Here is a 144179-nt window from a genome sequence, read left to right as displayed (position 1 = left end):
GAATTTGATTATTAGTTCTACAAGTATTGTGTGTGTGTGTGTGTGTGTGTATGTGTATGTGTGTGTATGAGGTTTTTAAGTTTTTCTAAATATAGGATCATGTCATGGGCAGAGATAATTTTATTTCTTCATTTCCAATTTAGATTCCTTTTTTTCCTAGGACTTCCAGAACTATGTTGAATAGAAGTTGGAAGAGTGGGTATCCTTGTCTTGTTTCTGATGTTTCAGGTTTTCACCATTCAGTCCAATGTTAGCTGTGAACTCAATTTTTCTTGAGACAAAGCTCATATTCTGTAGTTTGGCATGTGCTTCATTTATTCATTCATTCAATATACACATATTGAATGGCTACAACGTGCCAGATACCATTAAGACCTGGTGAACATGTTGGTAGAACCTTTAAGGTAATAGAAATACTTTTCAAAAAATAATTTGAATCATATTCTTAAATAAATTGAATTGGAATGCATCATTAGGTAGTAAGTTACCTTTTTGGTTTGATCATGAAACTATATACTTTTAGGGAAATTTTAAAGTTTCATATTTAATTACGTAGGTTGTATTTCTATGTTTCCATATAGTCTCTCACATTTTTTCATATATTTAGAGATTTTGTTTTATTTTTAGAGACTCAGCATTTTGCACTGAGTCATGATGTTTCTTCTAAAGGATTGATGACTACTATATGCAGAGCAAGTATGTATAATAACAAAAACTGCTAATTTTAGGAATACCCTTATGTGGCTGTGAAATCATCAGGACTGTGAAAAACATCAGGGGTATTATGACCATCTATACAAAACTTCACAATGTTTGCAAATCGTTTCTGGAAATATGTATCATAGTGCTCTTATTAGAAAAATACTACTTTATGGAACGATGGCATAATGTAAAAAGTGAGAATTCTGATCCAAAATACTTTCTCCTACTATTTTCCAACTTTCCTACTCAGAAAATAAAATTAAAACAACATGAGTTTAAATTTCCTACATTTTTTGACAGACCAATTTCTCTACAAAGTCAGTGATTTTTTAAAAATATGTAATAAGATAATTTCTTCCCACTAAATGTCTTTCCTTCTTCAAATTTACCAATAAACACTTCCTAAAGTAGGTACCATCAAACCTTGATGTGTTTCTCATAATAAGCCAATGTGTTTGGCAAATTCTTCCTAGTTAGTCTATTAGTATATTAGATTCTCTGAGAAGGGTTTCAGCCAAGAAACTTATCTTATTTTGCTCAAACTTAATGGATCACTGAACTTGTTTTTAGAACAACTTTTCCCCAAATCATGTATTCACACAGTGTATTATTTTTATAATACCACAATCAATATGGTGTTTATGTATCTGTTCATTTTTCATATTTTTTATGTAAAGTATAATGCTGGAATATAAACAGTTCTGATTTGCTGAGTAAACATCATGTGCCAGGGACTCTGCCAAGTACTTTTAAAATATAATATCAATAAATGCTCATATGCATTTTATATCCTAAATATTCTTAAGATTCCATTCTAAAGCTGTCGGAACTGTACTCAGAAAATTATGTTAGTTGACTAAAGTTGTACAACCCATAGATGTACACTCAAACAAAGGCAGTCTGACTCTAGAAAAGTAAAATTAAGAGGATGTTGAAAACCAGAAGATTTTGGTTTATGACTAAAAAATATATAATATTTTAAGATTTTCAAAAAGCCTAAAAGCCTTTCTTCAATATTGAAGTAGTTTCTCTTTCTGAACAAAAGCTTCCCAATGACAATTATCAAATTCATTTTTTGAATATAAAAGCGTATTCTAGAATAAGCCAAAAATTGGAAGCTTTTCATAGAAAGGAGAAAAAAAAAAGTTTGAGACAAAATCAAACCTGCAATGAGAAAGGTGACTGACACATAATCAGCCCCGGGAAGCAAAAGGCAAAGTTTAAGATGAAGGGGCAGGTATAATCATCTGTATATAGAACATAAGGAAACGGCGAAAAACTAGGAAGAATCTTTATTAAAAAAATGAGTTATGTTCCTATATACCAGCAATGAACAAGTGAAATTTAAAATTAAGACCGCAATACAATTTACACTAGTACCCCCCAAATGAAATACTTAGGTATAAATCTAACAAAATATGTGCAAGTTCTATGTGAGGAAAACTATAGAAGTCTGATGAATGAAATCAAAGAACTAAATAAATGGAGAGCTATTTCATGTTCATGGGTAGAAATACTCAATATTGTCAAGATGTCAGTTTTTCCTAACTTGATCTACAGATTAGTGCAATCCTAGTCAAAACCCCAGCAAGTTATTTTGTGAATACAAACAGATTCTAAAGTTTATATGGACAGGCGAAGGGTCCAGAATAGCCAAGTCAATACTGAAGAAGAACGAAGTTGGAAGACTAAAACTACCTGACTTTAAGACTTACTATAAACCTACAGTAATCATGACCGTGTGGTATTGGTGAAAGAACAAATAGAGCAATGGAATGGAATAGAGAGGCCAGAAATAGACCCACATAAACACAGTCCACTGATCTTTGACAAAGGAGTAAAGGCAATACAGGAGCAAAGATAGTCTTCATCTAATGGTGCTGGAACAACTAGACATCCACATGCAATAAAATCTAGACACAAACTTTACACCCTTTACGAAAATTAACTCAAAATGGATAAAAGACCTAAATATAAAATGCAAAATGATCAAACTCCTAGAAGATAACAAGAGTAAGCCTAGACGCCCTTGGATATGGCAAGGACTTTTTAGGTACGACACCAAAGGCACAATGCTTGGAAGAAATTATTGGTAAGCTGGACTTTATTAAAATTAAAAGAAATTCTCTTTCTGTGAAAGACAATGTTAAAAGTATCGGAACATGAGCCACAGACTGGGAGAAAAATATTTGCAAGAAACACATCTGGTAAAAAACTGTGATCCAAAATACACAAAGAACTTTTAAAAATAAGACCAATATCCTGACAAAAGACCAAAGATCTTAACAGACACCTCACTGAATAAGATATGCAGATGGTAAATAAGCATATGAAAAGGTGTTTCACATCATAGGTCATCAGAGAAATGAAAATGAAAGCAACAGTGAGATACCACTACACACTTATTAGAATGGCCAGAATCTGGAACACTGACAACGCCAAATGTTAGCATGGAAGGAAGCAATAGGAACTCTCATTCATTGCTGGTGGGAATATAAAATTGTACAAATAGTGTGGAAGAAGTTTGGTGGTTTCTTACAAAACTCAACATAGTTTTGCCATAAAATCCAGCAGTTGTACGCCTTGATATTTACTCAAAGGAGTTGAAAAATTTTCCCACACAAAAACCTACCTATATACAATGTTTATAGCAACTTCAGTCCTAGTTGTCAAACCTTGGGAGCAATCAAGGTGTCTTTCAGTAGGTGAATGAATAAATAAACCATGGTACATCCAAACAATGGAATATTATTCACTAAAAATAAATGAGCTGTCAAGCCCATGGAAAGATATGGAAGAGCCTTAAATGTTTATTACTAAGTGAAAGAAGCCAACCTCAAAAGGTTAAATACTGTATGATTCCAACTTCATGACATTCTGGAAAAGGCAAGACTGTAAAAAGATTCATGGTTGCCAGGGGTTGAGAGTAGGAGAGTGATGAATAGGTAAAGCACAAAGGATTTTTAGGGCACTGAAAATTCTATACGATACCATAATGGTGGATACATGTCACTATATTCGTCCACACTCATAAAATGTACAACACCAAGAGTGAATCATCATGTAAACTATGGATGTTGCGTGTTTAGGTTATGCCTACATATGCTCATCAATTGTAGCAAATGTACCACTCTTGTGGGGATATTAATAATGAGCGAGGCTGTATGTATGAGAGAGCAGAGGGTATATGGAAAATCTCTGTCCCTTCCCTTCAATTTTGCTGTGAATCTAAAACTACTCTAAAAAAGTCTTATTTATATATGTGTGTGTGTGTGTGTATTTTTTAAATGGATGATATAAAACTTACTATAATACTTACAGAAAATGATAAATAAGATTCAAATATAGTGTTTCCTAAAAAGACCAAAAGCAAGAGGTCTCAATGGAAAAATTGACTATCAACAGCAACACTGCCCCCTTGTACAACTCCTGGGGACATTACTCCACCTGGAACTGTCTAATGTGGTGGTTTTAACCACATTCTTTTAGTACCTGGAAAAATATGTTGCGGTTATAGGTTTTTACTACAAGAATATAATTAAATAATTCTAAGGGAAAATAAATTGCTACTTATACCTAAGGTAACAAGAGAGAACATACAATGTCTAGAAAAGAAAGCTGGGCTTGCTGTCTGGCAAAAAGACAAACTGGTTTGGAAATCTCAAAAAAGAACATCATAAAAATTACAGGTAGTAAAATATTGAAGAAAGATCCCAATGTGATTGTGGAGTTTAAATAGATCATAATAATAATAGGAAAGATGAATGTGGATAGGAGCATTGTTATATGCAGTTAAGATGGATTGTTCAATAAATATTTGTTAAAAGCCTGAATGAAATCCAGTGTGAGATGATATAAGTGGAATATGGTTTGTTCGAATACGGAGGATGAATGAAGAATATTAGCTAATTTTGCCTGTGCTCCCATATAGAAAATTAATGATATTTCGAACATAAAATGCATGAAGGCTTAAGAGAAATAATGGGCCACAAAAGTTCTAGATCTGGGATTTGAAGTGCCAATTGTTGAATAAAATGATTAAGTAGAAAAATTATTCTTTATTCTAGGAAGTTAGATTATATGATGATGTACTTATGACCTGCAGCAGAAAATCAAAGCAAATCAATATGAAATATTCTATCTTATGTGACTTCCCAATTTGGCCTATGATCCTTTAATTTTTTCGTGTACATTAAGTATTTATATGAAGGCTCAGGTTTAATAAAGTTTGAACTGGCTGGACCATAAAGTTTTGCCAAGTTCCTCTGACTTACCATTTTTAAAGAATCTTTCTATGTGGGAATAAATATTTCTAACTTATTCAGGACACTCTTTTTCTGTGTTGGGCAGGAAACAAGGATTGTAGCAGTGAGGCTATGTATATATTACAACAAAATGTCATCAGAAGTTGGTAAGAATGGATACAGGTGACATAGCTTCCTGAGTTCCCCTCTACCAGTCCTTCTAACGACTGAGCCACCCAGGCGCCCCTCTACCAGTCCTTCTAACGACTGAGCCACCCAGGCGCCCCTCTACCAGTCCTTCTAACGACTGAGCCACCCAGGCGCCCCCCTACCAGTCCTTTTAGATTTGGTACTGTGTGTTTTCCACCGTATTAGACTTACTTGAAATCACACCTGTTCCCTCAACTTGCTCAGAAGGCTTCAAAGAAAGTAATCATTCTTTCTTTAGCTCTATATATCCCAAGCCTATAAAATGGCATTGAAAAAGTATTTGAGTTAAACTGATTTAACTGGACGATTCTGAGGGAGTTTGGAGTGCACATGTTCTGGGTAGAGGCTTTTCTCAGAAGATGACAAGAGTTAAGCCAGATCAGGCAATGAGATGGAAGATTCTGTCCTACTCTCTTAGAAATAGTGTCACCCAGAGAGAGTCTTGTGTTATTTGGGGCAAGAAATTGCTCTGCTGGAGTTGTTGTCCATCTGAGAACTTTTCTTCTTAAAGCCCTAGGCTTATTCTATAAGCTCAAATCTTTCTCCTAAGTACTTTAGTTTTATGAAAGTGGCTTTCCACCTTTTATCCTTGCAAAAATCTGTAAGCAGCTAGGGAGTTTTTACCCCAAATGAGATTTTCATCACTGTTGTGAAAGGGAAGACCACATCTTCTGCAGTGCTGAATTTTTTTTTTTTTTTTTTTAATCAGGGCAGTGCAACTTTAAGGTCACGAGAGTCCAGAGGGGTCTTCAGGAAACTGATTTTCTGGAGAGAGAGATGAGTTTAACCCCAGTCTAGGACTTGCTAACAAAATGCATCCTTTTCTATTTCCGTAATGTTTATTGGCCTGTGGAAAGCTGCATGTACTTTGTTTTAATCATGCACTGCTGTTTACCACAATTGCATTAAACTCCACTTCCTGTATTTCTATTCCAAGTCACATTTTCCCTTAAATGCCTGTATCAAAAAACACATTTTAAAGTATTGAAGTGGGTGATTAAAGAATAAATGTTACAAATGAGTTAAAATAGATGTACAATGATTTTATTTGCTTCTTTGGAGGATAAATATTGCTACTTACTCATACAAACAGTTCTTGAACACCTAACATTTACACAGTGCAATGAAATTTCTCTTTAAAAGTTTTTACTGAGGTGTGCCTGGGTGGCTCAGTCATTAAGCATCTGCCTTTGGCTCAGGTCATGATCCCAGTGTTCTGGGATCGAGCCCCATGATGGGCTCCCTGCTCCGCGGGAAGCCTGCTTCTCCCTCTCCCATTCCCCCTGCTTGTGTTCCCTCTCTCACTGTGTCTCTCTCTGTCAAATAAATAAATAAAATAAATAAATTTAAAAAAAAATAAAAGTTTTAATGAGACACAAATAAACTACCTTGAATTGCTCAGAAATGGTTTTTTTTATTGCTGTTACCAAATCTTAATATTCTAAGCATATTTTATAAAAATAGATATAAACTTATTTATAAACATGCTGTCTTTTGATAAAGTCTTCATGTATAGGTTAAAAAAAATCTCAGATTTTCATAAGATTTACAAGTTTGTTTTAACAGATTGTCCATACTACTATCCTACTCTCAACTGAAGCCACACCTGGGACAGTCTACTCATTCCACTTCACTGCGTACTCTTTTCAACTCTAATGTACAAGCATGATTTATACAAGATCTTTGCTCTCTGCAGATTTCTTACAAACCACCACATTTTAATAGGGACTAAGCATAGCTACAGAATCACATATATGCCAAAATGGTGTATATTGTTTTGAGTTTGTATTTTTTGTATTTTGTATTTTTTATTTAAAAATTTTTTTTAAAGATTTTATTTATTTATTTGACAGAAAGAGACACAGTGAGAGAGGGAACACAAGCAGGGGGAGAGGGAGAGGGACAAGCAGGCTCCCCGCGGAGCAGGGAGCCTGATGTGGGGCTCCATCTCAAGACCTTGGGATCATGACCCTCTGAGCCAAAGGCAGATGCTTAACGACTGAGCCACCCAGGTGCCCCATATATTTTTTATTTTTTTAGACTCCACATATAAGTGATATACCGTGTTTCGTCTTCCTCTGTTGCACTTATTTCACTTAGCATAATGCCTTTGAGGTCCATCCCACATTGTCACAAATGGCAAGATTTTGTTCTCTTAATGGTTGAATAATATTCCATTGTATTGTACCACATCTTCTTTATTCATCCATCAATGAAAAACTAAGTTGTTTCCTTATTTTGGCTATTCTAAATAATGGTGCAATAAATATAGGGGTGCATACATGTTTTCAGGTTAGTGTTTTCATTTTCTTCAGATAAATACCCGGAAGTGAAATTGCTGGATCATATGGTAGTTCTGTTTTGAATTTTTTCACAGTGGCCACACCAATTTACATTCTCACCAACAGTGCACAAGTCTCTTTTTTCTACATCCTTGTCAACCCTTGTTATTTCTAGTCTTTTTGATAATAGCTATTCTAACAGGTGCTTATAATCAAATATAAATTACATATTTGATTATAATTTCTTGTCAAAATGGCAAGGGAAGATACCAATATTGGATCAACTAACAAAACACATGTATGTTCTTTATAATGTAAATTTGGGTAGATGAGAATTTCCTGTATTTTACAAGATGCATTCCATTACAAAGGCAATGATTGCCTGCTCATTGCATATATTTCATGAATTTTTTTTTAAACAAATTTTTTTCCCTAAACATTTCTGTTCTTTACAATGAAAAGAACTCTGGCTTGGTCCTGAAATCTACTAATCTTTAATAAATCATTTAGTTTCTTTGTAATTCATTTTTTATTTCTATACATCACAGATTTGGGTGAAATAGATTCCAAATAACAGCTCAAATTCTTCTATCATTATGAGGTTATTACATATGGGATGTTACCTTACACAGAATGGAGAGAATTTCCATTAAAAGTCTCAGCCTGCAACGGTTGACTCATTGTCACCGGGTAACCCAGGAGAAAACAGGCTGTGCATCTGAATTTGTCACTGAAGGAGACGAGGCTGTGGTGTTCATCCATCAGCTCTGCTCCATGTTGGTTGAGGATTTCTCTGGGTGGGTGGAAGCTAACTATCCCTGCAATTCTCTGTAGCACATGTACATGGGCTAAATGGTCTTCTAACCATTTGGAAAAAGTCTTGAGTCAGGAAAGCAGGGAGACCTGGTAGTGCATCCTTGAGGAAGCTGAAGAGATGTGATGAGGACATAAAAGATTAGATGGAGGGCTGAAGAGATGTGATGAGGACATAAAAATGCCTTTTACATTGCCTGATTAACCAGTCAATCCCCGAGAGTTAGTATGTGGGCCACCTGCATGCCTTTATGCTGACAAGAGAAAGAATTGCTGTAATCTAGATGGCCCAAGTAGCTAGAAAATTTTAAAATTTATTACTTCAGTTCAAATCCATATGACTTCTCACAGAAATTAACTTTATCTGTAAACTCCTTTATAGAGGAGTAGTCAGAGTTCTCACTCTTCATCCCACTCCTGCCATTAGCCTAACTGAATTGAATATCATGAAGAATGCAGTTATCAGCATCATAAATTCACTGTTCTTTGATGACTTCAAATCCATTGATCATCTCCTCCATTCCACTTCAGCAAACCTCTCATGGACACACCAATATTTTATAATCAATTGAAACTTCACCGCTATAAACTTTAATACATGACTCTTTCCCCATACTTCCTCATTTATAGCTCACTTCCCAGTACCCCTAATCATTTAACTCCCTTAGAAATAGTTTTGCGGCTTCTCCAGCTTCTCCCAAATTCTCCCAACCCTTCCTAATACTTAGTTTCCTCTCAGTAGAATCTGTACCAGTGATAGGACATATAAATGAGCATATTTAATTCTCTAACTCTAGGATGATTCATTCATTGTTTATTCATCTATTCAACATTCCAAGTCACAGTGCTAGGTCCTGGGGATATGAAGATAAATGAGAAATTATCCCTCAAGCTGCTCATAGTCTAGGAGAAATAGAGGAAAGCAGGCTTCATGAACAAATAGTCAAAAACAGTGTGGTAAGAGAAATGTAGAGACATGAACAGTATGAATTGGAGCACCATGGGGCACTTAGCCCAGTGAGATCAAGGAAGAATTCCTAGAAGTGGTGCTCAGTGACCTGGGTTATAAATAGTAGATCAGAATTATCCAGCTGAGGAAAAGGGTGAGGATATTCTGGTTGAAGGACAGAGTGTTAATCAAAACAAAGGTAATATCACAGTATGCTGAGTGCAGAGAGTTATAAGCAGGTCAGTATTTCTGGTACATCAAGAGTTGAGAAGAGACTAGTAAGAAATAAGGAAATCATGACCTTGTGGAGTATTTGTCCTGTTACAGGACTAGGGTTTCAGCTTTTAGGTGATTTTCTTCTAATGATTTCACTAAACTTTTCTTTAAAAAGGCTTCGCAGGTTTTGAATTGCCATGTCCATTAGAGATTTTTTACTTAAAAATGTATCATTACCACTCCCTCTTTCTTAAATTTTTTTTCCTCTATTAGCTTTTTGGTCATAAAACCATAGCAGAGGGGTTAAGGTGAGGTAAACAGTCTGAGAAAATGGACCAAATGACTCTACTCGAACCTCACACATGGAGGGATTTGGTAGAGGAAATTGCCTAATCAAGGTGGACAAGATCAGAGCTCTGAGAGCTCCCCTGAGAGGGAGAAGTGAGTTCATGAGGGAAATGGTAATTTGTCAGCATTTGCTTAGAAGTTCCTTTGACGCAGATGTTTGATTCAGAAAACTAGCAGTAATCTTAGACTCTACACTCTGCCTCCCTTACCTCTAGGTATCACTTACCAAAACCCACCTTGTATTCTTCACCATTCCTACTCCAATGACCTCATTGGATATCACAGAGCCTTTGGAACAAAGAAAGCTTCTTGCACAGTTATCATTTGAAAAAATAAAGGGATACCTTAATGAACTTCATAGAATTTTGGAATAACTGCCTTCAGGGTAATATGGACAGACTTGTATGAGATATAAACTTGGTCTCAAACTTGACTTTGATATAGAGGCCATCATATATAGTGATTATAGACACCTTTTTCCCTTTATTAAAAATAAAATTGTTGATAATAAAAAATTCATTAAGTATTAAACTCCACATTACCCAATTAACAATCCAAACCCCTGTGCTCCTTTAAGAACAATGTATAGCTGTTTTTTTTTTTGTTTTTTTTTTTTTTTGTTATGTTTCATCAGTAACTTTCACAGTTCATTTTAATGGTTGGCATTTAAACAAGGGTGAAGTAGAAAATTGTAAATAATATATGATGCAGATTTATAGCATGGTGCAAACAATGTGCAACAGTTAGAGGGATAGTTAATCAGGTTACTATAGCTTGAGAACAGTTGTATTGGTTAGTTTAATTATTTATGTGAGCACAGCATAGGAAATGGTATTTAATTAATTCACATTTCTATTTCCCTGTATTTCAAAATGCCCTACACAAATGAAGTTCAGTGACCTGCATTTCCTTAGGAAATCTTAGTTCATGTAGATGTTCTCTAGTAAGATTACATTTTCCATTATGGAAACTTACGTATTTTAAAGGTCACCTTTACTTAAAGCATGAGCTGAAAAGGAAGCATAAAATCGACAAAGGGAAAGTGTTATAAATGTAGAAAAATATTAACATAAGGATAAGAAAGTAATAGTAATTTTAAAAGACATACACAAGTGGAAGAAATCCATTGTGGTTAGAAAGCAATCTTGCTCACTACCACACTGACATAAATTTAAAATATTTAAAAATGATTGTACAAGTTGCTGACAAGCATTTTGGACCTAAACAACAAAAAAATGTGTCAAAGAACTTTAAATTGCATTCTAAGTAACAAGAAAATGGATTTAGATCTTTTGTGCTTTTGCAGCATCAGCTGTGGCTAATAATTTCAATATAAAATGAAGCTTCTTCATAGTATAGAGAAGTAAATACTTCCAAAATACAAATATACAGTTATGTTGTTGTATTTATGGTTGACAGATCACCAGTCTTATAAACTTCATAAAATCAAAAACATTCTCAGCATGTCGTTTTCTATTGGCACCACTGTTTGTGATCAACCAAATGATGTGAGCTAGCTTTACCAGAGGCTAGAAGTCTGTACGAAAATCAATTAGGAAGCTAGGTAATAAAAAACAATAGGAAATGTCAACACTCAAAGGTTTTTAGGGTTGTGTTTAGACGGCTTCATATGTTCACTCATAAAGAGGAACAACTTTGTTGCAATTCCTTATTATATGCTATACCCTTTGGCATTTTATTAGGGAAATCTAATTTAATACTCCTAGCAACTTTATGGAGTAGGTACTATTATTATTTCTATTTCATAGATAAGAGAAATGAAGTTGAGTTTGAACTCAGGTCAGCCTGATCACAAAGCTATGCTTTTAACTATAACACCACACTGATCTATGGCCCCGTATCAGCTATCAAGTCTGACAAATATATTACGTCTATAACACTACAAGCTTAGCTTTTATTTAAATAAGTAAACAAAACTTATAGTTGTTAGGCATTCCTTACATTAATCTGATACCTAAGCCATGAAACTTTTGAAACTCAGTATCCTTAGTGAGCTCATAAACACGAGTGATATATTAAATGGGATGTTGGAGTTTACATGTGTCATTTTCTGCCAACCTAAGGGAGGTACTGTCATTATCCTGGTTTTGCAGATAATTAAAATACAACAGAGAGAGGTCAAATGATTTACTTGGGGTCACAGAGCAACAAAATTTGGGGGCCAGCATTCATAAGCACTTTGTTATCACGGTGTCTATCCTATACCACAGTTTTCTAGGATTTGGAAAGTTTAATCATGAAGCAAACTGTATATGACACTAACCACCAATATTTTGACAATAATGTTAATTTTCATATAGGTATAATTTTTCTAGTTGCCGGAGAACTTTTAATACTCTCCCTAGATGGGACACATACACATATCACACTGCTGGTTGCCCATGATTTCTACATAGCTACCTATTTCTTTCTATTGAGGTTTTTACAGCCTTTGGGGCTCAATAAAAACTTGTCTCATAGACTCCTTGGCCCAAATTTAATTTCTCTGGATTTGCCCAAGACACGATTGTAGCTCCTCCTCCTATGTATATGATAGTATGTACATACTCATTAAAAACATGTCCCTTTGTGGGGGCCTGGGTGGCTCAGTTGTTTAAGTGTCTGACTTTTGATCTTGACTTAGGTCTTGATCCCACGGTTGTGGGTTCAACCCCATGTGTGGCTCCATGCTGGGTGTGGAGCCTACTTAAAAAAAAAATGTCCCTTTGAAAATTTGGGATAATGTGGGGATTATTTTGTGATTTAAGAGTTACCCAGCCTAATGAACATAATGATTTTATTGTTTAAGGGACAAAATGAGTTAGTAAGCTGTTAAAATACACCAGTTAGCTTTTCTGTAGTCCATGCTATCTCAAAATAACTTTTTTTTTGAATGAATAGAATTGGTTTTCATTTTAGTTCATAAACTCTAGCCCTTGAAAACCAAATCTGGTGGTATACTATAAATGTATCTTTTCTCTCTTTGTGAATTCCTAAAGGTGATTTTTTTCCCTCTCCTAACAATTTCCTCTCTTAACTTGACTCTTTTAATGAAAAACATCAGATAGTCACATGACACATCTGGCAAGAGTTTTATTTTATCATCAATTGTCCAGGCCTTAATGAAGGTGATTTTTATCTTTTCCCCCAATTCTTTTGGTTTTCCTTTACTTTAATCTTGATTTTTTTTCATGTTTCCTGATTTTTGTCTTATCAACTATGTCATGGATAATGTGATTAATTAAGAAACAGGAAAAGTGAAAGATAGGATGGTATATATTATTTTTTTATGTTTTGTAGTTATAACCAGTGGTCTCCAAGCCATATAATCCTAGGATACTTAACATCAGTGATAAAAATATGATACTCTGATTTTCAATTAAAATTTTCCTAGAGCATTCTGGAAAATCTATAAGGTATTATATGTGGTTTGTGATGTAATTCTTTTTACAGTTTTATTGGTAGTGACATAGAGCACTGTGTAAGTTTAAGGTGTACAGCATAATGACTTGATGTACATATATTGTGAAATGATTACAGTAAGTTTAGTTAACATCAGTCTTCTCATATAGATAAAAAATATTTTTTTCTTATGATGAGAACACCTAGGATTTGCTCTCTTATCAATATTTACATATATATATATATATACACATAATATACATAAATATATATATACATATATATATTATAGCAATGTTAACTGCAGTCATCACATTGTACATTATATCCCTGGTACTTATTTATCTTGTAAATGGAAATTTGTACCTTTGAACACCTTCTTCCATTTCTTCCTCTCCCAACCTTCCACCTCTGGTAACTGTAAATCTGATCTCATTTTCTATGATATTTTTTAAGTTTCCACATATGTGTGAGATTATACAGTATTTGTCTTCTCTGTCTGATTTATTTCACTTAGCATAACGTTCTCCAAGTCCTTCTATGTTGTTTCAAGTGACAGGACTTTTGCATTTTTTATGGCTGAATAATGTTCCATGGGTTGGGTGGGCTGAAGGCTGTTTTTGGTAATTGTGGGATTATGAATTCGTTTCCTTGCTCAGGCAAAGCATGAGAACCAGCTTCCAAGGCCAGCAAGAATTTTGTTTATGGTCTTGACTCAAGCCAACCCACAAATCTATTTTCCTAGCTAAAGAGGGCCACTGGCCTTGCTTTGCAAACAATCAGCTCTAACTGCTATACTTTCTGCTCAAAAGTGTTGGGATACACAGCAACCAGGCATTCTGACTAGCTTTTTTGGTGAGACCAGGAGTTATACTCACCAGTGAGCCAGTTTATGACTCAGCTTTCCTGTCTGAGTGGGGGCAGGCCAGTTTGTAGAACCAGTAAAGCTCTTTGTTTGAGGACCTAAATCAGGCAAACTTATCCCTACCGAGCTCACTGGTCGGACTGTACCCCTGTCTTGGTTCTGCTGATAAGCAAAAGTGCTGGGTGGGACTGCTCCATGGGTGCTGCTGGTAGGAACTCAGTCTGCCAGGATCTGAGTGCTGGTCATTTTGAGCCCCTACCCACCTTCTCCATCTCATTCAGATTCCTAGTGGTTGAGCCCTACAGATTCCCCTGCAATCCCTGTGAGGTCAAACTAGAGTGGAGGCTCCTAAGAGGCAACCCACAATGCTGGGGTAGATGGACATCCACTTTGGGCTCTTTTCCCACTGGAGGAACCAAGCCTATGAATACCTCTTGGTATGGTGCTGTGCTGGCCTGGGGGCAGGGCAACATAGTGAATATGTAGTTGCTCCACTTTTGTAGTGTTTTCTGTCTTGGTCTCTGTGGTGCAGTGGGGTACTTCATCATCTCTTTCATGTTCTAGGATTCTTTCACTGTTGTCTTGTCCATGAATTGTTGTTAGTTCTCTTTGTGAGAGGGAGTAAAGTCAGGAATGACCTCTGTTGCAATCTTGATGATGTCATTCTCCTCTCGTGATGTAATTCTAATGAGTATCTCTTTAAAGTTTTGATTTCCCATTGGGGTTTAAGAAGCATACCCAAATGGAATTGTGTTGAATTATGTTTACCAAGCCTAAAGATCAAGAGAAACAGCTTTTATTAGCACATATTCCCTTTCCCTTTGTATCTTTGGAAAATCTGAATGCTTAAGTTTTTTTAAAAATTTGCATGTTATCATTAATATCAGTCCATACCAATATCCAGTACCAATATCATTGCATCTGATCCTCATCCAATGATTTTCTCATCCTGCATTCCATTTTGTAATTAAATGTTTAGTCATGATTTTCAATACTGAGATTTTACTATTTGATATATAATTGTATAATTTTTGAGTTTTTCTTATTTATTGATGTTCCTAAGATATATACTTTATTCTAAGATGTCATTTGCATCCAGTTACAACCAAAGGCTTTTCCAAGGGTGGATGTTTTTTGTCATGAGATTGTAAAAGTCCACAAAAAAATGAGACTACCAACTAAGACTATATAACGGACCAACATTTCTGCACTGGAGGTAACTTTTGCACTTTCCTGCTTATTTTTCCTGCCTCTAATAATACACTACTTATAAAATATGGATTGTTGTAGAGATTGGAAAGAGGAAGTTGAATGTTGAAAGCATAGGGCAAATGGAAAAATATATCACCCACATAAAATGTTATCAAAGTTAACCCTTTTGCACTGAATTTAAGACATTTTATTGTCTGTTCCTCTGATATGGGTCAGTAAATTTTCCTCATGAACTGAGAGCCGTAGCAGTCTGTGTATTCTCCTCCATGAGCTCAGGATTCTAGGGAGTTTAGGTCTCCAAAGTAAATGAGGTAATAAAAGTAAGTGGGTTGAGGGGAAATAATCCTGGTAATGGCAACATTTTTTCCCCTTCCGTACAGCTCTTTAGTGATGTCTTCTCCCCCATCAGTGTGTGCACGCATGCACGCACACACACACATACACACACACACACACCTTCTGATATCATACTCTCTGAAAATGCTACTGGTGCTCCTGAAAACCAGTACCTCTTCTAGTGGAATTTGAGGGTGCCGCTATTCTGTTACAATTGCCAGAAGCAGTGACAATGAAGCAAATGTCTGTCTATGTCAGAAGTTTGCCGAGGCATCCTGTTAAAACTCTTAGGTTTACACCAGAATGTTGACTTATGCCATTACTGAAATCATGAAAAACACCCTGATTTTTTTTTTTTTTTTTTAGATGACGAAATTGAAGCTTGGAAAATTTAAATAGTTCGCTACTGATTACATGTTTATTAGTGTCAAAAGCAGGTCTTTGTGGTTCTACTTTGGAATAAATCTGGTCTCCCAAATGCCATATATTTAGTCCATAACCTTCTATATTTTTAAGAATCATCTCTATTTTATTTTATTTTTTTTTATTTTTTTATTTTTTTAAAGATTTTATTTTTTTATTCATGAGAGAGAGAGAGAGAGGCAGAGGGAGAAGCAGGCTCCCAAGGAGCAGGGAGCCCGATGCGGGACTCGATCCCAGGACCCTGAGATCATGACCTGAGCCGAAGGCAGACGTTTAACCATCTGAGCCACCCAGGCGCCCTCTATTTTATTTTTGCCTCAGTTTCCTAATCTTCCTCTCCCTTACACACCTTGACTGTAATCAAGTTACAGACAGAACTAGATCAATAGCTCCTAGAAACTATAACCTCCACCTACCCATGTTAACAAGTTCTTTTCCTCTCATCCACAGCTGCAGGCAGCGATGAATGTGTAGTTCAATTGACTGTTTTTATATCCTGGGCTTAAATTCATAATGGGACTGTCACTCAGTAAGACAGTGTTTGGTGGTTACATTCTAACTGAAAAATTTCTTTCCTGACTGCTTGCCAGTATGTCCCCAAAGATAAAGTTTTAAACTCCTGAATGCTTGGTATATGCCTTTAATTGCATACATTAGCAATCTAACTGATAGATTTCCACAGTTATATTTTCCCCAGAAAAAAATAGCATTTCCTAGTATCATTTACAATCATAGGAATAAATGAAATTGAACTGAAGGGATACTAACCTATCCTCCCAGTTTCTCAAGTGTAATGGGAAAGAGAGACAACAGTCTCCAAAGATACACAAAAGAATTACATCTGGTTTGCTTTGCCCACTGGTACATTGCACATTTTATATTTCAATTAAAATTTTTAATTAAGAAATTTCAACTCTTGTAAGCATACTTCACAACTAACATATTCCTATGACCTCTAAATAAAGTAAGTCTTTAGTAGGAAGTAAATGAACTTGAATATTAACAAGATTCTAATCAAAATATATGGAAATATATTTAAATTAAAATTATGTTGACATTATGTTAATGTAAAACGGTAACTCTCATCTAGTTTGAGGCTGTTTTAATCAGTATATTAAAATGTATTTTAACATTTCACTACTCTAAATCCATGTAAATATGAGAAATTCTGAACTTTAATTTGATACTCTTTTAAATAATTTTAATACATAAAAATTTAAAAATAACTTGTCATCTTTTTTGTCAATTGTAGTACCTGGAGCAAGGATTCACCTGATGTAATATATGTTTTAATGTTACATATGAATGCATTTTTATAAATTTCATCTATAATGCATCATCCTGACCTGTCTCTGACAAGGATATATCCTATCTTTCCAGTGGGCTGAACTTTCTACCTGGTAACTTTATTTCTTCCATCCGTCCATCCCTTCCTTCCGTCCTTCCTTCCTTCCTTCCTTCCTTCATCAATCATTAATAGCCATCATTTAAAGAATTAACAGTCTGGTTTGGGAAGTGAACAGTTGGACAAATAAAATGCTGCAAGTTCTGAAGAACTTGCCCATCCCATGTCTTCCTCCTGTGAACTGAACACCACTTGCATGAGTGATGGGCGTGGCCCCTGAAACCAAGTTTTATTAGATGAACTACCGATTACTATACAATCCTGAGGACAAGTGTTTCCCGATGTTCCAAAAGACATCCTTAAATATTTTATTTGCACTACATAAATAGAATCTTGATTTTATCTTCAGGTTATAAAATAATAACACAAAATAGTGGTAGTTTTTATTGCAAAAATAAAAAATGAAATTATATCATAATATTAACATATTCATCAGCTGTGTGAAGTTTACTGATATTCTATTTCAGAAACAAAATTTGCTCTTTGAATCATTATTTAAAACAACATGTTTCTCCCCCAACCCTTTGACTTGGCTCTTGTTTCTCAGTTTAACTCAAAATATTAGCGAATCCCAGTTTTCTGACATGGAGATTTCTTTTTTAATAGAGACTGTATTCTCTGCCTTTCTTTCTAAAACACTGTTAAAAATACCATAAGAAAATATAACCCCAGATTGCTGCAGTATTTACTGACAACGCATGCTATTAGAATTCAGATAGGAGTGAGTTTAGGTTTCAGGTTTCAGATACAGCGTTTAACTACTAGTGAATTCAGATTCCTCACCAGTAGAAATGATACACTTACCTTATTACTTTGCTGTGAGTAACAAACCAGGTTACATGTATAAGTGTACCTTCCCAGTGCCCAAACTATGTTAGAATCTCAATAAATGAAAATATCTTGTCTTCTTCCACTTCTGAGTTTACTTCTAATCTGTAAGTTCCTGGCACATTATTGAATGAATTATTCTCTGTGTCCTCTTAGATACATTAGTTGACCTTTTTCCTCGGCTTTCTTACCTACTAAGTAAGAAATTGAATCAGATAATATTCTAAATAACCTTCTATCTCAAAAACGCGTTTTCAAACAGGGATAAAAAGAAGATTCACATTAGAGAAAAAATGTAACAAATATCCTAGAATAAGAAAGTTCTGGATTTGAATGTAAAATCTATCACTAACTGTGAAGCTTTGGGTAAGTGGTTAATTTCAGTAAGCATCAGGTCTTCTTCATGAAATAGGGGTAAGTAATGTTTATCTTATAAGTTTCACTTGAATATTAAATGGTATAATGTCAGGAATCAAGGGCTTTTCAATTAATAATAATTATTATAATATTATGCTAATACTATAATCATTATCATTAACCATTACCATCTCATTATTATTGTTATTTCAGTATCTCAATTTTAGAACAGAAGCTTGAAAAATAATTAAGTTTATTATAAGTTTAGTAAAATGATTGTCTAAACAATATGTGTATTCAAATTCTTAGGGACTGTGAGCCATTGAGGAAACACATGTTCCCTCATATTTAATTCAGGGCAATATTTATCTAAAAACATTCTTAACATTTTTATGTTTTCAAAAAGAAGTTATTGAAAAATCTAAAATTTTCCAAACACTGGGGCAATAGCAGTAGGGAAACAAGCAAACAAACAACTGCTCACATAGAGCTTATAGTCTAGCATTAGGATTGGGTGATATAATCGGTATCAGTTAGCTTTTTGCCAGGTAACAAACCACTCCACAATTAGTGTTTTAAGACAATAAGCAATTATTATTTCTCATCAGTTCTGTGGGTCAGCTAGGAGATTCTTCTGGTCTGTACCGGCTCAGCTTGTGGTGGGTGATCTAAGATGAACTCACATGTCTGGAATTTGGATGGAGATACATGGGCAATGGGGATGACTTGACCAAGGGTCTCTTTTTATATAACACTTGCCTTAAGCTCCTACACATATACTAGTGGGTGCAGGGTTCCCATAAGCAGCAAGATAGAGTGAGTCCCATGTGTAAGAAAACTGTTAAGTCTCTGCTTAGATCATGTTTGCAGTTGTCTTACTGGCTAAAGCAAAGAACCTGGCAAACCCCGAGCCACTGTGGGGGTAGAGTACTCAATCTACTACATAATCTGTTGACATGAGATTCAAAACTGGGGATCTTAGAACAAGGAAAATGGGCTAAAAGAGACAACAGGAGCACAGGGTACACCTAATAGCCCAATGGTCTGAGGTTGAATGAGAGAAAATCGGTTACCTCCTAAGGGATCTTAGCAATACAGAATCATCAGGGAAAAGTCAGGTTTTAGTTGGAGAAAGAAGGGAAGGAAAAATTTCTAAACTGGTGAACAAGAAAAAGTTGAGGAAAGATGGCGGAGGAGTAGGAGACCTGGATTTCGTCTCCTCTCAGGAATTCAGCTGGATGGGGATCAAACCAATCTGAACACCTACAAACTCAACAGGAGATCGAAGAAAAGAATAGCAACAACTCTCTGAACAGAAAAGTGACCACTTTCTGGAAGGTAGGACGTGCGGAGAAGTGAATCCGAGGCGTTATTCGGGAGGATAGACGGCGGGGAGGGGCCTCCGTCGGCCACTTCTGGCAAGTGATAGAGCCGCGGAGCACAAAATCGGAACTTTTAGAAGTCTGCTCCGCTGAGGGACGTCACTCTGGTGGCGAAGTGGGGGGTGGAGCCCTCGTGGGACAGTGTGGTCTCAGGACCCTCGGGGTCACAGAAAGACCAGGGGTGCCTGAGTGCGGCAGAGCTCCCAGGGATCGGAGCAGGGAAGCCGGCTGCAGAGATGGAGCCCAGGCGCGGGCTCTCAGCTCGGGGTTGCCATAAACCGTGATCCACGGCACAGTCGGGCCACTGCTCCTCCAGCAGGGACCCAACAAGCGGCAGATCCGGGGAGACTCACCTTCTTCCCTGGGGAGGAGAGGTGCGGGAGCGCACCGCGGGGATCTGCTAGGTTTGGAGACTCCACCTGGGGTCGGGTGCCAGACAGAAAGGCGCGGTCACAGGCCGGGTGAGCGCGGAGTGTGGCCGGAGACCGGGGAGACGGGAGTGACTGACTGCTTTTCTCTGGGGGCTCGCTGAGGAGCGGGACCCCGAGTTCTCGGCTCCTCCGGGGCGGAGACTGGGAGGCCGCCATTTTCACTCTCCGCCTCCAAAGCTGTACGGAAAGCTTGCAGGGAACAAAAGCTCCGGAGAGCAAACCCGAGCAGATTACTTAGCCCGGACCGGCAAGGGCGGGGCAATTTTGCCTCCGGCAAAGACATTTGGGAACCACAGCAACAGGCCCCTCCCCCAGAAGATCAGCGAGAACAGCCCCCCAAGACCAAGTTTACCGATCAATGAGAACGGCAGAACTCCAGCGCTAGGGGAATACTGCACATAGAATTCATGGCTTTTTTACCATGATTCTTTAGTCTTTCAAAGTTAATTATTTTTTTTAACTGTCTTTTTTTCTTTTTTCTTTTTTTCTTTTTTTTTGAATTTTTCTTTTTCCCTTTTTCAACCAACATCTTATCAATCCCTTTTTTAAAAAAAAAATTTTTATTTTTCATTTTTAAAGTCATATTCTATCCCTTCATAGTAGTTACCCGTATTTTTGGCATATATCTATAAGTTGTTTTCTCTTTAAAATCTTGAGATAGTTTCTTCTAACAGATCAAAATATATTCTAAATCTCTAGTGTATGGTTTTTTTCTACTCCCCTGCCTGATCACATTCTCTCCCTTTTTTCTTTCTTTTTTTTTTTTAATGCTCTTCTTTCTTTTTTCAAACAACTTATCAAATCCTTTTTTAAAATTTTTTATAATTTCCATCTTTACAGTCGTATTCCATCCCTTCATCATATCAACCCTTATTTTTGTACATATATAAGTTTTTCTTTCTTTAAAATTTTGGGAGGGACTTTCTTTTAACAGACCAAAATACACCCAAAATCTAGTGTGTGGCACTGATCTATAAACCAGCCTGATCATATTTGATCACATTCTGTTTTTGTTTTATTTTGTTTTGTTCTGCTTTTGTTTGTTTTTATCTTTATCTTTTTCTTTTTTCTTTTTTTCTTTCTTTTTCTTTTTTCTCTCTTTCCCTTTCTTTTCCCACTGCTTCAGGTCTTTTCTGATTTGTTTAGAGTATATTTTCTGGGGACATTGTTACCCTGCTAGCATTTTGTTCTCTCATTAATCTATTCTCCTCTGCACAAAATGACAAGACGGAAAAAATCACCTCAACAAAAAGAACAAGAGGTAGTACCGACTGCCAGGGACCTACTCAATACGGACATTAGTACGATGTCAGATCTAGAGTTCAGAATCATCACTTTAAAGATACTAGCTGGGCTTGAAAAAAGCATGGAAGTTATTAGAGAAACCCTTTCTGGAGAAGTAAAAGAACTAAAATCGAACCAAGTAGAAATCAAAAAGGCTATTAATGAGGTGCAATCAAATATGGGGGCGCTAACTGCTAGGATAAATGAGGCAGAAGAAAGAATCAGTGAGATAGAAGACCAAATGATGGAAAATAAAGAAGCTGAGAAAAAGAGAGATAAACAACTACTGGATCACGAGGGCAGAATTCGAGAGATAAACGATACCATAAGACGAAACAACATTAGAATAATTGGGATCCCAGAAGAAGAAGAAAGAGAGAGAGGGGCAGAAGGTATAATGGAGCAAATTATAGCAGAGAACTTCCCTAATTTGGGGAAGGAAACAGGCATCAAAATCCAGGAAGCACAGAGAACCCCTCTCAAAATCAATAAAAATAGGTCAACACCCTGACATCTCATAGTAAAACTTACGAGTCTCAGAGACAAAGAGAAAATCCTGAAAGCAGCTCGGGAGAAGAGATATGTAACCTACAATGGTAGAAACATTAGATTGGCAACAGACTTATCCACAGAGACCTGGCAGGCCAGAAAGGACTGGCAGGACATATTCAGAGCACTAAATGAGAAAAATATGCAGCCAAGAATACTATATCCAGCTAGGCTGTCACTGAAAATTGAAGGAGAGATAAAAAGCTTCCAGGACAAACAAAAACTAAAGGAATTTGCAAACACGAAACCAGCCCTACAAGAAATATTGAAAGGGGTCCTCTAAGCAAAGAGAGAGCCTAAAAGTAACATAGACCAGAAAGGAACACAGACAATATACAGTAACAGTCACTTTACAGGCAATACAATGGCACTAAATTCCTATCTTTCAATAGTTACCCTGAATGTAAATGGGCTAAATGCCCCAATCAAAAGACACAGGCTATCAGATTGGATTAAAAAACAAGACCCATCGATATGCTGTCTGCAAGAGACTCATTTTAGACCCAAAGACACCCCCAGATTGAAAGTGAGGGGGTGGAAAACCATTTACCATGCTAATGGACACCAAAAGAAAGCTGGGGTGGCAATCCTTATATCAGACAAATTAGATTTTAAACCAAAGACTGTAATAAGAGATGAGGAAGGACACTATATCCTACTTAAAGGGTCTATCCAACAAGAAGATCTAACAATTGTAAATATCTATGCCCCTAACATGGGAGCAGCCAATTATATAAGGCAATTAATAACAAAAGCAAAGAAACACATCGACAACAATACAATAATAGTGGGGGACTTTAACACCCCCCTCACTGAAATGGACAGATCGTCTAAGCAAAAGATCAACAAGGAAATAAAGACTTTAAATGACACACTGGACCAAATGGACTTCACAGACATATTCAGAACATTCCATCCCAAAGCAACGGAATACACATTCTTCTCTAGTGCCCATGGAACATTCTCCAGAATAGATCACATCCTAGGTCATAAATCAGATCTCAACCGGTACCAGAAGATTGGGATCATCCCCTGCATATTTTCAGACCACAATGCTTTGAAACTAGAACTCAATCACAAGAGGAAAGTCGGAAAGAACTCAAATACATGGAGGCTAAAGAGTATCCTACTGAAGAATGAATGGGTCAACCAGAAAATTAAAGAAGAACTAAAAAAATTCATGGAAACCAATGAAAATGAAAACACAACTATTCAAAATCTTTGGGATACAGCAAAGGCAGTCCTAAGAGGAAAGTATATAGCAATACAAGCCTTTCTCAAGAAACAAGAAAGGTCTCAAGTACACAACCTAACCCTACACCTAAAGGAGCTGGAGAAAGAACAGCAAATAAAGCCTAAACCCAGCAGGAGAAGAGAAATAATAAAGATCAGAGCAGAAATCAATGAAATAGAAACCAAAAGAACAGTAGAACAGATCAACGAAACTAGGAGCTGGTTCTTTGAAAGAATTAACAAGATTGATAAGCCCCGGGCCAGACTTATCAAAAAGAAAAGAGAAATGACCCAAATCAACAAAATCATGAATGAAAGAGGAGAAATCACAACCAACACCAAAGAAATACAAACAATTATAAGAACATATTATGAGCAACTCTATGCCAGCAAATTAGATAACCTGGAAGTAATGGATGCATTCCTAGAGATGTATCAACTACCAAAACTGAACCAGGAAGAAATAGAAAACCTGAACAGACCTATAACCACTAAGGAAATAGAAGCAGTCATCAAAAATCTCCCAAAACACAAAAGCCCAGGGCCAGATGGCTTCCCAGGGGAATTCTACCAAACATTTCAAGAAGAATTAATACCTATCCTTCTGAAACTGTTCCAAAAAAGAGAAATGGAAGGAAAACTTCCAAACTCATTTTATGAGGCCAGCATTACCTTGATCCCAAAACCAGACAAAGACCCCATCAAAAAGGAGAATTACAGACCAATATCCCTGATGAACATGGATGCAAAAATTCTCACCAAAATACTAGCCAATAGGATCCAACAGTACATTAAAAGGATTATTCACCACGACCAAGTGGGATTTATCCCTGGGCTGCAAGGTTGGTTCAACATCCGCAAATCAATCAACGTGATACAATACATTAACAAAAGAAAGAACAAGAATCATATGATCCTCTCAATAGATGCAGAAAAAGCATTTGACAAAGTACAGCATCCTTTCTTGATCAAAACTCTTCAGAGTATAGGGATAGAGGGTACATACCTCAATATCATAAAAGCCATCTATGAAAAACCTACAGCGAATATCATTCTCAATGGGGAAAAACTGAGAGCTTTCCCCCTAAGGTCAGGAACGCGGCAGGGATGTCCACTATCACCACTGCTATTCAACATAGTATTGGAAGTCCTAGCCACAGCAATCAGACAACAAAAAGAAATCAAAGGCATCCAAATTGGCAAAGAAGAAGTCAAACTCTCACTCTTTGCAGATGATATGATACTTTATGTGGAAAATCCCAAAGACTCCACCCCAAAACTGCTAGAACTCATACAGGAATTCAGTCAAGTGGCAGGATATAAAATCAATGCACAGAAGTCAGTGGCATTCCTATACACCAACAACAAGTCAGAAGAAAGAGAAATTAAGGAGTCGATCCCATTTACAATTGCACCCAAAACCATAAGATACCTAGGAATAAATCTAACCAAAGAGGCAAAGGATCTGTACTCAGAAAACTATAAAATACTCATGAAAGAAATTGAGGAAGACACAAAGAAATGGAAAAACATTCCATGCTCATGGATTGGAAGAACAAATATTGTGAAGATGTCAATGCTACCTAGAGCAATCTACACATTCAATGCAATCCACATCAAAATACCATCCACTTTCTTCAAAGAAATGGAACAAATAATCCTAAAATTTGTATGGAACCAGAAAAGACCCCGCATAGCCAGAGGAATGTTGAAAAAGAAAAGCAAAGCTGGCGGCATCACAATTCCAGACTTCCAGCTCTACTACAAAGCTGTCATCATCAAGACAGTATGGTACTGGCACAAAAACAGACACATAGATCAATGGAACAGAATAGAGAGCCCAGAAATGGACCCTCAACTCTATGGTCAACTAATCTTTGACAAAGCAGGAAAGAATGTCCAATGGAAAAAAGACAGTCTCTTCAACAAATGGTGTTGGGAAAATTGGACAGCCACATGCAGAAGAATGAAACTGGACCATTTCCTTACACCACACACAAAAATAGACTCCAAATGGTTGAAAGACCTCAATGTGAGACAGGAGTCCATCAAAATCCTAAAGGAGAACACAGGCAGCAACCTCTTCGACCTCAGCCGCAGCAACTTCTTCCTAGAAACATCGCCAAAGGCAAGGTAAGCAAGGGTAAAAATGAACTATTGGGACTTCATCAAGATAAAAAGCTTTTGCAAAGCAAAGGAAACAGTCAACAAAACCAAAAGACAACTGACAGAATGGGAGAAGATATTTGCAAATGACATATCAGATAAAGGGCTAGTATCCAAAATCTATAAAGAACTCATCAAACTCAACACCAAAAGAACAAAGAATCCAATCAAGAAACGGGCAGAAGACATGAACAGACATTTTTCCAAAGAAGACATCCAAACGGCCAACAGACACATGAAAAAGTGTTCAATATCGCTCGGCATCAGGGAAAGCCAAATCAAAACCTCAATGAGATACCACCTCACACCAGTCAGAATGGCTAAAATTAACAAGTCAGGAAATGACAGATGTTGGCGGGGATGCGGAGAAAGGGGAACCCTCCTACACTGTTGGTGGGAATGCAAGCTGGTGCAGCCACTCTGGAAAACAGTATGGAGGTTCCTCAAAAAGTTGAAAATAGAGCTACCCTACGATCCAGCAATTGCACTCCTGGGTATTTACCCCAAAGATACAAAAGTAGGGACCCGAAAGGGTACGTGCACCCCGATGTTTATAGCAGCAATGTCCACAATAGCCAAACTGTGGAAAGAGCCAAGATGTCCATCAACAGATGAATGGATAAAGAAGATGTGGTATATATACACAATGGAATATTATGCAGCCATCAAAAGGAATGAGATCTTGCCATTTGCAACGACGTGGATGGAACTGGAGGGTATTATGCTGAGCGAAATAAGTCAAACAGAGAAAGACATGTATCATATGACCTCACTGATATGAGGAATTCTTAATCTCAGGAAACAAACTGAGGGTTGCTGGAGTGGGGGTGGGGTGGGAGGGATGGGGTGACTGGGTGATGGACACTGGGGAGGGTATGTGTTCTGGTAAGCGCTGTGAATTGTGCAAGACTGTTGAATCTCAGATCTGTACCTCTGAAACAAATAATGCAATATATGTTAAGAAAGAAAAAAAGAAAAAGAATGTAGCAGGAGGGGAAGAATGAAGGGGGGGAAATCGGAGGGGGAGAAGAACCATGAGAGACGATGGACTCTGAAAAACAAACTGAGGGTTCTAGAGGGGAGTGGGGTGGGAGGATGGGTTAGCCTGGTGATGGGTATTGAGGAGGGCATGTTCTGCATGGAGCACTGGGTGTTATGCACAAACAATGAATCATGGAACACTATATCTAAAACTAATGATGTAATGTATGGGGATTAACATAACAATAAAAAAATTAAAAAAAAAAAGAAAAAGTTGAGGAAATAGGGTATTTTGTTAGGGAGTGGCAATGATTTCCTGAGGGGTTTGGGAGCTGAGAATGAGATCAAATTAAGAGATTAAAAGCCAAGTGATAAGGAGTAACGTGAGAGTTTGGAGTTTATGCTGGAGATCAGTATAAGAGGAATAAATGTGTATAATAAAAGTTTTTCACTTAGAGTAACCTTGCTGAGGAGATATTAAAATGGGTATTATGTTTGCCATAACTGGTTCTACCGGGTAAAATTATTAAAGGACCAGACAAATAGTCATTTCAAGTTTGCCAGACTCTTAGTGGACCTAACTGAAGACATTTCATGACCAATAACAAATGTTGAAACTATGGTGTGTCGCCCTTGAACATTCTTTTCCATCCAGAGTGCTACTTTTTACTCCTTCATAAGCATAGCCACCATAGACTTCCCCACCATTCTAGAACTTAAAAGTATACATTTCACCCCCTCAGTGAACTATTGAGTGTATTTCTTTTCCTGGCATGTGTTCACTTGGCTGATAAGTAAATAAAAACTGCTTTGTCTTTTTATTTTTTTGAGAGTCTTGTTTATTTTTTGTTAAGAGCCTTATAAGATGGTCACAGAACAAGTTGTGGTGATGACTTGGTGAGTGTTCCAGTGGGGGTGGGGAGGGCATCTTTTTCAGAGCATGCAGGTTTCCACTGAGGATGGGCGAAGCTCAGAAGGGAAAGTTGAGAGCACTCGGACCTCTAGGCTTCATGTCTAACATCCAGAGCACAAAGAAAACTTTTTTATAGAGGATATCTTTTAAAGTGCTCACTTGGGCAGCACATATGCTAAAATTGGAACGATACAGAGAAGTTTAGCATGGCCCCTGCGCAAGGATGACACACACATTTGTGAAGATATCTTTTATGAAATATATGCTTCTTAGGATCAACAAAATAATCTGTACAGTGAGATATTTTATGTATATAGGCAAAGTAAAAATCCCCCTAATTTATTTATCTCTACATTTAGACATATTTCTAAACATTATTTTATCTTCATAGTCAAATATAGATTAATCATCTATGAATATATCTAAAAATGAATTTATTTACATGCATGAACTACTAGTTATTGTTCTATATACATAGATGATTTTCAATTTAACAGTTCTACATTATTTTTAAGTAATTCTCTAGAATGCCCCTGATTTTAGCAGACTAAAATTTTGAGAATAAGTTCATGTCTACCTATCCATAAACTTCATGATTTTAAAAGTCTTTATCTTACTGCTCAGCCTTTATCTTTCCAGTTAGAGGAATCCTCATTTATAATCTGTCATTATCCAGAAGGTTCCCCATACCCTTGATCAACAGTAGAAAGGTTAAGCTTCACTTTCTAAATCAGGACCTGAAGGAACTTGATAAGAGACAGCTAGAGTCAGGGATCATTAATCACTATAATGCTAGAAAAATTGAGAAAAATATCGAGAAATATAACATTGTAATTTGGGAACTTTCTTTTCTTCCTTTTTTTTTCTTCTTTCAAAATTTGAACAACATATGTTAAGAGAATTAAGTTTAAAAATTAAGTTACTAAATAAGGCTTATGATAAAAATTTGTATTTGAAATGATATAGTCTTTCAAAATAGCACAGATTTTGTATAATGTTTTATTAGTAAACTTGAGGTTAAATTATTTCTCTTCAGGTGTAATAGACTCACAAAGACTTGAGAAACTGGAACTTTTTTATATTCCTCCTTGTCTCTCCATATCCCTTTATATCACTCCCTATCTCCATCCCCCAGCTGCCAAAAAGCCAACTATTAGGCTATATCTAAATCTATATAATATTTTTCATACCTGTGTAGGATTTGAGGGAAAAACTTTTATAAATTCACTTTCATAATACTTTGCTTGAAGTAAATGATGGGTTATAATGTGCTCTGCAACCAGACTGGCATGAGATTGTGGTTGGGGAAAGAGAGGAAAGGAAGGGGTATGTGTGTATGTGCGTGTATGTGTATATGTTTACGTTAGAGAAAGAGCAAGAGTGAGAGCAAAAGATATTAAAGATTTTTGAAGGATATAGCACCTCTGTTGGATATATAATGCTGGAGAATTTAGATAATTGGGAGATGGTGCATGGGAGATTTCTGATGCTATGGGTGTGGATGAACTCATTCAAGGAAAGTGTATAGAATGAGAATTGGAAAAATCCAGGAACAATTTTTGTTCACAAATATCAAAACAAGAAGCTCTAAGTAGTAAGAGCTTGATCTGGACCTATACCAGAAAACTGCTCTCTGGTCACTAAGATATATGAATTTAAAAACAAAGATTTTGTTTAGGCTTCAATGGTAGTTATAAAAAGCATTGGGAGAAGCAAATGTTAAACTAATTATTGAAGATTCCCTACATGCTTTGAAGCATTTGAATCATATCCTATTGTTTTAAAATTAACACAAAACCTAAAATGGACAATTGGAATACAAGCAAATACTATGAGGCATATTTCAGATCCTTTCCATAAGTAAGTTGAAGATGATGATCCTCTTTGATTGTTTATCAGTTACCAAAATGTCTCTTTAATACAATTTTGTATACTTATAGGCAAATGCACAAATGGCTATCAACAGGTATTTGATTTATATATTTAATATAGATTTCATTGATATATAGTTGACACAGTATTACATTAGTTTCAGGTATACAACATAGTGATTTGACAAGTTTATACATCATGCTATGCTCACCACAAGGGTAGCTACCATCAGTCACTTTGTAATGCTATTCTAACACTATTGGCTGTATTCCCTAAATTGTATGTTTTATTCCCCTAATTTATTCATTCCATAATTGGAAGCCTGTGTCTCCCACTCCCCTTTGCCTATCTTGCCCACGCCCCACTCACCACCCCTTTGGCAGTCGTCAGTTCTCTGTATTGATGAGTCTGTTTCTGCTTTTTTGTTTGCTTATTCATTTGTTTTTTTCAGATTCCACATATAAGTGAAATCATATAATATTTGTCTTTCTCAGTTTGACTTATTTCACTTAGCAGAATACCCTTTAGGTCCAACCATTTGTTGCACATGGCAAGATCTCAGAGTTTTTTTTTGTTTTTTTTTTTTATGGCTGAGCAATATTCCATTATATATATATACACACAACACATCTTTATCCATTCATCTATGGATGGACACTTAGGTGGTTTCTTGGCTATTGCAAATAATGCTGCAATAAGCATAGAGGTGCATCTATCTTTTTTGAATTAGTGTTTTTATATTCTTTGGATAAATAGTAGTGGAATTACTGGATCATACGGTAATTCTATTTTTAATTTTTTTTGAGGAGTCTCCATACTGTTTTCCACAGAGGCTGCACCAGTTTGCATTCCCACCAACAGTGCACGAGGGTTCCCTTTTCCCTACATCCTTGCTAACACCTGTTACTTCTTGTCTTTTTGATACTAGCCATTCTGACAAGTATGAGGTAATATCTCATTATGGTTTTGATTTGCATTTTCCTGATGATTAATGATATTGAGCATCTTTTCACATCACTGTTGACCATCTATATGTCTTTGGGAAAATGTCTATTCTGGTCTTCTGCCCATTTATAAAATTGGATTTTTTTTTTTGGTGTTGAGTTGTATAAGTTATTTATATATTGTGGATATTAACCCCTTATTAGATATATCATTTGCAAATATCTTTCTGCATTCACTAGGTTGCTTTTTTGTTTTGTTGATGGTTTTGTGAGAAAGCTTTTTATTTTGATGTAGTCCCAATAGTTTAATTTTGCCTTTGTTTCTCTTGCCTGAGGAGGTATATCTAGAAAAATGTTTCTATGGCTAGTATCAAAGGAATTAATGACTATATTTCCTTCTAGAATTTTTATGGTTTCAGGTCTCATATTTAGGTCTTTAATCCATTTTGAGTTTATTTTTGTGTGTGGTGCAAGAAAGTGGTCCAGTTTTATTGTTTTGCATGAAGCTGTCTGGTTTTTCCAGTACCATTTGAAGAGACTGTCTTTTCCCCATTGCATATTCTTGCTTCCTTTGTCACAGATTAATTGATCATATAAGCATGGGTTTACATTTATATCTGGTCTTTCTATTCTGTTCCATTGATCTTTGTGTCTATTTTTGTGCCAGGGCCATACTGTTTTAATTACTACAGCGTTGTAGTATAACTTGAAATCAGGAATTGTGAAACCAGTTTTGTTTTTCGTCTTCAAAATTGCTTTAGCTATATGGATTCTTTTGTGGTTTCATACAAATTTTAGGATTATTTATTCTAGTTCTGTGAAAAATGCTGTTGGTATTTTGAAGGGATTACATTAAATCTGTAGATTGCTTTGGGTAGTATGGACATTTTACCAATATTTGTTCTCCCAAACCATGAGCATGAATATCTTTTTATTTGTCTGTGTCATCTTCAGTTTCTTTCATAAGTGCTTTATAGTTTTCAGAATACAGGTCTTTCACCTCCTTATTAAGTTCAACTCTGGGTATTTTACTATTTTTGGTGCGATTACAAATGGGATTGCTTTCTTAATTTCTCTGTTGCTTCTTTATTAGTGCATAGAAATGCAATGAATTTCTGTACATTGATTTTGTATCTTGCAAACTTACTGAATTCATTTATAAGTTTTAGTAGTTTTTTGGTGGTCTTTAAGGTTTTCTGTGTATAGTATTATGTCATCTCCAAATAGTCAAAGTTTTACTTCTTTCTTACTAATTTGGATGTCTTTTATTTCTCTTTGTTGTGTGATTGCTGTGGCTAGTACTTACAGTAATAGGTTGAATAAAAGTGGTGGGAGTGGACATCCTTGTATTGTTCTTGACCTTAGGAAGAAAGCTCTCAATTTTTACTTTTGAATATAATGTTAGCTGTGTGTTTTGCATAAATGATCTTTATTATATTGAGGTATGTTCTCTCTAAACCTACTTTGTTGCAGGGTTTTATCATGATATTGGACTTTTTATCATGATATTGGACTTTGTCAATTGCATTTTCTGATCTATTGAAATGATTATATATTTTTATCCCTTCTCTTATTGGTCGGTCACACTGATTTGTGAATATTGAACCACTCTTGCATCCTGGTAATTAATTCCACCTGATTGTGGTGAATTTGTTTTTTTAATGTATTGTTGCATTTGGTTTGCTAATATTTTGTTGAGGATTTTTGCATCTGTATTCATCAGAGATACTGACCTGTAGTTCTCTCTCTCTTTTTTTTTTTTATAGTGATTTTATCAGTTTTTGGTATCAGGGTAGTATGTTCCTTGTAAAATGAATTTGGAAATTTTCCTTCTTCTATTTTATGGAATAGTTTGACAACAAGTATTAACTCTTCTTTAAATGCTTGGTAGAATTCCCCTGTAAAGCTATCTGATCCTGGACTTCTGTGTGTTGTGACTTCTTTTTAAATTACTGATTCACTTTTATTGCTGGTAATCAGTCTGTTCAAATTTAACGCTTTTTCATGATTCAGTTTTCAGAGGTTATGTATTTCTAGGAATTTATCAATTTCTTCTAGTTTGTCCAATTTGTTGGCATATAATTTTTCATAATATTCTTTTGTAATCTTTTATATTTCTGTGGTGTCATTTGTTATTTCTTTTCTTTCATTTCTGACTTTGAGTCATCTCTCTTCTTTTTTGATGAGTCTGGCTAAAGGTTTATCAATTTTGTTGATCTTTTCAAAGAATCAGCTCCAGGTTTCATTGATCTATTGAGGGGTTTGTGTGTGTGCTTGTATGTGTGTGTGTGTGTGTGTGTGTGCGCGTGCGCATGTTGCTGTTTTATGTTTTGCGTTTGTTTTTGGTTTTTAGTTTTTATTTCACTTATTTCTGCTCTAATCTTTATTATTTCTTTCCTTCTAGTGATTTTGGGTTTTGTTTGTTCTTTTTTAGCTCTTTTAGGTGTAAGTTCAGGTGGTTTGAGATTTTTCTTGCTTCATGAGGTAGGCCTGTATTGCTATAAACTTCCCTCTTAGAACCACTTTTGCTGCTTTTTCTCTCTCTCCTTTTCTTTTTCTTTTTCCTTTTCTTTTCTTTTACTGGGTTTTGATTTGTGATTTTCATTCAGTTTGTACATAACATCTTCTGTATATAGCAGTTTATATTAAGTTGATGTTTGCTTAAGTTTGAACCCTTCTTTACTCCTCTCCCCTCAACCACCTTTTAGGTATAGTATATGGTGTCATAATTTACATCTTTAATTTTGTGAGTCCCTTCACTGATTTTTACAGATATGTATTTTTAATGTTTTTGTGCTTCCTACTTTCATTACTCTTGCTTATGAGTCCACTCAGAGTCCCCTTTAACATTTCTTGTATGGCTGGTTTAGTGGTCATGAATTCTTTTAAATTTTTTTTGTCTGGGAAACTCTTTATCTCTCCTTCTATTCTGAATGATAACCTTGTTGGATAGAGTATTCTTGGCTGCAGCTTTTTTCTCTTCAGCACTTTGAATACATAATGCCACTTTCTTTTCTGGCTGCCAAAGTTTCTGCTTAAAAAATCAGCTGATAGCCTTATGGAGTTTCCCTTGTATGTAACTGCTTTCTTTTCTCTTGCTGCTTTTAAAATTCTCTCTTTATCACTACTTTTTGTCATCTTAATTACTATGTGTCTTGGTGTGGACTTCCTTGGGTTGAAATTGTTTGAGGATCTCTGTGCCACCTGGATCTAGATTTTTGTTTTCTTACCCAGTTTAGGGAAGTTTTCAGCTATTATTTCTTCAAATAAATTTCCTGCCCCTTTTTCTTTCTCTTTTCCTTCTGGGATCTCTATGATGCTAATGTTATTATGTTTGATGGTGTCACTGAGTTCTCTAGTTGTATTCTCATTTTGCGTAATTTTTTTTCTCCCACTTGATCAGATTGATGACTTATGATGATTCATTACTCTGTCCTCCAGGTTGCTGATTTGTTCTTCAGCTTAGTCTACTATTTATTCCATCTGGTATGTTTTTACTTTCACTTATTGTGTTCTTCATCTCTGATTGGTTCTTTTTAATCTCATTGTTATGGGTGTCACTGATGTCCTCCATTCTTTTCTCAAATCCAGTGGGTATCTTAATCATTACTTTGAATTTTCTATCAAGCATATTACTTATCTTCATTTTGCCTAGGTCTCTTGCTGTGATTTTGTCCTATTCTTTCATGTGGCACATATTCCTTGGTCTCCTCATTTTGTCTAACTCTCTGTATCTGTTTCTCTGTGTTAGGAAAGACAACTATGTCTCCTGCACTTGAAAATAATGGCCTTATGAAGAAGAGGTCCTGCAGTTCCCTGCCATGTAGTTTCCCTTCTTCACTAGGACCTAGTGCTTCAGGGAAATCTCTGTGTCATGTGTGTGCCCTGCTGTTGTGGCTGAGCCAGTTTCTCCTTCAGTTCAGTCATCTGCAATGCCTTTCTTTTCCTGTTGTGGGCAGTGTTTGGTTCCTCTGGTGTTATTGGACCAGTCTGAGGCCACCTCAGGCTAGAGTTGAGTCAGACCAGGTGTTTGCCAGAGATGCTGCAGCAGCAAACTGCCAGGCATTTTCCCTGTGGTGTCCCTGGTGAAACTTTCATTGGTGGGCAGGGCCTGTAGTCCGACTGCTTGTGTTCCTCCAGCCCTCTGCTGGGGCCATTGTCAGACTGGTACGTGTGATTATCTTTGCCTCTCTCTGGGGCAGTGGTCACTTTGGGGTGGTGCTGGCCTCTGTAGGCGCTGCTTGCACACTCCAAGCTTGCAGCACTGCCCTGGATGGGCTCTGGTCAAGAGAGTATTGGAGAGGGTGGATCTATTGAAGCACAGTGTGGGAGGCTGGGCAGCAGCGTTACCAAGCTTTCCATGCCTGGTCCTGTGCAGGAGGGGCCCTGTAGCACTAGGACTGAGGTGTGCTGTCTGGAGGGGTGGATCCCTAGAAGTACATTGCAGGGGGAGGTGGGGCACAGTGGTGGTGCTAGTAAGCTTTGTGTGGTCTGGTCGTCTGTGGGAGTAGCCCTGCAGCACCTGGACCGAAGTGAGCTGTCCAGAGGGGTGGATTGGCAGAAGCACAGTGCAGGGAGGTTGTGTAGTGTGCTAGCAAGTTAGGTAGGTACCTTTGAAACTAATGCTTCAGTGCTGTATCTCTGCTGGCTGTTTGTTGTGCTGTCTCTTTAAGTCAGGGACTCAGTTTCCTCTCACCCTCCCAACACTCCCAGAGCTGAGCCTGCTAATTTTTTCAAAATTCCATGTTTTAAGTCCTGCTGGCTGTAAGAACTCCTGAAATTCAGCCCCTCTTTTTGTAAAAAGCCAAATGTTATGGGGAACTGTCTTCCCCATGTGACCTCCCTGGTGTGGGTGTGTGTTTCTCCCCCCTTGCCCTGCCAGTGATGTCATTCCTTCCTGTGCACAGTTCCACAATTCTGTTTAGTTCCTGACCCTGTTTCTACCCTTTCTACACTCTTCCATGTGGCCTCTTCTCTACATTTAGTTGTGGAGTTTATTCTGCCAGTTTTTGGGTAATTTTCTTGGTTATTTACACTGATGGAGGGGTTACCTAGTTGTATCCATAGGAGAAGGTGAGCCTAGGGTGCTACTATGCCATCTTCCCTGGATGTCCCCAGTCATATGATTTTTACTCTTTGTTTTGTTGATATGGTACATCATGTCAATTGATTTGCAAATATTGATACATCCTTGCATCCCTGGAATAAATCCTACTTGATCTTGTTAAATGATTCTTTTAAAATATTGTTAAATGTGGTTTGCTAATATTTCGTTGAGGATTTTTGCATCCATGTATATGAAGAATATTGGTCTGTAGTTTTCTCTTTTTGTAGTGCCTTTGTCTGGTTTTGATTTCAGGATAATGTTGGTATAAGGATGTATATTAAATATGTTAGTGTGCATACCTGTGGGGGAGTAGCCTGGGGGTGAGGTTCAGGGAAGAAAGACAAGAAATACTGTGAAAAAATAAGACAAAACAAGAGAGGCATCTTTAATGTGTCTATAATATGTGATATACTGCAAATAAAGGGATATGATGAACTCAGCATGCTCTTTAAGATCAACCAAGTGATTAATTTTAAAAAGTATTTTTCTTAATAGCTGACTAAATGTTAATAGATTATGAAAAAGTAAATCACAAAATTTATTTTTAAAAGTGTATCATAGTTTCTAAGGGATTTAATTAAAAGGTATAATATTATATTTTCTAATGTAATCATTTGGACATGCTTTGTTTTGAATGTGTGACTGATCTTTCTCAAGATACAAAATTTATGCAGAAAAAAGTTTTAATGTTTTAAATCATAGTCCATGTAAAGGAATGATTATTCAGTATTAGCTAATGTAATTCCCAACAAAGAATGAATAAAAAATAACTGACCCTTAGAAACATATTAAAATTTGAGTTAGAACTAAATGAACAATATAAATAAAAATGTAGTAATACTCCAATCCAAAGGAAAACTTTAACACCTGTGTAATTTCTATTGGACCTATCAGAGTTTATGATCTCTCTCTCTCTCTCTCTTTTTCTTTTTTTATAAAGCAATGAAATTCATACACATTCACTTAGGGCTACAATCAATATTTATTGTTAATGCTCCTATTTTGTTTCTAAAACTTCCAAGTATTCACCATAATGAGATTTTAAGTAACCGCCTAAGGCAATACAGATTTTGTCATAAATAAGAAATTAGCTACGGCAAAAAGAGCAGCATATTAACATGCGTTGGGCAACTGTTCCAGTTTTTCTTAGCCTGAACAGTGTTAGTCTCTGCCATTATCATGAATTTTGCAGGCAACTTGTGAAGTTTTGCTGTGGTTGTGTTTTCTCTCTCTGGTAAATGAGTCTTTGTATTTTAAAGTAGTTATTTTTACTTTTTTTCCTTTCAAGTAGTTATTTTTACCTTTTCTCCCCTCCATCCTAACGGAGCCTCTGGAATAGAATACACTACTAAAGTGCTAAATAACTATTTTCCAGTATAAGTACCAGTTTTTGCTAAGCACAATTTCACAATTTTTGCAAAGCAAAAGTTCAAGATAGTAAAGATAAACCTGTAATCTTATTGGCTTGTTCCTTATTTCATTTTTCTTCTTCACTCAAGTAAAGTATAAATTGAAAGATATAAGAGGGTAATTTATTGATATAGCCTCTAAATCCATAGTTTTTCATCTCATTGAACTCCCATTTCCTAGTTTTTCCTATTTTCTGCTAATAGAAATATCCTCTCAAGATTTCTCATGACTCTGCCATATTTTAAATTTTCAAACTTTATTATTGTTCAAGGCACACAGTCCTCTTCTGGTTCTCAAGGCCTTATGTAATTGAATTCCTATTGCAGTGACAGAATGTTAAATGGAATTTTCTCTGTGGTTTCAGAGATACTATAGTGACCCCAAAAGCCAAGGAGGAGTGTAAATGCATATCAGCTAAGCAGGACAGGTAAACAAATTGCACTGAGTTTTGCAGTCCTCTCGCAGTCCATGCCAAAGCTATATGAAGGGAGGCTGGTTCTGATGGAAACAACCAAGCTCAATACTAGGTGCATTTCCTCTCTCCTCCCTCTGAGTGCTCCTTCTACCCTAAGCTATCTGAGACTTGCTTAAGAGAACACAAATGAAGAGCTGAATATGTGTCCACTGGATTTGAAGAGTAGGGATACCAGGAAAGTACCCCAAACACCTAAAGACCAGCCACTGGTCGGAGTGAGGAGGCACTGGTGTGTAAGATTTACTTCCACCTATTGGTGGCAGAGTGTGTTTCTCATGTTCCAGAGTTGGACCCCCAGGAAGAAACCTGGATTTAGATGATGTTGAAAGAAAATCACCGGGCCCAATGGAGAGAGCCTTTGTGGAGAAGATCCCACTGAAATCCAGGGGTGAAGAGGGTGCTTGTGTGTTAACACAAAATAAGAACCTAAGAGGTAAAGTCAGCATTTGGGCACATGTTATAGTGTGAGAGTACTTAAGCCAGGTACCAATCTAGTATGATCTTTTCTACTTTTTCCTTTTTCCTTGGCTCTAGCCTTGCAGTAACTAGAGACAGTAGAGTTAATGCAGGGGGATCAAAGACAAAGGGGAAAGGAACGAAACCAAACACACTTAGATTCCCCAACTGTAGATGCCCAAACTAAATTAGATGGAAACTGATGTAAAGGAGGCAGGCTTTTGTTCACAATGTGAAGTTGAACATTTGATATCAGACATGATTAGATTTTTCTGTAACCTGTAAATATTTCTGTGTTAGGCCAGAGATTGATTGGAACAGCTATGGAGACTGTTTGCCATCTCCTCAAGTGTGAAGGAGGAACCAGGTGACCTAAAGTTCTGTAAACCCATGTCCCCTCCTGTACCTGCCCCGTATGAGTGATCAGTTAGGGTACAGTGTTATTTTTTTTCACCCCGCCTTTGTCTTCTACCCCTTACTTAGTTTCATTAATATTTATTTACACTACACATATTTATGGAAAAGAGTTTATTCACTGAGTCAAAATTGAAGTTTTGAAATTTAAAAATTATGCTCGCCTATTTTCTCCTACTTTGGACAGTATCATCTTTTCTCTGAGACAATGATTGCCACAAACTAAATTGGGGGTGAAGTTCATGGAGAGCAAATGGTACAAGAAAGTGTGAGAGACAATTATCATATCTCATTCACATGTGGAATTTGAGAAACAAAACAGAGGATCAAGGGGAAGGGAGGGAAAAATAAAGACAAAATCAGAGAGGGAGACAAACCGTAAGAGACTCTTAATCATAGGAAACAAACTGAAGGTTGCTGGAGGGGAAGGGGTGGGGGATGGGGTAAGAGGGTGGTGGACAATAAGGAGGGCACATGATGTAATAAGCACTGGATATTATAAAAGACTGATGAATCACTGAACTCTGCCTCTGAAACTAATAGTATACTATATGTTAATTAATTGAATTTAAATAAAATAAAATTTAAAACAGAGTGTGAGAGAAAATCAGCAAGGGCTAACGTCTTAAAATTCTGTCAGATTGAGGCAGAGACTGTTAGCTATCTTCCTTGATTCTGTTCTCCCCTACTTACATATTGTAATAGAATTTTAGCCTGGGAAAATAGCTGCTTAGCTAAATAATACATTTTCCAGCCATTTTTCAGCCAAGCTGGACATAGAATTAAGTGCTATCAGTTGGAGGTATATAAAATGAATTTTTCTGTCAGGTCAAGTACTTGAAGGGGGGTGCTCTTCCTGTCCCTTCTTCTTCCATTTTGTGGTTTGGAAAATGCACACAGTAGCAAGCCATCTTGTGCCTTGTGGATGAGGGTAGTATGCTTTGCTTGCAGAAGGAGCTGCAGGATCGGCCCTATAGTGCTCAAACTCAGACTGCCACATCAGAGAGCTATAAATTTATATGTTTAGGTTACTGTTATTTTGGGCATCCTAGCTAACATAGCCACCAAAAATATGCTGACGTTTCTATTAATCTTGTAAGTTGGAAGACTTGGATCAATACTTGCACACTTAATTCCATCTTTAAAATATTAATATTGTATTATTTTATACATGGATGATATTAATTTGATATAGATCATAGATTCACTTTCAGAAAGTAATGTATCTTGATTCTGTTACTATTTAAGGTAAAAAAAAATGACAAAGTGACTATTATCATCATAATTATTTCCCATTATTCAAGCAGTATTAGCTAATGCAGTAAGACAAGTAATATTTATGAGAATTAAAATATTTGGTAACAAGAAAATAGTCATCTTTAAGGATGTTATGATGACCTAAATAGAAAACTCAAGGGAATAAAGTGAAAATCCATTTGAAGTTAAAAAAAGAGTTCATAAGGGTGTTTACCATATGAATGCAAAAAAAATCAATAGTTTTCTATATACCAGCAGTAATCCATTTGGAAATCTAATGGAAACAAGACTTCTTTCGTGAGAGTAATAAAACTATTGAGAAGAAACTTTTAAATTATATTAAGAAATAGAAGATGAAGATAACATGAGATAGGTGATATCGCTGAGTGGGAAAACTAGGTATTGTTATATATGAGTTCTTCTCCAATTTTAATCTATGCTTTGATTTAATTCCTCTAAAATTCCTAATAATATGTTCTGGAACTTGAAAAGTGATGCTAAATTTTCTGTGAGAATAAATAAGTTTTATTTTCATTTGGTCCAAATATTTGTGTTTTAGATTCAAATTTAATGAACTATCTTTTAGGAATTTTGAGATGATTGTTGGATCATCTATTCAAAGCAATTGGCTTATCAATTACTCATAATAGGTTGTACTGGCAAGGTACAAAGAGCATGCATAGGTAGAGAGCCTGCCCCAGGGCCAGATGGAGAAGAGTTAACAAAATAATCCCAATCAAAACAACAGAGGTGTTTGTTTTCGGTTATGAATTAAAGGTATACTTAAAAATATCTTGGAATGTGTAGCATTTTATTTTAATAATGATTATACTTTATATTATATCTTGAGATATATAGTGCTTTGTCACTTATGGAGTATATTAACATATTTTATCTGACTTTTATCTTGATAAGCTTGCTTAAAGGGAATGGTTACCATCCTACTATTACAAGTGAGGAAATTACAGATGAGAGAAGGTCAAATAATTGTTTCAAGTGAAACAGCTAGTAGTAATTCTTTTGATTCCTAGTGCAGTGCTCATTCTGTTATCCCATATTTTATATCTCTATGTTCATCTCTGAGCAATGAGATGGTCAGGGAAATACTAAAGAACATCTATGAAATTGGGCATCAAGCATCTCTTCCCATCTTGGTTTTGAACCTGACCTGTAAGTCAGAGCTATTGATCCTTCCTTATCTTCTATTCCTCCAATCTATAATGACTTTCCATTGATTTGTCTTGCCTTGCCTTGTTATTCTATGCCAGCTGCTTTTCTTTTATCAACCCTACAGATGTTGGTGTTGTTGGGAATTGAGTTATTGGTCTTTTTCTCTTTTTATTATAGTGTTCTCCTAGAATCTTTTTACTGTTAATTTACCTGTGTCTTCCAGGGCAATGTATTTACCTTCAGATCCTCCTTTGAAATCCATCCAGATCTTTAATCTCATTGTCTTCCCAAAATATGTGCCTCCTCATTGGCCCTATGTGAAAGTTTATATTATCCCTATTTTATATATGAAAAACTTGAGTCTCAGAAAGCGTAAGCAACTTGCTCAAGATCCTTAAGATAGAATGTGGCTGAATCAGCTTTTAGATCCAGATTTGTCTTTAAAGTATATTTTATTTACACTATAATATTCCAGAGTACATATAACCTCCTTTTCTTTTCTTCTCTCTCTCTCTTATTATGCTGCAGAGTTTTCTCAGTCAGAAATTATGTCTTAATTCTTTTTGCATCCTAACATCTAGTGTCTGGCACATAGAAGATGTCTTTTAAAAGTTTGAACAATGAATGATCATAATAATTCCAGGGCCTATATTTTATGTCTGTAATGAAATAGTATGATTGTAAAATGTAAAAGACCAATTTACTCCTTTTATTTTCCACTCACTGCTAACATTATTTTGTTCCACCTGTTTTGTCCAGCCTATTCCAGTGACACACAATATTTATTTCTTTATAGAATAAAATACAACCAGAGCTTTGGCTGCTCCAAATTACAGAAGGTAATTGATCATGTACACTTCCACTAAGCTGAAGCTAGGAAGTGACCTTACTGCTTAATTTGGGTGCCTTATGTAATACAGCTGCATACAGTAACTGCAAATTAGTAGGCTAACCAAGCAACATAGCTCATGGTATGAAGGGTTAACTACAAGAATCACCATAATAGAAGAGTGTTCTGCCACAGCTGTGATTGCCATTGTAGCTCTAGACTTTTACATGGTTTTGCCTTTTTTAAATCAGTGAGCTCTTTAGAGAACTCAGTCTGTGTGAGAGAAAATGTAAAACAGTGCACTTGCTACAATTCACTTTTATTGTCCCAGTCACACTACAGTGACCTCATTTGTCCACTCTGATTTGCTCACCTCTCTCAACATGCTTCTTGTTCTAAAGTGCTAAATCCTCATACAAATATTGTAAGCCTAGACCAATTTTCTGCAAAGTAAAATGAAGTTGAGTAACATTTTTTCACTCTTCAAAAATTGACTCTTTCCTCAAATATAATCTGATGTTAATTTGTCCCTTTGGCTTACCTCTCTCTATAATTGGAACTAATCATGCCAGGTTCCTGAGCACCACTTATATTTAGTTGGTAATAATATCCCATAGGTAAAAAGTTTTTAAAAAATGATGTTTTCACCAGCCACAGCCAAAATCTGAAATGATGCCTTTTGAAAAATGCAAGCATATGGTTTTATTTTTTGAAATCCCATTCATTACATAACTTCCTTTGATAAGTTTATTCATTTACTAATAGAACATTAAACTGATAAATCATATCTACAAAGGGGGAAGAGGAGAAGGAGGAGGCATGAAATGAATTCAGCAGGATTTCTTCTGAAGAGTCTTGAAAAAAAAAGAATCTTGATCTTAGCTTTAAGGAAGTTTGATTTTTACCTGTTGGTTGGAATATCAAAGTGAAAGAGTTAAGTATAACTTACCTGATTTTAATACTTCAGAATCCCTTGGCATGCTAAATTCTCAAGCTACTAAAACATGTACATTTTATTTTCTGAGCAGATTATGCTCCTCACAGTTTATAGAACTATTTTATCTCAATTATAAACCTCTGTAAATGCCACTTTCCTTTCCTTAGAATATCACCTCTGAGTTTTATAAATTTTTACCAGTCCAAATCCCAATCCCCCAAATATTTGTGTATTAATATATATTTCTTATAAATTCTACAAGACTATATGCTACTTGAAAGCAACTTTTATGCTTTCTTTACATTTTTACCTACTATAACATTCATCAGAAGGCTTTGAAATAGCTGGTATCCACCCTTAGCATGAGTGGAACTGATTCGTCTTTGTCAATCTCAGAAAAATATCACATATGTAATATTGAAAAAATAAATGTGGAGTTAAATGGAAATTGTCTATAGAAAAATGATATGAAATCAGTAACAAAGTACTATCATTTTATGATTTCAATATTAGGAAAAGATTGGCTGTGGAAATGATGAGGTTGTATAAACTTCAGCTTAGATGCACTGAAAGAAAAGTAAAGGTGGTTCAAGATTATAGATTATTAAGAATAAAATTGGGTGAGAAAAAAAGGACATAGATATCTGAAATTATTTGATATTAATTCTTATGGATTCTATGCTTCAGTGCTTCAATAATTTTTTACTCCCCCAAGGACTCCATAGACTCCAAAGACACAATGTTGAGTAAGATTCAAAGCTGCCCTCAAAAACACATCACAATGTAGTAAAGTGAAATAAACATATTCAAAGATAACTTTATTTTAAAAAAATCCAAATAGCAATAAAATATTAAATGCACCTTTAAAATGGCATGGTTATTCCCAAACCTATTCTAGGCCAGTTGAACTAATGGAGACAGTTACTAGTAGAATTATTTGCTCTAAGTTTCTCTTTTCTTCTCCATGAGGAGGTTCACTTGGAAAGAAAATAGATCTGTCAAAATACTTTTGCTATATTTCACATTAAACTGTTATTCATAGCCATCCTGCAGTGTCCAGATGTCTGAGGGTAATAGACCTGTGTATTATGAAACAAATCTGAGCACTTGGGGAGTCTCCAACTGAGAATTTCCCTGAAGAAATTGTGTGTGTGGATACACTTTCTCAGTCCTATCAGGGAACTCACAGAGCCGTTTCACATCGACAGTGACAGCAGGATGTGATTCCTGTGGTGTATTCTACAAAGCATTGGGACTACTTAGAATATGTGTTGCATGCTCAAGTCAGATAGCGTGCAGACTAACAATCAAACTCTGAGGTGCCTGCAAGGAAGAGGTAGGCAATTGAATTGATGTCATTTTTTTTCTTCAAAATAGGAATAATTCTAGCTGAGAAGGGAAACTGATTTTGATATGTCTGCTTCTGCTCTACTCCTAAAAGTTCAAGGGGGAAGAAAATTAAATTAAAAAATAAATACTAAATTTATTATATATCAGGTAATACCCTGGGCACTTTTACAATGACTTAATACTTACGTCACTTTTGGGAGATAGGTATAATTATGTCTCTTTTATATATATTGAATTCAAGCTCAGTTACATTGGTAAGTAGAATTTAGGCTCAAACCCAGGTATACTGCATTGTAGTCTTCACATTTATTCATAATATAGTCAAAGTTTCAACTGTGAAGAGGAATAATGAATAGAAAGTAATCACTAGTTAACCCAATATGTTAAAAAGATGATTTATTTCTACAAACAAGTTATATTCTTTAAAAAATCTCCGAGACCTACTATTATTACAGTCTAAGAAATCTTCTTTTGGGAATCCTATAATATCATCAATCATTCATTTACTTCACGGGTAAAAAATTTCATTCATTTATGTGTAGTAACACAGCAAAAGCTATAGAAGAATACTTGTACGTTAGAATTAAGAATCACAAGGAAATTTCAGACCCAAAAGCTAAGCAAATACTAAACAAAATTACCAAAGATATTTATAAAATCTCTTTGCCAAGAGATATTTAAAAGTAAGAGAACTAATTAGGATTTCTTGGAATGCTTTACATATAATCCATGGAGATAGTGGAAGATTACTTGATTTTTCTCTAAACCATTTTTCCTTCTATTCTCTTGAGAATTTTAGTTATAAACTTCTTAGTAAAGGTTTTTATATGCTGTATCATGTTCTTAGGTTCTTAATTAAATTTGATATACATTAATTTAAATGTATATCATTGTTACCATTTTGTTAGAAATGTTAAGAAATAGCTAATTTAAATATTATTAAAATCACACGAGTAATGGGCAATTTCTCCAGATTTATTGAAATATAACTGACATGCAGTGTTGTATATGCTTAGAGTGTACAGTACAATGATTTGACTTACATATATCATGGGCCATATATGGCCTTTATTATGTTGAGGTACATTCCTTCTTAATAGTTAAGAGTTTCTATCATAAATGGATCTCAGTTTTATCAAGTGTTTTTTTTTCCTGCATTTATTGACATGATCACTGGTAATTTTTTCTTTCATTCTATTAATGTGATATATCATGTTGATTTATTTGCATATACTGAACCATTTTTGCATCCCAGGCATAAATCCCACTTGGTCATAGTGAATGATTCTTTAGTGTGCTGCTGCGTTCAGTTTGCTAGTATTTTATTGTGAACTTTTTAAATCTATATTCATCAGGGATAATGCCTGGTAATTTTCTTTTTTGGTAGTGTCCTCTTCCAGCTTTGGTATCAGAATAATGCTGGCCTCATAAAATGAGTTTGGAAGTTTCCCTCTTCTTCAATTTTTTGAAAAAGTTTGGGAATAATTGGCTTTAATTTTTCTTTAAATGAATTCACCAGTGAAGCTATCTGGTCTTGGGCTTTTCTTTGGAGATATCTGATGACTGATTTAATCGCCTTAATAGTAACTAGTCTGTTCAGTTATGTTTCTAAGAATTTTCCCACTTCTTCTGGTTGTCCAGTTTGTGGGAAAATAGTATCCTTTTTTATTAGAACATTACCTATTTGGGTCCAAAAGTAACAACAAAAACAACAAAATTGTTGTAAGCTCTAAATCAATTAGCTTTTGTAGAAAAAATAATATAAAGGACAAATTTATCTGAATAGAATGAGTTTTTAATTAGATATTAGAAAAAAGGCTTGATCAGCATCAGGATCAATCTATCTGGGATCCTTTGGGCCTCATGGATCCAATGTCAATTTCTTTCCCCAGATTTGGGAGGTTTTCAGCCAGCGTTACTTTAAGTATACTTTCTCTTCCTTTCTCTATCTCTCCCTCTTCTAGAATTCCCATAATGCAGATATTATGTCTTATGATTGTTTCCTGTAAGTCCTACAGGATTCTTCACTCCTTTTCATTTTTTTTCCTGTCTTCTGACTGCATTTTTTAAAATGCCCTATATTCTAGATCACTGATTCTTTCCTCTGTATGGTTGAGTATGCTTTTGAAACTCTCTCTTGAATTATTCAGTTCTGTCATTATACTTCTCAGCTCTAAAATTTCCTTTTTTTTTTTTTGTGGGGTCTTAATGGTTTCTATTTCTTTGTTGCAATTTCCATTTTTTCATATGTAATTTTTCTAATTTCCTTTAGTTTTCTGTGTTCTTGTAGCTTATTAAACTTCTTTAAGAGGACTATTCTGAGTTCTTTGATAGTGCATAGATTATTTTCTCTAGGGTCAATTATTGGAGCTTTATTAGTCTCTTCTGGTGGTGTAATATTTACTTGATTTTTCATGATGCTGACTTTTTATTTTGGTATCTGTTCATTTGAATAGGCAGTCTCCTTATACGGACTTTACAGGTTCATTGTGGCAGATAGTTCTTTTTTTTTTTTTTTTAAAGATTTTATTTATTTATTTGACAGAGAGAGAGAGAGACAGCGAGAGCAGGAACACAAGCAGGGGGAGTAGGAGAGGGAGAAGCAGGCTTCCCGCCGAGCAGGGAGCCCGATGTGCGGCTCGATCCCAGGACCCCGGGACCACGACCCGAGCCAAAGGCAGACGCCCAATGACTGAGCCACCCAGGCGCCCCTGTGGCAGGTAGTTCTTAACAAGTCAGCTCAGTTTGGCTTCCTGGGCATGTTTGTTGAAACACCTTTGGGCAGGTGGGGCTTGCTATCTGGTTTGTTTTTGGGCAAGGCCACTGCCTAAGCTCTGAGGTTGGGTGAATTAGGTGTTGCTGGCTAAGAACAGTTGGATAGGACTGCTGGCTTAATTGCCTGACCAAGCTAGGCAGTAGGCTCCATGTTTACCTGAGTTCTCTGGTCAGGCTTCCTAGACGGGTACCATACTCAGCAGTAAGTGGGGTTATGAATTAGTTTTTTTCCTCTGGCAGGGCAGCAGGAAGGGTCCCGGGGCCCTCCAGGCTCATTGTTTGGGAACCCAAATCAGGTAAGAGTATGCACTAAATTCCTCGGAGAGCTGAGGCCACCAGTTTTGTTCTGTAGGTAGAAAAAGCCATGGGCGATGCTTTCGGTATAAGTACCAGTGTAAACTGGGCTATTGGATGAGCTACTTAACTTCCTGTGTGTTCCGGTCAGGTTTCCTGGTTGGGTAGGTTGAAGGATGTTTTCAGCAATGAGAAGTGTTATGAATTAGCTTCCCTGCATGAGTGCAGTGGGAGAACCAGTTACAAGGTTATTATGGCTCTTAGTCTGCGTTCTTGACTCAAGCTAAGCTGCACCCCAAATTTCCTGGCCAAATAGAACCAGTCTTTGCTCTATATCTTATTAGTTCTGCCTGCTGGATTCAGCTCAAATGTTTCTGAGTTATATAGCTTACAGTTCTGGTCATGCTTTCTGTTGGGCAGGTCTGGGGCCTTCACTTATTATTGAACTGGGCTATGATTTAGCTACCCTGCTTGGGCAGGAATGAGGGCCAGCTCCATGCCTCTTTTAATGTTTCCAGTCAGGCTTTCTGGTTGGGAGGATCAGGAGTTACTCTCAATAGTGAGTAGGGCTATGAATTAACTCCCTTGCCTAGGTGTAGATGGGCAACCTCCAAGCCTGGCACTGCCTTTTCTCCAAAGGTGATCCCTCTGCCTGCTGGCCTCTCTGTTCAAACATGCAACTTCTTGAATTCTTGCCAGACTTCTGGTCAGACAATGTCAGGGGGCCAAACTCAGCAATGGGCTAGGCTGTAGTTCCCTGGTTAGCTTGTGCCTGTGACTTCATTTTGCAAATGTGCGAAGGTGCTAGTTGAGTCTACTACTTGGGCTCTGTAGGTAGAAACTAATTCTCCTTAGATCTGAATGCTAGTTGCTGCAAGTCCTTCCCGCTACTTCTCTGTCACAATCAAATTCCCAGTGGTCAAGCCCCACAGACTCCCCTGCAATCCCCATGGAGTAAAAACAGAGCAGAGTCTCCCAGGATGGAACCCGTGATGCTGGGGAGGCTGGATGTCCCCCCTGGGCTCTCTTTTCCCATCATTGAAAACATATGGTCAGAAGAGAGACCTCTGTGCCCCTCTATAGAGTGCTGCACTAGCCTGGGGGAAGGATAATATGGTCAGCATGTAACTGCTCCTCCTACCCTTCTAATTAAATTTGTCTTGATCTACGTGACACAGCATGATGCTTTGGCCTTACCCCCATGTTAAGGATTCTTTCAGTGTTACTTGTCCACCAACAGTTTTTCGTAGTACTTGCAAGGGGGAGTGAAGTCAGGAATGGTCTATGTTGTCATCTTCATGGCATCACTCCGGCATTAATTTTAATAACAGGCATAAACTGTAAAATTTGATATAAATTACAAATGGACACATATTTACTGTGGGAGTATGAAATTGGTATTTTCTTTACATTTAGAGTACAACTTAATCATAGTCATTGCATTTTCTTTTTTCAGCATCAGAAAAAAATTGCTGTGGGTTCATCAACCTTTCATTCTGCTTTGAAGATTTTATTTATTTATTTATTTGACAGAGAGAGACATAGCGAGAGAGGGAACACAAGCAGGGGGAGTGGGAGAGGGAGAAGCAGGCTCCCTGCAGAGCAAGGAGCCTGATGTGGGACTCGATCCCAGGACCGTGGGATCATGACCTGAGCTGAAGGCAGTCGCTCAACCAACTGAGCCACCCAGGTGCCCTCATTCTGCTTTGAAAATACCTTTTGTTTAAAATGCATTGAAAACAAGGCAACTTTTCTACATTTTCTGTAACAGTGATTTCAAAATATTTTTAAAATAAAATGATTTTTCAAGAAAAACCTCATTCAGTTATGATTAAGTCTTTAATCCGTTTTGAGTTTATTTTTATGTATGGTATATAAGGTCCAGTTGCATTCTTTTGCATGTAGATACCCAGTTTCCACCAATACCATTTGTTGAAGAACCTTCCTTCTATAGACGTATTTTGTTGACACTTTTGTCAAAGATGAGTTTACTGTACATGTATGTTTTATTTTGGGGCTTCCTATTCTGTTCATCTATGTCTGTTTTTATGCCAGTACCATACTATTTTGATTACCATAGTTTTGTAATATAGTTTGAAATCATAAACTATGATACCTCTACCTTTGTCCTTTTTCTCAAGATCACTTTGACTATTCTAAATGAATTTTAGAATTTTTTCTATTTCTTTAAAAAATGTCACTGAGATTTTTATAGAGATTACACTGAATGTGGATCACTTTGACTAGTAGGACATTTCAACAATATTGTCTTCCAATCTATAAACATGGGATGTCTTTCCATTTATTTGTGTTTTCTTTTGTTTCACCGATGTTTCATATTTTTCATTGTATGAAAGTTTTACCTCATTAGTTAAGTTTATTCCTGAATATTTTTTATGCTGTTAGAGATTTTCTTAATTTGCATTTCTGATAATTCATTGATAGTGTATACAAACACTGGTTTTTGAATGTTGATTTTGTATCCTGCAACTTTACTAAATTCAATTATTTGTTCTAACAGGTTTTATTTTTTTTGTAGTCTTTAGGATATTCTACATACAAGATTATGTCACTTGCAAACAAGTAATTTTACTTTTTTTTCCCCAAATTGGGTGCCTAGGTATTCTGGATAGGGCTTCCAGTACCATGTTAAATAGAAGTGGTAAGAGTGGTTGTTCTTGTTCCTGGTTATAGAGGAAAAGGTTTCTGTTTTTCACCATTGAGAATGATGTTAGCTTTGGGCTTGTCTTATATGGCCTTTATTATGTTGAAGTGCATTCCTTCTATACCTAATGTACTCATAGTTTTTATCATGAAAATGTATGGAATTTTGTTGAGTGCTTTTTCTCCATCTATTTAGATAATCATGTGTTTTTTATCCTTTCTTCTATTAATGTGTTGTATTATACTAACTGATTTGAGTATGTAGAACTGTACTTTATCCCAGGGATATTTCCTATAATTTTCTTGTAGTATCTTTGTTTGGCTTTAGTATCAGCAAAATGCTGGCCCCGTAAAATGCATTTGGAAATGCTTCCTCATCTTCAATTTTTTAGAAGAGTTTAAGAAGGATTGGTATTTATTCTTCCTTAAGTGTTTGATAGAATTCACCAGTGAAGCCAACTGGTTTTGAGTTTGTCTTGTTGGAGATTTTTGATTACTGATTTAATTTTCTTATTTAGTCTATTCCAGTTTTCTTTATCTTCATGATTCATTATTGGTAGGTTGTGTATTTCTAGGAATTTGTCCATTTCTTCTAGGTTATCCAAGGTGTTGACGTGTAAATGTTCATAATAATCTTTTATGGTTTCTTTCTATTTTTGTGGCATCATTTGTAATGTCTCCACTTTCACTCCTGATTTAAGTCCTTCCCCCCTCTTTTTTGTAAGTCTAAGGATTTGCCCATTTTATTTATCTTTTCAAAAAGCCAACTGTTAGTTTTGATTTTCCCCATTGTTTTCCATTCTCTATTTCATTTTTCTTTCTCTTCTCTTCTCTTCTTTTTCTTTTCTTTTCTTCTTTTCTTTTTTTTCTTTCTTTCTTTTTCTTTCTTTCTTTCTTTCTTTCTTTCTTTCTTTCGTTCATTCGTTCTTTCTTTCTTTCTTTCTTTCTTTTCTTTCTTTCTTTCTTTCCCTTTTCTAACTTTGGGTTTAGTCTGTTCTTTTTTTTACTTTTTTGGGGTGGAAAGTTAGCTTGTTTGAGATCTCCTTTTTTCAATATGGTTGTTTATCAGTATAAGTTTTCCTGTTAGTACCACTTTTGTAGCATCACATAGGTTTTGATATGTGTTTTTTTTTCATTTATGTTTGTCTCAAGGTATTTTCCACTTTCCTATTTGATTTCTCTTTTTACTCATTGTGTTTCAGGAGTGTGTTTAATTTCCACATATTGGAATTTTTCCAATTTTTATTCTGTTACTGATTTCTTGTTTCATACCATTGTATTCAAAAAAGCTGCCTTGTATTATTTCAATCTGGAGCTTAAATTTTTTTGTGACTTGTTTTGTGGCTCAACCTATGGTCTATCTGGAGAATGTTCCATGTATGCTTGAGATGCACATGTCTTCTGCTGTTGGATAGAATGTCCTCTATATGTCTGGCAGGTCCATTTTGTTGATGGTGTTATTCAAGTCTGCTATTTCCTTATTAATTTTCTGTCTGGATGATCTATCCATTGATGAAAATGAGGCATTGAAATCTTCTAATCATTGTATTGCTATTGTATTCTGTTATTATTATTGTATTGCCATCAGACCTGTGAATATTTGATTTATATATTTATATGTTGGATGTTGAGTGCATATTTATTTATAATTATTATATCTTCATGATGAATTGACCCTTCAATTATTATAAAATGACCTTCTTTGTCTTTTGTAACAGTTTTTGACTTAGAATCTATTTTGTCTGACAGAAGTAGAGCCAACCATTCTCTCTTTAGTTTACCATTTTAATGGAACATCTTTTACCACCACTTCCATTTTAGCCTATTTTTTCTTTGATTTAAAGTGCATCTTTTGTAGTTAGTATATAGCTGGATATTTTAAAAATCCATTCAGCCACTCTCTATTTTTTGATTGGCAGATTACCCCATTATTTATGAAGTAATTATTAATAAGAACTTATTATTGACATTTTGTTGTTTTCTGTCTGATTTGTGGTTCTTTTGTTTATCTTTTCCTCTCTTGCCATTTTCCTTGTGATTTAAAAATTAGTTTATAGTGATATGCTTCAATTCATTTCTCTTTTTCCTTTGTGTATTTATTGTATGCATTTTCTTTATGGTTACCATGGTGCTTACATAAAACATCTTAAAGTTGTAACTATTTTAAGCTGATAACAATTTAACTTCAATTATATACAAAAACTTTACATTTTTACCAACCCCACACACTTTATGTTACACATTTAACACTTTATATCTTTTATATTGTATATCCATTAACAATACTTTTCTCTTTTAACCTTTATGTTAGAGTTAAAAGTGATTTACAAAGCCATTAAATTATTATATATTCTGTATTTGTCTATATGTTCACCTTTACTAGTGAGCTGTATACATTCATATACCTTCATGTTGCTATTTAGCATCTTTTCATTTAAATTTGAAGAATTCCCCTTAGCATTTCTAGTAAAGCAGTATAGTGGTAATGAATTCCCTTAGGTTTTGTCTGGGAAAGTCTTTATCTCTCCTTTATTTCTGAAGAACAGTTTTGCTTAGTATAGTGTCCTTGGTTGGTTGTACTTTTCTTTCAGCACTTTGGATATATCATACCTCTCTTTTCTGGCCTACAATATTTCTATTGAGAAATGTGCTCATAGTTTTATGGGGCTCCTCTGTTTGGAATTAGTTAATTTTCTCTTGCTGCTTTCAAAATTTTCTCTTTGTCTTTGGCTGGTAAAAATTTTACTGTAATAGGTCAACATAGTCTTATTTAGGCTTACCTGATTTGGAATTCTTTGTGTATTATGAATCTGGATATCCATTTCTCTCTCAAGATTGGGGGATTTTTCAGCCCTTATTTTTTAAATAATATTTCTGCCCTGTTCTGTCTTCTACTTCTGTGACTCCCATAATTCATAATATCTTACCATCTGAGACTTCCGTATATTGGTTCTCTTGATGGTGTCCCATAATTCCCTTTAGGTTTTTCTCGTGGCTTTTTATTCCTTTTTCTTTTTGTCTCTGACTGTGTAATTCCAAATGATGTGTCTTGAAATCATTGATGTTTTTTCTTCCACTTGATCAATTTTGAGATTGAACCCTCTATTGATATTTTCACTTCAGTTATACTTGTCAGCTCCAGAATTTCTCTTGGTTATTCTTTTTTTTTTTTTCCTTTAAATCTCTTTGGTTATTCTTGATTATTTTATTTCTACTGAGGTAACTAGGGGAAGGGCACCTTCCTTCAACTGTGTTGTGTAGCTTGGAGAAGGCACAGTACTGAGGCCACTCCTCCAAGAGGGAGGGAGAAATTGAACTTGAAACCAAAACCCTGGATCTTTAATACACTCCCCAAGGTCCTGGTTTCTGGCTCACCTCACAAAGAATTCTGAAGGAAGTGATATGGTTAGACAACAGAGAGAGCAAGAGATTACAGGTTAAAAAAAAAAAGACTGGGCAGCTAGGAACCTAAATACAGAACCTCAGCCAGTGTAGTAGTATAGTCAGTGAAGGTTTTCTCAGCCGAAGCCAGTACATGAAGCCTGGACATCATGGCTCTTTCTTCAAACGTGCAGACACTAAAGAAAGCTGCAAGGACATGAAGAATTAAGAAAACATAATACAGTTCAAAATAAATCCCTAGTAACTGACCTAAAGATATAGAGATCTATGATTTGCCTGAAAAAATATTCAAAATAATCTTTTTTTTTTTTAGTTCCTAGAGACTGTATTTTATTTTTAATTAAGTTTTTCATTTTAATTCCAGTGTGTTAATATACTGTGTTATATTAGTTTCAGGTATACAATATAGTGATTTAACAATTCTGTACATTACTCAGTGCTCACCATGATGTTTAATCCCCATCACCTATTTCACCCATCCCACCACACACCTCCCTTCTGGTAACCATCAGTTTGTTCTCTACAGTTAAGAGGCTGTTTCTTGGTTTGTCTCTCTCCAAAATAATCAACTTAAAGGAGCTTAATGAATTATAAGAGAACACAGATAGCAACAAAATCAAGAAAATGATACTTGAATAAAATGAGTACATTTTTTGACTTTGAATATTCATCTTATTATTTGGTAATCTTTCTAAATTATTTTATCCAATCAAAGGATTTGTCTCTAGATACTTTTAAGCTGTTCCTTCTTTTCTACTTATTATATATACATTTTTTTATGCCCTTTATTGTACTGGCTAGGGTCATGGTTTAAAATGAAATGCTTCTGGGGCACCTGGGTGGCTCAGTCGTTAAGCGTCTACCTTCAGCTCAGGTCATGATCCCGGGGTCCTGGGATCGAGCCCCGCATACGGCTCCCTGCTCAGTGGGAAGCCTGCTTCTCCCTCTCCCACTCCCCCTGCTTGTGTTCCCTCTCTTGCTGTGTCTCTCTCTGTCAAATAAATAAATAAAATCTTTAAAAGGAAAAAAAAAGAAATAGATAGGAACTTATCTGACCTGACGAACAATAAGAAAAATAGATATCCAGTGGTATCTATATCTATATCTATATCTATATCCAGAGAGACTATGAGAGGGGGGAGGGTCAGAGGGAGAAGCAGACTCTGCTCCGATTGGGAAGCCCGATGCGGGACTCGATCCCAGGACTCCAGGATCATGACCTGAGCTGAAGGCAGTCGCTTAACCAACTGAGCCACCCAGGTGCCCCTCCTATCTATTTCTAATTTGCTTTTTAAAGTTTTTTTATTTGCTAATTGGGATAGTCATATGGATTATTTTTCTCCTTTACTTTATTGTATATACAGATCTAATTTTGAAACAGTCTTGCATTTATGGAGTAAATCCAATATATCATTGTATTTTAGTGTTTTTTTTTATAATACACTACTCTTTTATTTTTAATATTTTGCTTATTGTGTCTAAATTTTTAATAAATTTGGATTTTAATTTTATTTTCAATTGTTGGCCTTGTCTGGGTGGTTTAGAGATAATTACAACATCATAAAATAAGATTAGAGCATACTTTCTTTTTCTATTCTGTGAAGGCACTTGGGAAAGTTTGATATTATCTGCTCTCTTAATATCTTCCAGAATATGAATGCAAAGTTGTTTAGTTCTGCCGTTTTGTTCGAATATGGGCAAAGGTGTGTAAAGGAATGTTTTAATCTAATTTAATTTGTGTGTGTGTGATAGGGCAATTTAGTTTTTTTAAAATATTTTTTAAGATCTTTATCCTTTTTACCTCCATTTCTTTATGTCTGTTTCTATACTTTTTGGTTTCTGCTCGTGCTTTTACTAGCAGCTTGATTCTTTACTTTTAGTGAATTTTTTGTTGTTGTTCACTTGTTTTTGGTGATGTTAATCTTTGTGAACTTTGTGTAAACTTCAAAGTTTAAGAGTGAGTTTTCCCAGAGATTATTTACATTCTAATTCCCATCCCAAACAAATGTGAACTTGAGTTATGAAATTTGTACAGGGATATACTTGGTAGGACCTTTATGTATATGTACTTAGACTTCTGTGGCCCCACAAATCTCAGGTTTTAGGTTCCCAGCTATAATATCAGATAAAAATTTTTGTTGGTTTGTTTCCTGGTACTTTATGGCTTCTGGAGAATTTCTTTGTTTTCCCATAAATCCAGACATGAACTAAAATATATTTGAAAAATTACCCAGTATTGAGAGGGAGCTGTCTGAATATTGACCCTGCTACAGTCTGGGTAATGTGTTAACAAATATGTTTTTTTTTAATTTTTTATAATTTTATTTACCTTTTTCCCTTCCCTTTTTAAACTAAAAGTGCCATTTATGACTGGGAGAATGGAAGAAACAAGAGATGATAAAGAACAAAAGATGATTATTTGTTTTGAACCTCCAAAACTGAGATCCTTGAACAGACAATATATTGGAAAGTTACTTGTAGATCCAGTTTCTTTTACCCAATTCACCTACTCACCCAAGGAGAAATTAGACTTCCTGGTTAGAAATAATTCTGAGAGTAGTGACTAGGAACTAGTTCCTGAGAAAAGGCCCTGAATTTTGCCCATTTACCTTGCTGAATGATTTATTTGAAGAGAGATGAAACTTCCTTAGAGTGGATATTTTCTGGAATTTTTTAGGCAGAAACTGAACTATCAGACAAACTGGGGATGGTGTGAGAAAATGGATTACAAATGGCTATTCAGCATGTGTAGGCATATGAAAAAAAATTTTCCATAACGTGAGACAAGTTTTATTTTTCTGTCATTCTGGGATGTGGAACCAAATCTGAATCAGTTTTGTAGTCAAGAAAGGAGTACAGCATATCATCAACCAGTGACAGGGGACCATTACAGTATAGAGGTTATTCCTCAGAGTCTAACTACTTACAGCATGATCTACACCCAGACCAGTAGAAACAGCAGCAGCAGCTTCTTCTGGGAGTTTGTTAAAAATGTAGAATTTTAGGCCCCAGGCCAAGTCTATTGAACTTGAATGTATATTTTAACAAGATCCCTCAGAAGTTGACAGCATGAATCATTGAAGACAACTGAAAAGAGCTGATGAAATGTAATACATGCCAGAACATGATGTCAGATGACTTCAAAGTACTAGACAACTTTTCTTTCTCTAATATTACAGATTGGCACTATATAAGCTTTCTGAGTAACTGAGGAAGGTAGGGAGAGTAACCCTCTAATTGACAGAGAAAACCCCAATTTCACACGTTTATCCTAAGATTAAATGTCTACAGATAAATTTGGTCTTAGAACGTTCAAGAAAGTTGAAAATTTTCTTTTTTGGCAATAGGTAAAATCCATGGCCTGAAATATGTTTGTTTCTCCCATTAACGTGTCATTTAAATCTTTGAAGCCAGAGATTATGTTTCCTAATTTTGAAATCACTTCCACTACTTTTCCCAGCAAATTTCCAAAGGATGTGCTTAATAAATGTATGTAAATACATATAAATAAATACATCTTATTTAACATTTTATTTACAGATAAATAAATATAGTAGCAAATAATAGTATAATTTATAAACTTTTAAAAGAATTATCCCTTACCTTTAATATTTCAGGAGACTAACTGGGCAATTTTCTTCAGTTGCATTGGAAATGGAAGTCCAAGGATGAAGGAAATACCTTTGTGTCAAAAAAGTAAACTTTTATTCACATCCACTAATTACTGAACATCTAATCTGTTTTACAAAGGAGCAATATTAATATTAGTGTATGAATCATGCTGATTTTTCCATAGCAAATGTTTTCTTAAAGTTTGTATGCTCCTTTTTTATACATGTGACTTCAATGAGAAGAACAGTCAGCTTCTCTGAAGAACAATCAGACATTCTGAGATGGTTATTTGTCACCACTTTTCTCCTTTCTTTAGTTCAGTAAGTTTTACTGTTAAATACTATAGCTGAGTTGAGTGTGCAGCATCAGAGTGTCAAGTAGCTACTCTCAACATCAAGTGAGAAGAGCACTTCACTGATTTCTGATAAAAAAAATTCTTAGGCTATTTTTTTAAAAAAGCAAGAAGTTTGTTAAATAGTATTTCCAAGTTACAGAGTAAAACTTATCACGGTTTTACTGGCCTTTTCACATGGCATTTCTCTCTGAAGAGAGGAAGTAATTTCTTCAGCACTAACTACTATTCCTTCCCTCCTTTTTTTGTACATAATTGATTTAAATGTCTATGATTTTGCTCATCAAACAACTGTACCATTATAAACATGGGTTTCCATGTGTTGATTTGTTATATAGTCAAGAGAAAGCTGTGGCCTATTTTATAAAATTTTATAAAACTGCATTTTCAAAATGTAGCCCTTTTTACTCAGCAGGGCAAAATAAATAGCTCTCCAGAGTAAACCATGACTAGTGAACATCTGTGCTGATTAGAGCAAGATGGTTTATTTACAATTTTGACTAAAATTTTTAAAATTTAAAATTTTATTTGCATAGCACTATTTTGGGGAAAGGACACTATAAAAACAAAACCTTTGAGTTTTAAGAGGATTTATTAGGGGCAGGGAATACTACCATGATAAAATATTACATCTTTGCAATAGAATTGGTGATAATAGTTTAAATTATAAATTTGCAAAGAGCACATAACATTCCTTGAAATATGATGATAAATATCTTTATATACATATTTTCCCCCAAACAGTGAAATTTGATTAGCAGAAAATAGTGTCCAGCAATAATTAAGCATTGCATATGATCTGTCTCAGGGTGAATCTAGCTAATGTTCATCATACTCCACCATGACATTATTTCCTATTTTAGTAAAATATTATATATTCTACTGTGCCAATTTAAATTTTAAATCTATGTGTATATAAATGCCACATTTTCTTTATCCATTTGTCTGTCAATGGATATTTAGGTTGTTCAATTGTTGTGGCTATTGTGAATAATGCTACAATGAACATGGATACAAATATTTTTTCCAGATCCTGATTTCAATTATTTTGGATAGATCCCCAGAAGTAGGATTGCTTAATCATTTAACAGCTCTATTTTAATTTTTTGAGGAATCTCCATACTGTGTTCCATAGTGGTTACACCAATTTCCATTACCACCAACAGTGTTACAAGAGTCCCCTTTTCTCCAAATCCTTGCCAATGCTTTCTATATATTTATTTATTGATAGCAAACATTCTCTTAGGTGAGAGGTGATATCTCATTCTGGTTTTGATTTGCGTTTCCCAAATGATTAGTAATATTGAGCAACTTCTACCCATTTGCTTATTTTTTTTTTTTTTAAGATTTTATTTATTTATGAGAGAGAGAATGAGCAGTGGGGAGAGGGAGAGGGCGAAGCAGGCTCCCCACTGAGCAGAGAGCCTGATGTGGGGCTCGATCCCAGGACCCTGAGATCACGACCTGAGCCGAAGGCAGATGCTTAACTGACTGAGCCATCCAGGCGCCCTGACATTTGCTTATCTTTCCAGAAGAAATGTCTATTCATTTCCTTCACTTATTTTTTTTTTATTTTATTCAATTAACCAACATATACTACATCATTAGTTTCAGAGGTAGTGTTTAATAATTTATCAGTGGCATATAACACCCAGTGCTCATCACATCATGTGCCCTCCTTAATGCCCATCACCCAGTTCCCCATTCCACCACCCACTTCCCCTCCAGCAACCCTCAGTTTGTTTCCTATGATTAAGAGTCCCTCATGGTTTTTCTCCCTCTCTAATGACTTCCCATTCACTTTTCCCTCCCTTCCCTTATGATCCTCTGTACTGTTTCTTGTATTCCACATATGAGTGAAACCATATGATAAGTGTCTTTTTTTTTTTTTTAAAGATTTTATTTATTTATTTGACAGAGAGAGACACAGCATGAGAGAGAACATAAGCAGGGGGAGTGGGAGAGGGAGAAGCAGGCTCCCCGCTGAGCAGGGAGCCTGATGCAGGGCTCGATCCCAGGACCCTGGGATCATGACCTGAGCCGAAGGCAGACGCTTAACGACTGAGCCACCCAGGCACCCACATGATAAGTGTCTTTATCTGATTAACTTATTTCGCTCAGCATAATACCCTCCAGTTCCATCAATGTCAATGTAAATGGTAAGTATTCATCCTTTCTGATGGCTGAGTAATATTCCATTGTGTATATATATATACACCACATCTTCTTTATCTGTTCATCTGTCGATGGATATCTCAGCTCTTTCCAGAGTTTGGTTATTGTGACATTGCTGCTATGAACATTGGGTGCAAGTACCCCTTTGGATCACTACACTTGTATCTTTGGGGTAAATACCTAGTAGTGCAATTTCTGGGTTGTAGGGTAGCTCTATTTTTAACTTCTTGAGGAACCTCCATACTGTTTTCCCGGTTGGCTGTACCAGCTTGCATTCCCACCAGCAGTGTAAGAGGGCTCCCCTTTTTCTGCATCTTTGAACATTTGTTGTTTTCTGACTTGTTAATTTTAGCCATTCTGACTGGTGTGAGGTGGTACCTCATTGTGGTTTTGATTTGTATTTCCTTGATGCCGAGTGATGTGGAGCATTTTTTTCTTGTGTCTGATGGCCATTTGAATGTCTTCTTTGGAGACATGTCTATTCATGTCTTCTGCCCATTTCTTGACTGGATTCTTTGTTTTTTTGGGTGTTGAGTTTGATAAGTTCTTTATAGATCTTGGATACTTGCCCTTTCTCTGATATGTCATTTGCAAATAGCTTCTCCCATTCCATTCCTTCACTTATTTTTTAAATTAGGTTGTTTTATTGCCATTAGGTTGTAGGTGTTCCCTATTTATTATGGGATAACTTTTTTTTTTTAATAAAGACTTTACTTATTTATTTGACAGAGAGAGAGAGAGCACAAGCAGGGGGAAGGGCAGAGAGAGGAGAAACAGGCTCCCCGCTGAGCAGGGAGCCCAACATGGGGCTCAATCTCAGGACACTGAGATCATGACCCACGCCAAAGACAGACACTTAACCAACTGAGCCACCCAGGAACCCCTGGGATAACTCTTTATCAGATATATGATTTGCAAATATTTTCTCCCATTCTGTAGGTTGCCTTTTATTGTGTTGATCTTTTTTCTCTGCATGAGAGTGTTTAGTCTGATGTAGTCCCACTTTTTTTTTTGCTTTGTTGTCTGTGTTTTTGGTGTCATGTTCAAGAAAACATTGCCCATACAAATATCAATAAATATTTCCCTTATGTTTTCTTTTAGGAGTAAAACTGTTAGAACTAATAAGTAAATTCAGTAAAGTTTCAGGATACAAAATCATTACAATTTCATTTCAGTACACTGACAATAAACTATCTGAATGGAAATTTTTTAAAATCTCATTTTTAACAGTACAAAAAGAATAAAATACTTACAAATAAATTTAACTGAGGACATAAAAGACTAGTACACTGCAAATTACAAACCACTGATAAAAGAAGTTAAAGTTGAGTCAAAAGAGTGCCCATAATACACTGGCCAATAGGTATATGCTCAGCATCACTAATCATTAGGAAAATGCAAATAAAATCTATGACGAGATACCATTTCACACTCATTAGATTGGCTGTTATAAAAACAAATAAAAAATAACAATTGTGAAGAAATTCTGACCCTTGTGCATTGCTGATGGGAATGGAAAATGGTATAGTCACTGAAAAAATGGCTGGAGATTACTCAAATAAGTAAGCCTAGATTTACCATTTAATGCAGGAATTGTACTTCTGGGTATATGTACAAAAGAATTGAGAGCAGAGACTTCAACAGGTATTTGTATATCAATGCTCATAGCAGTATTATTCATAGTAGTCATATAATAGAAACAACCCAAATGTTCATCAGTGGATGAATGGAAAAACAAAATGTGGTACATATATACAATGGAATATTATTCAGCCTTAAAAAATGAAAAATTCTGATACATGCTGCAACATGTATGAACTGTGAAGACACTATGCAAAATGAAATAAGGCAGCCAGAAAAGGATGACTATTATTATGATTTCACTTATATGAGGTACATAAAGTAGTCAGATTTATAGAAATCTAGAGTAGAATGGTGGTTGCCAGGGGCTAAGGATGGGTAGATGGGAGTTACTGTTTAATGAGATGTGTTTCAGTTTGGGAAGGTAAAAAAGTGCTGGAGACTAATGGCAATAATAGTTTCACAATAATGTGAATGTGCTTACTGCCACTGAACTGTATAAATTGTTAAATTGAACAACTGAAAATTGTTAAAATAATTTTATGTCATGTATGTTTATCACAATTAAAATAAATTTTAATGGGCTTTGTTGCACAGATAAGATCCAATAGGTGAGATACTATTTTTATAATGTTGCTATAAATTCTTCAAAATACAGGAACAAATAATAATTTTCCCGGGTAAATTAGAGCAATTAATATGTTAGGCATTGCATAATGAGGGAGAAATAAATACTGAGATGGTATGGAGACTCTTCCTTTTGTGCTGCATGAAGAATTATATGGACCTGATAGAGGATCCTTTAATTTCCACTCAGTGCCTGATTCAGGTAGATTTGTTCATGACAGAACTTGTTCATGGTAGATAGAAGGCCACACTCTGGAGGAAACTCAAGTTTTTTCAGCACTTCATTCAGTGTGAATAGAAAGGAGGTCATTTAACTTTAATTCTCAAATTCCACTGACCTGGAACTCCTTCCTTATGTAGGACTTTAGCCTCCTGCAGAGTTCCTAAAAGTATTTCTGAGTCTCCAAAGCTAGCATCCTATGTAATTCTATTGTATTGCTCAATACTGATTTCTTGCCAGGTCCTACATTGCTGTTTTTACTAAGATACATGAACCCGGTTGGTAATTCACCACTGTTCCTGTGGGTGCAGAAAGTCAATTAACAGAGTATTTATATCTGTGACGGACTTCCTGGTAGGAAGTGTTATAAAATTTGGGGAATATTAAAAGTTTCACTTTCTCTTCATGATGTCAGATTGAGGACAAAACATCATGCTACCATCCTTGTTCCCTGTTGTTTGTGGTTTTTTTCCTTAATCTCTATTCCATTATGGAATTTCACAAGTGTTCTTTTAACAGGTGTCCTCAACCCTCTGAAAATTCCCATACCTGTACCTTGGTTACTAAGCCCTTGTGGCTGTCTATACACAGCTTTTTGGATATAATCAGACTCTGAATGTCAGTTTATTTTCAGTTGGGACTCCTGTTAAAGATGTATTCTGGGCCTTAAAAAAATGAGGAATTGCTGAAATAAAATTATATCATTGATGTAGAATATTACCTATAATACATATCAATAGAGCACCATAGGTATCAAGTAATAATCTAAATCTTTGTTATAATATTCCAAACATTCTGTATTGTAAAACTCTGGAAATGGAACGAAGTCTATTTGCAAATAAATATCCCAAAAAGAAAAACAAATTAAAACATATATTTGGAATAATAAAAGATTCCCTTATCCTCTTTTATTTTCATATTTAAAACATTTAGGCTTGAAACAAATAGATATTATGTATCTTATATCAAATGTGTGCCAAGAAGACAAATTTATTCTATAATCTTAATTTGAAGAGGAAGGTTTTTGCTTATTCCATCAATTTTTCACATCTCCAGCTGTCTCATAAAGTAGAGAAGAAATGATTGAGAGACCAGTATGAACATTCAGTTATGCATTTGTAAAGATTTTTTCTCTTCCTTGCTTACTCTATACAAAAGAAGAAAGAAATGATCAAACATTTGAAGTGTGATCTCTGGTGAAAGCTTCCTGGAGAGGATTTTGTGAACATTGGTTTTATGCTGTTAGAGCAGCAATGACTTCTATGAACTCTCTGGTCTCTCATTATCTCTCCTCTATTCCATCTAATGAACTAAAGGATATGAGGTTGAGGTCAAGCTGTGGTTGCTGGAAGTTCAGAGTTCTGTTAGACTCTTTGGAAAGCCAGTTGTCAGTCTTCTTTTTTGTGCCATTAATCAAAGATTAAACGGAAGAACCATTTTATTTTGTCCTTACAAAATATTTCTTAGGTCTTTGTCTTAGGTTTTCTGTTACCCTCTATTATTCTGACATTTATTTTCAGTAACTTAACGATATTCTACCTAGTTTATATCTTAAGATACCAAACAAAACCAAAATTAATATAAAGGAGAAAAGAGCCTTTTAAAATAAAATTGATTTAAGTAGAAATACTTAGAAATATCCTTATAAAGCTATATTTACATATAATGTGTGCCACAGAAATGATAGCTTTGGAGGGGGGGACTTTAAACAATCTTGGTTATTAAGCAAATTGCTATCTGTTCCTTAATCATTTAAACAATTCAGATAGAAGCCATGTATCCATGTAACTGTTAATGTGGACTGCAATATAAACACAACTATTTATTTATTTGTCCCAGTCAGATTTTATGACTGATAAATATTGCTCCCACCATATTGATTGTGCAGTGATCCACATCAGTCAATAAAATTACAGCCTAAGCTACATGCATAGAACAAAGCACAGAGGAAAAACTCAATAAATAGTGATTGATTGATTTCTAAACTTCATGGTTTTCTTTTATTTGTGAGATACATAAATGCAGGTAGATAATTAGCTTAGAGCTATTTTGATAATTGTGTATCCATGGTCTTGCTTCAGAATCTCCATATTTATAAATCCAGATATAAATATCGTGGCATTTTTATTCAGGCTGTTAGAACAATTGACCATGCACATAGATTCCAGCATAATAAATTTCTATTGCATTTCTGTCTGTTTCTTTCCAAATTCAGAGAAGGCTAAAAGCCTGACTGGAATTTCTAAAGTGAAATTTGGTGCACTAACGTAGCAAAAGAAAAATGGAAGAATACGAAGTAAACCAATGTCAAACATTTCTACCTAAAAATGCTTATAATGTTTGATATCCTAAAAATAAGAGAAAGTTACTATATTGCTTGGTTGTGCAAAATAGCATACAATGTAGAAAGAAAGGTCACAAGCTGAGCCACCTTCAAGGGCCAGAAAAGGCAATAAATATGTGAGTTGGATATAAGATAATCAAGAATGTTGGTAAAAATGCTGGCATGGGGAGTACATATCTCAAGTAAAAATGCTCAAATAAATGAAAAGCAAAATAACTAACAAAAAACAATGTAATGGCCAACACAATAAAATGTTTTGGAATGCCTTCTGCCTGCTGGCAGACAGATTAAGACCATTGGTTTCAATTGCTAAATGTTGCCTTGGAACTAATGTTTAACTGTGTTGTAAATATCACACTAATTAGATTTTGATATCTTTGAAGTAGTCTAGTGCAGTTCATTTACTCTTGTATTTCCCTAGCTGCTTAGAGAGTAGCAGCATAGTATTTGCTCATTAATTGACCCTTCCATGAATACAATTATTAAATGTAATTACAACCCTAGCTCCATGGTTGATTTTAGATCTTCAGTTTTGGGGCTTAATTAATTACATCCCATCTTGTTGCATTAAAATAGATTTTCTACAACATAAAAAAAAATACACTGATCTGATATATTGTCCTCCGAGCTTTTCAAAAGAGTGGGGTACTCAGTTGGAGTAATCCACTGAGGAGAGACTTGACTCTTAGAAAGTAAGATGATGATGCCTCTGACAGTGGTGGAGGAGGGAATTGCATGGATCCATCCCTCCACTGAATCAGCTGTTAATCTGGCAAGAAACTATTCAAATCAACATTTCAGACCTCTAGAATCATATCAAAGACTAACAACCAAAGTTGTTTAGAGAAGGAAGAGGATGCTAAATTTTAGCATTGAAAGAAATCTCTAAGTCACTGGCTGACCATTTAGATAATGGGACAGAAATGTCAATAATAACACGAAACAAGGAATACATAATAATTTGAAAAAGTCAGTAAACAAATGAGTGACTGTAGTACTAACAAACAAGAACAAACCACATTATTAACTCTATTGGCTTTTTCTTTGCTATTAAGAAACATGTACAACTTTTTGCATTCAAGAAGAAGAAAAAAAAGTCCTTTGACCACTAAAGCTATGTTGCATCTTTTTCTTTTCTTTTATAATCGTGTTAATATAACATTCCTCAGTTACAAAGCTTCTCTGTACATCATTTTTCACATCAATTCTATGAGCTATCATCTTTATTTATAGATGAATCGAATTCCGTGTAACAAAAAAAGACAAAAAACAATAGTATCTCTATGAAGTATTATAAATATCATAAATGCATTTAACTTGTGATATTTGCATTAGAAAATAGGTTCAAGGAGGTCATAATTGGTAGAACATAGAAATTTATCTAGTTTTTCAAACTCAAAATCCCAATACTCCACTCTAGCTTTTATTTTGTAATTTTTTACCCTATTAATGACATGAAATGTAATAGAATATATCATCTTCTACAACCCGCACTTTTGTTCCTTGCTAATTTATTGAGACCAGTCTCTAAATAATCAATGACCGTTCAATGTCCAAACCTTATGGTGTTCACTCAGCATAAATGTCTATTTCTTTAGTACTTGACACTACTGAACTTGTCTGATTCTAGCTATCCTCTCTTCTCTTTCTTTAATTATGCATCCTCTCTTTGCTTTCCTCTTACCCCTTTACTATTTATTTTTATTATTCTCTATCTACCTCCTGAACTAGTTTTTTTTTATTACTCAGTGCTCATCAAGATAAATGTACTCTTAATCTCTTTTCTCTGTTTCACTCCCCCCGCCCCCCCAACTCACCACCTGTCTGGAAACCACCAAGTTGTTCTTTGTATTTCAGTTTGTATCTATTGAGATGATCATATAGTTTTTATCCTTTCTCTTGTTAATGTGATGTGTCGGGTTGATTGATTTGCAAATATTGAACCATCCTTGCAATCTTGTAATAACTCTCACTTGATTGTGGGGAATGCCTTTTTTTTTTTTTTAAATGTGTTGTTGGATTCAATTTGCTAATTTTTGTTGATTTTTGTATCTATGTTCATCAGAGATATTGGCCTATAGTTTTCTTTCGTTGTAGTGTCTTTGTCTGGTTTTGGTATCAGGGTAATGCCTTGTAGAATGCATTTGGAAGCTTTTGTTTCTCTTCTGTATTTGGGAATAGTTTGAGAATAATAGGTATTAGCTTTAATTGTGAAGCCACCTGGTCCTGGACTTCTGTTTGTTGGGAGTTTTTGGATTACTGACTCAATTTCATTATTGGTACTTGGTCTGTTCAAATTTCTATTTCTTCCTGATTCAGTTTTGAGAGATTATATTTTTCTAGGAATTTATCTATTTCTTCTAGGTTGTCTAATATGTTGGCATATAGTTTTTCATAGTATTCTCTTATAATTCATTGGAATTCTGTGGGGTGTTTTGGCCATTTCTCCTCCATTTCTAATTTATTTGTACCCTCTCTATTTCTTTATGAGTCTAGCTAAAGGTTGATCAATTTTATTTATCTTTTCAAAGAACCACCTACTGGTTTTATTGATCAGTTCTTTTTTTTTTTTTTGGTCTCCATTTATTTCTGCTCTAATCTTTATTATTTCCTTTTTCCTATTGGCTTTGTGCTTTTTTCTTTTTTAGCTCTTTTAGGTATAATGTTAGTTTGTTTGAGACTTTTCTTGTTTCTTGAGTTAGGTCTGTATTGCTATAAACTGTTTTCTTAGAACAGCTTTGCTGCATTGCAAAGATTTTTGACCATTGTGTTTTCATTTTCATTTGTCTCCATGTATTTTTTGATTTACTCTTTGATTTATTGTTTGGCTCATTCATAGTTTAGTAGTATGTTATATAGCCTCCATGTATTTGTGTTATTTCTGATTTTTTTTTTTTTTTGGTGATTGATTTCAAATTTCATAGCAGTTGGTTGGAAAATTGCATGATATGATTTCAATCTTTTAAAATGTATTGAGACTTATTTTGTTAGCCAACATGTGCTCTGTTCTGGAGAATGTTCCAGGTGTATTTGAAAAGATTGTGTGTTTGGCTGGTTTTGGGTGGAATGTTCTGAATATATATATTAGGTCCATTTGGTCTGATATGTCATTCAAAACCACTGTTTTTTTTTTGTTGATTTTCTATCTGGATGAACTCTTCATTGATATAAGTGGGTTGCTAAAGTTCCCTACTATTGGGGCGCCTGGGTGGCTCAGTCGTTAAGCATCTGCCTTCGGCTCAGGTCATGATCCCAGAGTCCTGGGATCAAGCCCCACGTTGGGCTCCCTGCCCCGTGGAAAGCCTGCTTCTCCCTCTCCCACTCCCCCTGCTTGTGTTCCCTCTCTCGCTGTGTCTCTCTCTGGCAAATAAATAAATAAAATCTTTAAAATAAAATAAAATTAAAAAGTTCCCTACTATTATTGTATTACTGTCAATTTTTTTCCTTTATGTCTGTTAATAGTTGCTTTATATATATAGGTGCTCCTGAGTTGGGGGCATAGATATGTTATATCCTCTTGTTGGATTGTTCCCTTTATCATTATGTAGTGTCTTTCTTTGTCTCTTGTTAATAGCCTTTGTTTTAAAGTTGATTTTGCCTAAGTATGGCTACTGCAGCTTTCCATTTGCATGGCTTATGTTTTTCTATCCCTTCACTTTCAGTCTGTATGTGTCTTTAGGTCTGAAGTGAGTCTCATGTAGGCAGCATATAGATAGGTCTTCCTTTTTTATTCATTCAGTCACCCTATGTCTTTTAATTGGAATATTTAGTCCATTTACATTCAAAGCAATTATTGATAGGTATTATTTATTGCCATTTTGTCACTTGTTTGTAGTTACCATTAGGTTCATATATAACATCTTTGCATATAGCAGTCTATACTAAGTTGATGGTCACTTAAGTTTGAACTCCCCACTCCTGGCCATGTTTTATGTATATGATATCATACTTCCTTTTATTTTGGGTATCCCTTGACTGATATTTATAGATGTAATTGATTTTACTGCTTTTGTGCTTTAACCTCCATGCTAGTTTTATAAGTAATTAATGTACTTTTGTTATGTTTATATTTACCTGTGAAATGTTTTCTTTAATAATTTTCTTATTTCTGTTTATGGCTTTTTCTTCCCACTCGAAGAATTAATTTTAACCTTCCTTGTAAGGTTCATTTAGTGGTGATGAACTCCTTTAAATTTTGGTTGGGAAACTCGTTATCTCTTTTTTTATTCTGAATAACTTTGCTGGGTAAAACATTCCTGGTATCCAGTTTCTTCCTTTCAGTACTTTGAACATATTATGCCACTCTCTCTGTCCTTCTAAGTTTCTGCTGAAAAAATCAGCTGATAACCTTATGGGGTTTCTTTTATATATAGCTTTTTACTTTTCTCTTGCAGCCATTAAAATTCTCTATCACTACTTTTTTTTTTCCATTTTAATTATTATATGTCTTGGTGTGGACCTCCTTGGGTAGATTTTGAGGGGATTTTCTGTGCTTCTTGGATCTGGGTATCTGTTTCCTTCTCCAGATTAAGGAAGTTTTCTTTTTTAAAAAAAAAAATTATTTATTTATTTGACACAGAGAGAGAGAGAGAGCACAAGTAAGGGAGTGAGCAGCAGGCAGAGGGAGAGGGAGAAGAAGAGCAGAGGGAGAAGCCAAGCAGGGAGCCTGATGCACGGGGCTTGATCCCAGGATCCTGGGATTCTGACCTGAGCTGAAGGCAGATGCTTAACCGATAGCCACCCAGGTGCCCCAGATTAAGGAAGTTTTCAACAATTATTTCTTCAGATAAATTTTCTGCACCCTTCTCTTTTCTTCTTCTGGGATCTCTATAGTGCAAATGTTATACTTGATGTTGCTGTGTTCCTTTAACTTATTCTCATTTTTTTAAAATTATTTTTTCATTTTGTTGTTCAGCTTGGTTGTTTTCCATTACTCTTTCAGCTCACTGATCTGTTCTTCTGCCTCCTCTAATCTGCTATACATTCCCTCTAGTGTATTTTTTTTAAATTTCAGTTGAGTTCTTCCTCTCTGACTGGTATCTTAATATTTTCTATCTCTTTGTTGGAGTTCTCACTGAGATCCTCCACTCTTTTCTCAAGTTCAGTATCTTTATGACCATTACAGTGAATTATTTATCAGTCATATTGCCTATCTCCATTTCATTCAACTCCAGTTTGCTGTAGTTTTGTTCTGTTCTTTCATTTGGGACATATTCCTCTGTCCATTATTTCTAACTCTGTTTATCTGTTTCTATGTATTAGGAAGGTCAGCTACATCTCTTGATCTTGAAAATAGTGGCCTTATGAAGTAAAGGTGGTGCCCTATAGTATCCCCTGTTCACCACTATGTGGTTTGTTGTGCCCTACTTTTGAGGCTTACCCATGTTAGCCTTTAAGTTAGTTGCCTGTTGTGGGTACACTGGGCAGGGTTTGGTCCCTGTGCTCAATAACGGGGCAGTCTAGGGCTGCCTCAGCCTTATAGTTGGGCAGTGTCAGCGCTCAGACCAGATGTCTGCCCTCAGCGCATCTGCCAGGACTGTAGTTGCAGTGACCTGCAGGATGCTTTTCCTGCCTTATCTCTGAGAGGCTTTTGTTGGTGGGCAAGGCCAGCAGTCAGACCAGATGCCTGCCCCCAGTCTGTCTGTTGGGGTTGCAGTTACATTGATAGTTGGGCACTCTCTCTGCACTGCTAGCTATAAAATTTGGCTGCTGGGACTAAGGGCACACTGGTGTGAGTGGTTGTCTTCCTCTTCCCCAGGGCAGGAGTCACTTTGGAGTGGCACAGGACCGTGCCGGGGCTATTTGCAGGGTATGTTTGGACAGGAGCCACTTTGGAGGGATGCCTGACAAGTGGGGTGGGTTTGATGGAATGGATCCTCAGAATGTGGAGTGCAACACACAGTGATAGCAAGATAGGAGGAGAGCAAGATAGGTGGTTCCCACAAGTGTCCTGTTCTCTAGGCTTTTGGCAGGTTGGGAGGGAAATGGCACCCACCAGCTCTTTTGTTTTTGAAGTCTTCTAAAGATACCTGCTTTTCCAATGTGAGTTCTGAGATTGGTAAATAAATCTCGAAGTACACTCCAGGCTCTTTTCAAACTGCTGCTTCTATGTTGAATCTTGGCCAGCTTGTTAGGTTGGCTCTTTAAGTGTGGAGATTCAGTTTCCTATTGCCCACTGGATCTCCCTGAGCTAAGCCTGCTGATTTTTAAAGTACCTAGAGTTAAGCCCTGTTGAATGTAAAAACTCGTGAAGTTAACCCCCACTGTTTTTCAAAGTCAGATGTTATAGGGACTCATCTTCCCAGTGCAGATCCCCTTTGCCTGGGTTACCTGGTTTGGGGTCTGATCCTCTCACTTCTTCATGCTTGTGGTGTCACTCCCATTTATAATTAGCCTCACCAGGGGTTCCCAACCACCCCTCCTATCCTTTTTTTGTGTGGCCTCCTATCTATGGTTAACTGTGAAAGTCTGTTCTGCCAGTCTTCAGGTTGTTTGCTGAGTTAATTGCACTGATGTGTCTGTTATCATGGTGTGTCCCTGGGATGACATGAGCTCAGGACCCTCCTACTACACCATCTTTCCAGAAGCTCTTTCCACTTCCTGAACTCTTTAATGCAGATTTTCCAGAAACTTCTGTCTTTAGAACTCTTATTTTCTTTCTTTCCTTTCTCATTCTCTTTCATTATCTTGGCTCTTTGTCCCCCCACCTCCCCCCAACCAAAAAAAAAAAAAAAAAAAAAAACTACCTTGGCAATTTACTCTTAGGATTTCAACTACTGTCTGTGTGTACAAGATCTTTGCCTTCCATCCTGATTGTGTTCTGTTATGTCCTAATAATTGTTTTCTTGACCTTTATACTTGGATGTTGAGGTACACAGGTCAAACTTGATTTTCATAAAACTGTAGCAATTAGATCTATTCTCAGATTTATTCTTCTTCCTGATTTTTAAAACATTTCTGTTAATGATGACTCTATTCTCTTCCAATAGCAAAAACTAAGACTTCAAAGTCATTTTGTTTTGTTTTACTCCACATCCTGTCTCAACATTTCAGTTTGTTTTTATCCACTTTCCTAATAACTATTGCAAATACTTTCATTGCTCTTAATTTTTTTTAATTCATTATCCTTTGATTTCACACTTAACCTATTACAGTCGTGTTTAATAGCTCTTGGTTATAAGAAACTAAAACCAAATTACATTTTTAAAAAGACTTATTTATGTATTTGAGAGAGAGAGAGGGAGGGAGAGTGCAAGTGAAGGGGGGAGGGGCAGAGGGAGAGGGAGAGAATCTCAAGCAGACTCCCTGCTGAGCACAGAGCCCTATTCAGGGGTCAATCCATGACCCCAAGATCACGACCTGAGCTGAAACCAAGAGTTGCATGCTCAACCAACTGAGTCACCCAGGTACCCCCCAAATTACATTTTTTGAATAAACTTTTTATTTTGAAATCAATATAGTTTTACACAAAAGTTACAAACATGGTACAAAGAGTTTCCATGTTTTTAAAAATCAATTATCCTCAGAGGAGTTTTCGTTTCATTGCATTTTTTTTTCTCTATTTTCCCCTCTTTTTTTGCCTTCTCTAGGTTTAATTGAGGATATTTTTTTGATTCAGTTCCATCTCTTCTATTGAATTCTGTCTTTTAAAAACATTTTTAATCAATTTCCTAAGGTTTACAATATATATTTTTAGTAATCTTGGGTCACCTTTCAAGTAATAGTATACGATTTCACATGAATTATAAGGACATTATAGCAGTGTATTCCCTATTTATCTGTCTCAGCCCCTGTGCCACTGTTGTCATACACTTCATTTTTACACATGCTGTAAGCCTGATACATTGCTGTTGTTATTGCTTCACTGTATTACTATTTCTTTATAATTAGAATGACATTAAAAGCATTATATTTCATCTTTATTTATTCCATTTACCATGCTTTTGTTTTCTCTAGATTCAAGTTTCTGACCTATATCATATTATTTTTAGCCTGAAGAACTTCTCTTAACATTTCTTGTAAAGTAGGTGTGTCAGCAATAAATCATATCTGTTTTTGTTTGTCTGAGACAGTCTTTATTATCTCCTTTATGTTTTAAAGATAATTTTGCTGGGTATAGAAATCCTTTTCCCTTCCCTTCTCTTCCTTTTCTTTTTTCTTTTCTTCCCTCCTGTCTTTCTTTCTTTCTTTCTTTCTTTCTTTCTTTCTTTCTTTCTTTCTTTCTTTCTTTCTTTCTTTCTTCTTTCTTTCTTTCTTTCTTTCTTTCTTTCTTTCTTTCTTTCTCTTTCTTTCTTTTTCTCTGTATTTCTTTCTGCTGGCTTACATGTATTTTCATATGAACTATATTGTAATTCTTACCTTGTTTCTCTGTCTTACCCTCCATGTATGCTTTCAAGATCCCTTCCTTCCTTCCTTCCTTTCTCCCATTTTTTTTATTTCTCTATTTTTTAGTAGTTTTTCTTGCTTATTATTAGAACTTATTGCAACTGCAATTTAGTATCTGCCACTACCTTTGGAAAATTATTAGTCATTACTTCTTAAAATATTTCCTCTGTCCCATTCTCTCATTTTCTAGCATCAGGGATTCAAATTCTGAGTATTACAGAGTATTTCCTATGAGTACTACAATAATCCTATGAGTATTTCATAGTTATCCTTCAGTTCTTTGAGGCTCTTTTCTGATTCCTTTTTGGATATTTGTGTTTTGGTTTCCATAATTTCTGTTGCCCTATCTTCGATTTCATGGACTATTTCTGTGGCTGTGCTGACTCTAGTAATGAACCCATTGAAGGTCATCATTTCTCTTTTACTCTTTTTGGTTTCTAGCATTCTCATCTAATTCCTTCATATATTTTCCATTTCTCTGATGAAATGGCTTATCTTATATGTTATTTTTTAATAGAACCTTTAACATATCAATCATAGTTATTTTAAATTCCCTATATGATTAATCCAACATATTTGTCATACTGAGTATGATGATATGATTGCTCTTTTCCTTCAGATTTTTGGCATGCTTTGGTATGCCTTGTATCTTTTATTGAAAGTGAAACATGCATTGGATAATAGAGATTAAAGTAAATAAGCATTTAGTGTGAAGATTTATATTACTATGGCTAGAAGTTGGACTTGTTTAATGTTTGCTGTAGTTGTAGGTGTCAAAGATTTCAAATTCCTCTAGACCTTGGTTTTGTCCCCACTCTTAACTTTGGGCTTCCCTAAGTACTCGTCCTCAGAAGATTTTGTGTCTTGAAGCTCTTTTAGCTGTAATCCACTGTTATTATACTGGAGTCATGTTGATGTGGTGGTAGGGTATGAGGGAAGGGGAGCATTCTCTAGTATTTTCATTAAATTTTAGTGTTTTTGTGGTCTGTTTTTTTGGGGCTGCGACTTTCACAAATGTCTCTTCAGTGATATAGGTATTCCCCTTGACCCCCTGCCCCCTACAACCTTCCCTAGCTGCATTGTTCCCAATCTATTTCTTTGAAGGCTTGACCTCTGTTGACTCTGTATTTCTTTTTTTCTTTTTTTTTTTTTTTCCCATGAGACAGGATGGTTAGGGGGAGCTGGAGTGGGAATAATGTCCTTCCCTTAGCTGGTAGCATAAGGTTATTGCAAAGTTTCCCCTACCCATTTGTAAGAGTAGGACTTTATCATAGAGAAGGCTCTGGGCATATTTCACAATTGTTATTATTCCCTTCCCCCAATCACTAGAAGCAGGATCTTGATTAGTCTGGCTTTTCTATTTTTTTCAAACCCATTACTTATATAAATAAAGTCGAGAGTCAGAAACCTTGTGGTCTCTAATTTTGAGATTACCACCTTCAAAAAAAGTGTTGTTGTTTTTTTTAATTTTCTCTCTCATGACAATTGTATCTTCCAAAACCTATTTTGAGATGCTGTTGGCTAACGTGGTTTAAAGAAATTGTTTTCATTCTGTTTACATTTTTACTTGCATAACTTTTCTGAAAGCAGTGATTTGAATTTGCTGCTATGTAGTTGCAGAAAGGACCAGTGAGTGGAATACAAGACAGGAAATTCCTTTTATTATTTCTGGGTCTTACATCACTTATAGGTGTGATACCTCAAAGTTCAGGAAGGCATAGTCATCACTTGAATACTTACAGAAATCCCGAAAGATTCTAGTGACTGGAAGAAAGCAATACATTTGAATTTCTAAATACTGACCCAAAAAGTAGACTGGTAAAGATTGGGTATAAGACCTGCTTACATTTCTGAACGAATAGTTATTATAAGAGGTGTTGTGAGAATTATAAGTGTTTCTAGCACTCAATTTAAAAAACTGTTTTAGATCATGTTTAAAAGTTTAAAAACTATAAATATGAGTGAACTATTAGAACTTTAAGAAACTGTAGAAGAGTGTTAGTGAAACTTTAGAGTAATTAAATAAAAATAACAGAGAGAAATTCCTCTGCAATGCAGACAGTATATGAGGAGGACAAAGACTTGGAAAGTGAAAATACCACAAGGCAAGTCAAATAGAAGTACTGGTTGTTAATCAGCACCAAGCTATAGTCAATGTAGAAACACCTAAAATTAGATAGGCATCACAGCAAGAGATGCTAAGTCTGAGTTAAACACATTGAGTAAATACAACTGGATTTTTATATATACACTTAAATATATGAATAAGTAAAATAATTAAAATACTAGTAAGTATTAGGTCCTGCTAAAATAACACATTTTATGTTATCATTCAACCAAAGAAATGTATTTAAAGTTATTTGCAATTAATCTTGCTATTGCTGGCTAGCATAAAGTAATTGTGCAACTACTGATTAAGAAAATGTCATTGAACTCTTACTAAACAGATTAAGGAAGTTAAGGAAAAGAATAGGATTTTTTCCAGATCAGGGGGCTTGTCTAGAACACAAAATGGAGAAGTCACTGATTTATCTCTTCTGTTTTATACAGGAAAAAAAAAATCTCACTTTTAAGTTTCATTCCTTTTAACAATCAGGATATCAGAAATTGGTTGCTTATTGGTTTTTAGAAGGCTAAGAAATGTGTAATATGAACTGCCTAATACTTAGAGTAATGATGTTTTCAGTTCTTCAACAGTGCAGAATATATCAGTGTATTCATTCCAAATTCCTATGTAAAACTATGTATATTACTTAAATACTTTGTCTTCAGGATCTATGTTTACTTTTAGGACTCAAGGGAAACATGAGTCTGAGATACCAACATTACATTGAGTGTTGATATTTTCCCCCCACTGGACTGTCTGCCAACTTTATTAAACACATGCTAACACCATTGTAGCTGACCCAGGGTTACAGAACTCTTGTGCCGAAACATTATGAGTTCCAGCAAGATATAAGAGGTTCTATTCAGATCACTGTACAAAGCTAAATGAAAGTTGACATGATTATTTGTCCTTATAGAAGAGCATATAGAAGACATCTTTTCTTTTTAGTGCTTTTCAGTTTGCCCTTGGCATTGAATTATAAAACTTAGTTATGCCACAATAATCTACTAAGCTGAACTACAGGCAGTTTGAGAGGACTGCTGAGACCTGGGGAAGACATAGAGTTTTATATTATACTGAAGCACATTTGTTCTTGTTGGGTTATTATTTGGTCATGAGCCTGACAATAGGAGAAGTAAGTAATGGTTATACAATAGTGAGAAGAAATGGAGGAAAACACACACACAGCCAGAGTGAGGGAAAAATACAGGGAGGTATATATTGCTTTTTGAAGGCAATCCCTAGTATTTGTGGGGGGGTTATTATTTAATATAGAGGGCTTCATTGTGTCATTTCAGGTTTGTCTAAAAAATAGTCACTCAAAGGAGCATCAAAGTTGAACAAAGGAGTAATCTATGCCAAAGCCAAAATAATATAGTGTAGTATTAATTTATAGCCCCCCAATTAAATATTCATGATCATACTAATATAAATAATTGAATAAATTAATAAATAGGGGAGAAGAGACAAATGTTCTGTGCAGGAGAATTTAAAATAATTTATGTAGATACTCTGCTCCCTAGTAGGGAGAGCATAACTTTCCATTTCTTAACTGTGTGGTGCAGATAGTGACTTCCTTCCAAAGACTACAGTATGGAAAGGGAAAAAACATAGAGTAACTTTGTAATGGAAAAACCTGACGGACTCTACCTCCAGTGATTAAAATCAACACCAACAGTCATGAATGATACTGATACTATGTATCTTTGAAATGATGTGATGAAAATGATACTTTGCCTCTGTGATGGGCCTCCACCAAATCCATAAAACCAGTCTTATCATGAGAAAAACATGAGACAAATTCCAGTAGAGGGGCCAGTACTCTTCAAAACTGTAAAGATCATCAAAAGCAAGGAAAGTCTGAGATACTAGCAATCAAGAGGAGCCTAAGGAAACAATAAATTTACATAATGTCGTATACTGGATGAAATCCTGGAACAGAAAAAAGACTCTATGCAAAAACATAAAAAAATCTGAGTAAACTAAGGCTTTAGTTAATTACAATGCATCAATATTCATTCAATTAATTATAACAAATGTTCCACAGTAATGTAAGAAGTTAACAATAGGGGACACTAGATATGAGTATATGGGAACTCTGTATATCTCTTACTTGTATGCAAACATAAAGACGTACTAAAAACTAATATTTGTTTTTTTTTTAAACTGGGGTCTGATAACAATGCCATACTTTCTTTCAGAAGAGTTATATAAACATTCTTGAAATCATGCTTTAACACCTAGAAAGCTACTTGAATTGCAAATTGAGTATTAGAGACCATAAAACACATAAAGCACAAAGAGGGCTTTTCTAATGCCAAAGAGTGTTCACAGAACCACAAAAGTTGCAGATTAACAAAATCAACCCCCTGAAAAATCTGTTTTACTAGACTTTCCATTTCAACGTACTGAATACAGTAGTCCCCCCTTATCTGCAGAGGATATATGCCAAGACTTCCAGTGGATGCCTGAAACCACTGAAACTTACATACACTGTGTTTTTCCCTATGCATACGTATCTGTGATAAAGTTTAGTTTATAAATTAGGCACAGTAAGAGATTAACAATAATAACTCATAAATAGAACAATTATAACAATATACTGTAATAAGAGTTATGTGAATGTGATAGCTCTCTCAAAACCTTATACTATACTCACCCTTGTGATGATGTGCAATGACAGAAGGCCTATATGATGAGATGAAGTGAGGTGAATGATGTGGGTATTGTGACATGGTTTTAGGCTACTATTGACTGCAGGTTCCTGCGGATAACAGATACCAAGGAAAACAGCAAGGGATAAGGAGAGGATTACTGTATATATAGTATGTTAGATCTCACCTTAACAGTTTCTTTTATAATCACAACAAAATTTCCTTTCACCCCCGGTCAAGTTATCTACATGCTAAATTCATGAATACAAGAAAAAAATTAGCTCAAGGTTGTTATTTCCTTCCAGAGGTTGTTTTAATGTATACTTCTCTTTATAATGTGGAAAAAACACTGGAACTAAGATGCTGAAATAAACACATAAACCTTTTGTTACCCCCTAAGTGAAATATGCATTCCAGGAAAATAGAGTGTTTTTTATCAGCAAATTAATACTCATTTGCTGACCTAATTATTTAACATGGCTTATTCCTAGTGGGATGTGGAGGAGACTAGCTAAAAGCGGTTGGCCTTGCCTTAGAGTTTAGGTGATCTGATGGACTGATTGCATCTCCAAAATTCATATGTTGATCCCCTAGCCCCCAGGACCTCAAAATGTGACTGTATTTGGTGACAGGAACTTTAAAGAGGTGATTAAGCTAAAATGAAACCACTGGGGAGGGCCCTGATCCAATCTGACTGTGTTCTTGTACAAAGAGGAGATGGGGGCGCCTGGGTGGCTCAGTTGGTTAAGCGACTGACTCTTGATTCTGGCTCAGGTCATGATCTCAGTGTTGTGAGATCAAGCCCCATGTTGGGCTCTGCACTGAGTGTGGAGCCTCCTTTAAGATTCTCCCATTCCCTCCGGGTGCCTGGGTAGCTCAGTCGTTTGGGTGACTGCCTCTTGATTTTGGCTCAGGGCCTCAGTCAGTTGGGTAACTCCTCTTGGTTTTGTTTCAGGACCTTGATCTCAGGGTCATAGAATTGGGCCAGTGTAGGCCCATTGTCACCCCTCCTTGGCTCCATGCTCAGCTGGAGTCTCCTTCTTCTCACCCTCTCCCTGCTCATGCACTCTCTCTCTCTCAAATAAATAAATCTTAAAAAAAAAAAAAAAAGATTGTCTCTCTTCCTCTCCCTCTGCCCCTCCCCCACACCTCCTTCCTCACTTATGTGTCCTCTTTCTCTCTCTCTCAAAAAAAAAGAAAAAGATGAAAACAGATGAAGGTACCAGGGATAAGAATGCACAGAGTAAAGACCATGTGAAGAGGCAGCAAGAGAGTAGTGAACTATAGGCCAGGAAGAAAGGTCTTAGAAGAAATCACCCTACTAGCACCCTGATTCTTACTTCAGGCTTCTAGAGCTGTGAGGAAAATAAGTTCTTTTTTTTACACCATTCAGTCTGTGGTATTTTGTTATGGCTTCTTTAGCAAACTAATATGATAGGTATGTAATAAACAATTTATTGGACTCAAAGACCACCCCTTGCCCTAGGTTTTTGGAGGTAATCGCTTCTGGGAGTTAACAATGTGATTTAAGCCTGGCCATAACAAAAAGACAAATGATGTGATTTAGTATGGGGGCTTTGAGCCATGTGGTATCAGTTCACCTAAAGATAGAGATCAACCACATGGGCAATCAATTAATCAATCATACTTATCTGACACTGTCCCAATAAAACTTCTGTACACCAGGGCTTAAATGAGCTTCATTAACTGGCAGTACTCCATAGATATTGTCACATAATGATGCCAGGAAAGGAAACTGTTCTGACTCCACAGGGAGAGGGCTGGGAAAGCTCCCTATCTATTATTTCCCTAGACTCCAACCCATGCACTTCTCTTGTCTCATTTTATGCTGTATCCATTACCTGTAATAAACCATAACCATGAATATAATAACTTTCAGTATGTTCTGTGGGTCCTTCTAGAAAATTATCAAAGCTGAGGATGGCTTTGAGAAACTTTTTAATTTTTAGTTGGTGTCCACTGTGGAGGTGGTCTTATGGGGACAGTGGTCTCTTGTGGGGGGTGCTCCTGTAACTTGAAGTAGGCTAGCTCCTGCAGTGTAGTATCACCAAATACAATCATTAGGTGCTTAGCAATTGGATACCTTAATTTATTTGGTAATCTATTTACAAATTCTTCTTGAAAGATGATTAGAATTATTTCAAAAAAACAAAATAACTCTCTGAGGAGGTCATGATGTCATTCCTAGAAGTGGGTGGCATGCATAGTTCTTGATTCTATCAGCAAATACTAAAGCAATTCAAAAGCAATTATAGTCAAACCCACTTCTCTCCCCCCTTTCCTGGATCACACTAATGTTAGAAAAACAGTAGTAGCTAGTCCTGAGGTTTCTATTGGTGAAAAAATATTATATGTAAGACTTTAGCTCCTAAAATGTTTTGTCACCTTCTAAACCTGAGTGTTAAAGGCTGTTTTCCTTGAATCTGATGAGGAATGTTTTTTACTGTTCCTATAAAAAGCAGTAAGTGCTATAGACAGACTTCTGCTATTGATTTATTTTGGGGGTTTTAGATAATCTGGTTTTAAGATTAAGATTCATATAGTTCATATTTCCTGTGTACTGCTGGCTATAAAGTTGAGAGAGGGTGAACAAAGGGAACAATTGCAAAGAATAGTGAAAACATAGTTGCGTTCTATTTTTGAAGTTACCTTTTCCTGTGTGTATATTTGGAACTATTTTTATATCTTCATCTTCACCTTTCATACTGACAATTTTTGTTTTTTATAATTGTTTGAATGAATACTCCTTCTCTGATGAAATATTTTGAAATTTCCTTTTTAAAGTTAGTTTTCCTTAAGAGAAAACTTGAGACAGGTTCATTAAAAACATATTTGGGGAGGATGCCATATCCAACACTAAACTCTTATTTTTCTTGGAGGGCATAAAGCTCTTACTGACAATCAATCAATAATTATTAACTTTAAATATTAACCATTCATTCTCTCATTTATGGTTCCCTCTTTTACTTACATTGATTGTTGGATCTAGGTTTGCTACCTTAATGCTCACTTGTTCAGGAATGGAATATGGTAAAGCTCTTAGGATAGTTGGATTGTGGTAGAGATGTTCTATTGTTTCCATAGTCCATGGAAGCCATGAGCTTTTCCTCACCACTATCCTTTTTGCTTCTGCTTTCAAAGACATTATTTTACCGTGACTTTGGGTTTGATGCTCTTTCTGAATCTCAGTGTCTCATCCATATACATGTCCTTTCTGAACCTCAGTTTCTCATCTGTAAATATGAATAATATCTGTAAGAGTTCTTCTGAAGAGTAACTATGATCATAAATAGAAAGCACCTAACTTAGCATACGAACTGAAAAAATAAGGTTACTTTCCATACTCACTTTCCAAGTACTTTCTCTGAAAATTGAAACTTCATGAATTTTCTTTTTTAAAATATTGTGATAAATGTGCATAACATAAAATTCACTATTTTAACCATTTTTAAGTGTACAGTTCTGTGTACATTAAAAATATCCATTTTTAAGGAGCTTTTCATAAACCCTGAAAATGCACAGGAAACATTCTATATTCCTGTTATTTATGCCCTTTGGATATGCACTTAAAGGAATTTGAGTTAAGGTTTCGGCCAAGTACCCTTCAGAATATTTAACATAAAAATCCGTAATTTAATATAATAGTCCCTACCCACACTGCTGGGTAGAATACCAAAATGCTGTGACTGTTACATTTGCCTCTAACTGAAACTAGACTGTGTAGTATCACTTACACTCATTATTGAGACTTCTGTTTACTTGTTCTTACCTGGCTACACTTAGCTAAGCTTTTCCTCACTGGCTTAAAGGAAATCATTCTCTTCAGAAAGAAAATTCAATCTTACTTTGAGATTTCCTATCTGAAAGCATGTCCCATAAGCCGTGTTGTCAGTTTGATTCCATATAGCAGAACTAAAACACCCATGCTGTCTTACAACCAAGAAATAAAAAGGTTTGCATTGATACAGCTAAGACAGCAGTAAACCCAGGACTAGAACCCAGGCTGTTTTACACCCACAAGTTACTGTCAGTCATTTTATTTAAGAAATTCAGCTGAAACTTTTTTCAAAACAAATAAGTGATTAATAGACTAGATAGTGAAAGTCTTTCTTCCTGCTATAAATCAGTCTACCGCTAAGTGTGCCCTTCACCTGATAATATTAAAACTGTCTGAGCAAGTTCAATCAAATCTGACAGAAATGCCAGAAGACACTAAGGTAGTTTGTCTCCTCAAATTGTGTAAATAGACTCAACTCACTTATACATCATATTACAAAAAAAAATCCTAGACTTCATTTATTTCCCAATAATTTTGTTTTCCTAACTCCTTCCATTTCCTTAATATACGCTGGCTAGCAAGATTAGAGGAAGATAATGAAAAATATTTTAATATTGCTATTGCTAAATGATAAGAAAGTCCTGTTACTCTATACCTATGACCTGCAATATAAGTGGATAGAGAGTTTTTAGAAATCCACTTATTTCTGTGCCCCAAACAGAAGCAATTTTAACAAGTATCTTTGAAGAGGCAGCCATAGCAGGAGATTCAACTCTAGTACCATGTAATTCTCTCAAGTATTTTCCATTAAGAATTTTAGACTGGAAAACTAGGAATCAGCTCAGTGGCAATGAATTAAGAATCATGTCTTCCCACACAAATTTTTATTTCAGGTGACCTCAAGGAACACAAAAGCTTGTGACTGTTCAAGTTCTAAAGTAACCCAAAAATCATCAGAATACTCAGGAGGAATATTCTCCATTGCTCATTTCAGATGTGGGCCAAGGAAGACATTTTCAGGGATCTAAAGACAAGATAATTTATCCCAGAAAGCAGACCTAGGACTGCTGAATTAGCTTAGTAAAACTGAATCCAGTTTGAGTATTCAACAGCTCCTGCTCAGGGGAATTTGATAATTATTTTGGGTCAATGACTATTGTGCGCTTCCCTTTCTCCCTTGCTTAAATGTGTGCCTTTAATGTAGTTTTCCTATTCCTGCTCTACCACTGTGTATGGAGGGGGGAATCATAGATTTATCAATTATCTTTTATTATGGAGATCTCCAGAATTAGTAGGCATGGCTGAGCTTGTTAGAGGCAGCTATACTCAAAACCTTGGACTGGGGATTGTCACTTGAAGTGAGAACGTGTTTCAGGTATAGAAATAAGGGTTCACGTAAATGCACATATTTGTGTAATAAAAGGAGAAACTGATGACATTGAATGCTAAACTTCTTCCAATCTGTATTCTACCCACTTTTTGAGCAGCAGGAGACACTGTGCACTGAGTTATAAAAATGTTCTTGGGTTGTACTTTCCAACATTAACCACATGTGGCTACTGAACACTTGAAGTGTGGCTAGTGGAAATGAACTGAGTTTTTAATTTTAATTAAATGTGAATAATGGCTACTATATCAGATAGCACAATATTAGAGTAATGGATTTTTTTTTTTTTTCTGGGCATGTGGCTGTTGAGTGAAGGACTACTATTTTCAAATTCCCTTTGCCTAAGTTTGGCTGTGGTCAGGTAGGCTAAGAGTTGCTAAAGGGATGCAAAAAAAACCCTCAGTGTACACAACTTCCAGATTATGCCCTTTAAAGGAAGGTATATATATATATTTTTCTTCTTTATAACTAGTTAGAATGTGGATAGCTGAGTCATCTTCAATCATGTGAATGAGGACATCCCCTCGGGGATATCAAATAAGATAGTTAACTTTGTAAAATAAGATTTGGGGCTTGTTTAAGCCACCAATATTTGGGGGTTTTGACATCAATTAATAAGCGTACATTTGGTTTCCCCTTTTCTTTTTAACATACTCTTTCTGGGATTTGCTGTGATTCCTGACTCTAAGGGCTTGGGTATTTCCTCAAGCCTAGAAATTTCTCAGTCAGTTTTTAAAAGTTTTATTTATTTTCTCTAGTCTTCTCAAAATTGAATAAAATATATGTTAAGCCTTTTATTACCATAGCATCCTTCTTAATTTCTCTGACATATTTTCTATCTCTAGATAGAAAAATCTCTCTTGATGGTATATCTTGAGTAATATCTTGAGATTTATCTTCAGTTTTCTAATTGTTTATCTATGATCTTAATTTCAGTATTTATACTTAGAGAATGTCTCTTTGGTTCTCTTTCAAAATCAGTTGTTTCCTTGTATGATTCCTAAATAGCCTCTTTTAACTATTATAAATATAGTAATTTTATGTGCCATGCTTGAGGAGTCCTATGTAACTACAGCTAGTGGTAAATTTAATTCTCCTGTTTGTTTCTCTTGCTGTCTTGTTATGATACCTTATTCCTGTGTATTTTTAAACTTTGAATTGTGAACTTGTGAATAATAGAGCACTTTCCAAAGTTATTTTGAGATATTTGGATCAAGAGTGAGCACCTTTCTGTGTTTATTTATTCCTTCAAGTTCTTTGGACAAGTGTCAAGCCAGGTCTATTTCCCAGCTTGAGGTTTCCCTTTACTATACCGTTAGTACAACTTCAAGTGAGACTCAAAGATCTATTCCCTCTCCCTGAATATCTTTAAATGTGCATGATCCTTGGTTACTAAGATCTACAAAAGCTCAGGTTTATCTGTAGCCTAAGCTTCATCATACCACTGTGGTAGCCATCTTCTCTTCCTTTTTGGACCCTAAGGATCTCTCTTTTGTGTGTACTTATTTATTTGAATGGATGTTGGTATTCAGCATTTATAGGTGTTCTATACTGGCATATTTTTAGAACATATTTTAGAGTGGAAATAAAATTTTCGGATGAAATCTAAGATGAAAATTAGCTTGGTTTGGCTCTTGCATATATTCGGTTGAGTCATGGTTTCCTAATTTCAATTAATCTGTGTGTATGGATCTGTGTGCATGTATGTAAACTTTAGTAGGCATCCAAATATCCACATGAAACATGATCAAGTATCTTAGAACTTCCCTGTTTGTTTTTTTATTACTTGCCTACATAGTCCTAACATTAGGCAAGTCTGAAAACTTTTCCTTTCTTTCTATATTTGTAGGTTTATTTACTCATTCATTTATCCATTCATCACTAATTCACCAATTATTTATTGAGCACATTTTATGTTGCATGCAGTCTAATTGCACGGGAAAATCCTAGCAGGCTAAATTAAGCAATTCTAGGTTGTTGTTGTTGTTTTTAAAGAAATCCTAAACTGCTTAATTTAAAGGAAATTTCAATGGATTAAAAAAAGTCATGTAAATTCATATTCATCAAATAAAAATAGTTTCCAATATGTCTTAATATTTGTGAATTTTTTATTACAAATACTTGCTCTAATTTAAGTGAGCAGTCATCAATATTAAAACTAGTATAGCATCATACTGCTCTGACTCAATAATTACCTCTATGGATTTCTGTAAATTATAAAATGTGCTTCGTAGCTTATATTACAGATATTGATAAAGGTGAAAGTTGCACATATGATATAAAAATAATTCATCAAATCCAGTCAAGTTCTCTATTTCTCTGTATAGGCAAAAATTTTTAAATGCTTTCCTTTACTGTTATAGAATCAGACAAGGACTTTGCATGCAGCAGGGGGCATTTTTTGAAAATGATATAGCATAGAACAATGTAACAAGATAAATGCACAAGTTGGCATACTACAAAGGCAACAGTGATTCATTCCCAATGCTTGCCACATGCTCCCACATTTGATAAACAGCTTTTGACATAAAGTCATTTTGGGCGTGGTGTGTGCAGCCATGTGACTTGCTGCACCTGAAATGCAGGTCCCCAGGTGGTTTCGCAGGACAAAAGCAAATCTTGCTTTGGCATTTTCTGTTTTGTGTTTATTTTTTTAAGTCCATTTATGCTCATGTTAAATCCCTCCCTTGTATTCTCTCAATGTGAATATGGAATAATAAACAATATTACATGTTGTTACATACCCATGTTAATTTCTTCCATGTATCTTGCAAGTCCTTTCTTTTGTTGTTAGATACTTTGACCCACAAAGAAAAACTGTATGATAATCCTTTTATTTCAGTAACTGAAACTTTTTAGTATTCGTTTCATATTATTTTGACTTTCTTCCTTCTGCACATCTTATAAATTTATATTTATTTTCACCTGTACATTGAACAAATTACAAATTAAAGATGAAACAAAATACTTGATGTAGAGCTAGGCTGCAGTTTGTAGTATAGACATTGAATTGCATCACAAGGAAAGAAAAAGCTTGGTCCACAGATGGTGAACTACAGGAAATAATACTGCTTTCCAGTTCTCCACAGGCTTCATTGCTGAACAACAAGAAAACAAAGATATTAGACTAGTGCATAAAATGAGATCATAGTCTCCTAGACATGCAGGGATACCTAAATGACATCTGGTACTAGATTCTCATTGCTAATCCTTGGCAAGGAGGGCCATGAGATGACTCTCTCTTGAGTGTGGCCCGTGATGCTAAATTCCACTGAGATAAAATACATAGTAGTAGACAGCATAATTCTTTGGTACTTTGAACTAGGACGGATTTCGTATTTTATTTCCCTCCCAAAGTAGTATCAACACGCATTCTATCCATAAACCCATGCTAGTGGTGTTAATCGATAAGGTCTTCAAAAAACAGAAATGAACAAACTTTATCCTTCCAAATTAATTCTAAAAGAAAATCTGATAAGATTTGATATCCAATATATATTAAGAAATATGGGAGATTTAGTCAAAGTTGTTGAAAACTGAGTGACCCAATGTAAATTTGGCTAAATTTATGAAGGTGTTATTTATAAGCTCAACTTTGAACTTCGGGCAATCTGATGCCATGAGATTTTTAATATTCTATAAAATATCATTTGATGCCAATGCCAGATGAACACATTGATTAACCCTTTTTTTTCTAAAAAAATGTAACAGTACTTATGAGGGAAGGAATTAATGTGAACTGAAAATAGGAGGTTTCAGAGACAATCAGATCTGTATTAAATTCTGATTCTATCTCTTGCTGATGGTGGCGATTGCATACTACTACTCCGAGCCCTAGTTTCCTCATCACTAAAATAAAACAAGGGATAACTACCCAATAAAGTTGCTGTGAAAATTAAACAGGATGACATCTATTGGCACACAGTGAATGCTATCTTGGTGAAGAGGATTACCCATATTCCAGCACTTGTTAACTGTTTTGTGATAGCATGAAAAATGAAGAACAGGATTTTCCTGGGTATCTATTATTTGATTCTTTTATTTTGCTCTATCCTATAATAAGTATGGATATAAGAAAGTTCTTTTGACATATTTTCCAAAATATTTTATTTCATATTATTACCATTGTTATCATAATTTATTTGGAGTATATAAAATATGATATCTAAGATAACAGAAGGACTCAATTGTTAAAAAGCCAATATTATTTATTCATTACTTTAAATCTTGATGATGGCTATCAAATTTCTCTAGCAAAAGTCAAACTCTTTTCTTTCCTTTTGTGATATATACCAGATACTGGCTTCTGATATAGATAAAATGAATATAAAATCCATACATAAACTATCTTAATTGAGATATTTGATCACACATTATTCTGGGTGTTTCTGCGAAGGTGTTTTTGGATAGGATGAACATTTATATTGGTAGACTGAATAAAGCAGATTGACCTCTATAATGTGGGTGAACTCCATCTAATCAGTTGAAGGTCTGAATAGAACAAAAGTCTGACTCTCCCTCACCCAATAAAGGAGAATTCTTCCTGATGGCCTTTCAATTTCCTGGCTCTACAGCAGCCTCCCAAAATTTGGACTCAAACTGGGATATTTGCTCTGAAAAATTTGGACTTTGAAGCCTCAGTAATCATACGTGAGTGGATTCCCTCTAATCAATCATTCAATGAATACCACTCTATATAGCCTGCATGATTTCTGCTGAGAAATCTGCTAAAATTCTTTTTTTTTTTTTTTTTAAGATTTTATTTATTTGACAGAGAGAGATAGCGAGAGCAGGAACACAGCAGGGGGAGTGGGAGAGGGAGAAGCAGGCTTCCTGCCAAGCAGGGAGCCCGATGTGGGACTCGATCCCGGGACCCCGGGATCATGACCTGAGCCGAAGGCAGACGCTTAACAACTGAGCCACCCAGGCGCCCGAAACCTGCTAAAATTCTTATTATTGTTCCTCTATCATAGTGCATAAAATGAATGAATGAATGATAGGTTTTATGCATTTATATACCTTACAAACTTATGGAATATGCTGATTCAATAATGAATGATTCCCAGGTGATTAAAATTTAAAGTTTTTGAAATGATCATATATGAGTGAAAATATGAGTGTTTTGGAGTAGAAAAATGGTTTTGCTTTAAGAAGATATGAACTACACAAAATAGAAGGAATTTGCTGAGCAATCTGAATATAGTAGTTTATTCCCACATGTTTTCTTGTATATCTCTAGATATTCTAGGTTGGTTTTTCTTTCACCATTTTAATTATTTCATTCTTTTCTTGCTTTCATAATTTTTGATGAGAAATCCACTATAATTCTTAAAAATTTTCCTCTCTACATGGCTATTTTTTTTCCTCTAGATTATTTCAAGATTTCCTCCTTGTCTTAGGTTTTCTGCACTGTGAGTATGATATGCCTAGGTGTACATTTTTTGGTATGTATTTTGCTTTGTGTTCTCTGAGCTTTGTGGATCTGTGTTTTGGTGTCTATCATTAATTTTGAAAAAAAATTCAGCCGTTATTACTTTAAATATTTCTTCTACTCCCTTCTCTATTCTCATTCTGGTATTCTAGGTATGCATGTTACACCTTTTGAAATAATACCACAGTTCTTTGATACTCTATTTTGTTTTTTTACATTATTTTTTCTCTTTGCATTTCAATTTGAGAAGTTTCTATTGACCTATCTTCAAGGTCACTGACTTTTTCCTCAGCTGTGTCCTGTTTACTGATGAGCCCATTAAATCCCTTCTTTATTTGTGATAGTCTTTTTAGATTTAACATTTTACAGTATTTAGAGTGAGCATTTCTTCTTTTATTAGAGTTTCCATCTCTATTTATATTACCCAGTTGTTCTTGCTTGTTGCTTACTTTTACCATTTAGAGTCCTTAAAAATTTAGTCATATGAAATTCTCTGATAATTCCATATCTGTGTCTCATTCTAATGCTTACTTTGTCTCTTCAGACTTTTTTTTCTTGCCTTTTAGCATGCATTGTAAATTTTTGTTGAAAGCTGGTCATGATCTATCAGGTAATAGGAAATGTGACAGATAGGTCTTTACTATAAAGTTTTGTGTTTATCTGACTTAGAGTAGGGGAGTGTTTAATGTTTACTATAGCTTTATATGTCAGTTTTCTCTAGTGTCCTTTTTTTTCTCCCTTATTGTTTTTGAGTTTCCCTAAAAATCTTCTTAAGTCGAATCTGTACCTTCCAGTTCTTTCAGCTGTAACCCATTATTATATTCTGGAGCCCTGCTGATGTTGTGACAGGTGGAAGAAATCTATAATCTCATGATTAAATTTCAATCTTTCAGTGGTTTTCTGTCTCTGGACCGTGACCTCCACAAAAGTTTCTCAGCTTTTATTCCTCCCTTAGATGAGACAGGAAGGCTAGAGAAAGAGATGGGATTGGATCATTTCCTTTCCCTATTTTGGATAAGGCTTTGCAAAGGTCTTGTCCCCTATATAAGCCTTTATTTTAGAGAACATACTGCAATTATTTCTGAAAAAATTACTTTTCTCACACTCTCGCCAAAACAGGATTTTTTCTTGACTTTACACATTGTGAAACTGGTGGGCATTTTTGGAGACAAAGCCCACAAAAACATGGGGGCCCCACTAAAACCGCAGCCCCTACACCCGGGGTTTCTCTCGTGCTAATCCACACTCTGGGAAGTTACTGTTTAAGTGTACCCACCGGTTTATGGCTCCAGCAGCTTCTGTTCCAGATAGGCTGCTGCCTATGATTCATTGTATTCACTTGTCTGTACAGAGTCCAGGATGATAACTTGCTTTGTAAGCACAGTTCTCTGATGAGTCCAAGAAAAATGACTGGTTTTCAGTTTGTTCAGTTTTTTTTCTTAGGATTCAAGTAAGGATTTCAAATTCCTTACATGTCAGAGCTGAAATGAAGTTCTGTGTTGCCATTTCTGAATTTTTATTTTTGTTTTATTTTTCTTTCAAGTAGGGTATTATTATTATTATGACTATAAAATCTACTATTGTCCAAATCAGGACATGTTTAAAGATGAAGAGAGAACTCTTAATACCAATATTGATCTATAGGCATCAGTGGATTTTGGGAGACTATGAAATAGGACCACCCTATATTTTATCTGAGTTCTTGCATATTTGAAATGATATATGAAAACTTTGTTTTTTTTAATATGTGAATGACAATTTTCTTGATCATATATCATGGTATTCAGAAATTTTTCTATAATGGTTCACCTTATTTTGACATTGAATTTTGGATACTGAAAAGTCTGAGTAGGTGACATTTTTCCAGAGGATCCTTTAATTATATTTGAGGTTTAGTAACTGTGTCAAGATATTTTAGTAGTGAATTATGTTTTACCAGTTTGTCCTAGGACACAGGTTCTTTTAATCTGTAGCATCAGTTATTTATTTACATTTATATGTGTGTATAAATTATATTTTTCATCTTCCTATTTGTTTCTGGTTCTTTTTTTAGGAATGTATATTATACTTGTTTGGATCTCCTTTTCCTTCCACACCTAGCATCATTTTTCTGATATTTTTTATTTCTTAAATTTCATTCTGCTTTGTAGGACTTTTAAAAGACTGTGTGCCTTTGGTAATATTGCTCTTTTTTTTAAGATTTTATTTATTTGAGGAGGGGAGAGAGGGACAAGCAGACCCCCCCCCCAAGTGCAGAGCCCGATATGGGGCTTGATCTTATGACCCTGAGATCATGACCTGAGCCGAAATCAAGAGCCGGACTTTCAACTGACTGTGCCACCCAGGCACCCCCATATTTATCTTATTTTTGGTTTCATTAATGATTTTTTCTTTCTAATTATTTTCTTTGTCAGATCACATCCAGTCTCCTTATATTGCTTATCATTTCCTCTTTAATATCCTGCACTCTTTGAAAAAATTATTTTTTTTTCATAAAGCTGCCTTGTGATCATTAATTTCTTTGGGTATGGAGAACCATATGTCTGAAGATTTGGGAAAGTTAATTCCACTGCTAATGTTTATAATTTAGTTAAAAACATATTTTTGGGTTGGTATACTGCTGGTTCTTTTCAGGTTATTATTTCTTTTTCAAGGGGGCAGATCCATCTAAGCGAATACTTTGCAGAAGAATTGAGATGGGGATTATTGCCCACTGGGGCAGTAAAAGATTGGCGTGGCTCATGGTGAAGCCTTTATATAACCTGCATATGTGTAATGATTTGTTATCTATAGTTACTCATCTGTCTCTGGGCAGCACCGCTAAAGCATATTAGACATTTCCTTTACCTCCTTCAGCTATTTGTCTTTTGCTATACTGAATTGAGGCCATGAAAAGGTATTCCTGCCTGGCTTCTTGCATAGCTTACTATAGCATTTAGATCAAGGTATTTCTGATGAGCCTTTAAGACTATGTTTAGAAAAATCTGCATGCTGCCTGAAGCCAAGAAGGTGTGTGTCAGTTCTATATAAACATCTTGATTTTGACACAAATTTTATTTTATTTGACAGATATTGTTTATTGATTGTGATTTGAAGTTGAGGATATTTACTTCTCTATTTGGTTATCATCAGTGAGTGTTAGAGGAAGGGAGTAAAATAAAAATACCTTTGCCACATTTATAGCATTAAGTGAAAGCTTGAGGAAAGACTTTTAACATTCCCTAATAGATCTCACTCCACACCCTGAATCACAAACAGTTAAGTAAAAAAGGTGAACTATGCAAGTTTGTTAGTTTTCCTGTTCCAACCCAATTGCCTTAACCTCTGTTCCAAAGTCACTCAGTTCTTCTTCAAAGAGGTAACTGATTATAAGGTCCTTATGCATCCTTCCAGAGAGTCACTGAAGTTGTAAGCATATAATATTATAAAAATATTAACAAGCTAATAGGTAAAAGGAATATATATATAAAGAATATTAAGTACAAAAATATAATACAAAGAAGATGTCTAGGTGTACTACTGTAGGGGTAAAAGTGTAGGGGTATTTATATAAGATACATTCTAGAGTACATTTTATACTATAATTTTTGAACTTGGTGAGCACTTCATATCAATATATTATTTTTATCTGCTCTATAATGCTCCATTAAATGGAAAGACAGTAATTTATTGAATCTGTGCTCTACTGGCATATACTTAACCTATTTTAATATTCTGATATCATCAATTTTTGAATACTTTTATTAGTAATTTTGAATGCAAGTATTTCTGCAGGACAAATTTTATAACTTCACAGAGTTGTCAAACTTATTTTTAAAAACTCATATATAAATACCTAACTATAAAAAACTATTTTAGAACGTTGTAATTTGTGAATTGTGGGGCAAATACTATAGGGATTGGGCAGGAGAACAGAGAGAAGAAATGATCCACTAAAGTTGCCTACTTCACACTTAAAGTGTGAAAAGAAGAATTGTATCTAATTCCAAGGGCATGAAAAGATTATTAAATGCTACTTTTAAACTCATGTCAAGGATATTTCCACTTTCAAGACACTTTTGAGTCATAGTTGTCATTTGCAACAAACTTGGAAATGCCATATGTAATTAGGAGACAACCAGGGAGTGACTTAAATTCATTTAGTAAGTGAAAGAACAGTTCAAGGCTTTCTGAATAGTTATCTCAGATGAACCGAGGTAGTTAATCAAGTCCCCCAAAATGTCAGACAGGTAATAGACAGCTCCCATCAGAAGACTCAATCCTTACAACTATTCATTTTTTAAAAACATTTCTCATTTATGACAGTCACAGGAAAGTCTGAGCAAGAGTTACTTGCAAGTTTAATTGACTGAAATTGTTCCCCTGCAAAAAGAAATGTAAAATGGTTAAAGAAAAATAGCAGCTGTAACAGTCTTTTGAACATCTTTCACGTGTAGGTAACAATATATTAGAAGTTAGGAAATTGGGTATGCCTTATAAGTATTTTTTTCATAGTGGTTGGGGATTTGAAGTAAAATTGAAACTGAATAATTCTTCCAGCACCTGCCAACCAGTAGTTAGTAGGAAGCCATACTGAGAGGTATGGCAAGTGATTTGGTATGTGAAGTAAGACCAAAGCACAGAGGGGTGATGCTAGTGGTGACAGTTATCAGAAACCTACTGCAAGTTATATTCAAAGCACTGGAATAGGACTCTACCCATCATCCTACTGCCCTAAACATAACTTTAAATATCAAAACAAAAACAAACTAAACTGTGGTAAGTGCAAAAAGATCATTCGTGTAGTTAGAAGAAAAATAACGCTTATCAAGGGCCTACTATGTGAAAGCAAAAGCTTTAGAAACCTCTTTTGCTATCTTTAAAATCTGTGAGACAATTATTTTTATTTTTAATGGAAATATACAACAGTAATTCAACATTTATATACATTATAAAATGCTCACTATAAGTATAGTCACCATCTGTCACCATACAAAATTATTAGCATATTATTGACTATATTCCCTATGCCGTATTTTATATCCCATGACATATTTATTATTTGTTTTATAGTTGGAAGCTTATACCTGTTGATCTCCTCTACCTATTTTGCCCATCACCTTACCCCTTTCCTCTCTAGCAACCACCTATTTTTTTCCCTGTATTTGTGAGTCTATTTCTGTGTAGTATTGTTTATTCGTTTGTTTTGCTTTTTTAAGTTCCACTTTTAAGTGAAATCATCTGGTATTTGTCTTTCTCTGATTTATTTCACTTAACGTAATAATCTCTAGGTCCATCCATGTTGTCACAAAGGTCAAAATTTCATTTGTTGTTATAGCTGAATAATATTCCATTGTATATATGTAACATGTCTTCTTTATCCATCCATTTATTGATGGATACTTAGATTGATTCCGTATTTTTGCTATTATGAATATTGTTGCAATGAACATAGGGGTGCATACATCATTCAAATTAGTGTTTTAGTTTTCATGGAATAAATACCTGGAAGTGGAATTGATGGATCATATGGTATTGCTATTTTTAACATTTTGAGGAAGCTCTATACTGTTTTCCATAATGGCTATAATAATTTACATTCCCACTAACAGTAAACAAGGATTCCCTTTTCTCCATATCTTCACCAACAGTTGTTTATTTCTTGTCTTTTTGATAATACCCATTTTGACAAGTGTGAGGTGATATCTCATTTTGGTTTTGATTTGCATTTCCCTGATAATGAGTGATGTTGAGCATCTTTTGATGTATCTGTTTGCCATTTATATGACTCTTTGGAAAAATGTCTATTCATGTCCTCTTCCCTTTTTCCCATTGTTTAATCAGGTGGTTGGTTGGTTGGTTATTGATTGACTGATTGATTGGTGTTGAGTTGTATTAGTTCATTATATATTTTGGATATTAACCCCTTACTGGATATGTCATTTGCATGTATCTTCTCCCATTCAGTAGGTTGCCTTTTTGTTTTGATGGTTTCCTTTGCTGTGCAAAAGCTTTTTAGTTTAATATCGTCCCAGTTGTTTGCTTCCGTTGCCCTTGCTTGAGGAGACAGATCCAAAAAAGACATGTCCAAAAGTTTACTGCCTATTTTTTCTTTCAGGAGTTTTATGTTTTCAGGTTTTACATTTAGGTTTTTAATCCATTTTGAGTTTTTTTTATATATATATAAAGAGTACAAACGTGAGCTTCAACTTTGTTCAATTTCCCAGCATCATTTATTGAAGAGACTATCTTTTCCCCATTGTGTATTCTTGCCTTTGTTGTAGATTAATTGACTATATAAGTGTGGGTTTATTTCTGAACTATTTTTTTTCCCCTAATCCTTTGTATTTCTGTGGGGTCAGTTGTAACTTTTCTTTCATTTTTGATTTTGAGTCTCCAGTCTTTTTTACTTGATGAATTTGGCTAAAGATTTATCAATTTTGTTTATCTTTTCATAGAACCAGCTCTTTGTTTCATTGATCTGTTTGTTTTTTTCTTTGCCTCTATTTTTTTTTCTGTTCTGATCTTTAGTTTTCATGGAATAAATTTTCTTATTTCTAATAACATTGGACTTTGTTCTACTTTTTCTAGTTCCTTTAAGTGTGAAGTTAGACTGAGATTGCTCTTGTTTTTAGAGGTGGGCCTGGATCACTATAAATTTCTCTCTTTGAACTGTTTTAGTTGTGTCTCAAAGATATTGAAATGTTGTGTTTTCATGCTCCTTTGTCTCAAAATATTTATTTCCTCTTTGATTTCTTTATTGACCCATTGGTTATTTAATAACATGTTGTTTAGCCTCCATGTATTCATGTTTTATCCAGTTTTTCTTGTAATTGATTTCTAGTTCCATGCCATCTTTGTCAGAAAAGATACTTAAAGTGATTTCAATCCTACGAAATTTAGTGAGACTTGTTTTGTGACCTAACATGGGATCTATTCTGGAGAATGCTTCAAGTGCACTTGAAAAGAATGTGTATTCTGCTGTTTGGGAATGGAATGTTTTGTATAGATCTAGTAAGTCCATCTGGTCTAAGGTGTCATTCAAAGCCACCATTTCCTTATTGACTTTCTGTCTGGAGGATCTATCTATTGATGTAAGTGGGGTGTTGTAATTCCCCTCTACTATTGCATTACTGTCAATTTTTCCCTTTATGTCTGTTAATATTTTTTTGTTTGTTTGTTTTTAGGTGTTCCTAAATACTTGGGTACTTAGATACTTGTTATAGTCTCTTGTTGGATTGATCTATTTACCATTATGTAGTACCTTTCTTTATCTCTTGCTACAGTCTTTGTTTTTAAGTATATTCAGTCTAAGTATTGCTACCCTGGCTTTTTGTTGTTGTTGTTGTTTACTTCTATTTCCATGGTATGTTTTTCCCTCACTTTGTATGTGTCTTTAAGTTTGAAGTGAGTCTCTTGTAGGCAAGTAAAGATGGGTCTTTTTTTTTTTTAATCTATTGCATCACTTTATGGTTGGAATATTTAGTCTACATTTAAAGCAATTACTGATCAGCATGTATGTATTGCCATTTGTTAATTGTTTTTTAGTTCTTTGTTCCTTTCTTCTTTTGCTCCTTTCCATTGTAATTTGATGACTTTGTTATGCTCAGATTACTTTCTTTTAAATTTTTGTGTATCTATTTTAGCTTTTTGGTTGGTTGTTACCATGAGGCTCACATATAACATTTATGTATATAGCGATCTATTTTAAGTTGATGGTTGCTTAAGTTCAAACACATCTAAAAACACTATATTTTTACTCTCTTTACTTGAAGTCATATTTTATTCTTTTTATTTTGGGTATCCATTAACTAATTATTGTGGATAAAGTTGATCTTTTCTCTTTTACCCTTCACGTTAACTTTATAAGAGATTGATTTACTACTTTTACTATATGTTTGCTTTTACCAATAAAATTTGTTCTTTCATAATTTTCTTCTACTTACAGCCTTTTGTACTTAAAGAAGTTTCTTTAACATTTCTTGTAAGGCCAGTTTAGTGATGATGAACTCCTTAATTTCGTTTTTCTGGGAAACTCTTTATCTCCTTCAATTCTGAATGAGAACCCTTCTTGCTAAATTATTCTTGGCTGTAGGTTTTTTTTTTTTTTCTTTCAGCACTTCGAATATATTATGCCACTCCATTCTGGCTTGTAGTTTTTGCTGAAAAATCAGCTAACAAGCTTATGGGTGTTCCCTTGTATGTAATTAGTTACTTTTCTCTTGCTGCTTTTAAGACGCTTTTTTCTTTAAATTTTGCTATTGTAATTATGTGTATTGACATCTTCAGGTTCTTTTTGGGGCTTCTCTGTGCTTCCTGCACTTGAATGCTTGTTTCTTTCCCCATGTTAGGAAAGTTTTCAGCTATTATTTCTTCAAATAAGTTTTCTGCCCCTTTCTCTCTCTCTTCTCCTTCTGGGACCTCTATAATATAAATATAGTATGCTTGATGTTATCCTAGAGGTCCCTTAATCTGTTTTCATTTTTTAAAATTCTTTTTTCTTTTTTCTATTCAGTTTGGATGATTTCTACTACCCTGTCTTCTAGATTGCTTATTGATTCTTCTGTATCCTCTAATCTACTGTCGATTTCCTCTAGTGTATTTTTCATTTTAGTTATTATATTCTTGAGTTCTGATTGCTTATTTTTCATATTTTCAATCCCTTTGTTGAATTCTTACTGAATTTATCCACTCTACTCCCATGTTCAGTGAGCATTTTGTGATCATTACTTTGAACTCTATCTTTTCTTTGGTTTGGAACATAGTTCTCTTTCCTTATTTTGTCTGACTCTCTTTGATAAGCTACATCTCCTGGTCTGAAACAAAGTGGTTTTATGTGAAAGGCACACTGAGGGGAACCAGAAGCATAATTCCCCCTGGTTACCAGAACCAAGCATTTCAGGGAAGTCCACTATGTGGACTATGTCTACCTTCCTGTTGTGACTGGGTCAAGATCCCTGTAGGTGCAGTGGTGGGTGGGGCTGATTCCACCAGCTGGTGTGAGAATCCCGGTATGTGGGAATAGTACCCATGTGGTTGGCTGCTAGGTCTGGCTGCAACTGGCTGCAACTGCAACCCAGTGTGTTGGTGGGTGGTGTTAGCCCCTGGTATGGCTAGCTATGAGGGTTGGTGTGCATGTTGCCAGTATGCTGGTGGGTAGGGCTAGCTCCCTTCCTCAAGGAAGGAGACACTTTGGAAGGGTACCTGCCCAGTGGGCAGGTTAGGAAGGGTAGATTCAGAGGGAACACTGGGGTGGGGTAAGCAGTGCTAGCAAGGTAGACCAAGAGTGTCACAACTGGTGCTCTCCAATGTCAGACTAAATAGGCAGCAAGGCAAGGAAAATGGCACCCACCAGTGCTTTTGTTCCTGGAGAAAGTTCTGATAGGTCCTTCTGGCATATGCCCTAAAATGAGTTGATGTCTCTTTCATATATGGCCCAGGTGCTTTTATAACTGCTGCCTATTTGATGGGTCCCAGACCAAGAAAGATTGTGTGAGGGCCCTTTAAAAGCAGAGTCTCAGTTTCCTATAGCCCTCTGGCACTCCCAGAGATAACTATCACTGATTTTCAAAGCTCCCAGAGCTAGGCCCTACTGGTTTTCAAAGCCATGTGTTATGGGGGTTTATCTTTCCAGTGCAATTCCCCAGGGAAAAATGACCATTGTGGGGCTTCAACCCCTCACTCCTTAGGGAGGACCTCATTGCCTGTGATATTTGTCCTGCTTGTGGGTTGCATTTACATTCTTTTCAAACTGCTATTTCTTCACTGGATTTCTTCACAAGCAAAACTGTAGGTGAGCCCTCCAAGAGGGGAATCTTCTATATAGTTTCCTATAGTTTCATACCCTGGACATCACCCCCATTGACTTTCTAACCCAAATATTCTCTAAGCTTGAGTGAGACAACTCTTATCATCCCCATTATGTAGATGATGAAACTAATGTTTATTTGCCCAGGTATAAACTATATCAAATCCAAACTCAAAACCAGAACTTGGACTCTAGGCATTACAAACAGCATTCATTAAATATGAATTAAATGTATCTCACTAATAATGTGAATGATAAGGGCACATTTTATTCCCTCAAAGAGTCGTAGACAAATATGCAATTCCTTTTTTACTGAGATATAATTGACATATAACATAGTACCAGCTGTATGACATAGTAGTTCCATATTTATATATATTGTGAAATGATCACCACAATAAGACTAGTTAACTTGCATCACTATATATAAGTCACAATTATTTTTCTTTTGATGAGAACTTTTAAGATCTCTTGCCAAGGTTCAAATATATGGCACATATATAGAATGGAATATATTTCCATTTATGTGTGTCATCTCCAGTTTTTTCATTGTCTTATAGTTTTCAGTGTACACATCTTTCACCTCCTTGGTAATTTATTCCTAGGTATTTTATTATTTTAATGCAATTGTATATGAGATTGCTTTCTTAATTTCTCTTTCTGATAGTTTGTTATTAGTGTATAGAAATGCAACAGACTTTTGTATATTGATTTTATATCCTGAAATTTTACTGAATGTTGATTAGTTTTAACAGTTTTTAGTAAAATCTTTAGATTTTCTGTATATAACATTATGTCATCTGCAACTACTGATAGTTTTACTTTTTCTTTTCTGATTTGGGTGCCTTTTATTTATTTTTCCTCCCTAGTTGCTCTGATTATGACTTCAAATATCATGTTCTGTGAAAGCAGCAAGAGTGGACATACTTTGCTTGTTCCTGACAATAAGGGAAAGCTTTCAGCTTCTCTGTGTTGAGTATAATGTTAGCTGTGGGCTTGTTATATTGACCTTTGTTATGTTGAACTATGATCTCTCTATATCCACTTTGTTGAGAATTTTTACCATTAATGTATGTTGACTTTAGTTAAATGCTTCACCTACATCTATTAAGATGACTATATAATTTATTCTTCATTTATTAATGTGGTGTATTACATTGATTTATTTGTGGATGTTGCACCATCCATGCATGGCTGAACTAAATCTCACTGATGGTGTATAATCCTTTTAGTTATTTATTTTTTAAATTTTATTTTGTTATGTTAGTCACCATTCATTACATCATTAGTTTTTGATGTAGTGTTCCATGATTCACTGTTTGTGTATAACACCCAGTGCTCCATTCAATGCATGCCCTCCTTAATACCCATCACCGGGCTAACACATCCCCCCACCCCCCTCCCCTCTAAAACCCTCAGTTTGTTTCTCAGAGTCCATAGTCTCTCATGGTTCGTCTCACCCTGATTTCCCCCCCTTCATTTTCCCCTTCCTACTTTTTTTTTTTTAACATAAAATGTATTATTTGTTTCAGAGGTACAGGTCTGTGATTCAACAGTCTTACACAATTCACAGCGCTCACCAAAGCACATACCCTCCCCAATGTCTATCACCCAGCCACCCCATCCCTCCCACCCCCTACCACTCCAGCAACCCTCAGTTTGTTTCCTGAGATTAAGAATTCCTCATATCAGTGAGATCATATGATACTTGTCTTTCTCTGATTGACTTATTTTGCTTAGCATAATACCCTCCAGTTCCATCCACATTGTTGCAAATGGCCGATTTCGTTTTTTTGTTGTTGTTTTTTTTAATGGCTGCATAATATTCCATTGTGTGTGTGTGTGTGTGTGTGTGTGTGTGTGTGTATATATATATATATATATATATCACATCTTCTTTATCGATTCATCTGTTGATGGACATCTAGGCTCTTTCCATAGTTTTGCCATTATGGACATTGCTGCTATAAACATTGGGGTGCACATACCCCTTCAGATCACTACATTTGTATCTTTGGGGTAAATACCCAGTAGTGCAATTGCTGGGTCGTAGGGTAGCTCTATTTTCAACTTTTTGAGGAACCTCCATACTGTTTTCCAGAGTGGCTGCACCAGCTTGCATTCCCACTAACAGTGTAGGAGGATTCCCCTTTCTCCACATCCTCACCAACATCTGTCATTTCCTGACTTGTTAATTTTAGCCATTCTGACTGGTGTGAGGTGGTATCTCATTGAGGTTTTGATTTGGATTTCCCTGATGCCAAGTGATGTTGAGCACTTTTTCATGTGTCTGTTGGCCATTTCGATGTCTTAGGAAAAATGTCTGTTCATGTCTTCTGCCCGTTTCTTGATTGGATCATTTGTTCTTTGGGTGTTGAGTTTGATAAGCTCTTAATAGATTTTGGATACTAGCCCTTTATCTGATATGTCATTTGCAAATATCTTCTCCCATTCTGTCAGTTGTCTTTTGGTTTTGTTGACTGTTTCTTTTGCTGTGCAAAAGTTTTTTATCTTGATGAAGTCCCAATAGTTCATTTTTGCCCTTGCTTCCCTTGCCTTGGCGATGTTTCTAGGAAGAAGTTGCTGCAGCTGAGGTCGAAGAGGTTGCTGCCTGTGTTCTCCTCTAGGATTTTGAAGGACTCCTGTCTCACATTTAGGTCTTTCATCCATTTTGAGTCTATTTTTGTGTGTGGTGTAAGGAAATGGTCCAGTTTCATTTTTCTGCATGTGGCTGTCCAATTTTCCCAACACCATTTGTTGAAGAGACTGTCTTTTTTCCATTGGACGCTCTTTCCTGCTTTGTCAAAGATTACCATAGAATTGAGGGTCCCTTTCTGGGCTCTCTATTCTGTTCCATTGATCTATGTGTCTGTTTTTGTGCCAGTACCATACTGTCTTGATGATTATAGCTTTGTAATAGGGCTTGAAGTCCGGAATTGGGATGCCACCAGCTTTGCTTTTTTCAACATTCCTCTGGCCATTTGGGGTCTTTTCTGGTTCCATACAAATTTTAGGATTATTTGTTTGTATAATCCTTTTAATTAGCTAACATTTTATTAAGGATTTTTGCAGCTATGTTTTTCAGTGATATTGGCCTTTACTTTTCTTGTTGTTCCTTGGTATCAGAGTAATGCTGGCTTTGTAAAGTGACTATTGGTTTTTGTAAAGTGAGTTTTGAAGCATTACTTCCTCTTTCACAGAAGGCATACATGTAAAAACATTTATGAAGTCTATTTCAAGTTGATAACAACTTAAATTTGAGTGCATTCTAAAGCATGTCTTGTGTTTTTGATGTCACAATTTGTATCTTTTTATCTTGTGTATACCTTAACAAATTAATGTAGTTATTTTTTTTTACTACCTTTTTTTAGCCTTTATACTGGATTCCTAAGTGATTGATTCTCTATTGTTCTGAAATTTGCCAAGTATTTTCCTTTTTCTGTGAGATACATACTTTCACGTTTTTCATGAAAATACTTTCACTATTTTTCTGTATTAACCAGTGCCTTTTCATTTCAACCAAAACATGTCCCTTTAACTTCTCTTGTAAGGCAGACTATGTGAAGAATTCCTTACATTTTGCTTCTCTGGAAAACTTTTTATCACTCTTTCAATTTTGGGTAAAATATTCTTGGTTGGAATTTTTGTTTCTTTCAGCACTTTGAATATATTGTACCACTTCCTGTGGCCTGCGAAGTTGTTTCTCTCTTGTTGCTTTTAAGATCCTCTCCTTGTCTTTAACTTTTGACATTTTAATTGAAATATGTTTCGGGTTCATCTTACTTGGAACTCTCTAGTACTTCTGGATTTAGAAGTCTGTTTCCTTCCCCAGGTAAGTTGCTTCTTGCTCTACCCGGTGCGTAGTAACCTGTTAAAAGCTCTTTCTCCTTAGATTACAGTCCAGTCCAGTACGGTCAGTCCAGTCCCTTAGCATATGTCCTCTTGGCCACCAGTGCCATGTGGTCTGGAAGTGTCCCCTGAAACAGCCACCAACATTGGGATACCAGATGGCCAGCATAAGTGCCTTTCTGTGACAAAGGCAGAGGGAGAATGCAAAGATGATTGTATCCATTGACCTCTGTTCTCTGAGAGCCCCTCCATAGCCTCTAGATGTGTGCCAAACCAGAAGAATGCTCCTCAGGCAGAAGCTCCAGGATAAGGAAATACACCTTTTTCACAGAAAGACGGGGGTGTATTTAAGTTGCTGTCTGTGCAGTGCTGTGGTGGTGGTAACCAACCAAGAACTGTGGGACCCAGGGATGTAAACCCTGCTAACCACCAGAGCCAGATGATCAAGGGATGTCCCTTGGGTGGAAGCCATAATAATGGGAATACTAGACATAAATATGATGGGCCCAGACACCTGTAAAAGCTCCACAGTGTCAAAAACTGGCATTGGGAGTGTGGCAGAAGGAGAGTGCAAAGATGGTGCCCACTAGCCTTCCAGGAGGCTCCTAGATATGTGTTAAATTATATGCCTGCCACTAAGGCCCACACTCTAAGATAAATAAACCTGTTTCACAGAGATTCTGGATGCTTTTCAAATGGCTCTGTGCTGGACCCTTGGGCCATATGTGTATATGTGTGTACACAAGCCCTTTACTGTTTCTCAGTTTGCAATAGCATTATGGGTCTCATGGCTGTGAGCTCTGTTGGCTTTCAAAGCTAGATGTTTTGAGGGCTTGTCTTTCAGTGGCAGGTCTTAAAAGTTGGTGTGTCCAATGTATAGATCAAACCCTTTGCTCGTTGGGGAGAAACTCTGGGATTTGGGGTTCTCTGTACCAGGGGTGTTTTTTTTTTTAATTAGTTTCAGAGGTAGAATTTAGTGATTCATCAACACCCAGTGCTCATTACAAGTACACTCCTTAATATCCATCTCCCCTCCAGCAACCCTCAGTTTGTTTCCTAGAGTTCAGCATCTCTTATGGTTTGCCTCCCTCTCAATGTTCATTTTATTTTTCCTTCCCTTCCCCTATGTTCATCTGTTTTGTTTCTTAAGTTCCACATATGAGTGAAATCATGTGGTATTTGTCTTTCTCCAACTGACTTATTTTGCTTAGCATCATACCCTCTAGTTCCATCCATATCATTGCAAATGGGTCATCTGGGTCATAAAGGCAGAGACAGCTTTCTTTGCATAGCATGCTGAACCAGGTAGAAAATTTTCTCAGGCTCTAGGTCAAACTCAAAGATGACAGCTTTACTAGTTCCTTGATAAATAAATAGACCTCAATAACACAGAAAATATACAGCAAGGTCTCCCAAGCATTTGCTGTGTTTTATTTGAAGGGGATATGAGTAACAACAACTTGTTTCTCACTTTGAAGAGAATATTACAACATGCTCCAAACAAGTGGAGTCCCTGAATACTTTAGTGAAGTAGCACCCCTGATTTTGTGAGGCTTATGTCCCACTATTTCCTGCTGTATGAGACCTGTGAATCAGTGGGATGCCATGGGGGATATTTTGACACAGGGAGAAGAATTTATGTAACCTAATTCAAGGTGGTCAGATAAAAAAATATGCAGTTTTTATAAAGGTAAAAAACTAACAGTATAGCTGCCACTTTTGGAGTAATACATCAGATACAAGAAACAGTACAGCCTCATTCCAATAAAGAGTCCACATTAAGAATAGTAGTTACAATTGTGCATGCTTCCTAATTGAACGTATATGTTGGAAATATTTCGTAATTAAAAACAAGTCAAATATTAATTGAAATAAGATGATAAATTGCTGCTTATGCACTACAAGTTCTCAAAGTGAGACCATTTAAATCAACATGATAAATTTTTTGCTGGAATTATCAGGCACTTGGCAATTCAAAATTTAAACTTGCATCATTAGTTGATAGATTTGCACTTAATGACAAATGAAGTTCTAAAACTGAGGTTATATAGTTTACAAGTGGTATTTTTTATATGAATCCTCTGCCAAATAATTCAGTTGATTTGCTCATTTAATGTAGTTCCAACCCCTTTATTTCAGGACTTACTACATTCTATGGACTAGAAGTCTAAAATTCTTGGAAATATTTACAGTTTATGTTCTGCATATAGCCTATCTCTTGTCAGGCTGATTAATCTTGAGACGTAAAACATGGAAATTATACAGAGATATCATACTGGATGCATGTGGTATTTCAGTAGCAATGGTAACAGGGGAGCTAGTGTTCAATCCCTAGATTAGCAAGCATTGAACATAAATTTCACTGGCAATGGCAAGACTGAGAAATTGCCATCTTAGAGATTATAGTTGTGTTTCCTGATCCCTGGTAGAACTGGAATGAGTAGTTAGTATTACAGCATCTGTATTCCTGGCTTTTGGATGAAAGGATGGTTCTATGGTAGTATTCTGGGAATAAGTTCAGTCTGGGGCCTTTATCAGCAGCCATTCCAAAGTATTTTTAGGTATCTAATAATCTATATTAAATCTCTTCCCTAGTACATTAGGTTTAATCATTTCATATATATATGAAATATATATACACATATATATATATCAGATTACCAACTACTACAGGGAATGATGTCATGATTTACATGCTCGTCTTCTTACTGCTGTTTGTCAAGTATGTAATTTTATTCATTTTCATTCTTTTTTCAGGAATTGGTAAACATATCATCTTTGCCTTTTATTTTTTAAATAATTTCATCCAATAATCAGGTATCCTATGGATAAAATTTTTATACATTTTATAAATGTCTTAAAATATGTAACCAATGTAGACAAAATTCCTGGTGAAGAAAGTTTACAAAGGACTGTTAGTAGCAGCTGGCCTATGGAACATTTGCATGAACATTTGTGCATTTAGACTGGGCCAAAAACAAAGATTTGTTTGTAGTGATGATTAAAATAAACATTTTAATTTAGGTAGTGTTTGACATCAAAACAAGTGTCTTCAAATAAAATAATATTTAGGAAAGTAAGACTCCTGCAAATATGTTTCTTTACCAAGCAAATATTTTACTTTTTAGGTTTTTGCCAATGCAGGTGCTAATATACATGTTAAGTAAGGTGTGGGTGTCATTCTTCATGATAGAAAAAGGGATACAACATTTCCCCTTTTCATAATATATAATGGAAATAACTACAAAAAAGTTATTCAATAAAAATATGAATAAGTTAAATATCTTAATTAAAATGTCTTTCAAAGACATTTTAATTTGTTTAAATATTGGGTGATAATAGCCTTTTTAATTGTATGGAATATAATATTTATAACTGTACTAATATCTTTGTGTTTCCAAATACATATACATGATTTTATAAAGTATATGTGTCCATTAAATGTATGCTGGCTCATTTCAGCTGAGGAAATTTTACATATTAAATCTAATGGAAACTACCTTCTTGGATGGTGGCTCTTGGGTCTGAATGCATGATTGAATCCTTTTGTTTGGGAACTGTAAGAAGGCTCTATCAATTAGCTACACTGGAGCTTAGGAGAGGGCCTATGAATGTATAACTCCTTTTTATTCTCAATACCATTTCCTACCCTGTCCCATGGGTTATACTGGGTAAAAGAGCATAACTAGGGAAGGGAATTATTATCTACTGGGCCAGAGCAGCTCCATTAAGAAATCAAGTCAGCTGAGAGAGAGGAGACTGAAAACCAGTAAAGTAAATTCCATTAATGTCCACATGGTCACCTTATATGGTATGACTAAAGTAGACTTACAAAGATCATTTTGAGTCAAAAATTGTCTATGTTGTCATGCTTCATACTCACTTCTCAGTTTTAAGGTAAATACAAACCTAGAGTTCTAGTGAAAATACAACAATATCTCTAAGTTCCCAATTTTATTTTATTTTATTTTTATTTATTTTTTATTTTTTTTAAAGATTTTATTTATTTATTTGAGAGAGAGAGCACGAGTGAGGACAGACGCAGAGGGAGACGGAGAAGCAGACTCCCCGCCGAGCAGGGAGCCCGATGTGGGGCTTGATCCCAGGACCCGGATAATGACCCGAGCTGAAGGCAGATGCTCAACCGACTGAGCCACCCAGGCGCCCCTCTAAGTTCCCAATTTTAAAGTAGGGATTGAAATATGGTGCAAATTCAGAAATTGGTATTCAACTCCTTTTAATTAAAAAAGTCGAGTTTATGGGAAATACTTCTCATTCTAGACTTCAGTAGTTAAACTATCATCAAAACAGAGTATGAGGAAATAAAAGCTAAGGGAATTTACCATCTCAATGAAATAATTCCTAAAGAATAAACCTCCACTAGGAGAAATTAACATAGATGAAAAGAAGATAATATAACAACAACAAAAAAGTGAGCAAAAGTTTTGGTAAATAACTATGTACCATCAAAAAAACCAGGATTGTATGATTCAGTGAATGATTAAAGCATGCAAAGATGCTAGTCATGTATTTTTAATTTTTTAGTGGTAACTATGAAATTTTTAGCTTATAATTAAAAGAAGGGAAAAATAAGAGACAATAGAAAATAAAGATCCAAATAAGGTAGATACTAAACACACCTACTCTTGAGAATGATGGACTCAGGCCTTAAAAATAACCGTTCAGTCTGCAGAAAAAACTGCAGAACTGGAATATAAATCTATTATCTGAAGGTATTAGAGAGTGAATAGAAACTGACAAATTCTGGTGTGAAGTGCAGACTCCCTGAGCAAAAGACAAATGCATTCTCATCTTGGAAGTTTTTAACCTGAGTGAATCATAGTTGGTATGACATGTCAGTGACAGGAATAGCATTGATGAAAAGCATGTCAGTAATGATGGTGGGTAAACAGTAAATTTTCCATCCTAAGAAACGAGAAAATGAAAGCCAAAGAAACCATGAATGCTGAAGAGAGTAGCAGAATTCCAAGAGGGAATGATGTAGAGAAGACATCTCTAAATCATGTATTCACCTCAGAGGTGAATCAGAGATGTAGATGCAGAAGCTAAAGAGACCCAGAGAAACTCATCTAAAGACAAAGGATCTGAGAATAGAGTTGCTATCTATGAAAGTTTTGCAATTCAAGTCCAGCGAAACTAAACAATCAATTCTCATTAAACAAGTAAGCAAACAGAAGTCAATTATCCACAACTTATTGTCTAAAACTTAATCCAAATTTGCACAGTATTCAAGTATTATAAATGGACACATTCTCAAAAATAAATTGAACACTGATATTAGTTAAATGATAGGCCTGCAAAATAGAATTTTCAAGTGGCAATTATGTTTAAATAAACTAGGTAAAATATGTTCACAATGAATAAAAAGAGAGAAGCTTTCCATAGAGAATGTAAACAAGTAAAAAGATCCAAATTAAATCTTAGAACCAGCACATACATTCACTAAAAATATAAAAAAACAAATGCCATTGACTTAACTGCAAAATAGAAGAATTAGTGAACTTGAACATTCATCATCAGGAGGAATTAAAAGTGAAGCAAAGAAAACAGTATTTTGAGAAAATGAAAAGAGATTTCAGGACCTGTTATATAGTATCCCATTATTTAGCATACACATAATTGGATCCTAGAAGTAGATGAGAGAAAGAATCGGGAAGAAAATATTTGTAGTAATATTTAGTAATACAAATATGATAAAAATCGAATTTTAAGAATACAAGATACTTAACACAAGTACAATAAAAACAAACCCCCATCAAGTCAAATTGTTGAAAGCTAAATATTATGAGCTAATCCTGAAAACTATAAGAGAAAGGTGACACATTACAGGAAGAAAAGGAATAATCAAATTAATGTCTGGGATTTTTATCAGAAACCATAAAGACCAGAATAAAATGGATCATTCTTATAATGCTGAAAAAGAATGAAAAGTATAAAACCAGAATTTGATATCCAGCAAAAATATCCTTCAAAAATGAAAGTGTAATAAAAATATTTTCAGGCAAAAGAAAACTAGGAGAATTCCTTGTAATAAGATATACACAAGTAATGAGAAAGAAAATTCTTCAGGCTTAAGAGAAATGACACAAATGGAATCTCAGATTCTCCAAAAACAATAAAGAACATCAGAAATAGTAAATGTGTAGTTAATATAAAAGATGCTAATTTTTTGTTTTTCCCTGTTTTATGAACTAATTCTTTAACACCAAATTTTGTAGCACTTATATCAACAGCTCCATAAAGAATGGGAAGATATAAACCTATACTTTATACATTTCCAAGATTTCAGTAATTCATGTAAATTGGTACAATATGAATTGAAAGTAAATTCTGAAAAATTAAAGATGGATATTCTATTCCCAAAGACAATCACTAAGCAAAAATAAAAAAACCAATGTATAATTAATAAAATAGAAAAATCAAAACTGGAACCCAAAAAAATCATACAAGATCAGAAATAGTGAAATACAAGATCAAGTAATACAAAAGTGGAAAACTAATAAAATTGAAGATTAAATCCAACCATATCAATGATTGCATTAATTGAAAGTAAACACTGAAATTAAAAATTAAAAATATAATGCATTAAAAACAATACAAAGTATATGTTCTTTGTAGTTTGCACTCAAACTATAAAGACATAGTTAGTTCAAAGTAAACATGTGAAAAAGCATAAAATGTGTTACCTACTGAATTGTATGCCCTTCAAATTCCTATGTTGAAGTTCTAATATCCACTACCTAAAAATGTAATCCTATTTGGGGATAAGGTCTTCAAAGGGGTGATTAATTTAAAATGATATTTTTAGGGTGGAGCCTTAATCCTGTATAACTGGTGTCCTTGTAAGAAGAGGAAGGGACACCAGGGAAATAAATGCAGAGTAAAGATCGAGCGAAGAGGCAGCAAAAGGGTAGCCACCTACAAGCCAATGAGAAAGGTCTTAGAGGAAACCAACCCTGCCAGCACATTTGTCTTGGACTTCCAGCCTCTAGCCCTGTGAGAAAAATAAATTTCTGTTGTTTAAGCCACAATCTAGAGTATTTTGTTATGGCAATTCTAGCAAACTAATATACTGTGCCAACAATAAGCATAAAAATGCTGAAGTGGCAAGAAAAACACTGAAGAGTTCTAAATTAAACAATATACTTATATTCCATGGATTATAGAATAAACCACAAAGGAGATAAGAAACTAGTTTAAATAACAATAAAAATGTAACTTGTAAAAAGTTACCAAATCAGTGCTTGTATTAGAAAAACTTTGTAGAATCAATGGGTACATTTTCATCTTTAGAAATTAGAAAAAAGAAAAATTAGCCAGAAAAGAATAGCAGAAAATAATGAAAGAAAAATAGAAAAACAGTAGAGAAAATTAACAAAACCAAAATTGTCCTCTTTAAAAGATCAAGAAAATCAGTAAGCCCACTTCTTTCTTGTTCTACCTAGAATACTTAGGTTATCTGCACAGTTGAAGGGTTAGCAGAGTCTGGGAACACAGTAACCAGGACTCAGAACTCATTAAAGGGATGTAACTAAATACTTTGCAGCTCATACTACTAATTGCTTTGTGGACTCCATCAGAAAGCTCACCCACAAATTTCTGGGGATACCTTTCCTGCGGAGTTTCCCAACTGGCTCATGGGCACCCCCAATGCTGCAAGTGTCTCAACCCCCAACTTCTGGCCAACTTTTGGTATGTGCTCCCACAGACATCAAGTGGAAGCCTCTGCGATGGCTAGTGAGCATGTATGCAAGGCTGACTTGAATCTGTAGAATTAAGAGAAAGCTAATAAACATTTCAGGGCATCATGCTAGGGAAGACAAACTGAAAGTTCTTAGCACCTGGCCTGGCTTTACAGAATTGAGAAAAAAGCATAAAATTACAAGAATTCATTCCAAAGAGGGAATAAGAAGTGTGGACTTGGTGCATCTATAGAAAATGTCTGAACAATTTTCAGAATCTCCAGACTGACTAGTTAAGGTGTTTTTCTTCCAAAGCCAGTTAGCAAAAGTTGGAGTTGGTGACTGTTTCTTCAAATGCAAATACAGCATTTTGAAGGAAAGACCTCAAGGAACATGAAAATTCAAGGAAACAATACTACCAAAGGAACACAGTAATTTTCTAGTAGCCAGCCCCAAAATGGAGATCTATAAATTGTTTGTAAAAGAATTTAAAATAATTAGTATAATGAAGCTCAGTGAACTATAAGAGAACACAGACTACTCAATGAAATTAGGAAACTATATACATGAGCCAAATGAGAGTTTCAACAGAGAAAAGAAATCATTAAAAAAGAACCCAACAGAAATTATGAAGCTGAGGAATACAATGAATGAAGTAGAAACTGCAATAGACTTGAGGCAGCAGAAAAAGAATTTGTGAACTTGAAGACAAGTCATTAAAAAAGTATCTAATCAAAGATGAAAAAAGAATGAAAAACGAGGAAAGAAAGCTTAGGTGAATTATAAGACAGCCCAAACTATGTAATAGATGTATTATGGAACTCCTCAAAAGAGAAGAGAGAAAGAGAATGGGATTGAAAGCTTATTTTTAAAAAAATGACTAATTTCTCATATCTGAGGAAAATATGATCATCCAGGTTTATGAAGCACATAAGTCTCTAAACAGATTCAACCCAAGATAAAAATAAAAGAGAGAATTTTGAAAGCAGCAGCAAGAGAAACTCATCACATACATGAGAAATATCATAATGCTATATATGAATTTTTTTTCTAGCGGATATCTTATAGCCCAGGAGAAGGTGGGAAAATACATTCAAAGTGTTGAAAAAATACCCTGCTGACCAAGAATAGTTTTCCTGGCAAAGCTGTTCTTCAGAAATGAAGGAGAGATACTAGCCCAAACAAAACTGAGAGAGTTCATCATCACTGGAACTACCTTATAAGAAATGCTACTAGGAATTCTTTAGTTGATATAAAAGGACACTAATTAGGAATATGAAAATATAAGCATTTTTAAAACTCGCATATAGAGCTAAGTATATAGTCAGAATAATACTGCAATGTTGGTATATAAATCATTTAATTCTAATAGATGGTTAAAAGACAAAATTATTAAAAATAATTATATTACTTTAATAAGCTATATAAAAAGATATAAATTGTAACATCAAAAACAAAATGTGGGTTGAAGAATAGAGATTTTGTCTGCAATTGAAGTTATCAGATTAAAATAGACTGTTATAACTATAAAATGTTTTATGTTAGTCTCACAGTAACCACAAATAATATGGGAGGTACACAGCAGATAAAGAGAAAAGAGTCAAAGCATATTAACATTAGAAATCATCAAATTACCAAGAAAGATAGCAAAAGAGGAAGAAAAGAATAAAGAAAAAAAATTTAAAGCCAGATAATAATATGGCAATACTATGCCCTCACCTAGCGATAATTACTTTAATGTAAATGTATTAACTACTCCAATCAAAAGACATAGTGGCTGAATGGATTAAAAAAAAATAAACAAGACCCAACTATACACTGCCTAGAAGAGATTCATTTTAGCTCTAAGGACACACTTAAGTTGAAAAGTGAAGTGAGGAAAAAGATATCCCATGTAAATTGAAATGCAGAACACGGTAGGTGTAGTTATATGAAAAAAAAATAGACTTTAAGTCTAAAACTGTAACAAGAGAAAAAAATAGATCATTATATAATGATAGAGGGGTCAATTCATCAAGAGGATATAATAGTCATATATGAACCAAACATTGGTGCACCTAATATATTAAGCAAATATTAATGAGTAAGAAGGGAGAGATATACAATAAAGTAATAGGGGATTTTAATATCCCACTTTCAACAACAGATAGAACATCCAAACAGTAAATCAATAAAGAAATAAACTTGAATAACATGAAAGACCGAATGTACTTAATAAACATGTACAGACTGTTCCATTCAACAGCAGCAGAAAAATACATTCTTCTCAAGTGCAACTGGAACATTCTCCAGGACAAAGCATATATTTGGCCACAAAACAAGTTCTAACAAATTTAAGAAAACTGATATCATCTCAAGTATCTTTTTCAACCACAATGTTATAAAACTAGAAATTAATTCCTGTAGGAAAATTGGAAAATTAAAAGGAAAAACATGGGCGCCTGGGTGGCTCAGTTGGTTAAGCGACTGCCTTCGGCTCAGGTCATAATCCCAGGGTCCTGGGATCGAGTCCCACATCGGGCTCCCGGCTCAGCGGGGAGCCTGCTTCTCCCTCTGACCCTCTCCTCTCTCATGCTGTTTCTCTCTCGCTCGCTCTCCAATAAATAAATAAATAAAATCTTTAAAAAAAAAAAAAAAGGAAAAACAAAAAGTATTTTGAGACAAGTGGAAAAGGAAATATACCTACCAAAATTTATGAGATGCAGCAAAAACTGTTCTAAGATGGAAGTTTATAATGATGTATGCTTATATTGGGGGGGGGGAAAAAGACAGATTTCAGGTAAATAACCTAGCTGTACACCTCATGGAACCAGAAAAATAACAACAATCTCTGAACTCAAATTAGCAGAATGAAGGAAACAAAGAACAATGAAGAAATAAATTAGACTAGAAAACAGTAGAAAAGATCACTATAACTAAGAGCTTGTTTTTTAAAAAGATAAATAAAATTATAAACATTAGTTAGACTAACAATAAAAAAGAGAAGATTCAAATCAGAAAGACATAAAAACTAATGCTGCAGAAATACAAATATCATAAGACTACTATAAACAATTATGCCAATAAGTTGAATACTTAGAAGAAATAGGTAGGTTACTAGAATCACACAACTTACAAAGACTCAACCATGAAGAAATAGAAAATCTAAACAGACCAATAACAAGAATGAATTGGTAATCAAAAACTTGCCAACAAAAAAAGTCTAGGATTCATGGGTGAATTTTACCAAACATTTAAAGAAGAATTAATACCAATTCTTCTCAAAATCCTCCAAAAATAGAAGAGTAGGAAACACTACCAAACTCATTTTATGAGGGCAGCATTGCACCTGATACCAAAAACAGATAAAGACATTTTAAGAAAATAAAATTACAGGCCATTTTCCTAATGATCACAAATACAAAAATCCTCAATAAAATGTGAACAAACTGAAATTAACAGGACATTAAAAAGATTATATACCACAACCAAGTGAGAATTTCTCCTGGGATGCAAGGATGGTTCAACATATGCACATCAATTGATGTAATATATCACATTAAATGATGTAATATATCACATTAAAAGAAAGAAAAATAAGTTATGTAATTATTTCAATAGATGCAGAAAAAGCATTTATCAAAATTTAATAACCTTTCATAACAAAAACTCAACAAATTTGATATAAGATGTACCTCAACATAATAAAGACCATATATGACAGCCCACAACTAACATCATACTCAACAGTGAAAATCAGAAAGCTTTTACTCTAAGATCAGAAACAAGAGAATGGCTACTCTTGCCACTTTTGTTCAACATAGTATGGAAAGTCCTAGCCAGAGCAATTAGGCAAGAAAAACAAAAGCATCCAAATCAGAAAGGAAGAAGTAGAATTTTCTCTGTTTGTAGATAATGTGATATAGAAAACCCCAAAGATTTCACCAAAAAAACTGTTATAACTAATAAACAAATGAAAAAATCTGTAGGCTACAAAATCAGTATACAGAATTAGTTGCATTTTTATACACTAACAACAGACTATTTGAAAGAAAATTAAGAAAACAATCCCATTTACAACAGCATCAAAGACAATAAAATGGTTAAGAATATATACAACCAATGAGGTTAAAGACCTCTACACTAAAATATGTAAGCTATTGGTGAAGATACAAATACATGGAAAGATATTCCATGTTCATAAATTGAAGAAGCACTGTTAACATCTCCATTCTTGCCAAAGCAATCTATAGATTCACTGCAATCTCTATTGAAATTTCAATGGTATATTTTTCAGATAAATAGAAATAACAACCGTAAAACTGCATAGAACCACAAAAGACCCCACATGGCCACAGAGAATTTGAGAAAGAAGAAATCTAGAGACATCCTAATTCCTAATTTCAAACTATATCACAAAGCTGTAGTCATGAAAACAGCATAGTATTTCCATAAAAACAGATATAGGCTAAAGGAACAGAAAGAAAACCCAGAAATAAACCCACACATCTATGGTAAACTAATCTTTGATAAGAGTGCAAGAACACACAATGGAGAAAGAATAGTCTCTTCAATAAATGGTGTTGGGAAAAGTGGATATCCATGTACAAAAGAATGAATCTGGACCCCTGTCTTATACGATTCACAAAAACTAATTCAAATGGATTAAAGACTTAAATGTAAGACCTAAAAACCATAAAACTAGAATAAAACATAGGGAAAAAAATCTCTTCAACATTGGTTTCACAATGATTTTCTGATGTGAAACTGAAAGCATGAACAACAAAAGCAAAAACAGACAAGTGGGACTACATCAAACTGAAAAGCTTCTGCACAAAGAGGGAAACAACAGGGTGAAATGGGAGAAAATATCTGCAAACTTTATAGCTGGTAAGGGGTTATTATCCAAAATATATAAAGAAATCATACCACTTAATAGCAAGAAAATAAATAATCCAATTAAAAATGGTCAGAGGTCCTGAATAAACATTTTTTCCAAAGAAGACCTACAAATGGCCAACAGGTACAAGAAAAGGTACTCAATATTCATGGGGGAAAAACAAATCAAAGCCACAATGAGATATTTATTACCTGACACATCAGTCAGGATGGCTGTTATCAAAAAGTCAAGAGATAACAAACGCCAGGGAGGACATGGAGAACAGAGAATCCTCGTGCAGTGTTGGTAGGAACATAAATTGGTACTGGTACAGGCATTATGGAAAACAATATTGGGATTCCTCAATATATTAAAAATAGAACTGCTATTTTGTAGAGATTCATGTCTCCCACACCCCAAATTCATATGTTCAAATCCATCCTAATTCTAATGTGATGACATTCAGAAGTGGGGCCTTTAGGAGGTAGTTAAATCATGAGGGTGGAGCCCTCATGAATGAAATTAGTATTCTTATAAAAGAGGCCCCACCGCGTTCCCTTGCCCCTTCTGCCCTGTGTGCATACAACAAGAAGTCTACATCCCCGAAGAGGGCTCTCACCTGACCATGTTGGCACTTTGATCTCAGACTTCCAGCCTTCAGAACTGTGAGAAATAAATGTTTCCTGTTTGTAAGCTACCTGTCTGTGGCATATTGTTATAGCAACCAGAATGGATCAATACAGCTACCCTATGATCTGTCAATACCACTTTTGTGTCTTTATCTAAAGGAAATGAAAACAATATCTAGAATAGATATTTACACTCTCATGTTCATTGCAGCATTACTCACAATAGTAAAGATATATATACAATGAAATAGTATTCAGCCATAAAAGGGAAGGAAAGCATTGTGACAGCATGGAGAGCCTTGAGGGCATATGACATAAGTGAAATAAGTCAGAGAAAGATAAATACTGTGTGATGTAGAATCTAAAGAAAAAAAACCCAAACTCACAGGAACAGAGTAGAATGGTGGTTGCTAGGGGCTGGGAGTTAGGGGAAATGGGGATTTGTTGGTCAATGGGTATGTACTACCATTTATAAAATGAATAATTTCTAGGGATCTAGTGTACAGCATTGTACTACAGTTAATAATATTGTATGTGTACTTAAAATTTGCTAAGATAGTGTTTAACACAAAAAAAGGTAACTATGTGAGATGATGGATTTATTATAATGTATGCAACATATAAAATCATCACATTCAAATATACACAATTTTGTCAATTATACCTCAAACCTGCAAAAAAGTAAGAAAAAAAAGCCTGTAAGTTTTAAATCCACCAAGGTATTTTAACGGTGTGTGTGTGTGGTATATATGTATAACAGATATTGAAATATCATTTTAATTTATTTTCATAGATATATTTGAATTTTACATATTTTCCTAAATCACTTTGGTAAATACAAATATAATACATTTATATAAAATATATAAATGTATACATTTCTGAGATACAGATTTATAAGTTACCGAAATTTAATAATTATTAATTTTCAGGTTCAATGTAACACACCTTCTATATTTTGTGCTTGGAAAAAAAATCTGTAATCCTCATTTAAATTCTTACTGTTTTGCATCTTTCTCTTTTTTAATCTACTTTGTCTGAAGTAAATGCACTTTATTAGTGTTTTCACAGAGCCATCTCTTAGCTTTGTTGATTATATTTATTGATTTGCCCTGTACTTCATTAAAGCATGGCTTTAAAAACATTTTTTCATTTACTTTATTTGGGTTTATCCTTTCCATTTGTATTTTACTTATTGAATAAATCTCTCTATATATCTATACAATATCTATACACACATACTTTGGCTGCTTACCACAGGTTTTGACAGGAGAGATTTTGTTGTTTCTTTGTTGTGTTTTCTAGTTTTTATTTTAAATGTCTACATACATTAAAATTTTTGTTTTCTTCCCATTCCCTCTTTCTTCTTTAATTCCATTTTTGATCTTTTCATTTCTAAAGCATTTAGGTGGGGGCACAGCCAGTAAAGTATCTGTGCCAAGGGGCAGCTTAGCCTGGTGTGTCAGAGCCCAAGTGTGATGAGGAAGTTCTCCATATGTGTTAATGATTGGTGTAATGTTTCGGAGCCCCGACAGGTAGAAATGGTGTCATGTAGAGGCTGGAGGGTAGCACCCAACATGGGATGTTTATCAGTTATCCATTCCTATGTAACAAATTAGCCCAAAACTTACATCTTAAAACTACAGATACTTATTATTTCATGCAGTTTCTGAGTCAGGAATCTGGAACAACTTATATGGGTGTTTGTTACTTAGGGTCAATCATGAACTTGACATTGAGTCTTCTTACCTGGAGACTCTGGAGCTGGGGAGTCCACTTTCAGATTCACTGATGTGGTTGTTGGCAGGCCTCTGTTCCTCACTGTGTGTTGGCCAGAGGCTTTAGTTCCTCCCTATGTGGGTATCAGCATATAGCTACTCAATACATGGAAGCTTTCTTTCTCCTAGAGTAGTCTAATTAACCAGGAATATATACTTCTAACAGAGAATGCCCCAATTTGTATAACCTTATATTAAAAGGTGACATTCCATCACTTGTGCATCACATATACTAACACTGGTACAATGTCACTAGGGATTACATAAATCTGTAAGTAAGTACCAGGAGGCAGAGATCATTTGAGGCCATCTCAGAGGATAGTTACCATAGGGTATCAGAGTCCAAGGAGACGCAGTAGGGTGTTTTTGCATGAGAGTGACCTGATGTAAACAGTCAGTGCTCCAAAGATGTGAGAACATGCCTATTCTCTCTGGCAGCCCGGCCCAGGTATCAGAGCCTGAGCAGAACGCCCACATTGAGAGGCAACCTAAGGAGGCAGTTGCAACCAGAGATTGGTTGCATAGAGATTGATTATATCAGTAGTTTTACAAGGGAATATCCAGTTTTCTCTCTTTTGAAGAAGGGATTTACAAACACAAAAGTCTAAAATAAACCCTCTGATGTTGAATTAGAATTGGAGACACGGATGCTAGATAAATAGATTTGGAAATACAGATTTAAATACAAACAGTTGACCCTTGAATAATATAGAGGTTGGGGCACTGACCTCCCTATGCAGTGAAAAATCCATTAATAACTTGTGACTCCCCAAAAGTTAACTACTAACAACCTGTTGACTTGGAGACATACTGACATAAATAGTCGGTTAACACATTTTTTAAAAATATTTTATTTATTGATTTGAGAGAGAGAGTGTGTGCACAAGCAGAGGAAGCTGCAGGCAGAGGGAGAAGCAGGCTCTCCCCACTGAGCAAGGAGCTTGACTCGGGACTCCATCCCAGGACCCTGGGATCACGGCCTGAGCCGAAGGCAGATGCTTAACCGATTGAGCCACCCAGGTGTCCCAACACATATTTTTATGTTATATTATATACTATATTCTTAAAAGCTAAAGAAAATGTTATTTAAAATCATAAGAGAAAATACATTTACTGTATTGTTCTGTATTTATTTAAAAAACCCACATATTAATGGACCTTCACGGTTCAAATCTGTCTTGCACAATGGCCAGCTACATATGCGTACACACGTATGTACATATATTTCCCAGCTCTTTTCATGAAGAGTGCCTCAGAGGAGCAAATGACAAGTACCAATAAACAACCCATCCCCAGAGCATGGCTTATAAATACCATTATCCTCCAAAACCAACCAGGTTTCTTTCAAATGACTGAATTCAAGCCAATATCAGGGAAAAGACAAAGATGAGCCTGGACATCTTGCTATACCAGAAAGCAAGGAAATGATGGGGTCATGTCAAAAGGGCATAAGAGCCAGCTTGAATGGGCCCCCACTGACCAAATTTCAGAGAATCTGAGCATCCAAATAAACAATGATACTAATATAATCTACTGAATTTAGGCAGTAGGAATATAAGTCCGTATCAATATAGGTTAACATATGAATAAATTGAAAGTTTGAATAGAATGAACTCCTTCTGAGATTTAAATTACTTCCCTACAAAATGCTTACTAATTATGAAAGGGAAAAAGAGCAACTTCACGGGGGAGAAGACTGGTTGACACCACATTGATCAAGTGATCCAAGTAATCATTAGTAATGTGATCAAACAAAATCGTTAGCCACCCAGTAGTTTGTGATGAGAACATAGCATCATTGTTGTGATATTCCTGTCAAATATGTATAGCCCATATCTAATTATGTGGCAACATCAGACATACCAAACTGAGAGACAGTGTACAAAGTAATTAACTAAAATCTTCAAAAATGCCAAAGTCATAAAATAATTGTTACAAATTGAAGAAGACTATAATGACATGATAATGCAATGTATAATTCCAGACCCGATCCCTTTCCTATAAAGGAGATTATTGTAACAACTGGCAAAACTCAATTCAGATTAATAATGTACTAATGTAAATTCATGATTTCCATGGTTGTATTGTAAGAGACCATTGTTTGTAGGAAATACACAATAAAATATACACGTGTGACGTGGCATCAGATTGGCAAGTTGCTCTCAACTGTTACAAGAAAAATAGGAAAAAGTTCTTTATATGGTATTTGTAATTTTTTCTGTAAGTGTAAAATTGTAAAATTTAGAATAAAGTTTACAGAAAAAGATTTAACAATTAGCTTTTGCTATCAATTCTAAATTAATTGAAATATGATCAATTATAAAAGTTCCACATATGTTTGAGCAGAATGTATACTGACCTACTGTTGTGTAAAGAGGTCTTCATATAATATTTTATATGGCTTTTTTAGCATGTTATCCATATCTTCTATTTCCTACAAGTTTTTGTTTGGTCTGCTTGATAGGTCAGCTTCTGGTAAAGGTGTATTAAAAGATTGCTGTTTTTTCCCTTGAAATTCTGTTGCTTTGCTATATAAATTGAGATTATAGGAAGCAAAAACACGAATTGAAAAGATACATGCACTCCCACTGCAGTGTTATTTTCAAGAGTTGACAGAGAAGCAACTTAAGTGGCCATCAATGGGTAAATGTATAGAGAAAAAGTGGTACATATATACAATGGAATTTTCTGCAGCCATAATAGAAGGAGATCCTGTCATTTACAACAACATGGATGGACCTTGAGGGCATTATGCTAAATGAAATAGGTCAGAGAAAGACAAATGCCATATGATCTCACTTATATGTGGAAATAAAATAAAAAAAGAACTAATTGATACAGAGAACAAACTGATGGTTGCAAGAGGAAGGGAGGGGGAGCAAAATGGATGGTGTCAGAAAGGTACAAACTTCCAGTTATGAAAGCGATGTCATGGGATGTAACGTACAACATGGTGACTACAGTTTATAAAACTGTATTGCATCTTTGAAAGTTGCTAAGGAAGTAAATCTTAAAAGTTCTCAGCACAAGAAAAATAATTTTTAACTATGTGTGGTGATGAATGTTAACAGATTTATTGTGGGTGATCATTTTGCAATGCATACAAATGTTGAATCATTATATTGTATATCTGAAAGTGTTATATGTCAGTTTAAATTATTTTAAAATAATTTGCTCTCTTCCCTACTAGTTTCTCCATTCCCCATGCATGTACAGGTTATTACCTGTAATCACATACATGCCATTAATAGAGTTTTAAAACTATTAGTCCAGTTTTAAAACACTGTTGCCACAATTGAATGTTTATATTAACCCAAGATATTTAATTGCTGTTATTGGTCTGTTAAAAATCTAAAGATTTACAATAACTACTTTTTTATTTACATCAATACCTCCTCAATTGAACCAAATAATCACTGAATGGTTAGGTTATTTACTTCTGTAAACCAGAGCTATCTTTAAACATGCAATAGCTTGTAATAAAAGACAGTTCATTGTCAATTTAAAAATTCTGAGATTATATTAAGAGAATACAAGTTCATGATTAATCTTCTTGGTGGACTTTATTATATATCACTATTAATGCATTTTGCTATGCATTTCATTTTGCCTGGTATTGATATTGTTGTCCAGTTTTCTTTTAATTAGAATTTATCTGATATAATTTTTTGCCTTATTTCTAAACTTTTGTGCCATTTATTTATAAATAGCACATAGATTTTCCAACCTTTTATTATATTTGTATTCATTTTTTACCTTGTTATTTATGCTTTCTCTTTACCATGCTTTTTCCCTTCTATCATTAGTTGATTGTTTTATTTTCCCTTTATTTCCTATATTCTTTGGATGTAAAATATTCTGTATCTTTTTTTTTAGTAATTACAGTACTTCAACATTCTTATTTAAATGTCACTACCCTACGAGAAAATATATCAAATATTAATTTTGATTTCCCCCATTACATGTATATGCTATTGTTTCACAATATCTTAATTACAACTTTTTCTTCTTAATATAAAATTATTCATAATTGTTATGCATAGTGCTGATGTGCTGTATGGTGTTCCTTAGCATTAGAAGGCTATGCTGTGCCTCATGGATAAAATACTTGCATTAGATAAGCTTCCCTTAGGCATGAATTACACTGCCAATGTGAGTTCAGTGGTAATAAATCAACAACACCATCCATCCAGAAGAAGGAAGAGGACGTTTGCCCCCTACAGAAAGTGCTAAAGTCACCTCTATGGTGCATGATAAAGCTATGGGAAAGATGGGAAACAGCTCAATGTGTGGTTTCATGGGATGATGGATGATGAAAAAACAGAGTGGACAGCACTATTATTAGGCTAAAAGCCAAAAAAATTTAGGTCCACATCACCGAGGGTAAAATATGTTAAACATTTCTTGTGTCAAAAGATGAGAAGAATGAAAGATATTAAACTTGCACGTAGTGCAGGTTCTGCAGACCAGGAGACTACAGAAGAATTTTAAAAATACCTGCTATGTGTTGTACAGGAAAGGGTTGTATGGAAGAAATGCAGGAGATGGCTCGTTTCAGAAGGACATTGACATATAAACCTACATGACCAAAACAGCATTTTGATTAACAAAAATAATGTGCCCAGAGGCCCAAAGGAACCCAAGTCTCTATTTCTTCTGGGAGCAAGAATTCAGTCTTTGCTCACTCAGTGTTCCTGGCAACTTTACAGAATATAACTACTACAAATAACAAGAATTAACTCCTATTTTCTTCTTGAAGTAAATTGTTTAATAGGACTTCTATTAGTAAGGGTCTGTTAGTAGTTTAGTGTTAAATCTGTCTGAAAATGTCTTTCTTACTTTTTCTTAGGTAATTGCTAATCTGATTATAAAATTCTAGACTGATAGTTATATTCTCTCAGATGTTATAAAGTATTTTTCCATTGTGTTTACTTTTTTTTATTGAAGTATAGTTGACATACAACATTATATTAGTTTCAGGTGTAATTCTATACATTATGCTGTGCTTGCCAGGATAAGTGTAGTTATCATCTACACCATACAATGTTATTACAATATTATTGACTATATTCCCTATGCTGCACTTTTTCATCTCTGTGACTTATTTTACAACTGGAAGTTTGTACCTCTTATTTCACCATCACCTGTTTTGCTTCTACATTTGCTGTCAAGAACTTTGTCCTTTTTTGAGAGATTATTATTGAAAAATGAAGGATGAAATGACATTACGTCTGGAAATTTGCTTTTTAAAAAAAGAGATTAAATAAAAGTGGAAAAAATCTAATGATTCTTGATCTGGGTGATAGGAACATAGGGATTCATTTTGTTCTTTTTACTTATTTAAAATATTTTATAATGTTTTAAAATGAAAATATAAAAACAATCTTTTCAGGTTTAACAACCACAGCCTGTTTTGGGATTGGGACCCAGCTTCAACCCACATGCTTAGCTTTCTACCTTGTGTTCCTTTTAAGTTACTAAATCTTGGAGATTTTTCTTTCTTGTGGATTCAACCATGCATTGAAAATAATTTTTGTTATAGATTATTTAGCATCTGTATGTTCATACTACCAGAATTTTTACATTATCTTGGTTTGCCACCCCACTAGAACCACTCATTTTCAGGAAGGATATTGAAAGAAAGAATAAGAAGCAGAAATTACAAAAGAAAGTAACACAAAATTTGACTACATTAAAATGAAAACAGAGAATGCTGTCTCCTCACAATACCTCAAAAAACAAGCAGCAGTTGAAGCATTTATACAAGAAAAAGGATAGGTTTCCCACAAGGTAAAGAATCCATCAAATAAAGTTGATCAACAAATCAGTAGGAAATATGAGCAAGGAACTGGTCAAGAGATTCATAGAAAAGGAAATCGGATTAAGCAATTCTCATATGAAAATTTCCTCAACTGCATTATTTAAGAGATTAGGGTACTTTTTAATATATCATTTTTATCAGTGTCCAATCATAAACAGAAAAATATGCTGATTACTTTAACAGAGATATTTTAATATAAAAGTTTGGTTAATTAGATATTGGAGGGCTTAAAAGGCAAGAAGAAAATATTAAGTTTTCATAGAAGTAACAACTTCTGGAAGCAGTTGCCACTCCAGGGCTGAAGAAACAAATGGAACACTTTCAGGGTATTAGAACCTAAATATTTGAAGCAGGCAGCTTCAAAAAACTGGAATAATCTCTGAAGAGGGATTGTCTCCTGTTTGGTGCCCACGAAGGTGGGCTCCTGTAGCACTAGAAGCTAGGCCTCTAGGGAGGAGGCTGGCTGATTCTGGACTTGAGGATCTCAGAGGGAGGCTCCAAGCACCTGGCATTCAGACCTCCTGATGCACTGTTATCACCACAGGAGCATGATACAGCTGGTTTGGGGACTAGGAAATCAACATTAAATGGGAACCAGTTGCTGTTACCAGGGTACACTTTATGATGCTGACAGAAATAAGTAGCACACTAGGAGCAAGGCCCTTTCCTTCTCCATCCTTGCAGTTACTTCTAGTACATCCTGCTAGCAGAGCCTACCAGGGATCCCTCAACCAAAGCAGAAATGCAGTGTTGGTCCCAGCTACAGCATCACAAGGTGGATTTGGAGCTACAAAACCATAATGACCAGCATACTAAACATCAAGTGGGCATAAATAAATAGAAACTCTGAAACCCTGGTGGAGTTGCAATATAACTTGATAATAACCATGCTTGAAAACAAATTTGAAATATCTAGTATAAGGTTGGAAAAGTTCAAACACTATGATGTGGCATTCGTCCAAGTGTATTCCCTATATTCAATTTGTACACAGGGTGATATATGCAAGGATGTTTATGGTGCTTTATAGCAAAAAAAAAAAAAAAGGCCTAATTGACCATAAATAAGAAATACTGTATTTTTCTAATATATAGTACCTTAAAAAGATTGAAATAAATATATATCAATACATAAATGATAAATTACACACACACATTTTAAATATATATATTCCTTAGGACTTTGGAATTGTGGATTTAACTCACTCAATTTAAAGAAAATGCTACCATATGACTAGTAGGCAAGGCCATTTCTTATTGTCAGAGAATTCAGGAAAATTAGGCTTACTTTTTTTTTTTATTCAAATAAGCATGTTCATGCGTCACAATTACAGACATCTCACTTCTGAAATCTAATTCTAACATATGTGCACTGAGAAATGGAGAGATATATACAAACAGACATATAGATGGATTGGAAAGACAAGACTAGCTGTGAGTATACAACAAGCCTCAGATAAATAAGGGGTTGCTCCTTTATTAATTCACAAAAAAGGCCTCCCTGTTTTTCAAACCTTGTTAAACTCTCTCAAGCATGATAATGATGGAAACATGCAAAGCAAATATGAGACTGCAAGTATATTTTTAAAGGGAGTAATCTTTGGAAAGAATATGTACAGACAGAAGGGATTTGAAAGATAGTTTCTTTAAAACTCTCATGACTATACTCTGAAAAATCAGTCCCCCAGAGATGGGAGTAATTTAGTTCCCAAATAACCTGATTTTAAGAGGTAATTAATTGTTTCTGAGAATATCTATAGAGAGTATGATAAAAATCACAGGAAAATAAACCTCTCAATTAACCTCCTTTTAAAATGTTGAAATTTCAGGTAAAGTAGACAAGATAAGAGCAAAGTATAGACACTGATTCTAATATTCTTGTGAACTTTCATCTATTTTAAAATAGAAATCATTTTTTTTCTGTAGTGATTGTACATTTTTGCATTCATTCCGAGAAAAGGAAGCAGTACTCTTCAGAAGACAATGCACTGGGCTAGCTGTCAAGTTACTTAAGCTTTCTGTTTCTCTATGTACTGTTCTGAAGTTGAAACATTTCTTTAAAGACAACTAAATAAACACAGTCACGCTATTTCACTACTTAGAAAATAAGATTCATCCTAGCTAATATTGAGTCTTAGAAACAATCAAGGAAGCAAGCAAACCACTAAACCCTCAAATTATTTCAAAATAAACAGCACCAAAAAAGTTTTATGTGCACACAATGCAAAAGAGAGACATTTGCTGCTCACACTTTTAGATATGTTAACTATCACCACTTGTACACCTTATAGTCATAGTACCACCATCTTTAAAAGAAGGTCCATTCCAACACAATTGGTATCCTTTTTATAATATTTTAATGATTATCTTACTCTAGTTTTCATTTGAAATTTTTGAGAACCCAAAAATGAAAAATTCTAAGGTCGTAACATTTGTTTAAAAAGATCTAATGACATAAAATCTAATGAACAATTGTAATATGTAAGGGAGTGCAATAGATCATTTGGGAATTTAAAGATACAATTCCCATAAAAATGATGGCTATTATATATAAAGTACATACTATGTGCAAGGTATTTTTCTAGCGCTTTACATTTATCTCTCATACATAATCCTCTGACAGTTCTGGAAAGGGTAATGTTATTTTTTTGTTATTGTTTAATTATGAAAATATTAACTGCTATGACAAAAAAATTCGGACGGACGGAGGTGTAAAGTAAAAACTGTCCCCATTAACCCCTGCTCTTACCAACCAGAGGCAGTAACTTCATAGTTCCTTGTAATTTCCTCTAGAAAAATTTTTAGCAAATACAAGCATAATACACACACATACACACACAGTGGGTCATATTATGCCTCAGATCATTAATTTGCTTTTCTCACTCAAAAAATATATATTGAAAGGGCCCCTGTGTGGCTTAGTCGGTTAAGCATTGGCTCAAGTCATGATCCCAGGGTCGTGAGATTGATCCTAGCTACACCCCTCACCCCCCCACCCCCCCACTCCCACTTTGGGCTCTGCACTCAGCAGGGAGTCTGCTGGAGATTCTCTCTCTCCCTCTGCCCCTCCCTCTGTTTGCACTCTCTCTCTAAAATAAATAAATCTTTAAAAATACATATTGACGATCATTTCACACCAGCCTATCCTATTTAATGGCTGCAAAATATATTTCAGTGCATGAGTGTACCATAATTTAGTTACCCATTCATCATGTGGTCGATGTTTATATTGTTTGCAGCTTTTTGATTTTATAGTGTATAGAGAATGTAATTATGCATACACCATTGGGCACTTCTACAACTAAACATAGATGATACATTTCTAGAAGTGGAACTGACAGGTTGGATTCTGGAAAATATTTCCAAATTGCTCCCCCTTTCCCCAAATTTATTTGAAATAACTAGTGTATGAACCTGCCTATTTCCTTCCATCTAGTACCTCCCTGGGATGTGGGCTACAGGGGTTCCTGCCATGGGCCCAAGCTCTAGAAAGCTCTATGCTGGCTTTCTTCTGGCTGTGCCCTTCCTGTAGGGCATGTGCCCTATGGGGTCAAAGAGATATGCAGAGCATGGTTAATATAGGGAGGGGTGTAGGCTCTAAGTGGGCATATCTGAGACCCCAGAATTTCCTTCTCAAAGAGCCCTAAGCCTACCTCAAGGATCTGCAGAGGATAGGAAGGGTAATGTTATTTGCTCAAGCCACACAGCTGATCATTGATAGAGGCAGGATTTAAACTGAGTTTTCACCAGTGTGTTGTATTGCCTTTATCCTTACATATAGAGAGCTTAATATTATATTATTTACTGATGAAAACTAAACTTTCCAATACCTTAGTAGATAGTAGTAGGAATATCAAAAGATGCCATTGATTCTAAATAGTGATAAATATGAGCACATTGTAAAATATATTTACTGTAAATGTTACAAAGTCAAACATAGAATTATAATTATTGGTACAGTATAGTGGAAGAAGAGGCAGAATCAATAAGCCAAAACCTTTTTGTTTCTTAAACCTTTTCTATTTATGAAACTATCAATTATTTTATGTTAAATTTCCTATAGAGTCTCCTGCTAGAACTATCAAACGGGTTTCTGGCCTGCAGGCATTCCATTGACACAAAGACTCGTTTACTTTAAATAGCAGCAGAATCATAACACCCAGTAAAATTATTCACTTTAAATGCCAATTCATGCTGAGTACTACAAATGCTTATTCAAAAAAAATGAAGACAATGAAGGAGGGTAAAACTGTTGAAAATTTCTATTTCAATATTAGTTTAAAAGAATATTATAATTAAGGGTTAGTCTTTTCACTAAAATTGTTCATGTTCTAAATAATAATGACATGATTTTTTTTTCCCTAAGATATGAAATGGTTTGGGAAAAAGTCAAGGACTGAATTTTTAGGAAACATCTCATAAGTATCAATATACCCTCTGAAAAAATTCTAAACATATATAGGAAAACATATATATGAAAACATATAGCAAAGATATTAAGAAAAACTTAAAAGATAAATAACATAACCGCACTCAACAGCTAAATATTTTCATCAAAAGTTGCACACTATGGATTCTAATCTAATCATGGGATGCAACTTCTGAGGAGGTAATGGAAATTAAAATTGGCCTGCTCTACACACACACACCCCTCTGAAAAATGTGGGTTGGAACCAGGCTCAGTGCTGTAATCTTGGAGATTGGGTGGGCCTAAAAGCTGTTCTCAATTACCTAGGTTCAAGTGCTGGAAAGAGCAAACATCTTTGAAGCCAGACCTGGGCTAAGCCAGCTCTGGGCTTGGGACTCTGTGACGTCCTTCATATAATCAAAAGAAAAACACTGTGAGTTGCTGGTTGAAGGCCAGTGTGAAAATAATAAAGAGAAAGCTCACTAAAATGGAGTCAGGAGGTTCAAGAGGGGGAGTTCTCCTACCCTACCACTCCTCTTCGTTTGCAAATCCAACAGGAACAGCTGCACCCTGCACAGGATACTATTTTGCTACCCCAGCAGAAGGAAAAGAGGTTTTCTTCATCACCACGGCAACAGCACAGCCAATGAGAAACAGCCACAACTCAGCCAATGGAAAGCCACTATACTTACTCAAACTCCCAGTTCACTCCAATGGGCTTTATGTTCCTAACAGCCTTTCCAAAGTCACACTTTCCTCTATAAAAGAGTATACCTCTCCTTTGTTCTGTGGACTTGCCTATTTTTTTGTTTTGCTTTGTTTTTTGTTTTTTGTTTTCCCATAGCTTGCTGGACCCAGATTACAGTTCTCCAGATAAACCCATTTTTCCTGGTAAAATAACTGACAGTTTTATTTTTAAAATTAACATCAGCCTTTACAATGGAGACACTAAAGTGGGGTGGGACGAAGTGCTAGGTAAAAAACCTTCTACCAAAACGCTAGAAGGGAGGGGTATAGCTTTGCAATGAAATTTAGGAGACAAATAATCTGCCATTTTTATGTATTGCAGAATGGTCTCCTAAATGGCTTTTTTATTATGCCAAAAATTTTGATTTTGGCATAGTCAAATTTTTTCAATCATTTCTTTATAATTTGTGCTTTTTGAATTTCCTTTCAGGAATTTTTATCTGCCCCATTATGTTTTACATGTAGAAACAAGCCAACACAATGTTCCATATACACTCTCTAAAGGACTAATGGCTAAAAAGTCAAACTATCAGGGGTAGGAGGCAAAGGTGATTTTTAGAATTTGCAATGGTCCATCAGTTAAATAATCACTGCTGGACTAACAGAGAGTTGACTGAGTATTTGAAAGAGTTTAGAGAATATTCTCTCTTCAGGAAATAGCTGGCTGGTTGGAAGAACCCCCTAGAAATACATGGCTTCATCAACATTTTTTAGAATTTAACTTTTGGGGTAATTTCAGCCTCTCTCTTATTTTCTAGTATGAAAACTCCCAAATAAACTAGCGTTATTATCCATTTATTCTTTCTGAAAGCACCAACTGGCCCAGTGGTTTGCAGAATTATTTTAAAAGAATGCTGTTTGTTGGAATTACAATTTTTGATAGTGTTCCAAATGTTGCCTACAAACATAAAAATGGCATTTAGAGGCTGCACTTGTTTTGCTTTCTTTCTTATTGGTTAATGTTATTGAACAAACAGAGAATGGTGAAATCCTACAAATATTTTATAGCTATTAGAAGGAAACAGGTTTTGAAGAAAAAGTATTTGTCCCAAGCAAGCCTAGAATTTAAGAGAATAAAAGGATTGTTGTAAACTTTGCCTATTGAGGCAAACTGCCTGCAAACTTCAAGAAATATGTAAGTTGAGAAAACCTATGTCTTAATTATAGGAATATTCAAGAGAGCTTTCAAAGTATTTTAAGGAAGTCAGATTATCTAGCAGCCGTATACTACATCATAGTTCCTAATCAGATTGCTATTTCCTTGCTCTTCATAAGGAAATGCTCAATACTTCTATGCACATTCCTTTTTTCCTTTGCTTCCTTTTAAAAATTGCATGCAATGGGACCTTTTATTGGTATAGTATTCTGTGAAAATCAGTGAGGAATCATCACAAGAATAAGCTAAAATGCATACTCATATGTGGGCTGACCCTACCAATTAAATACTAATTATTATATCTTTCTCATATGGTCAGTATAACTTGGACAAAGATATATAGGTGTCCATTTTCCACATAAACCTCAAATACAACACACTGTTATAAAATCCAAAGCCTTTCATTCAGTAGTTACTCAAATTGGAATATATTGCACTCAGACGTAGGCATCAATTAGGATTATATTAACATTTCACAAAGAAGATAAAAATTAAATTCCAGGGTAACATTTCTTCTGATATAGCCATCTTCAAACAATGGGAAAAGTTAGAGAAACCATGGAAAACTTGCCAAAGCAAAGAGAAGTGACCTAAGAAGAAACTAACTGAAGGTGGTACAAATGAAGTAAGATGCCTAAGGTCACACGTATAACAGACTCTGGACCAAAACCTCCCATCTCTGGGTCTATTGATAATCTCTCCTGGTCATAACGAACCCTAGGGTTTTTATTTATTCATGAACTCTTTTAAACATATAAAAAGAATAGCAAATATTTGAACAAATATTCATGTTCCTATTTACCAGCTGTGACAAATGTTAATTGTACAATTTACCTGAAAACTCTTTTTGGTCAAAATTCCATAGTTTTCTAACCTGTATTGGGTTCAAGAAAAGTTATACTTTGGAGATTATTTGCTTTTTCCTTTGTTAGAGTGAGAACAATGCTCTTTCCAGACTGGCATATTTCAAGTGGAATGCCAAAAGTCCCACACAAGTTAATTTTTACTTTTTATTCTTTAATACTGATAAAATGCTACCTACAGTCACCTTCTCCATTTACCATATATACCTTATCAACTTCAGTCATATCAATTCTTTAAATGTCAACAAGTAACATTAAGGATTCAAGAATATTTTTTCACAAGTTACTCAAATCCAAAAGAAGTTTGACTTTAAATATAAGACTGAAAATATAGTTTTATATTTCTGGGGTACATGATAAAATTTACATTGGCCTCTAGATATTATACGTACAATTATTTTGTTTCCTTAATGCAGTCTTCACAAAGGACAGCACAAATACATTCCCTGACATGAAACAAAGTGTGTTTTTGTTTTTATTATATAGTGTTTTATTTTTTCCAAAATAACAGCTGGTTGGTGGTCACCTTGAGCCTCAGGAGGAGTTATTAAGATTGTGTATGTTGTATAATTTCACTATTATTTTATCACTCAGCTTCACAAGTGGTATTTAAAGTTAAGAACAATTTTAAATCTTCTTTATGTTAATTAAAAAAACACATTTTGAAAATTAGTCATTAATTTCCCTTGGTGTGCAAGAATATTAACCATGCTATTGCAATAATATTGTTTTATTATGTTATTAATAGTAGTGAAAGTATATAATTTTAGAAAATTAATTTTCTAAATTAAAATTTTGCAATGCCGTATTTCAATAATGGATTTGGATCATACAGAGAACTATCCTCTGAAACTCACTGTGGTCATTCACTAAATATGAGGATTTAAAACCAAAACTCCCAAGATTGAGAAGAGTTTACCATAAATTTGAGTCTGCCACTTTTTCTGAAAACAATACTAGGGAGACATAAGGGTTTATTTCTAAATGTTTGGATAAAGAAATATTATGCTACACTGTCATCAGTGAGATCAGGTGATACATTCTGGAATCTGGTTTAAAAGGGCTAGTATTTATAGATACTACTTGTATGTATAAGCAGTGATAAGGAAAAAAATAAGCTATTATTCTTAAGTGAGCTGCTGGTAAGCTCAGAACAGCTTTATGACATGAAATTTATCAAATAATTTTTCTATAGCAGACAGATATTCTTTAAGTACAAAAATTCAAAAGGAGTTAGAAAGGTGAATGGAGTAAATACAAGGGCACATTAAAAAATGGGAATTTAATTTTAAAATATTATCAGTACTCTTTAAAGTGTAAAAAATAAATGCATCTAGCTTATATGACCTAATTTTATATCTACATTTTTATCTACCAAGTCATTATTAACTGTATTTATTGCCTAATACTAGGACAATAGCACTTTTCTTTTTTATTATGTTATGTTAGTCACCATACCGTACATCATTAGTTTTTGATGTAGTGTTCCATGATTCATTGTTTGCTTATAATACCCAGTGCTCCATGCAATATGTGCCCTCTTTAATATCCATCAGCGGGATAATAGCACTTTTCTAAAACCCACCTGTGGTGCCAAGATTATATCCTTTATTAATTATTTAATTATTTGACTAAATTCATTCATTTATAGAACTAATGGAGAAAGAGAAAACATTTACTTTAAGATTTTATTTATTTGTTTGAGAGAGAGAGAGAGCAAGGATGGGGGGGCAAAGGGAGAGGGACAAGCAGACCCCCCACCCAGTGGGGACCCCCATATGGGGCCAATCCCAGAACCCCATCATCATGACCTGAGCTGAAGTCAGATGCTCAACTGACTGAGCCAACCAGGTGCCCCATTTATGGTTCATTTCTTTTTCTTCTTCTTTTTTTTTTTTTTTTAAGATTTTATTTACTTATTTGACAGAGAGAGACACAGCAAGAGAGGGAACAGAAGCAAGGGGAGTGGGAGAGGGAGAAGCAGGCTTCCCGCGGAGCAGGGAGCCCAATGCAGGGCTTGATCCCAGGACCCTGGGATCATGACCTGAGCCGAAGGCAGATGCTTAATGACTGAGCCACTGAGGTGCCCCTATGGTTCATTTCTTAAATAAATCACAGTCAAGAAGAGGAGGCAGACATTTAAGTAACTAGTTGTCAAATAGAGTGATGAATATTAATCAGATATGTATAATTAATCAGGTATGTTCTTCATGTCCTTCTTCTTAATCTAGTTGAAGGAGTAAGACTAACATGAAGAAATTACCCGAGACCACTTAAGATTGAAACCAGATTTTACTGAAAGAAAGATAGATGCTAAGAAGTTTCTTTCTTCCTTTCTTCCTCCCTACCCCTCCCTCCCTCCCGCTCTCCCTTCCTTCCTTCTTTCCTTCCTTCCTTTTGGAAAGAGGTAAGTTTTAGAATCTGTCAGACCACAATTTGAATCCTGGTTCTGATGTTTACTTGCTATACAATCATGTAGTTTGTTCATGTACTAAATAATCATAATGTCATGTAAGGCTGTTTTTAAGACTAAATAAGATAACATGTAAATTCTAGAACTGTGATCCATAAAAATCTGTCCCCTCCCCATCTCAGTCCTTCTCTGTGGCTATAAGTACAATTATATGTAAACAAAGAGGAGATGGGAGGTGCAAACAAAGATAATGAACTATCAAAAATATCTTTATAAATAGGTAATATTTGGATTTTTTTTTAACAGAAGTGGGCTTTTGATTGATAAAAATGAAAACATGATTACTTCTGGGGGCAAAGCATTCAAAAGACCCTAGAACAGAATGTAGAATTAAGCAAGTTGTCTTCAAATGTAGTGGGATACTATGGGATTGCATGTTGAGAAAGGGTAGAAAATCAGTTAAAAGCTAGGAAAGGACTTGTGCCAGCTACTGGGGCAATCAGAGGTTGTTTTAGGCTCTTGAAAAGGAAATGATAAATTAAAGAGGAAATTATAGGGTAAAATGTATGTGAAGCATGACCTAATAGGAGACTGCAATGGTGGTCTATAATTAAGATAAAGCAGACCTGGTCTGGTGTAGGGAAATGAAAAGGAAAAAGCCGGGGGGATATCTAAGACAAATATTAAAAATGTATACATTTTGGATATAGCAGATGAGAAGAAGTGGAAACAGTATAGAATAAAAGCTAAGAGAGAATGAAAAATAGGTAGTGCCAGGGGCACCTGGGTGGCTCAATTGGTTAAGTGTCTGCCTTCTGCTTAGGTCATTATCCCAGGGTCCTGGGATCAAGCCCCCCCCACACACACAGTGGGGAGTCTTCTTCTCTCTCTTCCTCTGCCCCTCCCCCACACTCCTGCTCTCACTTGTGCTCTCTCAAATAAATAAATTAAATCTTAAAAAAAAAAAAAGTAGTACCAGAAATAAATACTGGATGATGGGCACCTTGTTAAGGAATCAGATGATAAGTTTAGATTTGACAGGATGAGTTTGAAACTATAGTACAGCATAAAAGTAAGCATGTCATACATAAAGTCCCTGGGTTTTTCTGTACATGTCTTTTATTTGGTACACACTAAGGGAATTATTGAGGTTAATTTTTTTTTCTTCCTGCATAATTCAGTATCACGTATTTCCATGAGACCAAATCTGGCCAAGAAAATAAAGTGGAGGTGTTCTGTATATTTCTGAGTGTGTAGTGCTGCCTAATAATGGCAATATTTTATAATAATAAAGCATTCAAACCGGTCTTTGTATGGAGCCAGAACTAAGGATGGCAGAGAGGAGGGACCTAAAATGCCATACATTTAGTAACTTTTTTGAATTCAAGTATCGACCAATCCCAATATATGCTTGTAAGATCATAATTCCACATTCTTTAAAGCCCATAGTTAACAAAAAGTATGGCATGCTTTATTATTTTCACTCTTCATACTATATCATCTAGATCTATTTTCCTTACCGCAATAATATGCACCCTAGTGTAGTGAATGTATATTCTTCCAAATATTATTTAGACATACATGTGCTACTAAAAAAATATTATTTTTAAAGTTTCAAAATGATATTTTCAGGTGGCTCTGGCTTCAGCTCCAGTATGTAAAGAGCTTAGAAGTTGAAATCCCATTCTCACATAAAGAAAAATCTGGACATACTGAAAAAATAAATGACTTTTTTTTTTAATGTGTCAGAGAACTAGGTTTTTAGGAGAAAAAATTACCCCAAAATTTGGAGAGACAGATGAATCCAGAGAGCCATAGCAAAGATTTGCTTTTCTGAAACAGAAGCCTCTGTAGCTGTAAACTGGTATGAACACTAATATAATAATTTTGATGAATTACTGGAAATTAAGCTGGACTAGTGTGACAGTGAGAAACTCCTGGTGGATGTAGTCTTGGGAGAAGCACAGTTTCCAGTAATCCCACTAGATTCTCAAAGTAAATATCCAGGAAAGAGTTCTTTGTGCTCTGGCACTGGGGAGATAAGAACGGTCCTTATCCAATACACACAAAACATTCTCCTTAACAATAACCTACTCTCCAGCACCCTGTCTTAGAGCTGTGAGGAAAGGGCCTTCCTCTTACTCCAGCCTCTTGTCTGTTTGACTGAATGGAGGACTGTATGCGAGAAGAAACACTTGCAAAACACAAGAAATGAAAAAAATTTGAGATTTAATTGAAAGGCTAGAGAATGTTTCTTCTCTAACACACCTTGTCATTTACAGGGTTCTAGTACAGTAAGAGTGGATTACAGCTGTGAATTGTGTAAGACTACTGAATCACAGACCTGTACCTCTAAAACAAATAATACATTATATGTTAAAAAAAAAAAAAAAAGAAGAAGATAGCAGGAAGGGAAAAATGAAGGGGGGGAAATCGGAGGGGGAGACGAACCATGAGAGACTATGGACTCTGAGATACAAACTGGGGGTTCTAGAGGGGAGGAGGGTAGGGGGATGTGTTAGCCTGGTGATGGGTATTAAAGAGGGCACGTATTGAATGGAGCACTGGGTGTTATATGCAAACAATGAATCATGGAACACTACATCAAAAACAAATGATGTAATGTATGGTGATTAACAGAACATAATAAAACAAATTAAAAAAAAATAAAGTAGGGGTGCCTGGGTGGCTCAGTCATTAAGCGTCTGCCTTCGGCTCAGGTCATGATCCCAGGGTCCTGGGATCGAACCCCGCATCGGGCTCCCTGCTCCGCGGGAGTCCTGCTTCTCCCTCTCCCACTCCCCCTGCTTGTGTTCCCTCTCTCACTATCTCTCTCTCTGTCAAATAAATAAATAAAATCTTTAAAAAAAAAAATAAAAAAATAAAGTATGTGCAAGACACTGTGGCAGCAAAAAAAAAAAAAAAAGTGGATTACAGCTAAAAAAGGCTGAAAGACACAGACTATCTCTGAAAAGGTGTACTGAGGGACACCTTGTGAAAACACCACCCCATAAGCACAACAGCTTGTGATTTCTTTGTTCTTCATACGTATGATTCATCCCCAGCCCTCAGATCCAATGTTGGCCTTAGCCTTGAATAATACCTTTGAGCTAATAAAAGGTAGAAGAAATAAAGCTCTCAGACCAACATTTTAGAGTTGATAAATTTAAATCATATTGCTGGCTCCTCAAGAAGCGTTCTTGGTCATTTAAGCATATAGTTATATCATCATAAATAAACTAAATGTATTTAATCTATTTAATTGGAAATTTTAAACATTTTATTAAGCTATTAATTGGTCTACATTTTACTTTGGCTCTTAAAAAGCCAACATATAAGACATATTGCCATATTATTTGCAATTTCATTAAACACTTTCCAAAGATATGGAGTCTAGGGGCGATTTTGCATAATCTTAATTTGCAGCATTGTTTCTTCACATTTTTTCCAGTAATTTTTCTGCACAAGCCAAGAGGCCAAATAAATTCTAAAAGTGAGAATTTCTAAAATCATAACAGTTATGGCATCATCCTCATTTTTGTTGTAATAATCTGCTATCACAATAGAACAGAGGAGGTATATAGCATAGGAAGATATGGATTTTTAAAAACTGTCATGAGCATATGTCTTGTATTTATCAACATAAAATTAACTTAGTAAACAGTTGTCATAGCATTCGTTAATATTTTTGATGAGAATGAAAAATTTAAATTATAAACTACATCTACACATTGTGACACATGAGGATTAGAATTTCTACATTAAAATTTCTGAGCATGCATTCATTATTAAAGTTCAAAAATATTTCTCTTCAAACGTTCTTTTTGGAAATGATGTGATGCTGTAACGTTTGATGCCTCAAGCAAAGAAACATACTGCTTCAGAAAAATCAGATTTGATTTGGGTTTCAACAATTCTTAGAATGCAGTGACTTGTATGTCTGCTACACTTTATTTTTTTGTATGCCACCTACCCTTCTAAATCAACCCATACTGCGTAGTTGACATGACCATTGGCACACTCAGCCTCTGCACTATTATTGGCTTTGTACATAGCAGTGAAAGAGGTTGGGATAAAATGCTAGGGAGCCAATTGTTTGTAGGAGGAAATATGTAATAACATTTTTTAACACTCCCTACTAAGTTCAAAACAATAAATAAGACAACTTTAGTTTTTCATCTTCTGGTGGAAAATGTGTGCCTTTCAACATTTTCTCAAAGAAATTTAATTCACAGCTTAGAAGAAGGAAATCTTTTCCTTCAAATATTTTCATATTTTATTATTTTTTTCTTAGAACATGAGACTAATCATTTTTTTATAGAAAGTTAGTGCTCATCCAATTTCATGGGGTTATTGGTTCATATCATAGATGTAAAAATGCAAGTGTTGGTTATTTTATCTTTTTTAAAAATACAAACCACTATAGGTCAGAGTAATGGCATTTGGCTTATCTCTCAAACACAAATATAAATTGGGGGACTACTGATGCATTTAAAGAAAGAGACACCGATTTCTTATGTAAAACCCTAAAGTTATTGCTGTCTGCCTTCTATTGTATTCCCTCTAAATAAAGTATTACCAACAGTTACCAGAATGTTATTCTTTAAATTTAAAAAGTACAGGTATTACTTCTTAAGCTCCATATCTTTAAAGATGAATTCATTTACAGAAAAAGATTGTACTTAAGATTGACAGTAAACCATCCCAAATAATATTTATTAAATACCAAATTATTTCACTAATAACTTCTACGTTATAGACTCAAGGGTAGTATGTAATTGCTGAGAATTTGGTATGTTTGCCACATTTTTACCAATAATTAAAACTTAATGTAATGTTAATAATATAATAGTTACCTTTATTAGACACTTGTTATCTGCCCTTCAGTAAGATGGTTTACACTGCACATTGTGGTAGATTGTTTTGATTCATCACAGTTATTAATTCTTCCTCTTTGTTGCTATGTTTTCCTATTGGTAGAATATACCCTCTTACTCAATGACTTGGGCTTTGCCTTATGACTTGCTTGGCTAATTGAATAGGACCAAACATGACAATATGAATGTCCCAACAGAGGAATGCATTTGTGTTTTGTTTTTTTTTTCTCCAATTCTTTTGCCTCTGCTCTCCACTATGAGAACATTATGTCTTAGATAATGATGACTCCTCAGTAAGCCTGGGTTCTAAAGTAAGATGATGAATGGGGCTCAGCTGAGTTCAGCTAAGCATTAGACCTCACCTAAACTGACCAATAAATATCTATTTATTTTAAGTCTCTGGTATTTGGATTGATTATTGTTCCAGAAGAAGCTAAACAACATGGAAATTTATACTGGAAGTTGGATGAGGATGTAACAAAAATATCTAAAATATATGTCTCTAGATTTGGACTGACAATTGAGGTAAATGTTGTATAATGTTGATAAAACTGTAATAAATTGAAAGATAGAAAATATATCTAATGAAACTATAGCCTTGAACACACAATTTTCTTGAAAAAAATGTTACAATGAGTTGGTTCTCATTAGTTGCATTTGATATACTTCTACAAGAAAGATATTAGGAAAAGAGTTGGCTTGTTTACAAGCAGTAATAGAAACACACAAAGAAAATCTAGAATTTATATGACTTTTCAGACTTGAAAGATGCATCTATTTTTCATCCCCAATTAGCAAAAATTTCAGTGATACAGTCTCAGGACAAATCCAAACTATGGGCATGTTTAGAGGGCAACAGTTCAATCAAGGATGTAACCTCCAAATTCTTTATTAAGGTCTAAAATTAATGTAGCTCCAGAAAATAGTTGGACAAAATGGCTCAGGGTAAAGAACAAGGTGGTGTCTCACAGAAGCTTGATAAGTTTCAAAGATGTGTGCCATAGTCCAGGAAGACAAATGTGTCTCGGAAATTATTGGTATAGCTATTGACACCTTGAGGTGACTGCAATCGATTAAATAAATATTTCAAAACTACCTAAGTGCTGCCAGCTTGGATTTAAAAGACGTAACAGAGATTTAAAACAACCCTTGGACATCCAACTTTCTAAGGACACGAAGCAGGCTGAGAAAGCTACTCAGTGACAAAGGAGGGCATATTCTCCAAAGATATTTACAGAGGTGGACTAAGATGGTAGTAGAAAAAGAAGGCCCTCCCAGAGACAGGGCAAGATCCATAGAGAACAATGAACTGGGGAGTCACTGTCAGAGGTATAATCAAGGATTATCCCTTAGCCAAAATAGGGAGTCATTTTAACCAATACTATAGGATTTCAGAACTCCTAAGGACTAATAATTACCTCTTTTACTGAATGGGGGTGCTTGTTTTGTTGTTGTTGTTGTTTGTTTATGTTACTGTTCTACTATTGCATGTAGGGTATGTAGGGCACCATAAATTAAGAGGACCTGAATTTTATGAATATTATATAGATCAAGATCCTAGACTTTGAGGGTCAAACACTGATTTGATAACATTTTTGAGGCATCTTATGAAGAAGATGAATATATTTTTTTTGTGTGTGAGAGGGAGGTAAACGTTTATAATCAAGAATGTAGTCTATGGTAGAATTTATTATTTGTTAATAATTATTCAATCTTCTTTACCCTTGCCATGCTTCTATGTATGTTGACTACTCATCCTTGCCTCATTGTCCTTGGCCATGAAACTTGCTTTGGACAATAAATGTGAGTAGTAGGATGTATGCCAGGTCCCAGCAGGAGTGCATGTGGTTGATTTTCTCTCTCTTGCTTCTGCCCTCTCCATGAGAAAAACCTACCCTTGTCAGTGGCTACTCATTCAATATGGGGCCAGGATTATATCCCTCATGTAACCTGAACAAGATATGTTTTTCTAAGCCATTGTGATTTTAGAGTTGTTTGGGATTTTGCCCCAAAAACTCATTGATAAACGTATTTTTTATGTAAACTGTGAAACATTATGTTAGTCATTATTATATATTTTTACAGATGAGTTATTTAAAGCTTAGAGAAGATAAATTAAAAAAAACTATGGGGGCACCTGGGTGGCTTAGGTCGTGGTCCCAGGGTCCTGAGATGGAACCCCACATCAGGCTCCCTGCTCGGGGGAAGCCTGCTTCTCCCTCTCCCACTCCCCCTGCTTGTGTTCCCTCTCTCCCTGTGTCTCTCTCTGTCAAATAAATAAATAAAATCTTAAAAAAAAACTATTCAAGTTTATATAGCTGTTAAAAGACAGAGATAAATTTCATAGTCATTCTAAATCTAAATCCCCAGTCATTCCAATAAACCATGCTTACAATCTTTCTCAATGACATAGTTGAATTGCTAGTTTTCTAATTAAAAGTGGTGCCTGTATTTCTCCCCAAATTAGTCTAAATAATATTCCATTGTATTTTCTTTTTAAATAGCCTTGTAACAATTTGATACCAAGAGAGCATCGTTAGTAAGTCTGATGCCTTGGGAATATCCTTAATATTAAATATACATTGTTTTTCAACCAACTTTGGAAGGCAGAAATCCAAACTATGGTAGGTACCTAAGGAAACCTGTTTCTTTAGTGAATGTGAACAACTGAAGTAGCTGCCTAGGTCCTAAATGACTTTCCTTCAGTTTACAAAGTCAACAATAAAACTTCAGTGAAACTAGAAAAGAGAAGAACCATCAACATATAGGATTTAAGCATGTTATAAAGTCTAAACCCTTCATTTTATAGAGGAGGATTTTATAGAGGAACAATGCATCATGTGGTTGCTTGAAGGTGACAAAGTAGCAGAAATATATGAAGTTTCTCCTTAAAATGTAGAAATTTCAAAGATTAGAGGATTTTAATATGTTTACATGTCAAGTGGCTTTCTGAAGCTTTGGCTATTGAATTGGCTTTAAGTATGGCAGTTTGCCATGTTGAGTAAGAAAATGACAAATGGATGACTAGTTTACAAAATGCATTTCTTTTGCAGACAGGTACTTGGGAAGTGGAAAAGATGAGTGATGATTTTAAACAGTGACTCTTTAATATCAGAGGTCACTGCGTAACCATGGATGAGGAAGGTAATAGGTTAATGTTGATAACATTTTCAGACTTAGCATGCATATCAGACATCAGAATTCTGTGATAACACAGTCTTTCTTAGGTAATTTTAACTGGGCATTATGGTATTAATCTTGAAAACAGGTAAATGTTTTTTTTTTTTAATTTTGTTTATTTATTTGAGACACAGAGATACAGAGAGAGAGAGAGAGAGCATGAGCAGAGGGAGATGCAGGAGGGAGAAGCAGGCTCCCTGCTGAGCCAGGAGCCTGATGTGGGGCTTGATCCCAGGAACCTGAGCCAATAGCAGATGCTTAACCATCTGAGCCACCCAGGTGCCCCACAGGTAAATATTCTCTGAACATTGATTATGGTTAAGAGCAGCTGACTTTTTCACTGTGTCATAAGCCTCCTGTGACTTTGACTCATTAAATGATTTGGAAAAGATGTAGTCACTGACAAAGAAAAAGGAAACAGCTGAGATGAGTGATTGTAGTGCCAGTAGTCATTAATTAATTTTAAGGTTTAATTTTTGTATGGGGTCAAATGGCTAATTTCTGGCAGGGTCCTAAAGCCTTTTTTTTTCAGTATGGCATCATACTCGTTTTTGTTTGTTTGTTTGTTTTTGTTGTTTTTTCAGAAAACATTGGCAGCACAGGGGCACTTGGGTGGCTCAGTTGGTTAAGCATTTGCCTTCAGCTCAGGTCATGATCTTGGGGTCCTGGGATCAAGCCCCGAGGGAAAGCCTGCTTCTCCCTCTCCCTCTGCTCCTCCTGCTTGTGCGCTCTCTGTCAAATAAATAAATAAAATCTTTTTTTTTTTTTAAAGAAAAGTGCATCACAGCCTCAATAAAGCATGAACACTTTCAACCCATGCAAATAGATTATGGAATTAGTTATGGTTCCAAACATAAACATATTCCAGTTTATTAGTCACTCAGTCCCTAACTTGATACTCCTCAACAACCAAATCTCATCCCTTCATCACTGTTGTTTCTCAGTACCATCAATAATTCAATTCATTCAAACTCTAATTTCTGTGATTGGCACATCCTTGCCTTGATTTTCATTCACTCACTATAATAAATTTTACAGCATGCTAAGTCCAAAAAGGGTAACTTCCTTGACATTTTGACTGAATGGGTAATGATAATGATGATATTTATACATTCCTCAGCTGATTTTAGATCCAAATTTTTATTTTCAAAATAACTTCATGAACCATAAGTGACTCAAAATGATATATTTACAGAAAATTCAAGCAGAAAAGCAACTTTTCAAAATATCTTATATTGATATTACACAATGCTCTTTGAGGAAACTCTCTATTTTCCTTTAAAATTCTTGAAATCTGTTTATTTTCTTTTAAATCTACCTTTGTAGCTTACTCAAAGATTGACATAGTGGCATAGACCTACGTTAAAGAAAAAAGTCTCAAATCAATACCTTACTTTATACCTTAAGAAATTAGAAAAAGAGGAAAAGAATAGACCTGAATCTAGCTAAAGGAGAAAAAAGAAACCAACAATAAAAAATTAGTGTGGAGATAAAGAAAACAGAGAATAGAAAAACAGTAGAGAAAAAAAAATCAATGAAGCCAAAAGTTAGTTCTTTGAAAAGAAATTTTAAAAAGTGACAAATTTTCAGCTAGATTTACAAAGAACAACAGAAAAAGGTCTTCTTAGAAGATGGCAGTGGAGTTGGAAGACCCTAGGCTCACCTTGTCCCACAAATACAACTAGGTAACTATCAAATCATCCTAAATATTCCAGAAGTGACCTGAAAACTGATAGAACAAACTCCACAACTAAAGGTAGAGAAGAGGCCACATTGAAGAAGGCAGGAAATGCAGAGACATGGTTTGGAAGAAAAATGAATCATGGCCACTCTGGTGGGGAGGGAGACACAGTCACTGAGAAGGGTGCAAGACAGACTAACATAGCAGAGTGCACAGGGAAACCAAATCCCTATAGCAACTGGCTTGGAAAGCAAGAGTGAATGAATTTTGTGAGTTCTGGCAATGAGCAGAGTTTAAAGCCTGGAGTTCTAAAGGTTGGCAGGCTCGGCTTAGATAGAGCCTGGAGGTCACTGTGCTGCTCCTGGAGAGAAGGCAGGCAAACAACCCACAGATGCAGAGGGTGGAAACAGTGATCTGAAAAGTGCCCGGGGCACACATTGGGGAGGTGATTTGCTCCTCTCAGAGGATGTCCCAGACAGGAAACATTCATAGAGTGACCCCTCTGGGAACAAAGGAACTGGAAGGCAGCATTTCCCTGCCCCACCCCTCAGCATAAACAGAGCCACCTGTAGGAGCTAATGCAGCACCTATATATGCTACCTAACTTGCTTACACCAAGCACCACTCCACAATGCTGCCTTAGTCCCAGTGTGGCAGGCCATCTACCCTAGAAAACTGGCCCAAACCCCTGCCAATACCATGTCTCCCATCCAGGAGTTTTGTGGAGCCTTGGTCCCATCAGTGGTGGTGACAGATCTTATTTCATGAGCAAACCAGAATGCATCTAGTTAAAACATGCCACATTCAGACAAGGGACGAAACACTGCCCATGACAGGCAGAGAGAGCCCCTGCAGGCAACGGCCTGAAGGATAAATCAGCCAGGACAAAATAGCAGAGCACAGGCAGCACACATGGGGACACTCACAGAAGCACCAGGCCCTGAGGAACAGGGGACACTACATAGCAGGGCACTACTGGATCTTTTCTTCATGAGGCTATTACCCTCAAGAACAGGAGACATAGCTGACTTTCCTAACACACAGAAAGAGGTACAGAGACTTAGACAAAAGGAGAAGACAGAGAAATTTGTCCCAAATTAAGGAACAGAACAAGGTCATGGCCAGAGATCTAAGTGAAACAGATATAAGTATCATGCCTGATGGAATATTTAAAGCAATGATCATAAGGATTTTCACTGGTCTTGAGAAGAGTGGAAAACATTGGTGAGACCCTTAACACAGATAAAAAAAGGACCAGTCAGAGATGAAGAGCACAATAAAGATTAGAAACATGCTTGATGCATGAACAGCAAGTTGGAAGAAGCAGAGGAATGAATTAATGACCTAGAAGACAGATTAATGGAAAGCAGTCAAGCTGGAAAAAAGAAAGAAAAAAGAATTAGGCAAAATAAGAATAGACTTAGGGAACTCAGTGACTCCATCAAATATAATAACATTTGTATTATAAGAGTCCCAGAAGAAGAAGAGTGAGAAAAGAGGATAGAAAATTTATTTGAAGTAATAATAGCTGAAAACATCCCTAATCTGGGGAAGGAAACAGATACCCAGATCCAGGAGGCATAGAGAACTCGCATCAAAATCAACAAAAGCAGACCCACACCAAGACATATTGTAATCAAATTGCCAAAACATAATAATAAATACATTTTCAAAAAGAAGACAAAAAAGTCAATAGCTTATAAGGGAAAACACATAGGGCTAGCTGGAGAGTTTTCAATGGAAATTTTGCAAGTCAGAGGGAGTGGCATGATAAATTCAAAATTTTCCCTGAATGGAAAAAATCTGTAGCCACGAATACTCTATCCAGTAAGGCTATCATTCAGAATAGAAAGAGAGATATTTTCCCAGACAAACAACAACTAGAAGAGTTCATGACCATTAAATCAGCCCTGCAGGAAATGTTAAAGGGGACACATTGAGTGGAGAGGAGAGACTAAATGTGACAGTATGAAGGTAAGAAATACAAAAGCTGTAAAAATGAATATTTCTGTAAAAAATCAGTCAAGGAACTCACAAAAAAGGACCTAAAATATGGAGAGGAGAGAAGAAAACAATGGGTTCAAACTTAAATGCCCATCAACTTAATATAGACTGCTATATGCAGAAGAGGTTATATACAAACTGAATGGTAATCACTTATCAGAAACCACTATTCTTTATGCAAAGAATAATGAAAGAAATCCAAATATATCATTAAAGGAAACCAGCAAAACATAAAAGAGAGAAAACAAAAAAGGATCAGAGAAAATTTTCAGAAACAACTATAAAACAAGTAATAAAATGGCAATAAATACATATCAATAATTACTATGAATATAAATGGACTAAACTCTCCAATCAAAAGACATAGAGTGACAGAATCGATTAAAACAAAATAAAACAAAACAAGACCCATCTATATGCTACCTACAAGAGACTCATTTTAAACCTAAAAACACCTGAAAATTGAAATTAAGGGGATGGTGAGACATCTATAATGCAAATGGATGTCAAAAGAAAGCTGGAGTGACAGTATTTACATCAGACAAAATAGACTTTAAAACAAACACTATAATAAGACACAAAGAAGGACACTCTAATAATACAGGACAATCCAATAAGAAGATAACAATTGTAAATGTTTATACACCCAAAACAGGAGCACCCAAGTATATAAAACAGTTAAAAAAAATAATAAAGGAACTAATCAATAATGATATAATAATAGTTCGGGACTTTAACACCCCAGTTACATCAATGGAGTGATCATCTAAACAGAAAATCAACAAGGAAACAATGACTTTGAATGACACATTGGAACAGATTGCTTCAAAAGACATAGTCAGAATATTCCATCCTAAAACAGAATAC

At 35.2% G+C, this 144179-nt stretch overlaps 1 non-coding gene across 1 annotated transcript; it reads left to right on the top strand.

Moving 5' to 3' along the window:
- The first annotated feature begins 27682 nt into the window (after positions 1-27682).
- LOC118541604 (U6 spliceosomal RNA) lies at positions 27683-27786 on the top strand. Its single transcript, XR_004920191.1, has one exon. It is a non-coding gene; the product is annotated as a U6 spliceosomal RNA (small nuclear RNA).
- Positions 27787-144179: the final 116393 nt, after the last annotated feature.

The sequence above is a fragment of the Halichoerus grypus genome, chromosome 5 (genome assembly GCF_964656455.1).
Source record: "Halichoerus grypus chromosome 5, mHalGry1.hap1.1, whole genome shotgun sequence".
NCBI classification, from domain to species: domain Eukaryota; kingdom Metazoa; phylum Chordata; class Mammalia; order Carnivora; family Phocidae; genus Halichoerus; species Halichoerus grypus.
The sequence above is the reverse complement of the archived record's forward strand: the minus strand, read 5'-3'. Positions and strand labels throughout refer to the sequence as shown.